The sequence below is a fragment of the Thamnophis elegans genome, chromosome 11 (assembly GCF_009769535.1).
Source record: "Thamnophis elegans isolate rThaEle1 chromosome 11, rThaEle1.pri, whole genome shotgun sequence".
NCBI classification, from domain to species: Eukaryota; Metazoa; Chordata; class Lepidosauria; order Squamata; family Colubridae; genus Thamnophis; species Thamnophis elegans.
Genome location: NC_045551.1, coordinates 58,295,806 through 58,439,984, shown reverse-complemented (window position 1 = coordinate 58,439,984; position 144,179 = coordinate 58,295,806). Strand labels below are relative to the sequence as shown.

Genomic DNA, 144,179 nt, shown 5'->3' with positions numbered 1-144,179 from the left:
CCTAAATCCTGGTTGTCTCTTACAAGCTGCAAGGCAGTAAACAAACCCTGAGACTGAACTTATATTTCCTTAGAAAACAACATTTTAAATCGCATGTAGAATAAAACTGCTCTGGAATGGCTGCAGAACAAAACACTTGATTAAACAGAAGATCAGAGCAACTGGTGAGAATAAACATATAGTCAAGAAGGAAAGTGTTAAGAACTATTTCGCTGTCACATACACACACCCAGTCCCACCCCTAGAGTTTTTCCGTGTGAATCTCCTTCTCCATCACCCATTTGTAATGGATTGGTAGCAAATTATGCTTGCAAATATGGAATGCCCATTGTTCTGTTCTGTTCTGTTCTGTTCTATTCTATTCCATTCCATTCCATTCCATTCCAGTCCAGTCCAGTCCAGTCCAGTCTAGTCTAGTCTAGTCTAGTCTAGTCTATTACTCTACTCTACTCTACTCTACCCTACCCTACCTTACCCTACATTTTATTGAATTGAATTGTACTGTATTGTATTATATTGTATCCTACCCTGCCCTACCTTACTGTACCCTACATTGTATTGCATTGCATTGCATTGTATTGCATTCTATGCTATGCTATGCTATGCCATGCTACACTACTCTACTCTACTCAATTCTTATGTTATGAAAAAAGTATACATCCTCTTTGAAAAGACATGAAGATTGACTTGTGTGTGACTTATCTGAGCCTATCATATTTTAACAGGGGAGCTGTGATTTAATAATCATAACTTACTTTTTAAATGTGCCTTAGAAGGACAATGCCAGAATTCTGGAAAAATGATTTTTGCAAACTGTGGGAATTCCCCAAGGTTCCTCATTTGGCATTTCTTCCAAAATCAGGGAGAAATAATGGTTGCAAATACATAATAGATGAAAATATCCAAGTGGAGATTTAACATACTAATCTGAGTTTATGAGTATATGAAAGCTGTTGAAAAGAAGCCATCCACATTGTATGCAAGCCTCTAAATTACAAAGACAATTACACAGTTTAAGATAAACACAATAAAAGTCTAATTTTTGCAACTTGAGAGGAATCTCCTTAATTGCTTCTAATCATCCCCAAAGGAAGAGGGGAAAAAAAAAACCAATAGAATTGCTAATGGCATACGAATATTTTACCATTCATCAAGAATAATATATGATTAGAGATTTTTGCACACACTGTACTAATTTTGATATAATTTTCTGCTTAAGTATAATAATACGCTCTGATGAAAGAATTAGAAAAATTAAGGATCTTGCATTTCAAGTAACTTAGTTCTGATGTGTGAATTTGGTGGTCTGTGTGTGTGTGTTTTCTATGCAGTCTGAAGCCCTGGAATTGAGTTTTCATTTACAGAACTGTATATACCCCAAATAATTGTAATTTTCTCCCAAGCCAAATAATTACCTGCAAAGGAGTGAAGCTGCCCTACATTTGCTGACTGTGATAATAGAATAGAGACCGGTTGAAGTAAACAGAAGAAACAGAGATAGGAGTAATTCTTCTGTCCTATCAAGGAGGAACAGGATGTCATTCAACCCTCCCCTCCTCATCCTTGACCATAGAAGGTGCATTTATGCAAGGGAGAAACACTTCCATTCATAGAGGTTTTCCACATGTATGGAAATTCAGGGAATGTAGGCATTTCCAAATGTGGGGAGTGTCTGCAGAGTCTCTCTGATGTAGATATTTCTCTTCTGCATATGAAAGAACAGAGACTGTTTGAACATTCTACCATTCTACCTTGTTAATCCCTCTTCGAGAAGGTCCAAATACTAGAATCAGTGTGTCTTTTTTAAAAATAGTTTTTATTAAACATTTTAACCTTTAAAAACAGAAAACAAACAACAACAAATACAGAAAAAAACAAGACACACATAACAATCTAAAATAGTTTTACAGCCTTCTGTATCAACTTAAATATTTAGCTTTTATAGTTCTCTATTCTACATTGCCTTCCTATCGGTTTTAACATCTGTAATAGTGTAATGACCGCTGTACTCACAGTTGTAACAATAATAATTTGTTCATATCCCCATTCTATTTCCATTATGGTCATTACTTTAAGTTTGATAGTACTTAGTAACTTTGCTTAATTGTTATACAATACTAGTTTAAAAAAAGCAAAAAAAAAAAGAAGAGAGACTTCTATTTCCTGTTTTGGTTTCTATTTTCTAGCCACTTATACATTCTGTTCCATATTTTATAATAATCCGATTGTTCTCTTTCTTTTAACTCCATGGTCATTTTGTCCATCTCTGCACATACGAGTACCTTTCTAATTATTGAGATTTTTTTGTCCATTTTTGGGTCTAATATTCCTAATAAGAACGATTCCAGTTTCAGTTCTACCTTTTGCTCCGTAATTTTTTCCAACCATTTCTGAATTTTCTGAACCAGTGTGTTCTTATTATTTAGGAAGCATCTCCCTTTTGCTGGTTTCTTCCCCCCAAAAGAGCAGATCTTGAAAAATTGGAAGCAGGAACAAAAAAAGGGAGGGAGGAAGGGAGGGAGGAGGAAGGGTGGAAAAGAAGAATGGAGGGAGGGAGGGAGGGAGGTGGGAGGGACGGAGGGAGGGAAGGAAGGAAGGAAGGAAGGAAGGAAGGAAATTTGACTCATCACTCTTATCTTGCTGACAGACTGATGGACAGAGTCACTAGTCTCTTTTTAGATATCTCTTTATACAATTTATTTCCAACTATGGGGGAAAAAAAGAAACTGAATGGAAATAGGATGACATTATCTTAAAATAAAAATAAAAATATATGGAACTGGATGAGGTTAAAAGTGACCAAATTGTCCTTGTTGAGTTCTGTTGTACACAATAGGACTTCACAGTGCAGGTGTGTGAGAGTGTTGTTATTACTTTCCAAAGTTCTTCTGTCCATGCAGTTAGATGAAAACAGTGGAGGGATAAAAGGAAAATAGAAAAAAAAATATTTCTCATGTCTTCAAGAATCCATCTCTGGGATTCTCAGATGCTCTCAGATTTTTTTTTTTTTACAAATCTGTTCATTTTCTTAAAATGTAACATTTCAAGTTAATTCAGTGTCCTTGTGGACATGAATAAAAAACCTGATTGTATGCAGGTGTTAAGTATGCTTCAGTTTTTGTATTCTTTGGAAAGAAGTGTTGCATCAGAAATATTGTCCTTCCTTCCTTCCTTCTTTTCTTCCTTCCTTCCTTCCTTCCTTCCTTCCCATTTTGAAGATTACATGCACACATTTCTTATAAATCCTTTAAGAACATCCTTAACATTTTATAATTCATAATAAGTGCTTTTCTTATAAAATTGCCATGCAATTAAAAACCCAGCTAAATCTGTTCAAAGGGTGGGTTTATCCACTGTGTAATTGGTTTATTTTTCTGCTATAAGCCCAAACAAAAGAAAATGGCAACATGAGAAAAACAAACAAATCAAAGAGGGAAAATCCACTTTCCCTCTGAAACTATTTCTGTGGCCTACCATACTTTAGGATAATGAAATACTTCTTCAGCAGTACAAATTCAAGCATACGATTGGGAAGACTGTGAATTCTTGGTGGGGTATCCCTGAAGAAGATCCATTTCAGTTCAAAGCAAACTTAGCAATGGAATGAAGTTATTTTTTTTTCAATTGCAAAGGGATTTGCTCCTTTTTCTTAATGTTTGAGCTATCTGTGGCATGATATGAACAGTAGCTCTGTAGTTTCTGTCCCCAGATGTAGCTGAAAAACTTATCCAGGGGAGGGGCAGGGGCAGGAGGATTGGAAGAGGGAGGGAAAGGAGGAGGAGGAGGAAGAGGAGGAGGAGGAAGAGGAGGAGGAGGAGGAGAAAAAGGAAGAGGAGAAGAAGAAAGTGAAGGAGGAAGAGGAGGAGGAGAAGAAGAAGAAGAAGAAGAAGAAGAAGAAGAAGAAGAAGAAGAAGAAGAAGAAGAAGAAGAAGAGGGGGAGGAGGAGCAGAAGGAGCAGGAGGAGGAGACAAAGAGGAGGAGATGGTATATGGAATGCTCAGCTAATTTAAAAGTGGTTGAGGGGAGGATTTCCAAAAATGACTGGTCTGCATTTTGAAGAAGAGAGTAATGATGATTTCCCACTTAAGCAGAGAAGGTTTTTGATCCTGGCAATCTGTATGGAACAGTGATAGCCAACTAGGAAGTTGAACGGTAGCAACTAAAACAAACTTTATGCAGGGTATAATTGACCCTTTTCTCAAGGTCTGATGTTCCTGCCATTAACTTGTAGTGAGGGAAATGAAATAAGCAGGCTTCCTCTCAAGGTTACATTTAGGTTGTGTGAATGAAGATAAAAACTTAATGCTTTATGTCACTAACATTCAGCAAAATACCACTCAGCCTTAGGTTATCAGCAAAATTGTTCTGGGAAATAAATTCTCCCATCACTTAGCAAACAGGCTGGTTCACTTCTCCTTGCTTCTTGATATGCAAAGTTGAAAAGCACCCATAGAAGATAGCTTTCTATGACTCCAGGCTTTGCAATAAAGTTCTTAATTAGCTGGAATTGATCACTTCCAGGGGGATAATAAGGATGTCTGGTCCTCAAGCGTCCTTTGGAATAGGTGAAAACAACAAGATAACGTTTGATTTGAGAAGCATCGGGGTGATTTCCATAAAACACTTTCCCCCTCTACGTGCAGGTGGACAATAAACTTCAACCCATAGGGACTCAACATGAGGGAATTGATCAACCAAGATGACAAGAAGTCTGAAGGAAAAGCCCTTTCTTGGCCAGTAAAGCTAATATTTGAGAATAGATTAATCCTTAAATCCTGAAGATGAAACTCAAATACGTTGGCCACTTAATGAGAGGGAAAGACTCACTGGAGAAGAGCCTAATGCTGGGAACGATTGAGGGCAAAAGAAGAATGGGACGTCAGAGAATAAGGTGGCTGGAGGGAGTCACTGAAGCAGGTGGCATGACCTTAAATGGACTCCAGAGGATGGTAGAAGACAGGAAGGCCTGGAGGAACGTTGTCCATGGTGTCGCGGTGGGTCAGAAATGACTTCGCAACTAACAACAGCAGTCCTGAGAAGAGTTAAGTCACCATGATATCAGTCTGTCCCCTACAAGAGGAAGAATTTCTGCACAACTACTCCTGCAGATCACCGACAAGAATCAGGTAGCCCAAACTCTAGTAGGGTCTTCCTTCTTCTAGTAAAATCCTCACCCTTTGGGTTCTGTAGTCTAAGGATATGGTGATTATTATTCCAGCAGCACCCCGCCCCCAAGTGTGCTTCAGGGTGTGAAGTGCTGACACAGAAAGAACTCTCTCAATGCAAAACGGCGTGCATGGACCTGTTCGGTATGAGAAGACATCCTCCTGGCCAACTGTAAAATATGAATATTTAAAGCCATTGTGCGCCTTTATCTCCTGCTGATAATGGTATTCTTTAAAAGAGCTGTAAGAGACAGCATGAACAGATGGTAGCTGGTTTTGCGTTATCCTGCATCTCTTCAAATGTGCCACAGAAACTTACCATTCATTAATCTTCCATAGACTTCAGTAGCGCAGCAACTAAATTACGCACACTCACATGCGGAGGCCAACGCTGCTGTCAGGCTTAAAATTAAACCACGGTGCACCATGCCAAGTCTTTTCACCAAACTCCACTATAAAACAGTTAGAAAAATAAACATTTAGCTTGGCGCCTGACCCAGGAGTCCTTGCCATGAAAAGAAGAAACAGCCACAGCATTTCAGGCTATTGCACAGCAAGGGTAGCGGAAGAAGAAGAAATGGAAATTAGAGAAAGCTGGGGAGTGTGGTGGGGGGGGGAGTGTCTTTGTGTGAACCCGTCTTTGTGCGATTCCAGGTGGTTTTAATAGGCCATAATGCAAGGGAGGTTTTGTTTTACAAAGCGTTTTTGTGAATCTTTTGCCCCTTGAAACAATAGCAGCGAAACATTCTGTGCCAATTCAGGAAGCTCAAACTGCCCAAAGAAGCTGCTGATTCTGTTCTACGGAGGAATTATTGAGTCTGTCATCTGCACCTCCATAACTGTCTGGTTTGGCTCTGCAACCCAACAAGACAGACACAGGCTTCAGAGGATAATCAGAACTGCAGAAAAAACAATGACAGCCAACCTGCCTTCCATTGAGGACCTGTATACTGCACAAGTCAAAAAGTGGGCTCTGAAAATATCTACAGACACCTCACATCCTGGACATAAATGGTTTCAACTCCTACCCTCAAAATGATGCTATAGAGCACTGCACACCAAGATAACTAAACACAAGAACAGTTTATTTCCGAATGCCAACACTCTACTAAACAACTAATTCCCACAACACCGTCAAGCCATTCACTAAGGCTGCATTACTATTACTATTAGTCTTCTCATCGTTCCTATCACCCATCTCCTCCCACTTATAGCTGCAGGACTGTAATTTTGTTGCTTGTATCCTTACGATTTATATTGATATTGATTTTGTCCTGATTGCTTATTTGTACCTTATGACTATCACTAAGTGTTGTACCTTATGATTCTTGATGAATGTATCTTGTCTTTTTATGTACACCGAGAGAGCATCTACACCAACGACAAATTCCTTGTGTGTCCAATCACACTTGGCCAATAAAGAATTCTATTCTATTGTCAGCTAAGTCAGATCCAACTGCACGAATGCTTCATGAATGGTTCCTACTCCATATGGAAGCTTACTGTAAACATTCAGTTTTGGTCCATTCCACCCCATAGCAACCACTCTTTTTTTAAAAAAAAAATAGAAGAATAAGGTTACCACATTCAACAGAGCACAAACTTTCTGTGTGTAAGTCAATCCTTGATTTGAGAGAGAGAGAGAGAGAGAGAGAGAGAGAGAGAGAGAGAGAGAGGGAGAGAGAGAGAGAGAGAGATTTGGATTAGAGAAAGCCACTTTTGAGCATCCCAATGCTCCTCTGAGCCACCTCTGGGAACCTCTCTCAGCACCACTGAACATTATAGCAATAGCAGTTAGACTTATATACCGCTTCATAGGGCTTTCAGCCCTCTCTAAGTGGTTTACAGAGTCAGCATATTGCCCCCAACAACAATCTGGGTCCTTCAGTCAGCTGAAGTAGCCTGCAGTACTGCACTCTAATCACTGCGCCACCTTGGCTCTTCCAATATCTAAGGTGCTGCCCCAAAGAATAGGAGGCCAACCTATTTTCCAAAGCACCAGAAGGTAGACTGAGAAGCAATGGATGGAAACGAATCAAGGAGAGAAGCAATCTAAAACTAAGGAGAAGATTCCTGACAGTGAGAACAATTAACCAGTGGAGTGGCTCGCCTTCAGAAGTTGAGGATGCACCATTAAAAGTTAAGGTAAAGATTCCACCGTGCATGCGTGCTAGTCCTTTCTGGCTCTCCCAATTCTAAGCTGAAGAGCCAGTGCTGTCCTAAGATGTCTCCGTGGTCAGGTGGCCGGCATGACTAAACGCCAAAGGTGCACAGAGCGCTGTTACCTTCCCACCAAAGTGGTCCTTATTTTTCTACTTGCATTTTCATGTGCTTTCAAACTGCTAGATTGGCAGAAACTGGGGCAAGTAACAGGAGCTCACGCCGTTATGCAGCACTAGGGATTCGAACTGGAGGCTCTCAAGAAGAGAATGGACAGCCATTTGTCCAGAATGGTATAGAGTCTCCTACTTTTGTAGGGGTTTGGACTAGAAGACTTCCAAGGTCCATTTGAATTCTGCTGTTCTGTTCTGAGGCCAGGATAGGCCTTGGAATTAATGATAGTCCATGAGAACAAAATTGATAGAGTGACTGCTCCCTCTTTTTCACCTTGAGGTCACCAGATAGGCTTTGGATGTTGACCTTGCAGAAGTTAGCTCATCCATCTAAGTTTAGGTTTGGAAGAAGGAACCCAGATGTCTTCTTAAAAAGAATTATTTCTGTTCCCCAATATCACACCTGCATGTCACAGATTCTAGAGAATTGTGACGGGAAAGCTATGCTTGTTCCATAGCTTCCCTTGCAAACATTCAGTGAATGTCAATAGGAATAACTGATGCAGCAAACTGATGCCCTATAGATATTACATGCATGCATTGCATGTAGTTTGTGAGGAAGGATGTTAAAAACTTTATCATCTGAATTTTACAGCAGATATAAAAGAGTTTTCTCATTTGGATTCTGCTGCCTTTAAACCTTCCTTCCTTCCTTCCTTCCTTCCTTCCTTCCTTCCTTCCTCAAAATGCCACATTTTCAGTTCACAAAGTTCTATTGATTTATCTTATCATTATCTTTCAAATGCAAATTTGAAGTTTTAATTTAGAAGCGCCACTATCTTTTAATTGCATCAGTTTTAGTAGAGAATTAGTATGACTATGCAATCTCTATAATCTGTATAATTATGGAGATTTCTGCAACGGGGATCATGAAACTTGTATCTGGATTTCTCCCAGTAAGTATCAGTGAAAAGTAAGCATCAGCCCAAGAAATCAAGTAAGAAGAAGAAATATTTAGAACCAACTTTCTAAGAAATGCATTTAGTTACTTCCATGATTATCCATTAAATATTGTTTATAGGGTCTTTTCAACTTAATAAAAATGGAAGTGATTTGATTCACAGAAGCTTAGCTCACATCTCCACATCTCTCCTGTTAGAAATTTTATAATTATAGAAAACACCACATAGAGCAAATGAAGAGTACAGTCACCATGTGCTTTACTGCTCAAAATATTTTCCTGTACTTCTATGGATGAAGTTACTGAAGTGCTTTGCAAGCTGCTTTAAATTATTGCCATTTGATAATAACTCATCTACTCATAGAGATTGTTAGAGAATGATCCAACACATCTAAATGATGTAGAAAAGATGTGGAGACTCTAGAAAGAGTGCAGAGAAAAGCAACAAAAATGGTTAGGGGACTGGAGGTTAAAACATATGAAGAGCAGTTGCAGGAACTGGGTATGTCTAGTTTAATGAAAAGAAGGACTAGGAGAGACATGATAGCAGTGTTCCAATATCTCAGGTGTTGCCACAAAGAAGAGGGAGTCAAACTATTCTCCAAAGCACCTGAGGGCAGGATAAAAAGCAATGGGTAGAAATTAATCAAGGAGCAAAGCAACTTAGAACTGAGGAGAAATTTCCTGAGAGTTAGAACAATTAATCAGTGGAACAACTTGCCTCCAATACTGGAAGTTTTTAAGAAGATGTTGGATAACCATTTGTCTGAAGTGGTGTAGTGTTTCCTGCCTAAGCAGGAGGTAAGACTAGAAGACCTCCAAGGTTCCTTCCAATTCTGTTATTCTATTATATTTTGTCTTTAAGCATATTGAATGAGTGGGTGTTATCTTGATTATGTATTAAGATAAGGAGAAAAATAAAGGCAAATATTAAACAAACAAACAAGTACTGAATAAAGTTGTTCCATAGCCAATCGTTTACCCATTAGACTGATGCTAGTGTTACAGGCTTCAAGTTAATTTATCAGCAACCTATCCTTCTAAAAATGAGAACTATGGTATATAGCTGAATTATTCTCATATGGTATGATATGGAGATGTTAGCCACAGGATTAGTTTCAGTTGTACAAGACTTCATCAGTTTATTTATGAAACGATAGAGAACGTAGTAACATATCATCCAGAAGATGACATTTTTAGAAAGCCAATAAATATTGTACCCATTAGAATTCAAAGATTGTTGTTAATCTTGTACAAATACCAGCTGCAAGTTATACAGAGACTATTAGTAATGGCATATTCTCCAGCCAAATCATTTTTAATACATGGTTTTGTGTATGTATATGTATGTGTGTGTGTGTGTGTATGTGTGTGTGTGTATATGTGTGTGTATATATATGTGTATATATGTGTATATATGTGTGTATATGTGTATATGTGTATATGTGTATATGTGTATATGTGTATGTGTATGTGTATGTGTATGTGTATGTGTATGTGTATGTGTATATATATATATGTGTGTGTGTGTATATATATATATATGTGTGTGTGTGTGTGTGTGTGTGTGTGTGTGTGTATATATGTCTGTATGTGTGTATGTGTATATATGTGTATGTATGTATATGTTTATGTATATGTTTGTGTGTATGTATATGTATGTGTGTATATATGTATGTATGTGTGTATACACACACACACACACACACACACACACACACACACACACACACACACACACATATATATATATATATATATATATATATATATATATATATATATATATATATATATGTCTGTCACTGATAAAAAATGGAGACACTTTGAGTATTAGGAATATATCACTGTACCTCTTTTGAAAGCAAGGAAAAGATACTCTGCCAGATGATATAAGACTTTACTGGAATCTAATTATATTTTTTATAAGGACTTCATTTTAAAGGGAGATCATATAGTCATGCTATAGAAATTAAGAACTGAAATATTAAACAAGTTCATTACAGTGGCTTAGAAATTAAACTGGGCAAAAGAAGGACTTTTTATGCTCAAATAGCTGCATAGTTCAAACAGGTGCTGTGTGTTGCACACAGATGCAAAATACAATGGATGTAAAAATCAATTCTTATTAAAAAATAATAAATGACGCAACAACTGTAACAGAAATAAAGAGTCTGCTAATAATCTAACCGCTCTTTCATAGTCTGCAATTGACTTCCTGAATCATAAATTGGAAAAGCTTATCTTACACTCTTTAGTGCAATGGCTCCTTATGGAGTTTCAAATGTTTCTTGAAATTTAAACAATTAAAGTTAATCGAAGACACTCTGGAAAAAAAGAGAGAGATCCTGGCCCGATAGTACAATTATCTACTATTGTCTAAGACTGCACTTGGAGGGAATTGGTGTTTTCTTGGCTTCTGTTCTCTAACCGGAGGCAATGCATTTGTTTGTCCAAGTAGTAATCAGTTGATTCCTGGGGTTGTTTAAAGATTAGCATTACTGGGAATGTTTGATAAACATGGATGATAGCAATAAAGCAAGATTCCCCCTCTATTCTACTATATGTGTCCAGCAAGGGTAGTTGTATGTATTTGCTTATTGTACTGAGAGAGTTCAACCATATTTATAGTGTTTCTTGACAAAACATCCTCTGTGTGGGGGAGAGAGGGAGGGAGGGGAGGGAGGAACAGAGGGATGGAGGAAACTAGGAAGGAAAGAAGAGAGGGAGGGAAGAAAGAAGGGAGGAACAGAGGGATGGAGGAAAGAAGGAAGGAAAGAAGGAAGGGAGGGAGGGAAGAGATTTGAAAGTTTTCAGGGATTCTCTAGATATGATCTTTGGGGAAGCCCATTATTTATTTCCACTCAACCTCTTCTAATGAATACAAAAAGAAGCCTACAAACCAACATCTGCATTTCTTGCATTGGATGAGGAGAGCACATCTTTCTCCTTCTGTCCTGGCCATTTTTACAGAGGCACAATTACAGGTGTTTTAACAAACTGCATCACTGTTTGGTTTGGTGGCTGCAGTGCAGGGGTGAAATCCAGCAGCTTCTGACAGGTTCTGGAGAACCGGTAGCGGGAATTTTGAGTCATTTGGGAACTGGCAAATACCACCTCCACCTGGCCCCAGAGTGGGGTGGGTATGGAGATTTCACAGTATCCTTCCCCTGCCACACCCACCAAGCTATGCCATGCTCACCAAGCCATGCCCACAGAACCAGTAGTAAAAAGAAAAATTGAATTTCACCATTGCTGCAGCCCCTCAGATAGAAAGTCCATACAGAGAGTGGCAAGGGCAGCTGAGAAGATCATAGGAAGCTCACTTCCTGGTATTCAGGATGCTACTTGTAAGTGCTATGTGCTCAGAGCTCAAAGCATTGTTAGAGACCCCACATATCCACTTTACGGTCTGTTTCTGTTGCTCCCCTCTGGGAGGAGGTTTCGAAGTGTTTCTAGCAGGACTACCAGATTCTGTAATGGCTTTGTTCCTTACACCATCTATCTGGTAAAGTCAAAAGATTCTCTCACAATGTACAGGTATAGATCCAAACTACACTGAGCTATTTCTCTGTGACATATATGTGGGTATATGCCTAATTCTGTATTTATCTGTATTTACTTTTTTCTGTTTTTATTGTGTAGTGTATATTGGAGGTTGTGACCGTTTGAGAGCTGTATGCAAAGAAATTTCACTTTAATGTATGCTGATTAATGTACAATCAACATGACAATAAAGTTATTCCATTCTATAATGGCCCTTCAAATGGAGATAAAGACTGCCCCCTATGGTCAGCAATGACTAGCAGAGGAAAATCCATAGGGATTCCTTTATCTTTACCTGCAAGGCATAATATGGTACAAACCCATTGTGGTTTGGACCGGTTCAGCCAAACTGGTAATGGTTTGGTGGCCTGAACTGGCAGTGACCCAGGCCTGCCATGACCCCTGAACTGGTTCTCCAGGTGGCACCATAGGCTCTGCCATCTTGGTTTTCAGTTCTGCGCATATGCAGAACAATTTTAATTGTACTGCGCATATGCACGCATGAAGCACCCCCAAGCGAGCTGGCAGTCATCCCTGCCGGAACCCACCCCTGATACAAACCCAGCCAATTGTGATTAAGCCAACAAGCCACAGTTAACATGGCCATAGTGCAATGTGTGGAGCCAGGAACTATGTTACCCCCAAATTACTAGGGGGAAAAAACTGTTACAGAGCTAAGCTTCATTTTAATTGGAGTGAGGGCCAAAGGGGTCAGTCAAAGGTGCCATAGGAAGAGAAGAATGTACAGCAAGAAAAAAAGAGACAATCAGCCTACTCCCACTGGATTTGCAATTATGTTGATCACTTGCCTGACTGCACCAAAAATGCCTTTTATCCCCGCATCCCACCCAAAGATAGTGTAGACTGTAAGCATAACACTTAAAATATAAAAAGCTTTCTATAATATATGCATAGAAAGCCCATACAAGTAAGGAAGATTTCGAAGATGATTGGACTAGGTAGTACTCTCTAAGCCATGAGTTAATAATGCAGCTAATGAGGAGCTGGATATGCAGGGCACAGGAGGGCAAAGGGCAGTAGGTATAACTCTATATGTCACTTAGATGGTCTGACATTTTTTTTTAATAGATGCACAGCTTTTATAAATGGCTATTATCTACCAGAACACATTTAATGCCACGTTGGCATAAAAACATGGTCTATAATGTGCTTGACAGGCAGCTGGTAAGAATCTGGTCAGTGAAAGCAGAAAGTTTCAAGCTGCAATGATTCAGATGACCACTAGATGGCAGCAAAGAATTGGAACACTCACTGCATTTCTTGGCTGCCCTCTGGCCTTCATATGGAGAATTGGTTGGATTTGGACTTGGGTCATCCAGATCCAAGTCCATCCCTCAAAGTTGTTGGGCTAGTAATTCTTTATCAACCTGCTCTGTCTTAGAAAATAATTGTTGAAGGGAAGATTGAAAAGCAAGGTACCATATTTTTGGAGTATAAGACGCACCAGAGTGTAAGACGCACCAAGGTTTTGAAGAGGCAATTTTTTTAAAAAAAGTTTTTGCACTCTGCAAACCTCCCAAAGCAGCCCATTTTTCACAAAAACGGGCCCATTTTTTTCCAAAAAAGGCATGAATAGCCTTTAGGGGGCTTGCAGAGTGCTCCTAGGGGGTGGAGGGATCCAAAATGAACAAAAACCAGCCTTTAGGGGGCTTGCAGAGTGCTCCTAGGGGGTGGAGGGATCCAAAATGAACAAAAACCAGCCCATTTTTTGTGAAAATGGGCTAATTTTTTGTCAAAATGGCCATGCATTGCCTTTAGGAGGCTTATAGAGTACTCCTGGGGGCTGGGTGGGGGGGAAATTGAGGAAAAAATGGGCTGTTTTTCACTCATTTCTGCCCTCCCCAGCCCCCAAGAGTTCTCTGAAAGCCTTATACAGGCTCTGCAGGAGCATTTTGCGGAAGGAGCGAGGATTTGGGAGGCAAAACATGCTGTATTCAGTGTATACGACGCACCCAGATTTTCAGCCTCTTTTTTGAGGGAAAAGGGTGCCTCTTATACTCCAAAAAATATGGTAAATAGTCCCTATGACCCTCTATTCAGCAGTGATTTTCACACCTTGTTACCACCAGTTCACTCTGCACTCGTGCCTGCTTGCTTTGCACGCCCCTCCCGTGCCTGTGCACTCTCAAAAACGTGCCTAAATAGGATGGCATTGAGCCAGGGTGGATGGGCAGGCCCACCTACGATTTCCACTACCAGTTCATGCAAACTGATCCTCGGTTGAGCCGAGGTGGTGCAGTGGTTAGAGTGCAGCACTGCAGGCTACTTCAGCTGACTGCAGTTCGGCTGTTCAAATCTCACCGGCTCAGGGTTGACTCAGCCTTCCATCCTTCTGAGGTGGGTAAAATGAGGACCCGGATTGTTGTTGGGGGCAATATGCTGACTCTGTAAACTGCTTAGAGAGGGCTGAAAGCCCTATGAAGCGGTATATAAGTCTTATTGCTATTGCTATTGCTAATCCCACATTTGCCTCTACTGCGTGGATGGGACTTTTTCCTGATTTGCTGATTCATACGCGCGAATAAAGAAATCTCTTCCAGTCCAGAAGCCACTTTCTTGCCAGGGAAAAAAAAAAGAACTGTTATTGAAAGCAATCCATTAATATTGGAATAGAAGCCAAAGATGCTAATATGGCATGATTCCATGCTAATATTTGTGCTGCACGGAGCTGCTGAGTGTAAATCTGTTTTCTACCAGCTGAGCAACATCTGTAAAATAAGCTGTCATTGATGTGAGGCATCTTTGTTCACTCCCAGTCCAGCCAATTTATATTATCACACATTTTATTGGTTTTCCCGCTGCCTGGGAAACTTCAGCTAATATGAGACACTGCTGAGGAGATTCCGTCAGTGCACCTGACAGAACTAACAAAGTCCTCGCTCTCTGTTTCAGTTGCTTGGGAACTGGATTCCCTGCCTATGGGCCATTATCAGTCTCCCAACAAATTTAATGGAGGTTAACAGGGGTAGACTGCTATGGGTTTGCCCGGGTTCAGGAGAACCCTTAGCTAAGGGTATGGTTGGTTCAAAGAACCTCCACATCCTGTCCCTCATTGGCCCCGTCCTCCCCAGGAGTCTTCACGCCAGAGGTGGGTTCCTACCAGTTCGCACCTATTCGGTAGAACCGGTTCATCAAATCTACCGAACCGGTTAGAAGAGGGGAGGACGGGTGGACACCAGTGGACCCGGAAAGCAGGCCACACCTACAGAAGAGGTTCCAAACTTTTTTGAAACCCACCACTGGTCCTTGAATATGATTATTCTACACTATCATGCTCATATTCATAACACTCAGTGCCTCTGTGAAAGGTAAGGATGACTACTGTGTTTGTGGTGCAATCAGAACATTCCGTGTGTTGAAATTGTTTTAATGCCAACCAAAGATGCCGTTTAAAAAACAAGTTTACATCATATTCTTATGCATGCCAGTGCTGTGTGTGAGGTAATTTAAGGTGGTTCTGACAAGTGTCGTCGGCATCTTCATATCCGGTCACATGGGTGGCAAGCCACTCCCATCCAGTCACATGGGCGGCAAGCCACTCCCACAAAGGAGACCACACCCACAGAGTAGATTCGAACAATTTTTGAAACCCACCACTGCTTCACGCGGTCTGTTTTCGATGTGAGTTAAGTGCAGGGCCTGGGCAGAGGCTCTGGGAGGGGGAAAAACAGGCCTCCCAGAAGTTCTGGAAGGCCAGAAGCGGCCCATTTCCAGTCTCCAGAGGGCCTCCGGAGCCTGGGGGAGGAAGTTTTTGCCCTCCTAGAGGCTTGAGAAAAGTTTCCAGAGCCTAGGGAGGTGAAAAGTCCCCACCCAAACATAGTGCAGGTGTCAACTTGTAAAGCATTTCCATGCCTATTATCAAATTGACATTGAAGGGAGGGAGAATTCCATGCATACCTTCGACCAGGATCGGATCTCAGATTTCTGCAGCAGGCGTGCGAGGTGTGAAAGTACAGCCTGCTGCAGCACCTCATTGGTAGATGTGATTTATGACACAAACTGAGGGGAGGGGAGACACAGGGGTAAAGTTCAGGCACCATTAAACAGAATCAGATTAGGCTCTGCAGCAGAAAATGCCAAAATGTTGCTCCTAATAAATTGCTGGATTTCTTCTGAACTTTGTCTCGAGGCTCGTAATTTAATTAGGGCATCTTTTGGAAATTTCACAGCAGGAGGCCAACTAGGCCACACCCACCATGGCCACACCCACCCAGCAACCAAGCAGAGAACCTATTGCTGCATTTTTGAAGCCCACCTCTGGGTGTTAATGCAGACACCGTGAGCAATTGAACATGGTGATACCTTTTAACAGATGAATCCTTTTCTCCTACCTAAGCCTCATGTTGTAGCATTTGGGTATGTGGCAGCAATGAAGAAAAAGATTTTGCTGATTGGAAAAATGATGTTTCCAGAACCACGAGAACCACTCGACAGAAAGTCAACCCACTTCAGAGAGGCACAGCTTCCATGTACAATCGTAAACAATGTGTAGCTTGTTCTTTAAATAACAAGCTTCCAGAAGAAGCTTCTCTGGAATGCTTTCATTATAAGAATCCATCTAACATTTCAGTACGGAATTACTATCGGAATATTTGCTCACCCCTTAGCTCCCCCCTGCTTCAATTTGGAACAATGCGCAAACAATTAGCAACAAGCAACCGGCATTGTTTGAAATGTATGCAGAACAAAACAAAAACAAAACTGCGTGCAGCATACCAAAACATGCATAAACAATATGCAAAGCTCCAGCAGGTCACCAAAAGCTTCAAGGAAGAAACAAACTGTGTAGCACAGCGGTTAGAATGCAGGCTGGCAGGCTGGCTCTGCCCACTGCCAGCAGTTCGATTCTGACCAGCTTAAGGTTGACTCAGCCTTCTATCTTTCCAAGATTGGTAAAATGAGAATTCAGATTGTTGGAGGCAAGATGCTGACTCTGTAACCTGCTTAGTGAGTGCTGTAAAGCACTATGAAGTGGTGTATTAGTCAAAGTGCTATTGCTATACGCAAAACTAATATGAAACATTTTATATGCTGGGGGGGGAAAAATCCAAACGTTAGGCTGGTGAATCACTGTTTGGAAGAGATTTTCAGTGAACATGAAGCTATTAATTGGGCTAATTACTAGTAAACCTAGTAATTAGTAAACCAGCCTACCACTGGCGTTTCATGAACTCCTAGATGGTCTTTTAGTGCTGATATCAGAGTTCTAACACTGATGTATTGAGTAGGATGGGGAGATGAGTGCCAAACCTCTGTGGTTAGGAGTTGTCAGTGTATGAGAGCTCATGAATTGGAATAGACATGGTAACAGGTCAGCCAATGGGGACTGTTTGGTGACTCAAATGGCTTGGAGCCTGGGTGTGGCTTAGCTTGACTGATTTGTATATGAGAGTTGCTTTTCCTTGCAATATTCCCTCTGTATTGTATTACTTCTATGAATATTGATTTTGTACTTCTGCATTCTGAGTTCTGGCTTTGTGGTATTGTATATAAAGAAGTTTATTGTATAAATGTATCCTATTGAACTATTTACTTGTATGCTAGTTGGATTGCTGCAAATTCTAACAAGAGTGACCTCTCCCAAGTAATTTTGATTCCAACACGTATGAGCAGGTATGTTATAGATCTTGTCTGTACTCCATAGCAAATGAGACTCGGTCTAGAAAGGAAAGATATTGACATTTGTCCTTTGGCACAGTCAGATTACTTTGTGATCTAAGTGTGTAGTCATCTTGGACCTGTCTGAATGAGCAATTAGTCCTTTCAATGGTTCTTTCCCATTGCGCCAAAGAGCAGAGAGCAAGTAAGGAAGGAATAACACTCCATCCTGGTTTAAATTGGGTTCATTTGTTTGTTTGTTTATTGGATTTATATGCCGCCCTTCTCCCAAAGGACTCAGGGCGGCATACAACATTAAAAAAAAAAACATATTACAAAAGTTAAAAAAAATTAGATAGAGTATCCAAAAAACAAACCCAATTAAGATTAACAATAACATTTAAAAATTTGATTAAAATTAACAACAATCAATCATTTATATTTATTTTGTTCCGGCCAGGCCGGCTTGCTGGAAAAGCCAAGTTTTTAGGGCACGTCGGAAGGACCGGAAGTCAGGGATTATACAAAGCTCCGGGGGCAGCTCATTCCAGAGGGAAGGCGCTCCCACAGAGAAGGCTCTCCCCCTGGGGGTCGCTAGCCGACACTGTCTGGAATCTATTTATTTCAAGCAAGACAGGAAGAAACACTGCATTTAAACTGTGGTGCTGGAGAAGTCTCCTGCATATTTCTTGGAAAACAAAGATGATCAACAAGCAAGTATTGGAGTGCATAACACCAGCAGAGGTTGTATTCAGTCAGTTTGGACCGGTTCGCCCAAATCAGTAGCAGAAATCACTGGTGGGCTCTTCCTCCCACTGCAGCTCTATGCCATTCTATTTAGGCATGTTTTTGAGGTCGGGCACATGCACAGAAGGTGCACCCGTGAGCAAAGTACATACAAAGTTGGGCACATGCATAGAAGGGGGCAGGCACACATGGGACAAACCAGTGGTAACCAGTGGTTAGAGTTACGGTTAGGGTTAAGGTTAGGGTTAGGGTTAAGGTTAGGGTTAGGGTTATTATGTTGTTTTCACGTTGTTTGTTGCTGGCGCGCTTTTGTCGGCGCCCTTCTGTGGGCACAATTTCGACCTCGTGGTTTTCTCGCCGCGGTTTTGTCAGTGCGCTTTTGTCGAGCGCGCATTTGTCAGTGAACCAATACCAGGCTTGTAACAGAAGGCAAAATCAGAAAACAGGATCTCACTTAGTTTGGCCATGTCATGTGGGGAAAAGCAGTTGTGTTTGGAAGAGTTAGCAGTAAACAGGAACCAGACCACCAAGGACATGGTGGCTGGACACCATGAAAGCTGACACCAACCAGAGGGGAGAAAAACTCAAGGAAGCAATGCAAGATTGAAGATGTGGAGAGACCTTGGCCCATAGAATCATCAAGAGCCAGACACAACACAAAGGATAACATCATTATCATCATTCACTCAGCGCACTTATACATTTCTGTTCAACCACAACCAGTCATTAAAGTTCCTAATAAGTTCTTGGTTCCTTCCTTCTATTCTTTGAGCAGCACTGCAACCCACTTCCTTTTCTCTCCTGAGTTTGCATCCCGTTTACTTCTTGTCCTTTCTGACCTACATGTACAGCTGAACTAGCAATGTTTTTATTCCATTATCTTTGATGATTCTTCTTTTTTGAACTCTGTCAAAATATTCATGAATTGGAATAGCAACAGGTCAGCCATTGGGGACTGGCTGGAATTGGACATGGTAATAAGGTCAGCCAATATATAGGCATGGCAACTGGGTCAGCCAATGGGAACTATTTGGTGACTGAGAGCCATACCAGACGGCTCGGAGCCCGGGCGTGGCTTACCTATGTAGCTCTGAGTCTGTGCAAGAGAACTAAGCTAGTCTGCTCTCTGAATTGAAACTGGAAATCAATCTCTCCTCTCTACCACATTGGAAGAATCTGCTGTTGGTATTATACATTTATTCCTGTGTTATCATGTATATAAAGAATCCTGCTGAATCAGTTATCTGTGTGTGCTTTCTGGATTTGATTTCTGCAACAAACTCTGACAAACTCGAGCAGAACTTTTGTGGCCGCTTCTCCTCCCAGGGCTGAACTTCTCCTTTCAAGCTGGTTCCACTATTGTTGTTCCAGATATTTTGAATAAGATATAGATGTTGTTGTTTTTTTGCCTGAATTTTTGGACCCCACTTCCCTATTTTATTGATGTTCTTGGTGGGAATTATTGAGGATGTGTTCCCTTGAAAGCTTTTAATTTTTTTCACCTTGTTAGCCCCATGGGTTCCAGAGAAAGAAAAATGTATCATTTTGCACCAAGTCTCTGGTGAATTTATCATCACCCACCCAAAATGATAGGATCCTTTTTCAGAACCTCCCTGTAATCTGATACCTTTCAGCTTGAGGCCATCCTTCATCAGCTCCAGTTTCTACTTGAGTTTATTCATTACAGGATTAAGAACCAGCTTCCTTCTGAAGAATCTCTCTCTACCAGACCAAAGGGCTTTCTGTGGAGCTGCAGCCTCCAAACAAACCTTGCATTTCTCTTATTTATTTCTCCAGTCTGAATTTTTCCACCTGACAATATATCATCTGAAAATACAGTATTGATCTTAAGAGAGCCGTCTGCTGAATGTAACATTGCAGGCTCACCGGCCTGTGTTTTCCCTTTTTCCATACTTGACTTCATTGACAGGTGAAAGATTTACAGCCCAAGGTGAGTAAAGTCAGAAATGGCAAGCCACCAGTCTTATCATGCCATCTTCCACCTAATTTTTCAAAGCACTTGGTTTAGCTTCTCTGAAAAGGGCTGGGAGATTTGGTAGGAGCCACTCGGTTTCTTTTGTCTGCTTTCAACATTTTGGCAAAGACTTGGTAGTGTCTCTCCCTGCATCACCTGTCAACACAATAGCTAATGGAGTCAGAGGTAAATATAATAACGTTAATTTGCAAATCATCCATCTCTTGATAAAAATGAAAATGCACCTTTAATATTTTGCAAGGAAGAAAGGAAGAAGGAGGGAAGGAGGTAGGGAAGGAAGGAAGGAAGGAAGAGAAAGGGAGAGAGAGAGGAAGGAAGGAAGGAAGGAAGGAAGGAAGGAAGGAAGGAAGGAAGGAAGGAAGGAAGGAAGGAATCTGTGATTTCACCTATGGCTTTAACTGATGGCATGGTTATTCTGTGGGGCTGCCCAGTAATTTGTAGATGTAAGATAGTCACTGAAGATCAAACTCTACTCGTGAAGCTGTGGTGCCATAAGAGGTTATACTGACATTGGAAACCCTTTCTTAAATTAAGAGAAGACTTGATTCTGGACAGAAAACCATCACCCCTATTTTCTCTTCCCTTGTTGTAGAGTCCTTGGTGCTCTCTGTGCTTGGTAGATTTTATGCAGATGTTTCATTACCTGGCTAGGTAACATCCTCAGGGCTAGGAGGGAGAGGGGTTTGTTCATTATTTATATACAGTCGCTTGTCCTGCAGAGATGGCATTCTGCCAGACTGGACCAATTCGCCCGAACCTGTATTGGAAATCACAGGTGGGCCACGCTGGTTCTATTTCATCCTATTTAGGGACGTTTTTTTTTTTAGCAAAGTGCATGCGCAGAAGACTAGGTGCATGTGTGGATGGGGCAAGTGAAGCAAGCCTGCACAAGCACGCACACATATTTGCGAACCAGTAAGAAAGGTAAGTGAAAACAACCCCTGTGGTGTCAGGGTTGGTGGAAGTGATGTTTCTCTTTGTTCTTTCCTTGTTCTTATCTTTAAAGATGACCAGACTGTCATATATAGGGAAGGGCCAGAATAGCAAGGCCGATGTGAATAAGGGCACTCAGATTTATTCTGAACTGGACACTAGTATGTAAACCCTATGAAATTGACTCAGTGGGGTTTGTTATCTAGGATATGTGAAACCCACCATCCTGGGCCCAACGTTTGGGAAGTCAGGCTCTGCCTGTCACAAGCCAGGACAAAGGGTGAGTGATGGAGGAGTAACACCTCCTTAAAATACCGGCTGGCAGCACCTCGTAAGGGCCCCTTTCCAGGGTTACAGGAGAAGACGGTCAACGGTTTTGAAGGCGGAAGAGGGCTCTATGCCCCAATGGCAGATAAAGCAGCAGAACCATCTTCTAGGAGAAGGGATACTCTGATTACAAACCTCCACTGCCTTGTGGCTATATCCACTGTGGGAAGTTATCATCCAGCCCTCTCCCAGAAAAATGAAATATCCTAGGAAATATTGAAAAGGCAGAATATTTCTCTGGATGTGAAAAGAAAGAAACATGTTTTAAAAGACAGAATAGTTGCCTGTAGCTTTCTGCCCATCCCCAGTTAATGGGCCATTGAGATGGCCAGGCTAGCCCACTTTACATAACGAAGACTTATCCTCACTGCAGCTGTAGGGGGAAGGGATATTACTCAACTCTCCACATGGCATCTGAGAACTCATCTATACCTGGACTCATCACAGCCTAGAGAGTAGCCCCCTGCATGGCACCATGGGAGTCTGACAACCAATCAGAATACATTTCTTACACAGGAACAGGAAACACAGAGGTGGGACTAAACAGGGTGTAAAAAGCCTAGCAAGCCCCTTCCTCAGTCCTTCTCTCTTCTTCTCCACCTACATTGAAACATGTGATCACCTTTTCTGTTCAGGGCTCAAGCCATGTGGCCCTGTCCAACAATAAACCATCTTTCCAAGCAGCCTCCATGTCTCCAGTGTCTTCTTCCCCACTTGAAGCTGAACCCAAAAGGACATTTCTTTCAACACCACTATTGGAAAATGCTTCAGGAGTCAACCTTGAGGCAAATCCAGTGCCAGAGTCCCTGGAGCAGTTTGTGCTTTCTGGTAACTTCTGTGATGCAGCTGGAACCAATCGTATCGGTTCACAGTTCACCGTTCCATTGGATTATTTCAGCGATGTGGAGATGGGGGAATCTGCTGCTTGGGTCCTCCCTATTAATCTACCCAGGTCTCCAGCTTTACCTCTTCCCAGAGCATGATACATGGTCTTTAGAGACTGAAGGATGCCAATAAGCATATGTTTCAGTCTGTTAGTCCTTAGAAAGTGGACAGGCTCCTTGGAGCTAAAAACATGGTTTCCTGAATTTTAGATCAATGTCACATCTGGTGGGTCTGCAGGATGACATATGTTGGATCCATGTAATGTTCAATGCTTCTTTGAGAAAGGGGGTAGCTGACTTTGAAAGAGGAAGTGATCTGACTCTTCTTCAAGGGGTCAATCCTAGTTCTGACTGAATTGAACAATATTGATCCAGTCTCCAAACGTTTGATTAGAATCCCCTTTCAACAGCTCAGTGGAGGCCCAAGTCAACAGCTGACATGGACATCATCTTTTTTTGAGAACAGGATATAGGATGGATTAGGTGCAAGGAAATCATAAAGCTATTGACTATTTCTAACCAAACATTTGCCTTCTGGGCAAACAGGGTGAGTTCCCATTCCCCAGCTCCTGCCCATCTAGTAGTTCAAAAGCATGCAAATGCAAGTAGTTAAATAGGTACCACTTTAGTGGGAAGCTAACAACATTCTGTGTGTCTTTGGCACATAGCCATGCTGCCCACATGACCATAAAAAGTGTCTTTGGACAACAATGGCTCCCTTAGCTAAGAAAAGGATATTAACACCATCTCTTAAATTGGACAAGACTGACAGGGAAATTTTACCTTAAAAAAAAAATGTCTTCCTGGGTTGGAATTTCAAGGAATAGGGTCAAGTCTCAAAGCACTTTAAAAAAAATTCATTCAAACCCTATGGAGTTATTGATTTCACCTCCAAAATATTCCTGTTTGATGTACTCAGGAGGCGAAATCAATGGGTATAGAACAGGGGTTAAATCAACTTACCTTTGCTACTGGTTCACAAATGTGAGCACATGTACCACCACATGCATACACAGGACCTGCCGTGCATGCGCAGAGCATCAAAAACGACGTGATGACGTCTGGATGGGTGGGCAGAGCCTGCTACCAAGTGGACCTGCAAAGGTAAGTAGAACAGCACGGGAGGGAGGGGAATCTGCAGTATTTCCAACGATCAGCTGTGCCACATGATTTAGATTAGCTAGAAAGCAGGAAATTTGATGATTCGAGCTAATATAAATTGCACATCACAGCTGATCGTCGGAAATACCGACTGAGCATTTTTTACTACCGGTTTGGGGAAACTGGTCCAAACTGGTAGCATTTCACCCCTGGCATAGAAGGAAACCACTGGCAAGAAGAGATTGTCGGGAATCCATCTCACATACAAAGACTATTAGATGTTCTGAATGGGCCAGTGACATTTTTTTTATTGTATCAGGAAGCTCTGGATCACAGGGCAGTAATAATTTGGATTTGGATTTGAAAATCAGCACGGTATGAAAAGGTTGCCTTGCATTGTTCCTCTGCAGCTCATAAGAGCCAGCTTGATTGAAGCTTTAATAAAACTAACACTACTTTCTTGACTTATTCTCCTCTTTTCTTCTTAATCTTCTCTTCAAGATTAAACTCATCAGCACTTGACAAAAACTGCAAATAACAGCCAGATGCAGGAGCCGGCTTTATCTTTTTATGCAAGTATGTGGTGCTAATTAGTGCAAATTGATTAAACTTTAATTGCCTGATCCATGGCTAATTAATATTTATAAGATGAATGAGTAAGAAAACCAGACATTTATTAAAACACTTTAATGATTTTTCATATGTTTTGACAAAGCAAAGCAAATAGATGTTAAGAGTCAAAGGGAGCCAGACTCAATGATTTCACTGAATTTCTGCTCTGGATTTATCTTTGAAATTCACTTTGGGGTATATATATATTTCCTCCTACCATAATGCGGACCAGTCTTCATCACTCTTTAAACAAAGCAAAATTCAGGTTAGCCACCATAATGGAGTGATATCTCTGAGACACAAACCCAACCTAAACAAGGGTTCATCTTGTTTATCTTGAAATATATGCAATCTCTCTCTCTCTCTCTCTCTCTCTCTCTCTCTCTCTCTCTCTCTCTCTCTCTCTCTCTCTCTCCCTCCCTCCCTCCCTCCCTCTCCCTCCCTCCCTCCCTCCCTCCCTCCCTCTCTTAAATTGTGGTAACACTAATTTAATTTTATGCTGTTGAGATTTGCTTTTTCTGTCAACCTTAGTCTAGAAGCTAGTAGAATCTGCTGTGGTGAGCAGCAGTTCAGCCACTTCCGACAGGTTCTGGAGAACTGGTAGCGGAAAATTTTGAGAGTGGGGAGGGAATGGGGATTTTGCACAAAGCCATGCCCACAGAACCGTTAGTAAAAAAAAAATTGAATCCCACTACTGGTGAGTAGCTATAATAAATGCTGTTAAATAAATAAATACACTGTGTTAGTTGAACTGGATTCCTCCTGGCTATTTAAAATTTAAAAAATGTGCCATCTGGAATTAAAGGAACTACAACAAAATACTCCCTTTCGGTCAGCTGAACAAGGCCAGACTAAGAAACCAATGTTATATAGGTCAGGACTTCTGTACTGTTATTGTTGTAATTATGGATATAGTCAGTGCAGAGGTGGGTTCCTACCAGTTCGCACCTATTCGGTAGAACCGGTTTGTCAAATCTACCGAACCGGTTAGAAGAGGTTCCACCAGTGGACCCGGAAAGTAGGCCACACCTACAGAAGAGGTTCCAACATTTTTTGAAACCCACCACTGGTTCTTGGATATGATTATTCTACACTATCATGCTCCTATTTATAAAACTCAGTGCCTCTGAGGAAGGTAAGGATGACTACTGCGTTTGTGGTGCAATCAGAACATTGCGTGTGTTGAAGTTGTTTTAACGCAAACCAAAGATGCCTTTTTAAAAACAAGTTTACATCCTATTCTTATGCATGCCAGTGCTGTGTGTGAGGTAATTTAAGGTGGTTCTGACAAGTGTCGTCGGCATCTTCAGACCAATAAGATCTATTGTCAAGGTGGTCGTGGATGAGAGAAGAGGGGAAGAAACTGGTGAAGGAGCTGTTCCCCCCAAAAAAGGCATCATGACATAGAAGTCATGCTAACAGGTTCCATCAAATGACATAACTTAATAGAAGGGCCTGAAGCAGGTTAGAGCTGATCACAAGTAACAGAAGACAGGTGCTCCAGCCAAGAACTGAGCTATAACTGAAGCAATAATTGATCTATGTGCCATGAAATCTTTCAGTGATATACTTTCATTGTATCCTGACATTTTAGATTATCTAAAAGGCATGATAGCAGCATTCCAGTATTTAGCAATAGCAATAGCAATAGCAGTTAAACTTATATACCGCTTCATAGGGCTTTCAGCCGTAAGCGGTTTACAGTCAGCATATTGCCCCCAACAACAATCCGGGTCCTCATTTTACCCACCTCAGAAGGATGGAAGGCTGAGTCAACCCTGAGCTGGTGAGATTTGAACAGCCGAACTGCAGAACTGCAGTCAACTGAAGTAGCCTGCAGTGCTGCATTTAACCACTGTGCCACCTCGGCTCTCGAGGGGCTGCCACAAAGGAGAGGAGGTCAAATTATTTTCCAAAGCACCAGAGGGCAGGATAAGAAACAATGGTGAATGTTTAAAAATATTTCCACTCTGTGGATATAAGCTGTGCAAACTTACTCAGTCCTTTGAAAATAAGTAAGTCAGGAATCTACTTTTGTCTCTTGAGAATTTATCTCTTGAGAAACCTATATGTGGGTCAAAAAGCAACAGTGAGAACTGGACATGGAACCACTGATTGGTTCAAAACGGGAAAAGGAGTCGGGCAAGGGAGTATACTGTCACCCTGCCCATTTAACTTATATGCAGAGCATATATATTGATGCAAGTGAAGAAGGAGAGTGCAAAAGTATGGATGTGAAAGTTGGACCATAAGAAAGGCTGAGCACCAAAGAATTGAGTCCTTTGAACTAGGGTTCTGGAGAAGACTCCTGTGAGTCCCTTGGACTGCAAGGCGATCAAACCAGTCAATCCTAGAGGAGATCAACCCTGACTGCTCTTTAGAAGGCCAGATCCTGAAGATGAAACTCAAATTCTTTGGCCACCTAATGAGAAGGAAGGACTCAATGAAGAAGAGCCTCATGCTGGGAATGATTGAGGGCAAAAGAAGAAGGGGACGACAGAGAATGAGGTGGCTGGATGGAGTCACTGAAGCAGTAGGCATTAGCTTAAATGGACTCTAGGGGATGGTGGAGGAACATTGCCCATGGAGTCGTGATGTGTCCGACATGACTTTGTAACTAACAACAGGCAGGAACCCATGAAACTCTGATTCCATCTCTCTTTCTATTTTAAAATGTTTTCCTTTATCTTAACTGAAAAGGGTAAATTATTTCCCTCCCCCCCTAAAGAATTACCTGCAGAATTGTTTGGACAATTTTTTTTTCCTCCAGCAAAACAATATTTTTCACACAGAGAAAGACATGAAAGCACCACCTGTTATTATTTTTTTTCCAGTTGATACGTTTCAGCAAATTACATTTCTTGTAATCTAGTCAACAGGCCACTGCAAATCCTCCCTGATTTGATTTGAATTGGAAATTTGAGATGCCAAGAGGACAGAAATTTATTTGAGTTTATAATTTGAGAATTTAGGGCAAACCAATTTGATCTGACACACTTTGAATTTTGATTCAGAACAAGGATCTGTCTGTAGTGATAACGGTAAAGCATCAAAATGCCTACAGCTGCCTTTTAATTTTTGTCCCTTTATTGGCAGAATGTATGAAAATTGCAGATTCTCCAGAGAACGCAAAACTACCAAATGACAGCTTCAGTGCTTTTAACACAATTTGTTGGGGGTGGGAGGACAAAATAGTCACCCTTGATTTCTTTGCAATCGTGGGCTGCAGGAAGAAGAAAAGACAGAATTAAGAGTCTTCAAATTGTTCAACAAGAAGAAATATTGTGTTAAACGAGTACAGCAATGAAGTCTTTAACTTCCACTGCCTTTCATGAGTATTGATTTCTCCTTGTAGGGTTGGAGGTTTGCTATTTCCTGGGCACCTTGACATAGCTTATTAGCAATTTTAGGCCTTCCTGGGTCTAAACTTTAGGTTTAGACCTAAACTTCTTGGTTCAGTGAAGTTTCTAGGTAGAACCTCTTTCTGGATGGGATTCAGAAGAATGTCCATTAATAATGCAGCTTTATCTAAACACTTAGATAAAATTCAACACTGGCCTGTTGGCAATTAGACAATGCCAATGGGAGGGATAAAGTGGTTCAGTGGCTAAGATGCTGAGCTTGTCGATCAGAAAGGTCAGCAGTTCAGCGGTTTGAATCCCCAGCAGCGTGTAACGGAGTGAGCTCCCATTACTTGTGCCGGCTTCTGCCAACCTAGCAGTTCGAAAGCATGTAATAATGCAAGTAGAAAAAAATAGGAACCACCTTTGATGGGAAGGTAACAGCATTTCGTGTGCCTTCGGCGTTTAGTCATGCCGGCCACATGACCATGGAGATGTCTTTGGACAGTGCTGGCTTTTTGGCTTTGAAATAGAGATGAGCACTGCCCCCTAGAGTCAGGAACAACTAGCACATATGTGTAAGGGGAATCTTTACCTAATTGTACCATTCTGACTCCTTCCAACCTTTTGCAAATAAATTACAACATGTGAGAAAGAAAGGAAGCAATTGTAAAGGATTATTTCAGGCATTTGCATATCCCAGTTGTCATAGAATACAATTTGGGACACATTTCCCTACTGCCCAACTTTTTAAAAAAAATCTGATTATATCAGCCAGAGATGCTAAAAAGTAAGAGATGCCACACATGTCTCATTTCCAAAGCTTAAGATTTGGATTTAATTTTTTTCAAACCTATTCTCAAAGGGTGAATAGAATCATTCATCAAAAATATTAGAAAATATTTTCTAGAGGGACTAGACTAGAAATATGTATATTAAAAGTTGTCGAAGGAGAAAGTTTTCTGCCTGTTCATTTCATTGTTTATGAAAATCTTTGTTGTGTGCTTTTATATATTATTTACAGTGAAAACTAAACAAGCATACCTCAATGGGAATACTGTAGATTGAAATTTACTGCAGAAAATTTCAGTATAACCCTTTCTATCCTATTTTTCTATTCATTTTTTCTTAAAGTTCTGTTGTAGTATCCTCTTAATAGCTTGAGCATCTGTTCACCCTTGAGATTCCAAACTTGGAGCCAAACTCAGAAGTATTACAGACAAAAGGATTTTGGGGAGAAATGGTGTTTGTCTTTTTTAAGATCTTGGGCAATTACAAATTAATCAAGGGTATTTTTTGTACCAAATGAGTATTACGTTTACCATGATACCAACCGAAATCTCAGAAGTTCACCAGGGTAAACTTAAAAATAGGAAGGAGGTTTTTTTGTAAAACTTGGAGCATTTAGCATAAAGATTATTCAATAGTGCAGTAAAATATTTGCAATGTTGAAACAAGCCTCCTGCTGCTAAAGGAAAAAAATAATGTGTGGTGGACAGATGCAATGCCTTCTTTCTCCTTCTCCTTCTCCTTCTCCTTCTTCTTCCTCTACTTCTTTTTCTTTCCTTCCTTCCTTCCTCCTCCTCCTCTTTTTCTTCTTCTTCTTCTTCTTCTTCTTCTTCTTCTTCTTCTTCTTCTTCTTCTTCTTCTTCTTTTTCCTTCCTTCCTTCCTTCCTCTCCTCCTCCTCCTCCTCCTCCTCCTCCTCCTCCTCCTCCTCCTCCTCCTCCTCCTTCCTCTCCCTCTTCCTCTCCCCCACCTCACCATATAATAAAGAAATAAAATAATAAATTATAGGTGTTTTCAGCATCCCAAAAGGAGCTCTTTCACTTGAGGTCTTCTGAATCCATTCCCTTCATTTTCTTTTGATGTCACAATTAACTGGATCTATGGAGAATGGAGTGCAGGATCAGGGTAGATGTGGCTCTTCAGTTTTGCCCTGCTGGGCTAAAATGCTGTTTCTGAAGCCAGCAGGGCAGCAGGAAGAAAATGCATTAAAGGGGGGGGGAGGGTGTTAGGAGAGCAAACGCCTGCAAAGCCTGTGAATTTATGAGAAGTGCGTCACAAAGACAAATATTTCAGCTCCGCAGTTCCATTCAGCCTTTTCAGCTGTGTGTCCATAGCAAGTCAACGGCTAAATTGAAAAATCAATTCCAATTTAAATTATTGGAATAAAGAACACCAGGAGTCAGAGATAAAATGGCTTTGTTCTCTGAGATCCTTTTTAATTGGAAAGTTATTTCTTCAGGGTATTCTAATGGTTCAGAGGGAAGGCTGCAGAATAAAGTTGATCAGCTGGGGAAGGTTAATAGCTAATGTACATTTCTAGCTACTCAGTGGGCTCCAATCTTTATGACAGCCACATCATGACATGCAAAGTTGCACAATCCTAAATCATCTTGATCTATGCAACCTACGGTACATTTTCTTCTCTCTTCCAAGAAATCATGGAAAGACACAAACTTGGAACATTCCAAGTACCTTGGCAGGGACTACAAAGAAATAGCTCTGTGGAGCCTTTGCTTCGGCTGAGGTCAGCTGCTTAAAATCCTGAAGGCTCGGAGTTAATAAGAATGCTTTTTGAATCAATCTGGACCTTTTGATTGGGTAATTTGTAAAAAGGGACAGGGCAGCCACCTGTGGTGTATTAGTCCACAGAATGGTTCCTTCAGCTTGCAAATGAAAATGGTATAAAGAAGGAAGGGTCGCATGGATGTAATCTGAAGTTCTAAAGAAGTTCTGAAGAGCTAAAGAAGTGCTAAAGGTTCTGAAGTTCTAAAGAAGTCTTAAGGAGGACACAAAATCTATCTTCTCCTCCTCCTCCTTTTCTTCCTCCTCCACTACTACTACTACTACTACTACTACTACTACTACTACTACTATTGTGGTGGGTTCCAGATTCTCTTGCATCCCAGTGTCTACCACATGCATGAGCACAGCAACGCCTCCACGAGCCTCCGCGCATTCCAGCCCCTTGGTGGAGCATCACGCAGGTGCTGTGCATTCTGTGTTCATGCGTGGAAGCACTGAAGACCTCAAATCCAGCTAAGGCGCTCGGGCGGGCAGGTGGGCCCTCCAGAGCACCATACTGGAACGGTACCCAGTGCTCCAGGCAGGCACCAGTACACCCATACCGGGGTGTACCACCTGCAACCCACCACTGTACTACTACTACTACTAATCTTCTATTCTTCCTCTTCTATCTTCTTCTTTGTTTCTTTATCTCTCTCTCTCTCTCTCTCTCTCTCTCTCTCTCCCTCCCTCCCTCCCTCCCTCCCTCCCTCTGTGTTTGTGTGTGTGTGTGTGTTCCAGCATAACTCTGGAGTGCCTAATGCAATTTCAACCAAACTTGGTAAACAGATGACTAACCCTCTGGAAACAAATACTGTAAGGTAAGACACACTTAACACCACTCGGGGTGTGAGTTCTGTTAAGATGGAACTTGTGCCTTTCGATTGCTTCTACAGTACTGCTGTAACTCTGGAGCGACTCAAGCAATTTCAACCAAACTTGATACACAGATGACTTACCCTCTGGAAACAAATACTGGGTGGAGGAAGACATCCCTAGGGGTTGTCTGCATCTGTGTGTTTCAGCATAACTCTGGAATGCCTGGCCCAGAAATGAGTTATATATGACTTGGTGACACATTATGTTCACTTCACATAAGTTACTTCCTTTCTCAGTAACTATTGCACAAAATAACCATGTGATTTAGATTCATATATGAGGCTAGGGTTAGGGCCAGCCTAGCAGTTCGAAAGCATGTAAAAATGCAAGTAGAAAAATAGGAACCATCTTTGGTGGGAAGGTAACACTGTTCCGTGCACCTTCAGCATTTAGTCATGCCGGCCACATGACCACGGAGATGTCTTCAGACAGCACTGGCTCTTCAGCTTTGAAATGGAGATGAGCACTGCCCCCTAGAGTCAGGAATGACTAGCACATATGTACGAGGGGAACCTTTACTTTTACCTTAATACATCTATCACTAAGGCCAATGCTGGAGGCTGCTCAGTAACAAGAAATAGCCAATAATCTAAGCAAGCTTTAGATTATTGCAAGGCTTAAAGAATCTTTTAATAGATTCTTTTTCTTGCCTTAATATAGCCTCCAAGTGGGGTTATGATAAAAAAAAGTTAAGTAAATAATGTGGTGAACAGAAAAAACAATTATAACTATTCTTCCTGCCTCCTATGAAAGGGGATGATCTTTTATGAAACTGCAGAGAAAGGGTCAGAATCATATTATGACACCTTTCTGATGAAACTACCCAAGGGGACTTTTAACGCAAACTTTTAATGAGAGTCATTATATGAACAATGGGGGCATGATGGTTCAGTGGTTAAAGACATTGAGCTTGTCAGCCTGAAGGCTGACAGTCTAGGTTCAAGACCCAAGCACTGCACAACAGGGCGAGCTCCCATTCTTGTCTCAGCTCCTGCCTATCTAGCAGTTTGAAAACGTTGCAAATGCAAGTAGACAAATGGGTACCACTTTGGCGGGATGATAGGTGCGCATTCCATGCACTTTGGCATATAGTCATGCTGACCACATGACCGCGGAAGTGTCTTGGTACAACGCTGGCTCCCTTGGCTTAAAAGCAGAGATGAACACTGCCCCCTGGAGTTGGACACAACTGGATAGGAGAAATCTTTACCTTTATATGAACAGTATTGATTTTAGCAATAGCAATAGCAGTTAAACTTATATACCGCTTCATAGGACTTTCAGCCCTCTCTAAGCGGTTTACAGAGTCAGCATATCGCCCCCACAGTCTGGGTCCTCACTTCACCCATCTCGGAAGGATGGAAGGCTGAGTCAACCTTGAGCCGGTGAGATTTGAACTGCCGAACTGCAGATAGCAGTCAGCTGAAGTGGCCTGCAGTACTGCACTCTAACCACTGCACCACCTCGGCTTTAAATATAGTAAAACAAATGAAATGTAATTTCTGTCCTGGTCCCACCATCTTACTTTTATAAGGATGGGGCCGACAGTTCTTGCTGTGTTTATGGAATATGCTCCTGAGATTTAAAAACAAGGGGAGGAAATGGAGAAAAGGATAGAGAATATATGGTATCTTGGGTGTAGGATGTTTCTAGTCACCTTTGTTCTAGTGAAGGACAGGAATCCCTTAGAAATCTATCTAGGGCACCAATAGATTAGCAGATTTAAATAGGCATTTAATTTGAAATTAATAAAACAGTTATGGTATGTGTTGAGAAAAGTTACTGAGGTTGCTTAGTATATTAATTAGAGGTAAAAGAGATAAATCTTGTTGCCTCGTAATGAACTGAGACATGCAGATATAGTTCGTGTGTACTTAGGTTCCTATTATTAATGCATTAAACTTGTAAGAATGTTTAGGAATTTAATTAGCATTTAATAAGCTAGCTATAGCAAATGACTGTACTTAGATGTTAAATGTAAATTAATATTTTTAGTATTTAATTGATATTAACTAATTAATTGCTGTTTATTACAGGGGAAAGTGGATTTATTTTATAGATGTATTTTAATACATAAGAGTTACTAAAATTAATTTTAAAAGTGCTGTTTTATAAAGAGCTCCACCCAATGAAAATAAATGTATTCTAAGTTTTGAATAGACATCAGTTTTCTCCACGCAAGATCTAGGGATCATTTGATGTGCTGGAATGTAATAAGGAGATGAAATGTAATAAGTGTGGGAAGGGGTTCATTGTAGAGAAGGACTCTGTGCATGGGGTGGTTTCAACCGGTTCGCGGCGGTCCCCGCGAACCGGTTGGTCGGCGAACCCGGAAGTAAGTAACTTCCGGGAATGGTGAAGGGCTCACTCATCCGCCCGTGCTCCTTGCCGGTCTTTGAAGGCTTCTGCGCTTCCACGCAGGCGCATGGAACATACAGCGCCTGCGCGATTCGCCACGAGCAGCTGGATGGCACATACAGCGCCTGCGTGAGTCTCTGCGAGCAGCTGGAGCATCGCACAGGCGCTAAGACGCATGCGTGAACTGCGCACGTGCACGAGGACGCCGCTGGCCCCGTTCCAACCGAACCGGTTGGAACGGGATTAGCAACCCACCCCTGACTCTGTCTGGATATTTTGTGTGGGAGAAAGAGGATGAAGACAGCTCCTCCAGCATAATTCATGGAATAGATGGCAATGCAGATAGTAGAGTGCTCAGTTGGACCAGATTTTGTCTTTAGTTGCGAAACAATGAAATAACTCAACTTGGAAGAATTGCTAAGGATTGGTTTTGGTTTGGGGGCCTCAAGTTTGAGCAAAGTTCACTTTACATCTTTAGGAAGTTAGTCATCACACATAAAAAGCACCCAAGCATTGTTTTTTTAAATTTAGTCGATTTCTTCCATGTGTTGTTTTCTTGTGATCCACATGGAGTGGGGAGGGAAGGGAAGGGAATAATTATGTGTCAGAAGGGTATACAATATAGAAGGAATGAATGCTGTGGAAGGCTGAATAAGATAGAGCTGGTTTCAAGGAAAATTTCTGTTAGCCCCTGAGAGAGAAAATGAGAGGACAGAATAGAGAGTTGTTGTTGTTGTTGTTAATTGCAAAGTCATGTCTAAACCATTGTGACCCTTTGGACAATGTTCCTCCAGGCCTTCCTGTCATCTCCCATCCTCTGGAGTCCAGTTATGCCTGCTGCTTCAGTGACTCCATCCAGCACCTCATTCTCTGTCGTCCCCTCTTCTTTTGCCCTCAATCTTTCCCAACATGAGGCTCTTCTCCAGGGAGTCCTTCCTTCTCATTAGGTGGTCAAAGTATTTGAGTTCCATCTTCAGGATCTGGCCTTCTAAAGAGCAGTCAGGGTTGATCTCCTATAGGACTGACCGGTTTGATCACCTTGCAGTCCAAGAGACTCACAGGAGTCTTCTCCAGCACCCTAGTTCAAAGGCCTCAGTTCATTGGTGCTCAGCCTTTCTTATGGTCCAACCTTCACAGCCATCCATTGCAACTGGGAAACCATAGCCTTGACTGTATGCACATTTGTTGGCAGGGTGAATGTCTCTGCTTTTTAGTATGCTGTCTATATTTGTCATAGGTTCCTCCTCAGGAGCAAGTATCTTTTAATTTCCTGTTGCAGTCCCCATTCAGTGATCTTGGGGGCCCAGAAAAATAAAAACTGACACTACTTCCATTTCTTCCCAGCTATTTGCCAGGAAATTAGGGTAGAGGTGGGTTTCACATAATTTTACCACCAGTTCACCGCACACCGAAACTGTGAGGTCGTACACGTGCACACTTGCTTTGCTCATGTGCATGCCTTCTGCACATGTGTGCGACTTTCCATGCAGGCACTTTGTTTTGGTGCATGGCTTGCATGCATGCACATGGCTTAGAAAACGTGGCTAAATAGGACAGCATAGAGCCCGGGACAGCTGGAACTGCCACTACCAGTTCGCCTGAACCAGTCCAAACCGCTGAGTAACCACCACTGGTCATGACATTGGGGGATCACATTCAAGGAGTTCAGGAGTCTGATCCAAGAAAGGTAAGATGGGCGGTCCTCTCCAATCTATCTATCGGACCTGACTGTAACTTCTTACAAGATTGATGCATTGCCGTCCCTCAGGGCCGGATTTAGATGAAAAGAGGCCCTAGGCTATTCCACTTATGAGGCCCTTCACCTCCCCATTTTTAAGTTTGTAAATTACATGAGAGACAATAAATACATCATTACTGTGATATATATCAATATATCAATATATATATATAGCTGGCCTCCCGATGGAGGGCGGCTCTGCTCTGTTGCAAAGGCAGCGAGGCCAGCTGCCTCCCCTGCTGCGCTCAGCTGCCTGGCTTGGCCCCCTCGCCCTCACCTGCCTGGCCGCTGGTGGGCTCCGCGTCAACAGGGCGGCTACTGGGAGCGGCCGCGCCTCTCGCCCGACCGCCAGTGCCGGGAACGTGGGCGGCTCCCCAACTGCCGCGGCGCTGGAACGATCTTAACCAATACATTTTTATGTTTGTTTATTAGTCATATGCATAGAATTTCTCCTTATTTTCGGTTCAGTGTTTAGTGTTCACTGTTTTTAGAATAGTGTATTTAATTTTGCTAACAATTTGAATGTAGGCCCCTCTTGATCGTGAGGCCCTAGTTAGCCTATAGGAAAATCCGGCCCCTGCGTGCCCTACAACTCTGGCCCTTGCTGCAATCTCCATGGGAAAAGATGAGTTGGAAGTGTGAGGCAGCCATCTTGTGCACTAATCTATAGATCTGTCTTAGTGATACAATTGATTCCATGGTCCAATGGGAGAATCCTTAAGATGTTCCTTAGGTAGATCTGCCACTCTATGACAAAAAGGCGTATCTGAAACGAACAGTATATCTCAGCAATTCTGTGAAGACTAAATTCCACATTTAGCTCACATCACCTCTAATAGGACATTGTCCTATAAAGCTGTCTTGGCAGATCCATCTTTCTCTTTGTCTTGAATGCCTCTTTAGGTATGAGCCACGGTGGCACAGTGGTTAGAGTGAAGAACTGCAGGCTATTTCTGCTGCCTGCTGGCTGCCTGCAATTTAGCAATTCAAATCTCACCAGGCTCAAGGTTGACTCAGTCTTCCATCCTTCTGAGGTGGGTTAAAATGAGGACCCAGATTGTTGGGGGCAATTTGCTGATTCTGTAAACTGCTTAGAGAGGGCTGTAAAGCACTGTAAAGTGGTATATAAGTCTAAGTGCTATTGCTATTGCTTTATATATCCACTGCAATCAAAGATGGCTGTCAGCGGATTTAAGATAGAGGCCAAAGACACAAATATTGCTGTTCCTTCTGCCTCAAATTTCACTGTCATCCTAATGCTTTCAATCCTTTCAGTATAATACTAGTTGTTTTTTTCTTTCTTCCTGGATCGATCCCCTGCTGAAGATTGAAACCTGGCTGCTGGCTTTGGAGCTAAATACCCCCTCCCATAAAAGAGAGAAATATCAGGAGAGAAACAACACACGATTAACATCCCATGTACTTTTGAGCCTTACAACACTTACAGAAAAAAATGAGATGAAAAGGCTAGTGGTGCTGATCAAATTGAACATACCACAGGCAAGCCTTGTAATTAACGTGTTTCCAGAACATGACATGTTCGGCGTGTCATTCCTGGTTATACAAATGGAATTAGAGTGTCCTTTCGCTGTCAAGCTGATATAAACTGCTAGAGCTGTCATCAAGTAAAAGTACAGTTCTCCATGGTCTTTAGAGGATTTAAAACATTTGAGCCCCATGTATTTCTCTCCCTTGGCACCTGGAGATAGAAATGCATTCCAAAAGGGTTGGATTTGAAGTAAACTCCTCCTTTTTACAGGAGAATAATCTTGGTTATGTTAACGTTCGAGTAAATGGAAATAAATAACAAATATTCACTCATGTTCAGTGAAATTCTTTAGGACCGGGCAGATATCCGTAGGTTTTTAAAATCACTTTTTGCACTTCTTGGCTACCTCAGAGGTAAAGGTAAAGGTTCCTCTTGCACATATGTGTTAGTCATTCCTAACTCTAGGGGGCGGTGCTCATCTCCATTTCAAAGCTGAAGAGCCAGCGCTGTCTGAAGACGTCTCCGTGGTCATGTGGCAGGCATGACTAAATGCCGAAGGCACAGTAACACTGTTAACTTCCCGCAAAGGTGGCTCCTATTTTTCTATTTGCATTTTTACATGCTTTCGAACCTAACCTCATATATGAATCTAAATCACATGATTATTTATGCAATAGTTGCTGATAAAGGAAGCAACTTGTGAAGTGAACATAATGTGTCACCAAGTCCTATATAACTCATTTCTGTGATATTCTATAGCCACCTTGCCTGCAAGTGATGAATTGGTATGTTAGTCTAGATCTTCTATAAAACTGCTCTCATCTTCCAAGTCAATTCTGATGGCTCCTCCCCTCTTCCTCCTCCCTCTCTTCCTCTCTTTCTCAAAACGTTGTTTTCTTTTGATTCTTCTCCTCTGGGTGCTCTTCACTTCCTTGTCCCACAAATCTCCTTTTCTTTTTAATGTCCATTCTGGGTTTTAATCCCAACTAATTGACAGCTTTCTCTTCCCTTACGAAATCGATGCATTTTGCCAATTGTCTTTCCTGAACAGCTGGAATATTTATGAATATTCTGTGTTGATGATTAGTGACATATGCTTGTCTAGAAATGTGCCAGACATTCCCATTTCCATCCAGAATTTTCCAGTAAATTATGCAGCTATTAGAAAGATTGCGATGCATGTTATGGTTTTATTTAATAAGTAGCTTTTGTTCCATTTCTTTTTTTTTCCTGATAGGTCACTGTTTCTCAGCCCAGCAACTTTAAGACTGTGGATTTCAACTCCTTTCAATTCTGGGAGTTAAGGTCCACATATCCAGGAGTGGGCTTCAAAATTTTTAGCAAGGAGTTCTCTGCAGAGTTGCTGGGTGGGTATGGCCATGGTGGCTGTGGCCTAGGGGGCCTCCTGCCCCATGGCAGTGGGGGGCATTTTGCCTCCCCGGCAGTGGTGGGATTCATATAATTTAACAACTGGTTCTCTGCTCCAATGACCAGCTGGGTAGGCAGTGGTCATGTGACCGTGTAGGCATAACCAACCAACTCAACGTCACTCAGGTCGATGGGCACTTCGCCTTAGTTGTTACAGTGTAATAAGGGTTAACTGAAGAGGTAGTTTCTGTAAGCAGGGCAATAAAGATTAGGCTAGAAACAACACCAGAATGTTTCCTTCCTTCCTTCCTTACAGGATTGTCTCTCTTTAGTGAAAAAAACAAAAACAAAATAAGATGTCTTCTAACAACCGATTCTTCGAACTGCTTAGAAAGTTAACAACCGGTGCTGCCGAATAGGTGCGAACTGGCTGAATCCCACTACTGGTCCCCCGGGCTCCAAAGGCTTTTCCTCAAGCCTCTTGGAGGGCAAAAATGCCCTCCCCACTTCCAGTAGGCCCATTTTTCACCATCCCAGAACCTCTACTCCATACTGCCCTTACCTGCATCCAAAATGGGCCTCGTGGGAGCTCCTAAGAAGTGGGTGAGCAGGACCAGCCAGGAGTGGGATTGAAGCGTTCTCCAAGCTGCACAGAATCTTACCTAGAGGTTCTCCTGAACCCCTACAAACACCAGCAGCCCCCCCGCCCATATCTCAAAGTTGCCCAGGCTGAAAGACACTGTTGTAGCTATGTAAATATTAAAATATCATATCCCAAAGGTTTTTGACAGCCATGGACATCAATAAGAGATGCAGTACCTTTGTCATAAAGGATGGGATGAGGACATCAATTTGTAGAGGTAACTGTCACACAATCGATTGATAATCCTATCCCTACCTTCAGCCCTAACCAGAGGTGGGTTCCTACCAGTTCGCACCAGTTTGGTAGAACCAGTTCGTCAAATCTAGTGAACCGATTAGAAGAGGTTCCACCAGAAAACAGGCCACACCTACAGAAGAGGTTCCAAAAATTTTGAAACCCACCACTGACACACACACACCACACACACACACACACACACAGACTCACACACAGAGAGAAAGAGAAATAAAGGAAGAAAGGAAGGAAGGAAGAAAGAAAGAAAGGAAGAGTGAGAGAGAGATGAAAGAAAAAAGGAAAAAGGGACAGAGAGACAAAAGGAAGGAAAGAGAGACAGAGAGAGACAGAGAGAGAGACAGAGAGAGAAAACACATGGCCAGCAAGCCAACTCCCACCAGGTCACATGGCCGGCAAGCCACTCCCACAAAGGAGGCCACACCCACAGAGTAGGTTCGAAAATTTTTTGAAACCCACCACTGGCCCTAACTCACTTGGCTGGAGAGAAAAAAGTACAGTTGTCATCAATTAATGAATGAGAAGAAGATAAAAACAAAGATGGAGGGGAGGAGGAAGACAGGGAGGGAGGATGGAGGAGGAGGGAGAGGAGGAGGAGGAGGAGGACTGGCCCTTCCCAGAGAAGTGAAATAAAAGAGGAGTGAAAGGGGAGTAGAGTTGCAGGAAGACAATTAGTTAATTGTTTTTTTGTGACTTCCTTGCCAAGTTTTGCAGATATCGGCCTGGCAGCTCTCCAAGCCAGATAAGGTCTGTGACTATAAATCCTCCCTTGAAAGACTTGCTGGATGGGAATGAGCAGAATTCACAGTAAATTAATAAATAGTTTTTTGTCGGGGAAAAAGAGTTTTTCTTCATGCTCTTGGGAAGCCGCGGCCAGAGCATTTAAATCTTTAAAACTTCCTCTATTTTTCTTGAGATTCAGTTGAAGAGGAAAGGGAATGTTTGTGGCAACCTATCAAGGCCAGAATCCACATGCATCCTTTTTTCTCTCCCCGTGAGGTGAAGAAGACACACGGAAGCCTGGAGGAGACAATTGTAAACAGCTGCTTGATAGCCTGCAATATAAAAACAAGAGGAACGATATTGCATACAGTTAGGAGAATCCTTGTCAGCAATGAGAAAACCACTGCACATCAAGAATAACACATTTTTAAATGGACAAGGAAAGGAGGAGGAGGAGGAGGAGTGAGGAGGAGGAGAGGAGGAGGAGGAGGAGGAGGAGGAGGAGGAGGAGAGGAGGAGGAGGAGGAGAGCATTGTGTGAAGAAAGAAGAGCAGGACAGCAGCAGCAAACTTGTTGATAGCCCAAAAAGCAACAAGAACCAAATGGCCAATTTTGCTTAGCTACACCATGACAATAGTGTTGTAGTAGAAATTAAAAGTTGTGTGCCTTCTGATAAGACTTCCAAAACCAAGCTAAACAAGACAAGGTCAAGCTGGTGAGAGCAAACCAAAAGGCCAGCATGGAGTGAAGTATGTGGGGCAAGTTTCCTCATGTTGTTTAATGCAATTTGCTTAATGCATGGCATTCTAGCTATTGATTGAATGCATTTCCTGCTTTTGGAAAATTATTAAGGTAATGGAGATAGGCAACCACGTGATGTTAGTCAAAGAGGCAGGTGCTTTATTGGAAACCTTATTAATACATTTATCTCCGAATTTTCAAAATTCTGGTACTGTTTTCTTTTAAAAACTCCAATCAGATTAAAATCCCAAAGAAGCATATAGAGGACAATAAGAGCGTAATTTATGACTGTAACAACCAAATTCAATTTTGATAGAGAGCCTCATTTAAGTCCAGAATTTAGGTACATAGTAATGGCTAAAAATTAAACTCAAATAGAGCATGGGAAATAGAAAACCCTGATCAAGGATTAAAGGAATCTTATTTTTTAATTTGGAGCACTAAATGAATCTGTGACTTTGACACATGGCCAAACACATTCTTCCTAAACAGGTTTCAAAAGAAATTGTCCATTTAATGTCTGTAGTTCTTGTCATTCATAAGAATACATCTAGAATGAGAGAATATTAACTATCATCTGTATATCTATCTCTATTTCTATCTCTGTCTCCACCAAAAAAGATGTTGAGACTCTAGAAAAAGTGCAGAGAAGAGCAACAAAGATGATTAGGGGACTGGAGGCTAAAACATAGGAAGAACGGTTGCAGGAATGGGGTATGTCTAGTTTAATGAAAAGAAGGACTAGGGAGACATGACAACAGTGTTCCAATATCTCATGGGTTGCCACAAAGAAGGGAGTGAAACTATTCTCCAAAGCACCTGAAGGTAGAACAAGAAGAAATGGGTGGAAATTAATCAAGGAGAAGCAACGTATAACTGAGGAGAAGTTTCCTGACAGTTAGAACAATTAATCAATGGAACAATTTGCCTCCGAGGTTGTGAATGCTCCAACACTGGAAGTTTTAAAGGTGTTGGATAACCATTTGAGATTGAGAGATTGAGATTGAGATGCTTTATTTGTATGCCGCCCTTTTCCCTGGGGGGACTCAGGGCGGCTCACAACTCAAGGGGAGGGGGACAAAAGTCACAAACATGAAAAACAATACATCATTAAAATCACAACAGTCATACAATTTGAGTGGGGTTAAAATCTTTAGCCCCAGGCCTGTCGGGACAGCCAGGACTTAAGGGCTACGCGGATGTCTGATGTAGACTATAGGGTTTCCTGCCTAAGCAGGGGGTTGGACTAGAAGACCTCCTCCAAGGTCCCTTCCAACTCTGTTATTCTCTTTTCCTTTCCCCTCCTCCTCTTTTCTCTCCTCTTTTCTCCCCTCTCTTTTCTCCTCTTTTCCTCCTCTTTTCTTTCCCTCCCTCTTTTTCCCCCCCTTTTCCCCTCCTCTCCCTCCCCGCTCTTTCCTCCCTCGTTTCCCTCCTTTCTCCCGCCTCCTCCCTTCCTCTTTTCTCTCTCTTCTCTTCTCCTCCCTCCCTCCCTCTCTCCCTCCCTCCTCCCTCCCTCTCTCTCTCTCCATCTATCTATCCTGCTTATAATATTTCTGTAAAGGATAGTATTGTAGCTGAGCCTAAGATATCCATGGTGAGACATTTTGCTTCTGGGGAGAATAATCTTTAAACATAATGCAGAGAACTCCTCCAAGTATTGACTGCCCGGAATAAAAGATCACACTAAGATTGATAAGTCCCTTAAGGCACAGTCCTGATTCAAACTGCAGTTGTTATTGGCCCCAGCTAAGAGAATATTGCCTGGGGTTTAACTGAATAAATGCATAGGGCTCAGTCCAAGGGGAAAGGGTAATAGAGTAATATTTAAGCCCAATTGAAATCAAATAGGAAATTAATGATGGATATTATATGTGGATGATAGATGATGGATGGATGGACGGACGGACAGACAGACAGACGGACAGGGTTGGGGAGAAAGAAAGAAGGAGGTCTTACAACCACATCAAAACATTAAACCAAAGGTTTTAATTCCAGGGTTAAAGAGTTTGACGAAATTACAGTAGTAAATAAATACAAAGAATTAACATTCAGATCAATGCAACACCTTTACAGGAAATAGGACACTCTGTCATTCAGGTCCCAGAGGTTTGTTCTTTCAGGTAATGATGTTTATTTCTGCTTAAGAAGGGCATGGAGTTCACAGACAAACAAACATGAATAATAACGTGGGTGGCTGGGCTTACATAGGGCAGGTGGTGGAAGCACCCCCATTCAGCCATGGGATGCAACAACTCAAATCAAACATGGACCATAAATATCTGAGCAGCCACAAGATGGCAACAAAGAGCCAGCCTTTTCTGTACTTTGCTGCCATCTTCTGTTTACCTGGAATTTTACAGCCCATATTATATAGCCATATTCTGCGAGATGCTAGGGGCAATTTGCTTTTTACAGGAGCTGATTATATTGTGTTTAATGCGGTTGATGGTAGACCCCCAAAATGAAATAAATTACAAAGCAGTAAACCACAAATATTTAGAGACTTTTCCCTAATTTCAATTTCTTGGCTAAACATGATGGTGCTAGACTTGGATTGTTATTGTGGGCAAAAGTGCCATCCCTAACAGAGTGGTTGACTGCACACCCTTGTGTAAAAATGCCAGGGACGTTTACATTTTCTCAAAACTCAAAACTTTCTTATTTTCCCTTAAAGGGAAAGGTTCCCCTCACATGTAAGTGCTAGTCATTCTTGACTCTAGGGGGTGGTGCTCATCACCGTTTCAAAGCCGAAGAGCCAGCACTGTCCAAAGACATCTTTGTGGTCATGTGGCTGGCATGACTAAATGCTGAAGGTGCACGGAATGCTGTTACCTTCCCACCAAAGGTGGTCCCCATTTTTCTACTTATACTTTTATAGGCTTTCTAACTGCTAGGTTGGCAGAAGCTGGGACAAGTAACGGGAGCTCACTCCATTACTCTACACTAGAGATTTGAACCACTGAACTGCCGACCTTTCTGATCGACAAGCTCAGCATCTTAGCCACTGAGCTCCCTTACCCCTTCCAAATTAGCAGATGTTTTAAATTAAGGGTGTTGAACAGTTGTGATAGGTTTGCATAAGGTCATCTCTGTCTTGAGAAGTGCTGGGTCCCAACCTCAACTGTTCTAGTTCCATCAACCCCAACTGTTGTAGTTTCTCCACAAATAAAGCATACAGTAAGTCCCCTTCCCCATTTTAAAACTTCTTCTCCCTGCAAACATTCTTTGAATTGTATGCAGTCTGATCAAAGGATCTGCTCCCACCCATATTTATTCATAGACGGCCATATCACGATTGCCTTAGTCACTAAAACTGGAGTTTGTTAGTATTATTAATCATTTTCATTTTTTTTAAAAAAAATTCTCTGAGCACAAATAGTTCTTTCCTGAACGAGGATAAATGGTGAGAAGCTGTTAATTTGACAGGTTCTGACTTTGTTCTCTTCATATACTTGAAGAGGAGAGATATTTTTAACTCCAACCCCTCCCCCCACAAAAAACTAAGGCCTGTGACAACTTAATGATATCCCGAAATGAATCAGTCATTTTCAATTAATGCACTGAATTGCAATTATATATAAAAAAAATGTCTTCCATAATCTTTGGGAAGTCACTGGTTCCATGACCATTAGTACACTCAAGTGTGTGCTAATAACACTTCATAGAATCCCAGAGATAAAGGTTACTCTTAATTAGGCAACTTAAAGACCTACTGGTCCCATTCACACAATCCATTCAGCTTAACTGGTGTTAATAGTTTAGCTGTTTGTGGGAATCCAGATTGGTTGTAGGATCCACAAGATAATTCAGTAGACAGTTTATGAGAAAAAGCCATTGAGGAACTACAGTCTAACATCTTGCTTAGTACAAGAATCTTAGTTAAAGCATCCCAGAGACATGGCTATCGACCACTGCTTCAAATCATTCAAGGAAAGGAACCCACCAGTTCTCTACGTGATTAATTCCTTGGTCAAAATTTCCTACCACTCAACTGGATTCTGTCTTCCAGTACTGTAATAATATTATTCCATCTTTTAGACAAGAGAGTAGAGGACAGGACCTTTCTTTAGGTGCTCTAGTATTACCTTCTTTTAATGAAGAACTGTGGTGGTACAGTGGTTAGAATGCAGTATTGCAAGCTAACTCTGCCAACTGCCAGAGGTTCGATCCTGACTGACTCAAGGTTGATTCTGCCAACCTGCCAACCTTGTAGTTTGAAAGCATGCAAATGCAAGTAGATAAATAGGTACCACTTTGGTGAGAAGGTAACAGTACTCTGTAACATCATGCTGGCTACATGACTGAGGAAATGTCTTCAGAGAATGCTGGCTCAATGGCGTTGAAACAGAGATGATCCAACAATTAGCTGAATAAAAACTGCAGGGACTCCTATAAACACTGAAAGGTCTTCTTCTTATAATACTTTTTAAATAAATAAATAAAATAACTGACAGAGATGCTATTGTTATCAAGGAGATGTAATTAAAGGAAGATAAATACAGAAGGCCTATGGAGATTCTCAGTCATCCAGATCATGGACGTCCAAAAGATACTTTTTTCAAGAGGCAACTGGACTTTGTTGGTTTCCTTTGAAGATGTTTTGCTTCTCATCCAAGAAGTTTCTTTAACTCTGACTGGATGGTGGGGAATGGAAGGATTCATACTTCTTGCAGACAGCTGGTCATTAGCCCTCATTCCCAGAGTCATTGAGGCCACTTGCAGGCTTCTTTGTGGAGAAGGTTTCTCTGCAAGGAATGCAAATCCTTCCATTCCCCATCATCCAGTCAGAACTGAAGAAGCTTCTTGGATGAGAAGTGAGATGTCTTCAGAAGAAAAACAAGAAAGTCCAGTTACCTCTTGAAAAAAAGCATCTTTGGGATAAATGCAGAAGCATACAAAAAAAACAGCCTGCGGGTGTCTACCCAGGTGACACAGAATTTAAGTCTCTGTAATGTCTACACGTCCAGTGGTGGGATTCAGCCAGTTTGCACCTATTTGGGAGAACCGGTTGTTAACTTTCTAAGCAGTTCGGAGAATCGGTTGTTGGAAGAAATCTCCTTTTGTTTTTTCCCCACTTTACAGGGCTAATCCTGTAAGGAAGGCAGGAAGGAAACATTCTGGTGTTGTTTCTAACCTCATCTTTATTGCCCTGCTTATAGAAACTGCCTCTCCGGTTAGCCCTTATTACATTGTAACAGCCCATCGACCTGAGTGACATTGGATTGGCCATGCCCACATGGTCACATGACCAGTGAGCCACACCTACCCAGCTGGTCATCAGGGCAGAGAACCAGTTGTTAAATTATTTGAATCCCACCACTGTGCAAGTCCTTATGTAGGGTATTAAATGAAAAACTAAGCATTGCATCCGATGAAAAAGTAATCAGGCACATCATGGTTATGGTGGAGATTAGATTGTTACATTGCAAGAGACAAAAATGTCACACAGCTCTCCCCATCATTTGTTACGGGCCTCCCCAAGGAAACGTGGCCTTCCCTATCGCGTCCTACATCTTGCAAATTTGGAAGGAAGAAAGTCGTGCCCATCAAAGGTCCATAAAAACCTGACCTTCACGCTGATAGATTTGGAGCAATAAATGGCTTTCTGAGCAGCTGATGTATAAACATAAAGCAAAGTTATAAGGCCAAACCTCTTTAGTTTACAGCGTGCAATCAGAAAAGATTAAGTTTCAGAAGAGGCTGGGGAACTCGCCACTCTTCCAAAGTGAGAGTTCAAATTATGTTAGGAAATCTAAACGGGAGGAGTGATGGTCCTTGGAAGAGGCAGCTGTTAAAAGACAGAAGTTGCAAAGGGAGAAGATGAATATGCCCCCCCCATCATGAATGATGATAGCTACGTCCAGGTTTTCATCTCAGGCAGTAAAATATACAACGATCAACTTTTCTCCCCCTAGGCCCTGATATAACTCTTTTAGAAAAACAGGCTAGGTTTTCATCAGAACTCAGTCCAGTGGCTGAAATTCTCACAATTGAAATTCTTCAATGAAGCAATAACCCTTGGCTAGTTAAATATAATCTGGTACTTAGAGCCCAAAAGGACGTGGTGGCTCAGAGGCTAAGATGCTGAGCTTGTCAATTAGAAAGGTCGGCAGTTCAGCAGTTCGAATCCCTAGCGCCGTGTCCCAGCTTCTGCCAACCTAGCAGTTGGAAAGTCTGTAAAAATACAAGTAGAAAAATAGGGACCACATTTGGTGGGAAGATAATAGCAATTTCGTGTGCCTTTGGTATTTAGTCATAGCAATAGCAATAGCAGTTAGACTTATATACCGCTTCATAGGGCTTTCAGCCCTCTCTAAGTGGTTTACAGAGTCAGCATATTGCCCCTACAGTCTGGGTCCTCATTTCACCCACCTCGGAAGGATGGAAGGCTGAGTCAACCTTGAGCCGGTGAGTTTTGAACCGCCGAACTGCAGCTAGCAGTCAGCTGAAGTGGCCTGCAGTACTGCACTCTAACCACTGCCAGCCACATGACCACAGAGACGTCTTCAGATAGCACTGGCTCTTTGGCTTTGAAACAGAGAGGAGCACCGCCCGCTAGAGTTGGGAACAACTAACATATATGTGTGAGGGGAACCTTTACTTTTACCTAGAGCCCGTAATGTGACAATGCACATGGCATTTATGCCAGCAGAAAAGGTATTTAGCTTCCTACTTAACCTTGAACATGTTAAGTTTAACCTATTATATCCTCTGTTTGCCTTGAAGAGGCAATGAATAATTCCTTATTTATGTTCCGGACTTTCTTGAAGCATCTAAATACAGCCGATGAATTGCAATTATTTTTCCAAGGAATTTGAAGAGAGTTTCAGAATTCAAGAATCTGTCTCTTTTAAGACCTTTGAGATATTAATGTGTACTTCCTCCCACCCTTGGACGGCTAATTTTTATTTCTCTCCTTTTGTTCCTTAATATATCTTTCTCAGTTAATGTGTAAGCATTCAGTCATTGGATCTTTTTACCAGATTTGGCAAAGTTATCTTAGAAGGCTTTATGAAGAAATACATTAGACGTTTATCAGGAATTAAGTTTTGGGCATTTGACATTATCCTTTTCATATTTTTCAACCAAGTGAACTATTGGAAAGGAATAGTATAAAGGGACTCATTTCCATATTTGGTACTGTAGAAGAGATTGGCCAATGAACAATTGAGCTAAAAGTAAAGTGGACGCCCCTAAGGCCATGATGGCAAACCTATGGCACACAAGACAGAGGTGGCATGCAGAGCCCTGTCTGTGGGCACATGCATGGTCACCCCAGCTCAGCCAGCTGGTCATCAGGTTTCCGAGGTGCATATGCATGCTAGCCAGCTGGTTGTCAGGTTTCCGAGGCATGAATGCACACCGGCCAGCTGGTCTTTGATTTTACAAGGCGTGCCAGCTAGCTGGCCGTCAGATTTCCAAGGCATGCATCGCAGCTGGCAGCAGATTTGGACAGTGAGGAGGTTGGGGAGGAACATGGGCCAGTCCTGGAGTCTGGGAAAGGGTCTCATGAGGGCTCTGTGTTGGAGGCAGAGATGGGGCCAGGGCCGTCTGACAGTTATCAGCTGCCTTCAGACTCAGACATCAGTGAGGAAGACGAACAGCTGGAGCCTGTTCCCAGTGTCTGCATGCACAGAGTTGCCAGACGAAGGGAACAGCCAAAGAACAGGGGGTGACTTGGGACTAAGGCCACAGGTGGATGATGAATGGCCGCTCCCAGAGGAGTGAAATAAAGAGGAGTGAAAGGGTTGCAGGAGACAATTAGTTAATTGGTTTGTGACTCCTTGCCAAGTTATTCAGATATCAGCCTGTCAGTTCTCTAAGCCAGATAAGGTCTGTGACCGTAAATCCTCCCTTGAAAGACTTTGCTGGATGGGATGAGCAGAATTCACAGTAAATTAATAAAATGGGTTTTTGTCGGGACAAGGAGTTTGCTTCGTGCTCTTGGAAAGCCTCGGCCAGAACATTAATATCTTTAAATTTCCTCTATTTTTTCTTGAGATACAATTGAAGAGGAAAGGGAATGTTTGCGGCAACCTATCAAGGCCAGAATCCACATGCATTCCTTTTTTCTCTCCCCGTGAAATGATGTAAGGTGAAGAAGACACACGGAAACCCGGAGACAATTGTAAACAGCTGCTTGATAGCCTGCAATATAAAACAAGAGGAACGATATTGCATACAGTTAGAGAATCTTGTTCAGCAATGAGAAAACACCGCACATCAAGAATAACACATTTTAAATGGATATTTTAGCAGAGTTATCGTCCGTCTGGGGAAACGGTGAAGCTCGATTGAACAAAAGATAAAGTTAATACTAGCTAATAAGAACAGACCATTATAGATCAGTGAAACTGCGCGCCGGAATTATATGACAAGGACCAAACCCCATTACGTGGATTAACATTTTTTTTTTCCAGCGTGAACAAGAAGGGGCAGCTGAGGAAACAGAGAGCTAAGCTGTGGCCTGCATTTAGTCAACCCGAAGTAATTATTAATTTATGGTTGCCTGTGATTTTAATGAAAATGAAAACTGAGAGGAAAAGAATTGAGAGAGATAATGTTCCGTGAAATTGAGTTTCCATTTGTTTGGGGGGCCACTTTCTCTGGTCTTCTTTTTTTCTTTATTCTAGTGTCTTTCCCTATTCTGAACGGGTTTCATGTTTTGTTTTTATACTTTGGGGGGTACCTGGGCATGGGAGAAAGGGATGGAGTTTTCCAAGTATTTAAGTATTTAATAAGTATTTAATAAATTTATAGGCCGCCCAATCCCGAAGGACTCCGGACGGCTTACAGAAATACATTTCTAAAAAATAAAGAATTAACAATAGAGAGAAAAAAAACAGATTAAAAGATCACTTCATATACTCAATCTAGGCGGGGCTGGACCTCATTCATGAGGTCAACAGCCCCAGGCCTGCTGGAATAGCCAGGTTTTGGTAGCCTTTCGGAAGGCTGTGAGAATGGGAATGATCCGGATCTCTGGGGGTAGATCGTTCCATAGGGTCAGAGCGGCTACAGAGAAGGCCATTGTCTGGTCGAGGGCACCTGGAGAAGGCCCACCCTGTGTGATCTTATCGGCCATTGGGAGGTATGCGGCAGAAGACGGTCTCGCAGATATCCGGGTCCTAGGCCCTGTAGGGCTTTAAAGGTAATAACCAGCACCTTGAAATGCATTCAGAGACCGATAGGAAGCCAGTGCAGCTCGCGGAGGATAGGTGTAACATGGGTGTATCTTGGTACACCCAATATCGCTCGCGCGGCTGCATTCCGGACCAATTGTAGTCTCCGAACACTTTTCAGGGGCAGCCCCATGTAGATTCCAAGACCAAGGAATCAAAAGAATAAGTATAATGGTTATCAGCAAAAACTAAATTTCTATACCATGGAGTTGAAATATCAGCAAGGACTTGGTCACAAATGAATGCTTAGTTTTTTTTTTCTCTTGTAGCATGTTTGTTTGTTTATTGGCTGCCCATCTTACCATGAGGCAGGGCCGTCTTAACAGCATTATGTACCCTGGGCAAAGTACTGAGACCCCTACGTCAACTACTCACAGGAATAAAAATGTAAATGGTCGATAAAATTAAACATAGATTTATTTTATTGGCACTTCCAACAAAATTGGTGTTGGTATGGGGCCCCTATGCTTGTGGGGTCCATGGGTAAATGCCCATCAGGCCCATGCATTAAGACAGCCCTGCCATAAGGTAACTCTGGGAAGCTTAGAGGCATTTAAAAAAAATACATGGACAATGCAGCTCACCAAGCCATCTTGATTGAATTTATCACAGAACAGCATCAACCACAAACACCCCCAGACTCCCAACACCCCCTCACACCCCCACACATAAGTAATTTAGGACTTACTTTCTGAGTAGGTCGTATTTTCTGGGAAACATGGTGTCAGCATTCCAAATATCATCCAAAATTAAATCAGAGTCCAAGGCAGAACTTTCCCCAAACTTTCAATTTATTAAGAGAAGCCTACAAGAAGCAAGCTGATAAAAACCGCTCGCTCCAACCCCCCTTTCATGTGGGGGACAAAGTTTTTGTATCTATCAAATACATAAGATTAAGAATGCCAAGCAAGAATTTGGGACCAAAATTTCTAGGTCCATTCCTAAAAGTGAAGATAATTAACTCAGTTACAGTTCAACTCAGTCTACCCAGAATTCTAGGGAAAATCAACCCAGCCAGCAGAAAGGGGCTTGGGTCACATCTTCCACCTCTACACTCGATACTTAATCAGCATGTCGATTGTAAAGCAACTAGGCATACACACAAGACTTTTAGCCTGTCCCATTCTGGTTGAGCAGGTTGATGGAATGCTGACACATAGTGTGTAGATACACACACACACACACACACACACACAGACACAGACACAGACACACACATATGTTCCCAGAAAATATGACCTATTCATATTAAGTCCTAGCTTAATTTTTACATTTGTGCCGAATATAAGCCTACTCCCAAAATAAGCCCTAATCAAGACCCCACCCACTCGGGGATGCATAGGTAAAAATTAAGCTAGAAGGAGGATGGGAGTGCAGCTGCCCTACTGCTTACCTTCAGACAGTTGCAGCCAGGCCTCGCACATCTTGGCCCAGTTCTTCTGCACCTGACAACGCTTTCCTGGAGGCCTTTGTAGCAGAGGTGACTTCCTACTGGTTCGGGCAAACCGGTAGTGGTTTGGTGGCCTGGATCCCTGGAACCGGCAGTGATCCAGGCCTGCCACGCACCCAAACCGTTCTCCTAAGTGGCCGCCATCTTGATTTTCAGTTCTGTGCATGCGCAGAACAATTGCAATTGCATACATGTAATTTTCTTTCTTTTCTTGATGTTTTGCACATGCACAGACCTATTTTTGTGCCAATGCACACCTCCATGGAGCAAAAAAATTTGCGTGCACCGAACTGGCAGTAATGCTGGGAGAGGTTCACTGACAAATATGCGCTCGACAAAAGCGCGCTGATGAAACTGCGGTGAGAAAACCGCAAGTTCTAAATCACACTGACGAATGAGCGCAGAAGCGCGCTGACAACAGTGTGCCAACAAAAGCGCACCCTAAACAAACAAGTAATGACCACAAGTTCTAAAACCTAACCCTAACCCTAACCCTAACCCTAAACCTAACACTAAACCTAACCCTTACCTTAACTGAAATTGCACTTTTGTGGCACGATTTTGTCAGCGTGTTGTTGTGGGTGTTGTTTATGACATTGCGGTTTTCTCAGCCATGGTTCATTGGCACGCATTTGTCGTGTGCGCATTTGTCGGGTCATGGCTGGGAGCAACACCCCCCCCCCCCCCGCCTCTGTAGCTGAGACGAGTTCTGGATTGAAGACAAAGAAGTTTCTGAAGGTTGCTGACAGCAAAAACGGGACTGCGGGTGATGCATGCAGGTATGATGAGTTCAGTGGACGACATCCCCTCCTGAAAATAAACCTGGTGCCTTTTTTAGGGGGCGGGAATAAAACAGGATCTTATTTTCAGGGAAACACCTGAAACTAATATACAGGTTCCATGCTTTATAGTTCATACTGGTGTATCTTTTTACTTCTCTCTCCTGCCTCCCGATCCCATTGATCTTAGAGGAGAATGGTTTGCAAGATGTAGATCTCTGCCTGGAATATCCATAGTTTCTCTGGCTTTCTCTCTCTCCTGTTTCCCATTCTACTAGGGTCATCTAATTTCATCCTTCCATTTTCCTGTGTTTCCAGAGGAGTCCAAGTGAAATAATTATTTCATCTGGTCCTTGCATGGTTTGTAGGCTGTTTCCATAACAGAATCAATTTATGAAATCTGCTTCCCTGCTAAAGATCAGTTAACCATGGCCGTGTCTATAAACTATGCTGTTTTCTTATTAGTTGCTGACTTAATTAATGTCATTGAAGAGCCCTATCATTCAACCTCTCCCCCTGAGCCGTGGGTCTCTCTAGGTTTGGTCCCTTCTGTGATTGTTTGAACACATAATAGAGGAGGAGGAGGAGGAGGAGGAGGAGGAGGAGGAGGAGGAGGAGAGGAGGAGGATAGCTAATGCAGTGTCTAATTTTTTCACCTTGAAATAATAATATTTTGTCTTATTTGTGTGACTTGTTTGATCTGCCAATGGAAAGAATCCTAAACTTATTTGAGAATATAATCAGCAGCATTTAGAAGATAGCTCCTATCCTCTTCATTTTTCTTTCTTTCTAGCATTGTGTACGATTCGCCATCTCTCCTATACTCGCACCACACTTCTAATGCCCTTTAACTCAGGAACTGGTTACGCAAACTTTGAGGAGATAATACCAACTTCTATTTACCAACTGCAGAATGGGGTCATTGTGTAGGTGAGGGTGTCAATTTAATTTCACTGAGGGCCAGATCAGGGTTATGTTGACCTGGAGGGCTGGGGGCATAGCCATGATGGCTGTGACACGGGACTTGAGTCAGGGGCACCTGTGGTGGCCAAGTCTAAGGCAGGCCCCCTGAGACCATCCCTCACTCTCATTATAATCTCCTTCCTTCTTCCTTCTTCCTTCCTTCTTTCCTTCCTCCCTCCCTTCGCTCTTAATTCCTTCTTCTTCCTTCCCCTCTTTCCTTATTTTCTCTTTCTTCTTCCTTCCCCTATTCCTTATTTTTCCTCCTTACTCTCTTCCCATCTCCCTTCTTTTTCTTTGTCTTTCTATCTTTTCCCTTTCTCCTTACCTGTCCCTTCTTGCATGCTCAAATGCAAAAGGAAAAACATTTCTCCTTTTTCTTTCATTTTTAGTTTGTTTTGATAGCCTCTGCCAGCAAAAATGGAGACCAGGTGGCTACATGCAGCCCGCCATGCCCTCTTTTTCAGCCACATGGTTCATACAGTCCTCTGCTTCATTTTTGCTGGTAGAGGCACCATGGGCTGGTTCTTTGTTGTTCCAGGCTGGCCCTGTGGGGTGGATCTAAGCACCCCACAGGCTGGATCCGGCCCGTAGATGTAGAGACTGGAGACAGACATCACTTCTTTGGGGGAAAAAAAAAAGTTTGCAACTCTTCCTAACCAATCAACTCTGTCCAGCTTCACAAGCCTGATCTCAGAAAGCTTACGTTTCTCACAGCCATTGGCTTGAAGATGTAGACCTTCATCTTATCTTTATACTCCTAATTGCATAGTTCTCCTCCATTTTCTCTCATGGGCCATGAAATGTCAGCCCATCAACATTATCCTCCATCATTCCTTGTTAGCTGCAACGTTTACTAAAAATAGAAGGTTGACCTGTATTCCTTTCCATCTGTTGACAGAATTAAGTAAGATTGAACCATGCAGAGTTCACAGCCCAGAGTTCCCCAACTTTCCAAAGATGCTTAAGTACTGCAGAATTCAGTTTTGATGCAGCCATTTCAAGAAATGAGACATCAAGTGCTCTTGACACTGTTTGGTGTTCTTATTGTTTCCACTTCTGCTCACAGCTAACTCAATGGCTTCCTTAACAGCTTTGGCTTTATTTAAATGTTCTGCAAATTATGTTCTATAATTACTTTGCATGTCCATATAGCTCTAATTTGTTGCGCTATTCTCGGTCCGTTTCTTCGACCTTCTCCATTTCACTAGTAGAAATTTCAGAACCAGCCTCCCCTCCCCACCCCCTTTTGTTAAAAAGACCATTGGCTTCAATATGAGAGGAGACTTGGAAACATATAGCCATTTTTATAACGTCGGTTTAATTATGTACAAATTAGCAAACAGAAAATGTCAACAAACACTGGGAGAGGCAATGCTGTGGAAACAGCAAATGGTATAAAGAGAAGATGGAAGGCTTTTTCTGAATTGGAAAGGGGGGGACAGACACTGCTTATGGAAAATGTGTCGTGGAATGATGGCTAATTCAAACAAGATCTGAAGATTTGGAGTTCATCCATTCTTAATAAGATAATTTTTAAAGGTAGACCAGAAAAGAAGGTAAAAGACAAACTCAAAAAGGGAGGAGACATAATTCCTTTTTATAGTTATAGCAATTATATATACAGATATACATACATACTACATACATACATACATACATACATACATACATACACGTATGTACGTATGTACGTATGTACGTATGTACGTATGTACGTATGTACGTATGTACGTATGTACGTATGTACGTATGTATATCTCTCTGTGTGTGTATGTATGTATGTATGTATCAGAGGTGGGTTCCTACCAGTTCGCACTTATTTGGTAGAACTGGTTCGTCAAATCTACAGAACCGGTTAGAAGAGGTTCCACCAGTGGACCCGGAAAGCAGGCTACACCTACAGAAGAGGTTCCAAAAAATTTTAAACCCACCACTGGTCCTTGGATATGATTATTCTACACTATCAGGCTCATATTTATAAATCTCAGTGCCTCTGTGAAAGGTAAGAATGACTACTGCGTTGTGGTGCAATCAGAACATTGTGTGTATTGAAGTTGTTTTAAACGCAAACCAAAGATGCCTTTTAAAAAACAAGTTTACATCATATTCTTATGCATGCCAGTGCTTCTGTGTGAGGTAATTTAAGGTGGTTGTGACAAGTGTCGTCGGCATCTTCATATTTGGTCACATGGGTGGCAAGCCACTTCCATCTGGTCACATGGGTGGCAAGCCACTCCCACAAAGGAGGTCACATCCACAGAGTAGGTTCGAACAATTTTTGAAACCCACCACTGGTATATATATACCAGTACACATACACACATAAGCCTACAAACTTGAATTTAATATGTAATTTTTTTAAAAGAAAACTACAACATTAAAAAACAAAGATAAATCAATAGCACTCCATAATTCTATAATGTAACCACTTGCTTTTAGATACACAATCAGCAGCATCTCCAGAATAAAAAACTAATCTCCATAGATTAGCCTGAGAAAATCACAGAGTCCTTAAGGTCTGGGTAAACTACAACAGGTGCTCATAGCAGTGTGGAGCGATTTGCTGCCTGAGGTCAGACACATGTTGCTGTCTGCTTGAGATACATTCTACTTGAATACTCCTGAACACTGTTTGAGACTCATCCTGCTTGAACAAAAGGGTAGGGTCAACCATTGTCTTTGAGGTAACCCGTTAATTTTGCCTCCTTCCAGAGTGTCTTCAAAAAGGTTGCAGATAGCCTTAATGGTGGAGAAATGGGACCTTCCAGATCTCCATCAGTGATGGAGGGATTCCAATTTTTTACTACCTGTGCTGTGGGCGTAGCTTGGGTGGGCGTGGCTCGGTGGGTGTGGCGGGGGAAGGATACCGTAAAATCTCCATTCCCTCCTTCAGTATTTAGTCATGCTGGCCACATGACCACGCAGACGTCTTCGGACAGCAGTGGCTCTTCGGCTTTGAAATGAGATGAACACCACCCCCTAGAGTCAGGAATGACTAGCACATATGTGTGAGGGGAATCTTTACCTTTACCTATCCCATCCCATCCTTTTATTCTGTTCTGTTCTGTAGTTCTGTTCTGTTCCACCAAATTCATAGAACATAAAGGACCCCACAATTCAACTTTGAGCTGCAAATATTCTCTTTTATCAGTATTATGAATTGTCAAGCCAGCAAAGATTACTCAGGAGAAATCTTGGCTGAAATAATAAAATATAGTTCTGAGGACCCAGGATCATATTTTTGTTGTTAGTTGCGAAGTCGTGTCCAACCCATTGTGACCCCCTGGACAACATTCCTCCAGGCCTTCCTGTCCTCTGCCCTCCTCTGAAGTGCATTTAAGCTCACACCTGCTGCTTCGGTGACTCCATCCAGCCACCTCATTCTCTGTCATCCCATTCTTCTTTTGCCCTCAGTCTTTCCCATGATTAGGCTCTTCTCCAGGGAGTCCTTCCTTCTCATTTGGTGGTCAAAGTATTTGAGTTTTATCTTCAGGACCTGGCCTTCTAAAGAGCAGTCAGGGTTGATCTTCTCTAGGACTGACCGGCTTGATCTAGAAGAGTAGAGGCTAAGCAATTCAACCTTTACGTTTCAAAGAAACTTCCTGCGTTCTCTGTTTTCAAACATACTACTCAGAGCTCAGAGCTGGGACCAGAAAGCAATGAAATGAGAACCGAGTGGTTCTTAAGTCTGAACAGTATCCTTGAAAGCGAAAGCAAAGGAGAAGAGGAGAATTGAAAGTGTTTACAATCCAACTCGAAATTGATTTGTACACACAACGGCACCCTCTTTTCTGAACTAAAAGATGGAACTGGAAATAAAAGGCAACAGCACTTTGAAGTGGAAGAATAGCAGCAGATGTCCTTTCCTTGTGTGTTTATTGATTGATAAACACTCGGGCTACCTCATCTCTGCAGAGTAATTTAGATATGGGAAATATCTGTGAAATATATTGATTGCTTTATTGATTGAAAAGCCAATTGCTGTCCCGCTTCTGTTCTACCATTTAAATCCTGACACATTTTGACGTATGAGCCAGCTGTGACCACCGCCTCAATTCTGCCTCGAGATAATGTGAGGCCTGCCAAGCCAACGTTCACCCCACCCCATTTTTTTTTACAGGGTAGGGTTTTTTGTTTGTTTCTTAGCCGATGAAATAATTAAGCTTCATTAAAACCTGGATCTGCCATCACCTCTGTCCTGTATCTCTCTGTATAGGGGGTGATGTGATAGCAGTGTTCCAATAGTTAAGGGCTTGCCACAAAGAAGAGTGGGGTCAACCTATTCTCCAAAGCACCTGAGGCAGTGGTGGGTTTCAAAAATTGTTCGAACCTACTCTGTGGGCGTGGCCTCCTTTGTGGGAGTGGCTTGCCACCCACGTGACCGGATGGGAGTGGCTTGCCGCCCATGTGACCAGATATGAAGATGCCGACGACACTTGTCACAACCACCTTAAATTACCTCAGACACAGCACTGGCATGCATAAGAATATGATGTAAGCTTGTTTTTTAAAAGGCATCTTTGGTTTGCATTAAAACAACTTCAACACACGGAATGTTCTGATTGCACCACAAACGCAGTAGTATCCTTACCTTTCACAGAGGCACTGAGTTTTATAAATATGAGCATGATAGTGTAGAATAATCATATCCAAGAACCAGTGGTGGGTTTCAAAAAATTTTGGAACCTCTTCTGTAGGTGTGGCCTACTTTCCGGGTCCACGGGTGGAACCTCTTATAACCGGTTCAGTAGATTTGACGAACCGGTTCTACCGAATAGGTGCGAACTGGTAGGAACCCACCTCTGACCTGAGGGTAGGACAAGAAGCAATGGATAGAAACTAATCAAGGAGAGTAGCAACCTAGAACTAAGGAGAAATTCCTGACAGTGAGAAGAATAAACCAGTGACACAACTTGCCTCCAGAAGTTGTGAGTGCTCCAACACTTGAATTTTTTAAAGAAGAGATCGGACAATCATTTGTCTGAAATGGTACAGGACTAGAAGGTTGGATTAGAAGACCTCCAAGGTGCCTTCCAAATCTGTTTTTCTGTTACAGGTGCTCTTTTTGATATATTCCTCCACGTTCACCAGATTGATATGTCATGAACAAAAGAAATGTAGAAACAAGGCAGTGATTATTCGAAACCTAACCAAGCTAAGAATGATTGTTCTGCTCCGCTATTCCCTCCTTTCTCTATTTTCCAGGAGGGATTCCGCTTTTTTCAAACATCCCCCCTGGGGATTTCTCACTTGTTACTAGATCAGTTTGTTCCCAGGCAGCTATATAAATCAAGGAAGGAGACGCAGGGTGGAAAGAGGAGATCCACTATTCCTTTACAGCTGTATGCTATTTATTTTGCAAATACAAGCGGAGGGTAAATTTATTGATTTTGTTTTATAGAAAGAGCATGCAAAAGCAATTACAAACTATTCTTGATTTGGAAGAGAAAACCTCCTAAATTAACATAATAAAGAAGGTTTTGTCTGAAAGGTTGTAAACAGTCATAAATTAAAGGTGCTTAGGAAATCGGGTGGGTGAGCTGAAGGGAGGTGGGGGAGAGGGAAGAATCCAATTTTTTTTAAAAAAAACTTTTTAACACTGCGCTGCTGAAACGCATCGATTTTTGCCTGCTGGTGCTCATAAAATAATGAGATATTCAGATAGTTAACATATATTACGCCATTGATTCAAAATCGTGGGGTTGCTTAGTCGAAGCACGCACTCCATGCAGTGCAGACATCTAATCTCTTATTTTTGTTTCCTATAAAAGGAAATTTCTTTATTTATAGATTTGGGAAGACTGGAGATCATTGGCTAGTTTGCACTGAAGATATCCAAAGAAAGTTAGTTTTGAATTTATGCTGGATGGGTTTCAAGCAGGATCTCTCCCCCACCCTCCCTGCCCCAGCAGTGTTAGAGACACCTCCTTCATAGTGGCTCCTCTGTGTGTTTGTATGTGTGTAAGAGCCAACACAAATTTGCAGAAACTGCAGATAACATGTTTTCCTGAGTGGTGACACTTCTGTTTGCAAGCTGTTTCGTATGAACTCAAGAAGCATTTGATGTTGGCATGCTATTCAGAAGATACTGAACTAGTTTTTCTCCCTCCAATACTGTGAATTCTTTTTAAAACAAAACTAGAAAAAAAGAAGTTGGAACTTTGAAATGCAACCTGTTTGCAGTTGGAAGTGCTACGAACCACAAAGTCAAACTGAGGAAAATGGAAAGAGCCAACACAATGGGTTGTAACACATGATGGTAACAGCTTCACCCACTGCCATTTATTTAAAAACAGAAACCAATACATTTTGGTATGATCTTCTTCCCCTTGGTCTTTTTCACTCCAAGCTTAACATATATTTTTTTTCAATATTTTCTTAGGAAAAAGAATGGATTATTCTCATCATTATTGAAAATAGGGAACTTGATTTCTACATTTCTAGAATTCTTGCACAGAATCAACTAGTAATATATTTGGAAGAGTTGATTTAGATGGGTTAAATCAAATATTTTTATATGTATGTATATATGCATGCATGCATGCATGTATGCATGTTTGAATATATGTACCGTATGTATACGTATGTCTTTTTTTATTTTAATCCAAACATCATTTTTCATTAAACAGTGTGTCATCTGGGCACATATATTTTGTGGAAATACTTTATACAATAACAATTACAATTTACAGCCATATTAATTATTTAATCTATTATTAACAACACTAATATTAATATATACCATACCTAATACAATAACAATCCACTTCTTAACTTATTTAACTTTGTTAAAACATTGCCTCTGTTTCACTCTTCTGCTTTTTTCTTATTGATTCTCCAACCATTGATAAAATAATTCCCATATATTATAATAACCTGATTGCTCCTTCTCTTAATTTCAAGTGTTAACCTATTCATTTCTGCATGTTCTAATATTTTCCTAATCACGTTCTCATCCATAGGGATGTCTTCATTTTTCCAATTTTGTGCAAATACAATCCTAGTTGCAGTTATTACACGAATTATCACATTTTCTTTACTATAAGTTTCTGGTAAGATCCCCAACAAAATAATTCAGGTTTCAGATCAATATGCTGTGGTGTCATCTCCTCCATCCATGTACATATTTTCATCTAATATTTTTTTGGCTTTTACGCATGTCCACCACATATGATAAAATGATAATACAAACCTTTCTGTCAGAGACACAATACCTTGAATTCTGTCTATTTAACATGGAACAAACTTGGCTATATTTTCACAAACATTTTATGGAATATCATCATGAGAGGAATCAAGATATTTTAACTACAGGTAGTCCTTGATTTACAACAGTTCATTGGCTGAATGTTTGAAGTTACAATGACACTGAAAAAAGTGAGATGGCTGTTTGTCACACTTACAATCATTAGGGCTTTCTCAAAATTCAGACGCCTGGCAATTGACTCCAATTTATGCCGGTTGCAGTGTCCTGGGGTCATGTGATCCCTTTTTGTAACCTTCCGACAATCAAAGTCAATGGGGAAGCCAATTAACTTCACCACCATGTGGCTAACATAACAACAGTAGTGATTCACTTAACAACTGTGGCAAGAAAGGTCATCAAATGGGGCAAAACTCACTGAACCAAACTCACTTAAGAATGATCCCACTTAGAAACAGAAACTTTGGGCTCAACGGTGGTGGTCAGCTGAGGTCTACCTGTACTGTAAATGTATAGGAGCTACCTTGTGTTGTGGCCCGCCAGTGGCCAGCAGAGCTGGTGGCAGACTCAGACAGTGAGAAGGTTGGGGAGAAACATGGGCCAGTCCTGGAGTCTGGGGAAGGCTCTGATGCGGGCTCTGCGTTGGAGGCAGAGATAGGGCCTGGGCCGTCCAACAGTTATCAGCTGCCTTTGGAGTTGGATATCCATGGGGATAGAAGAATAGTTGGAGCACATGCACAGAGTTGCCAGGAGAAGGGAATAGCTAAGGAACAAGAACTGACCCAAGAGTAAAAGCACAGGTGGACAGTGAATGGCCCCTCACATAGAGAATAAAGAGGAGCAAAGCGGGGAGTGGAGTTTGCAGGAGACAATTAGTTCAATTCATTAGGGTGAAGATCTATTCCTGACATCTTGCCAAGTAATTGCTGCTACAGCGTGGCGTTTGGACGATATCATCCTGGCAATTCTCCAAGCCTAATAAAGTTCTGTAGTTGTGAAATCTCATGAAAGACGGTTTGCCGGGACTTTGCTGGAGAGGAAATCCCTTTAACCTAAATAAAAGAGGTTTTATCAGGACAAGGAGTCTGCTTCATGATCTTGGGAAGCCTGGGTCAGAACAACTTGCACCACTCAGAAATAAATCGTAATAGTCTTTAAGAGATAATCATTTTTTAAGCAAACCCAAAGAATGTGACTTCACCAGAATGAATAGGAAGTGTCTGCTTTGCATAGCTTACATTCATATCAATGGGGTACATGCTGGGTGATTTCTAGGCAGATGGTGCCTCTGATGAAATTATGGTGATGAATTCTGCCATGCCGCTGACTTGGAATTCTTTTTGTTTCCAATGCAATGTCCATTCAGTGAATCTTTCTTGTTGTTGACTGTTGAATAGCTACATTTTTTTTTAAGATGGGTTTTACAGAAATCTCGGAAAACACGATAAAAGGTAGCTTAATGAAGAAGGAGGGAAGATGAGGGGGCATAATATGTACTTTAATAAATCATGCATCCTTGTGCTATTTAAATGTTTCTTCAAGGTTGATTGAAACTTTAACCTCACTCTCAATAAAGAAGGAAAGCTTCAAATTTGCCAGACCTTGAATTTTTACAACAGTATGTTGAATTATGCAGTGATCAGTCAATTATTCATCTCTCCCAGATCGAGAAGGCTGCGCTTTGAAAAGCATGCAAAAACAGGGCAACCAAACGTGATGCTGTGTCAACACATTTCAGTCAGGATTGCTTACAAGACAAATTTTGTTTCAACATTGATTCCGACTTTTTTGATGTTTGCTTCTAATAAGGTACGTGCTACAAATCAATTTGGGTTGGCGTGCTTCCGTTCCTGATGGGAAGACACTAGCTGTTGGCAAAAGTGCCCCCCCCCCCGGCTTGCTCCATGGGTTTCTAAAAGGAATTCTCCACATTCCAAGGATGGTTATTTTGATGGAAATGGCAAAAGAGTCATGAATGGTGGCTGCATGGAAGCCCTGCTGAAGAAGAAGTCACATGTCGTCATGAGTGCTCAGGCCCAAAGTAATAAGAGATAAAGGCTTCCAGATATGGAAATCTGTCTCTCTATCATCTCTTTCTTGATCATCTCTATCTATCTCTATCTCTGTTTACCTCTACCACTATCTCTATATCATCTATATCATCTATATCATTTATATCCTATCTATCTATCTATCTATCTATCTATCTATCTATCTATCTATCTATCTATCATCTATCTATCTATCATATAAATTAACATTTATCATCTATCATCTACCTATATGTATAATCTATCATCTATCATCTATCATCTATCATCTATCTATTATCTATCTATCTATCTATCTATCTATCTATCTATCTATCTATCTATCTATCTATCTATCATATAATTTATCATCTATTATCTATGTATGTCTATCATCTATCATCTAGCTATCATCAAGCTATCATTTATCAATCAATCATATAATTTATCATATAATTTATCATCTATCATCAATCAATCATTTATCATCTATCTATCTATCATCTATCAATCTATCAATCATATAATTTATCATCTATCATCTATGTATGTCTATCATCTATCATCTAGCTATCATCAAGCTACATTCTATCAATCAATCATATAATTTATCATATAATTTATCATCTATCATCTATCTATCATCTATCTATCATATAATTTATCATATAATTTATCATCTATCTATCTATCTATCTATCTATCTATCTATCTATCTATCTATCATCTATCTATCTATTATCTATCTATCATCTATCTATCTATCTATCTATCTATCTATCTATCTATCTATCTATCTATCTATCTATCTATTATCTATTATCTATTATCTATTATCTATTATCTATTATCTATTATCTATTATCTATTATCTATTATCTATTATCTATTATCTATTATCTATTATCTATTATCTATTATCTATTATCTATTATCTATTATCTATTATCTATTATCTATTATCTATTATCTATTATCTATTATCTATCTATCATATAATCTATAATCTATAATCTATCATCTTTCTTCCTATCTATCTATATCTATCCATCCATCCATCTATCCATCATCTATTGAAACCCCCTTCGTTTATCTTAAAAAAATGGAGGGGTCTCATAGCAGCTTGCACCTGCTGTACTAAGGAACACTTATGCTTTTAATGTAGCATAACATTTGAACTCAAACTTTAAGGTTCATAAAATAGTTTAGGGCAGGGGTCAGCAAACCTAAACACTCGAAGAGCCATTTGGACCCGTTTTTCACAAAAAAGAAAACACCGGGAGCCACAAAAGTCCTAACCAGAAGCCACCTGTTCAATTGACCGGAAGTTCAGTTCTCCCACCATAGAGTCTCCTCCTAGTGCTTTTTCCCTTACCTGTCATAACCGAAAGCCCTATCAATTGTGGAGACAACTGGAAAACCCTTCCCTTGCCTTAGAGTCTTCTGGCACACTGTGCATCTCTTCTCCCCCCCCCCACCGGAAGCTCCTCTCAAAATTCTATCCGTAGAGATCCGGACCCTTACCACTCTCCCGGCCTTCTGTAAAGCGACCAAGACCTGGCTGTTCTGGCAAGCCTGGGGCTGTTGATTATATCCAGCCCCACTTAGACTGAATGGATGGTATATTATTTTAATAATTGTATCTTTTCTTAATTTTTTAAAATGCTTTTATCTTGCTTGTCAACCCCCCAGAGTCCCAACGGGAGTGGGCGGCATACAAATTTTATTAAACTGAAACTGAAACTGAAATTCTGGCACTGACCGGTGAAGGAGCCGCAGCAGAAGAAGGAAAGAGCCACATACAGCTCCAGAGCTGTAGTTTGCTGACCCCTGGTTTAGGGCAATTCATGAACCCAGTGAATTTTAACTTACTGAACAGGTCACATTTAAGTTCATGTGAGGATACTCTATAAATTATGTGTCAAAAATTTTACATGTGAATAATTTGTCTGAAGGAGTAGGTGTTTGGTGCCCAAAAATGTGCCCATATGAGGATACAAGCTCCTTGAAGTCACCAAAAAGGCAGATCCTCTAAGGCAGTTTGGACAAGACAAGAAGAGTAGCCGAAAGAAAAAAAAAAAGAGAAGGAATAAGAATTAAAGGAAGATTAATGTGCTGGCCAATGAAGAAAAAAGAATGAGTTAATTAGAAATCTTTTTCTTCTCACTTGACATCTAGAATTTGCTTGCTATAAAAGCACTCAAGCCAATCTCAACTTCAACAAAATATAGTAAGACAATCTTGCTTAGTGGAACTTATATGTGGATCAAAACAAAAAGAACTTTAGTCTTCATTGCAAATGTACTTTGACAACATTTTAAATGATCTTTTTATATACCAAGTTAATAAACCCCAATTCAGTAGTATGATAGAATTTTGCAAAAGGAACATGTCAAAATTATGTATTCATGTGAAAAGAAAATCTAAAATCATTATAACATAATCAAAGCAACAAAAACAAAAATGAACTTAGGTCCAAAAAATATAAAATGGCAATAACGGGTACTTCACCAAGGTGGGAGGAAAAAGAAGAATTGTTTTGCTGACCCCCACTCCCCCCCCACAGGATTGGGGCTTAAGTTATCAACTAAAATTTGTTCTTTACTTTATTGGGCATTGGGCATTTTTAAGTATCAAGGATACTTAAAAACTTAAAAGTGACATGGCAAACCTTCAAAAACTATCTATGACAATTTTCCTAAAGTCAGCCAACTTCTACACCCAGAGATTAGATTGGAATACTAATGTGTAAAAAGAGAATGCATGTTGAAGCTTGGTGAAGATCCAGAAATTTCACTCCAGATTGTCTAAATGCTGTTGTTTCCATCTCTGAATGTGCATTTTCAGTCCATAAAATATATTTTTTTCAGTAATGCAGAGAAAAAATATGCTAGATTACAAGTCTTGATCTACCCATGGAATTTCCTAATAAAAAGGAGTCTCGGTTAATCTGGGCAGTTTTGTGTCAACTGACAATATAGAATAGAATAAAAAAGAATAGAGTAGAGTAGAACAGAATGGAAAAGAAAAGAACAACAGAACAGAACAGAAAAGAATAGAATAGAATTGCACGATCACTATCAGTAGCCTGGGCTAGTCCCTACAATTTTCTTGGAAATATTTCAGAACTGGCTTTGCCATTATCTCCTTCCTAGGACTAAGAGAGAGGGACTGGCTCAAGGTCACCCAGTTGGCTTTGTGGTAGAGATAGCAATAGCCATAGCACTTAGACTTATATACCACTTCACAGTGCTTTTACAGCCTTCTCTAAGTAGTTTACAGAGTCAGCATATTGCCCTAACAATCTGGGTCCTCATTTACCGACCTTGGAAGTATGGAAGGCTGAGTAGATCTTGAGCCTGGTGAGACCCCGAACTTCCAAACTGCTGGCAGCCAGTGATCAGCAGAAGTAGCCTGCAGTACTGCACTCTAACCACCGCACCACCTTGTCCTGCCTTCAGGAATTTTGGAGAATAGCTTGACTCCCTCTTCTTTGTGCCAGAAGATTACATTTAGAACACCTATTGAAAACTGTGAATGAAAGTTGAATGAACTCATATGAGCTCATATCTTACATAGACCTAAAGACAGTCATCTAAAAAGTGCCCTATGTTGGATACCTCTTGGAGGAAAGAGAAAACAGATCTGGCAATACCTGGGGTCAAACACTTCAGGAAGATCTTAAGATTATTAATGTCCCTTGGGACGATGCCGAAAATGCTGCAAATGATGGAAACTGCTGGAAAACATTGCTGACCAATGTGCTTTGCACAGGACCTGATGATGAAGAAGATGAAAATGATGATGATGATGACGACGACGACAATGACGACAACCTAGAAGGGATGTGTGCTATTTTGATACAGACTCAGGAAATGTATGAATACAAAAAAAAAGTGCACTTATTGATTTGGAAGAAAACGCGTGACATGATAGCAGTGTTCTATATCTCAGGTGCTGCCACAAAGAAGAGGGGTTCACCTTATTCTCCAAATCACCTGAGGGTAGGACAAGAAGCAATGGATGGAGACTAATCAAGGAGAGAAGTTGGCAGAAGTTGTGAATGCTCCAATGGTGGAGGTTTTTAAGAAGATGTTGGATAACCATTTGTCTGAAATGGTGTAAGGTTTCCTCCCTAAGCAAGGGATTAGATTAGAAGACCTCCAAGGTCTTTTCCAACTTTGTTATTCTATTCTATTCTATTCTATTCCAGTCCATTCCATTATATTCTTCTGCATTCCATTATATTCTTCTGCATTCCAATAATTCTATTCTATTCTATTCTATTCTATTCTATTCTATTCTATTCCATTCCATTCCATTATATTCTTCTGCATTCCAATAATTCTATTCTATTCTATTTTATTCTGTTCTGTTCTGTTCCATTCCATTCCATTCCATTATATTCTTCTGCATTCCAATAATTCTATTCTATTCTATTTTATTCTGTTCTGTTCTGTTCCATTCCATTCCATTATATTCTTCTGCATTCCAATAATTCTATTCTATTTTATTCTGTTCTGTTCTGTTCTATTCCATTCCATTCCATTATATTCTTCTGCATTCCAATACATTCTATTTTATCAAAAAATAAATAAACAACCAACAGTTTAGCCAAACATTACATTCATCTTCAAATCCCTGAATTAAGTCTCTTGGTGATGAGATTTGCGCCCTACTTTCTAAAGAAGGAGATTTCCGACAAGCATCCTGTGCTATTTGTGAAACAGGTTTCAACTCCCGCTATGTGTTCTTGGACAATGGTTCATTTCTGTTAATGCACTTGAGAAAGATAAATATATCAGGCTCTGGTGACTGAATGTATTATTCATAGTGCCATACTTAGTCATAAAATTCACAGGCTGATGATTATGTGTAAAGTGAATGAATCATACAGTTAAATATTTTCAAGTGACTTTATGAACATTAGATGTAATCAATAATACACTGAAGAAGGGGGTGCTATTACCATGCTATTCATCAGGCTTGTAGCAGGTTGGCTAGCCCATGGAGGGCACATTGGTGACCCCAAGAAGCTCTGGGATTCTTTTCATGAGTAAATCCCAAAGGTCCTTTTTCAATTGTTCTAAATTTCTGCTTAGTTCTACGTTGCTTCTCTCCTTCTATCCATTGCTTCTTGTCCTGCCCTGAAGTGCTTTGGAGAATAGCTTGACTCCCTCTTCTTTGTGGCAACCCCTGAGACATTGGAACTCTGCTATCATGTCAGAGGTGTATCCAATCATATTATTCTACTTATAAGTGCAATTCCACCGGTAAATCGATATGATGGTGAACATTTTCCACCTCCCCTTTCTTCTGCAGTTATTCTGAGCATGTTACTCATCTAACAACTGCATTCACTCACTTAGCAACTGTGGCAAGAGAAGTTGTAAAAAGTGACAAAGCTCATTAAACAAATGTTTCCATTAGCAACAGAAAATCTTGGGCTCAGTTGCAGTTGTAAATCGAGGACTACGTACACAGGAGAAAAATTAGATGATATTCATCCCTTTCTTTTTCCTCCCAAGAATTCTCTTAAGGAGGAAAGGGGAAACATATCTCCCTTACTCATTTATATTTGAGATTTAAGCATGTGGGAGACAGGTGTATTAACCAGGTTCTGACCAGTTCTGGAGAACTGGTAGTGGAAACTTTGAGTAGTTCGTAAATACCACCTCTGACTGGTCCCGCCCCCATCTAGTCTCTGCCTCCTGAGTCCCAGATGATCGGGAGGAAATAGGGATTTTGCAGTATCCTTCCTCTCAGTGGTGGGTTTCAAAAATTTTTCGAACCTACTCTGTGGGTGTGGCCTCCTTTGTGGGAGTGGCTTGCCGGCCATGTGACCTGGTGGGAGTGGCTTGCTGGCCATGTGTTCTCTCTCTCTCTCTCTCTCTCTCTCTCTCTCTCTCCTTCCTTTTGTCTCTCTGTCCCTTTTTCCTTTTTTATTTCATCTCTCTCTCACTTTTTCTTTCTTCTTTCTTTCTTTCTTTCTCTCTCTTTCTCTCTGTGTGTGGGTCTGTGTGTGTCTGTGTGTGTGTCAGTGGTGGGTTTCAAAAAAATTTTGAACCTACTCTGTGGGTGTGGCCTCCTTTGCGGGAGTGGCTTGCCGGCCATGTGACCTGGTGGGAGTGGCTTGCTGGCTATGTGTTCTCTCTCTCTCTCTCTCTCTCTCTCTCTCTCTCTCTCTTTCTCTCTCTCTCTCCTTCCTTTTGTCTCTCTGTCCCTTTTTCCTTTTTTATTTCATCTCTCTCTCACTTTTTCTTCTTTCTTTCTTTCTTTCATTCTTTCATTCTTTCTTTCTTTCTTTCTTTCTTTCTCTTTCTCTCTGTGTGTGAGTCTGTGTGTGTCTGTGTCTGTGTCAGTGGTGGGTTTCAAAAAATTTTGGAACCTCTTCTGTAGGTGTGGCCTGCTTTCCGGGTCCACTGGTGGAACCTCTTCTAACCGGTTCGGTAGATTTGACGAACCGGTTCTACCGAACTGGTACGAACTGGCAGGAACCCACCTCTGCTTCCCCTGCTACGATCACCAAGCCACACCCACCAAGCCACACCCACAGAACTGGTAGTAAATATTTTGAATCCCACCACTGATGGGAGATGTAGCCACAGAAAACTGGTTGGGGAAGAGAAGGCTGAATCTGTATTTCAGCTTTGTTTGCCTAGGATTGGGACCTAAGAGTTCGCACCAAAGGAGATTTGCAGCCATGTAAATAAAAGTTATGGCTAAGCCCTTGGTTTCCACTGAAAGTCGCATCCAGCCAATTTCTCTCCCCCGACCCCCCGAAAGGAACATAAAACCTACGCGTGAATTCAGGAAAGCAGAAGAACCTACATTGTTGGATTCCACAGTGAATGCAGGCCCTGGCATTGCTCCAAAGCCCGGAAAATATTTATTATTTAGCTTCTCTCTTTTAAAAATAATTAATCTACAGTTACATCTGCTGTAATTATAACAGAGATCCTGGCAGAATACATTCGGTGGTGTTAACCATTGATAGAGTTGTAAACAGAAGCAGCTGGACTGGAATTTCTTCAAGGAAATATTTACATGCCAACAGTTTATCAAACTGAAAGTCTGCCGATAAATCCACACATGGGTATTCTGTTAAGGAGAGGACTAGCAATGTTTCAGAGGCTGTTTTTTTTTCCTGAACAGCCTTGGGCTCCTCCAGCTGTAAAAAGGGGGAAAACACAAGGAAAAAAGCTCCAGGTCTCCTCTTGTTTCTTTGTCCAAAAGGAGGATTAGCAATGGTTAATTACCTGATGGTTTAAGTCAGGGGGTCCTCAAACTTTTGAAACAGGGGGCCAATTCATGATCCCTCAGACCAGAGGTGGGTTCCTACCAGTTCGCACCTATTCGGTAGAACCGGTTCGTCAAATCTACCGAACCGGTTAGAAGAGGTTCCACCAGTGGACCCGGAAAGCAGGCCACACCTACAGAAGAGGTTCCAAAATTTTTTGAAACCCACCACTGGTCCTTTGATATGATTATTCTACACTATCATGCTCATATCTATAAAACTCAGTGCCTCTGTGAAAGGTAAGGATGACTGCTGTGTTTGTGGTGCAATCAGAACATTGTGTGTGTTGAAGTTGTTTTAATGCAAACCAAAGATGCCTTTTAAAAAACAAGTTTACATCCTATTCTTATGCATGCCAGTGCTAAGTGTGAGGTAATTTAAGTTGGTTCTGACAAGTGTCGTCGGCATCTTCATATCCAGTCACATGGGCAGCAAGCCACTCCCATCCAGTCACATGGGCAGCAAGCCACTCCCACAAAGGAGGTCACACCCACAGAGTAGGTTCGAACAATTTTTGAAACCCACCACTGCCTCAGACTGTTGGGGGGATGGACTGGCTGGGTGAGTGTGGCTAGGTGGTCATGTGACCGGGTAGGCCTGGCCAATTTAGCAGTCCATTTTGCCTTGCTGCATGTGACCCTGCCCTACTCACCCAATGGCCCTGAATCATATGGCTGCAAAAAACATCCTGAAAGGCTGTTTTTAAAGCATTTTTAAAGACTTTTAAAGGACTCCTTTACAAAGGTGGCAGCAGAACTCTTTTTCAAGCCAACAGCAGCCCCTTCCCTACTCACCCACCGGCCCTGGATCACGTGGCTACACTGGCGAGATCACCCCTCAATCAGCTGGTCCTCCCCAGCACCCTTTGGCTTTACCTTCAGCAGCAGTGGTGTGATCAGAAGTGCAGCTCAACCGGTTAAAAAATTAATCAGCTGGAGTAGATACTCGCTCGAAGATAACACCGACAGTGAGGGGCAAGGCGAGAGGCAGGGCTGAATCCCATGGGCCAGATATTTTGCATTGGTGGGCTATATGTGGCCCGTAGGCTGTAGTTTGAGGATCGATGGTTTAAGTAGTGTCCTGAATGTGATGCAAGACTATAGGCAGATTGGAGAGGTGGAAAAATGTCAGTGCATCCAACTATAATGGTTTGGAAATGGACAAACTGTGATTTCTTCAATAACCTACAATCTAACACTGGCCCATGCAGGTAATCCTCAATAACTGAGACCAGTATTAGAGTCATGTGATTGTAATCAAATTAAACTTATGACTGTTTCATGATTCTGTGATTGTGGGGTGTCTGTACCCAGTGTAACTATGAAAATGTGCCATTAAATAACTCTGAGGAGGTCTGTCTTCACTTTGAATGGTCATTGAGCAACCAGTCATAAGCTGAGGGATACCTTTATTCACCTCGGAACTAGAATTGTATTGCTCAAGGGTCAACATATTTCTTACAGTATAGATTATCTCTGTCTTTCTATCCCTCCCTCTCTCTCATTGTCTCTCCCTCCTCCCCTCTCTCTGTCTCTCTCCATATCTGTGTGATATCTGCATGTTATGAACTATTGAAAGGTGATAATGGAAGAACCAGAGATGAGTTTTGGGAGAAAAACCTTGCAATATTTTTAATGAATGCAATCCAGAAATAATATTTTGATGGATGGCATACTTGAATGAATAGTAGAAGCAAGACAAAAGTACAGAAAATGATTGAGACATTTGAAGGCCTAAGAATGAATGTAAATAGATTACCTACTTAGAAACATTTATTAGATATGTGTCTGACTGATCATAGACCTTGAGGTACAGAATAACCTCCATTACCAACAATATGTTTGTTTCTCTCTCTCAGTGTGTTTGTGTGTATCACTCCAGCAATGAATGAGTTTTTCAATAGTCTATTGAATTTTCAATAGAATTGAATTTTCACACAAATAGTTGTCACACTGTCACACACAATGTCACACACATTGTCCACTGGATTCCATAAATTGAAGTTCTGCCTCCTGCCATTGGTTCTAAGACAGACAAATTGTGTATCGGGCAAATGTGAGATAAGCTTATGGGCTTCAGAGAGAGGCTTCATGGGCCCAAGATGATCTCTTATTTTCAGGGAAATAGGGTACTTCGTATTGCAGAAACATCTTTCAAGGTCTTGTCCAGAAAAAACAGTCTATTGCCATGGTGAGAATGAGAAGCAGCGCAAAACAAAAAGACTGTTTCCCTCTTACACCGGAAACCACATTGCTTTGGTAAGCAGCATTAAGTGAGATCTCTGCCTGTATCTTTGTTAAAGAAAGACACAGCCTTAATGGAGAATGTATACTCTTTCCTCTTTGTGTGATGTATCACCATAGCAGCAATTCATTGTAAGATAAAATAAGGTTAGTTTATAGGATAACTTAGCTTGTCTTACCTCCAGACCTTCAGGGTGAAGGTCATCTCAGGATCTTCTTGATGGCCAGAGGTTTAAACTTAGAGAGCCCAACATACAATTCCAGTCTTAGAAGCAAGCCAACTCTCCAATAAATGTTTTCTACCATGTTTTCCTGAAAATAAGACAGGGTCTTATTTTCTTTTGACCCCCGAAATAAGCACTTGGCCTTATTTTTGGGGAGGTCTTATAATTTTTAAGGTCCAGGAGGCAGCAAGCGTGCTCACCTCATGGCTGCTGTTGTGTTGCAGTATTTTCAGGGAGGGCTTATTTTCAGGGGAGGGTTTCTTTTAGCACATGCGCTCAAAAGCAGGATTGGGTTTATTATCCAGACAGGTCTTATTTTCAGGGAAACAGGGTACTTATGAAGAGAGATAAGCAACACTTAAAGCTATTTTAAATTCAATATGGGCTGTACAGAAGAAGGCATTAAAATAATATTTGCCAAAGCTGGCCTGAGGAAAAAAAAATGGGAGGAAATTACATGCAGTGAGAGGCAGTAGTTCTATGTGGAATTTTCTTCAGGCCTAGAATGCAGAGTTGACAGCATAAATTAATACCTAAGAACAATCTGATTAATTCAGTAATCAGTTGGATGGGCCAAATGTTTGTTGATACTAATAAAGCAAGCTCACCAATGATTTACACAATTAATTTCCAATGAAAGTTTAAATGAAGTTCTGTCACTTTGGATTAGAGAAGAAAGCTCTTTATGCATCATATGTTTACAGGAACAAATCACACAAATGTGAATTCTAACCTTAGCCCACTTTCCTATCCAAAAGATAACCTATTAGAATTATTTGCACATTCTGAAAATGTTCCTTTCCACCCTCAGAATCTTAACTATACATATACATACATACATACATACATACATACATACATACATACATACATACATACACATCATATACATATACATATATTTGTGTGTTACTATATATACATATACATATACATATACATATACATATACATATACATATACATATACATATACATATACATATACATATACATATACATATACATATACATATACATATACATATACATATACATATACATATACATATATATATATATATATATATATATATATATATATATATATATACATATATACATACACACACACACACACACACACACACACACACACACACATATATGCTGGTCTTGTTGTATTCGAGTCTTTTTCCATGTAAGACCAGCATACCTATATATACCTATATATACACATTATATGAAAACAGGTGTGTCTATGCCTTGAGCAATTTCAACCAAACTTGGTACACAGATGACTTACTCTCTGGAAACAAATACTGTGGGGGTAAGACAACCCTAAAACTCCTCAAGGTTTGTGTCCTGTTATGATACAGCCTGTTGTGCCTTAAAAAAAGCTTCTATTGTCTGCCGTAAAATGGCTTCTACTGTGCAGCACATAGAGTTGCTTGGTAACGGCTTCACAGTACTCCACAAGGGGGCTCCCTCTGGTAAGGGAAAATCTAACATAAGAAATTATGTTTGGTCTCGACATTTTTCCCCTTTAAATGAATACCCGCGCAATGCCAGATTATTGGCTAGTTGACTATAAATTAAGCAGAAGCTGGTAATTTATCTACAGGAATGTTTGACAGCATCAACAAAGGCAGATTTCAATACTAGCCTACATGCAACATCTTTGCTCTGAAAACAGCTTGGTCCTTCTCTGCAGTTCAGGTAAATTGTTATATTTCAGATGTTTTTATTTAAAGGTACAAGTGGCCAACTTGATTCTAAAGTGGCAAGATTTGGCCTACTCTCTTTCTGTTGCAGTCCAGGCCAAACAAAATGGCTCACATTTGATATTTCAAACTATTGAATCTTCCAGGTTGTAAGATCAATGGAACTGGGATCTCCATCACTCCAGAGTAAGAAGGTAGTTTTGTGTCTGGAGAATAGAATATGTTCCAGAGAGCACATTGTACTCCAAGGTAGGGTGGTTGGAAAACTCAGGAAGGATGGCTTGGGAACAGGAAATGGCTTAGTATTGTTCCCACTGCTCCCAGAAATTTCTTAGTTCCAATATAGTCACAAAAACTTAACATAATTACATCTCTATATATCTGTCCTTAGCTTCTTGGCTAAGATTCATTCTCTCTCTCTCTCTCTCTCTCTCTCTCTCTCTCTCTCTCTCTCTCTCTCTCTCTCTCTCTCTCTCTCTCCCTCCCTCCCTCCCTCCCTCCCTCCCTCCCTCCCTCTCTCCCCCCCTCTCTCTCCCTCCCTCCCTCCCTCTCTCCCTCCCTCTCTCATATCACTGCCTAGACTCCCATTGGATGTCCCTTGTAGTTTAATAATGAGGCAAGATTGGGACAAAGACGAATCTATCAGTGGTACATGGAATCACAGAAACTCTTTCAGTAGAACAAGTCTCATTTTATTCTATTTCTACACCGGTATTACTGAGCCAATTCTGTTGTGATTTATTGGCTGCATCATACAATTTGGCCATTTCCCCACCAGTGACCTAGTGCCTTGCAGACACATTCAACTGACCAATAATGTACCAAAATAAAAGAATAAGGACAGGTTTTACATCCTTGCAATTCCAGCAGGTCAATACCTCAAGTCACTATTGGAAAAAAAATAGCTCTTGACTTTCAGTCAAGCCTCATAGTAACCTTTGATTTGGTTTTAGAAGTTGATAGTTGTTTATAAATCTGGGTTTTTACTTATTAGCCCGAAGAAATTTTTGTGTGTAATAGGATTGTGCTTTCCTTAAGTATGGCTTTGTTAGTTTATCTCTTCAGTAGCATCAAATACATAGTAGTAATTTAGCTTTAGTTACTGAAGTCAACAGTAGTCTTTAACATAACTAAAAACAGATACAATAATACCATATGGCTAGGATTATGGTTGGAAATGAATTCTTTGATTTCTGAGCATAGAAATAAGTCTGATATGAAAATAAGAATGGTTACAATTTCTATACAATGCATAATAGGGAATAAATAAGTAAAACAGGGCAAAATTGGGTCTTTGTATGCACAACCTGTAGTTATCTGTGAGTTGTTGATGAACATAAAGGAAAATTGGAAATATATGGCATGGTGCCATGGATTTATCTCCATGGTAAATTTTGCTAGCAGAACACTGCAGCATGGTGACTAATGAAAGAAATTCATTTAATCTGGTTTGTTGTTACACAAAAGATTAGAGAGCAAGTATGTTAACTGTACAATCTACCATCTTCCCCCATTTCCAAAAATAGAGGATAAAATATTTGTGATAGACATGGTAACAATGTATTTTCCTACCCGGGTAAAATATCCAACCGAGCACATGCAGAATCAGTTTGACAAAATAAATGAGTACTGTATTACTTTATTGTCATCAATTGTCTCTCTTATGGTACTAGAATATTCACATATGTTCACAAGAGCTGCTGTGGTGCAGTCGTTAGAATGCAGTAATTCAGGCTACTTCTGCTGCCTGCAATTTGGCAATTTGAATCTCACCAGGCTCAAGGTTGACTCAGCCTTCCATCTTTCCGAGGTGGGTAAAATGAGGACCCAGATTGTTGGGGGCTTTAAACTGCTTAGAGGGGGCTGTAAAAGCATTGTGAAGCAGTATATAAGTGCTATTGCTATACAGTGGTACCTTGGTACTCAACTGGTTTGAACTCATCAAATTTGGTACCCAATGCATTTTGATGTGAAAAGTTTGTCTCGGTACTCATTGTTTGTTTAGTACTCAAAGCACAATCTAGAACCTGTCAGTGTCGGCTACCTTGTGACTCCCTCACATTATTCCTTATGGGGGGAAATTGTTTGGTACTTATCATTTTTGGGTATTCATGGTGCCTCCTGGAACCAATTAATAATTAGCACCAGGGTACTGTTTTAGTTATTTGTTTATATGCAATGCTATCAGCAGATAAGCCATCAGTTATAGGGGCGAAAGTGAACACTGTCATAAAAGTGTTTGTCATATAATTGAGGCAACCACGTTTAATTTTATGTATTTTCTTTATAAAAAAGACCCCTATTCTTTGAAAGCGAAACAAAAAAAAAAATCTTCTGAGCAAGATTTATCTAATTCGCTGAGCCCGTATTTTGATCCTGCAGTTAAAATTCTTTCTTTTTTTAATGTTTAAGCAGTGAAGCTATGCAACAAGATGTTAAAAGTTTCTAAGCATCTTGCTGGAAGTGAGAAGGAAGCCTGCAAACCTCAGGAAGTGACTTTGCAGCAAGAAATCTCCAAACTGTTGTAGTTTATGGAAATAACGTGTTTTCTTCCATCAGTGTGTTCACTTTACATTATTCAGCACAAAGCTTTGTAAAATAAGAATCCTGGGAATATCACAATATAAAGGGGGAAAAAGGTACAAATAACAGCTTCATAAACCAAGAAATGAACATAAATAAATCATGCAGATGGGCCAGTTTGCTTAGCTGGCAAGAAACAAAATACAGAAAATCTGCTTGTTAAACAATAACCACAGAATGTGCTTTTATGATGTTTTTTTTTCCCCTTCTTCCTTTCTTCACCACGGTAATTCATATTAGAGAGCTTGAAGCGGTTGCATGTTAAATGAAATCATTCAGCTTTGTTCTGCTTGTACTGCAAACAGCTGACTTGTGTTGTTTTAAGATGCCTCCCATTAGAAACCAAATATCCCTCCAATGCTACACATCTCACCAAATTTAATAAATATGAACTGTAAATAAAGTCGCAGGCAAATTTCAGACAGTTTTATTAGCAGATTGTTGAAAAGGAGGAGGAGGAGGAGGAGGAGAAAAAAAAGAGAGGAAAATTAAATACAATAGCAGGAAACGTGGTTCTGAACATGAATCCAAGCTCAGATTAACTAGACTACGATAGAAAAATTATCCAATTCTTGCAATATGATGTAAAAACAGATTTTTTTTTGTACAGATTTTGTACAACAAAATTCATAATAACTTTTTTTCTCATTTTTAGAAAACTTTAAATATATAGATAAAAATAGACAATTTTCATAGGTCCTACATGAAGATGAGAATGTTCTGTTCCAAAGGGTTGCATAGAACGCAGAAAAGGTGATTATAATATAGAACAACTAGAACATTTAATATCTTTAAAGAGTACAAAAAGCATTTAAACAATAACATGAACACAACAATTCTTCATATTCTAGGCAAAAGGGGAAAAAAAAGAAAAAAAAAGAGAAAGGCCTTGGGTAACTAAAGGCAGAAGAAACCCAAATTCATCTTACGGTAGCATTTCATGAACTGTAATATTTACACGTGGTTTAACAAGATATACGTCTTCTCTTCATTTAGCATTTCCATTGACTTATGTACCAAAACAAACAATGATTAATACCCATGGTATCTCTAAAGAATACACTGTAAAAATGATCATACCGACTTATGGGTGGTTTTTATTTTATTTTTTGCCAAGACCAGAGGAATGGTTGATACTGGAACCACTGTTTTGCCAGTGATGTGAATAACCAAACCCCCCTCATATAGAACTAGCCATTTGCCACAAAAGTTCATCAAATGATAACTGTTAACCCTTTAAAGACTGCACAACTTTCTTTCAAAAGAAAAGAAATATTTAAGATTTTCTTAACTGTTTATGATTCTTAAAAAAAACATAAAAGCCCCGTAACAAAGGCTTTCTTTTGTTTTTTCAACAATCCTTTTTTTAGGATGTAAAATGAAGGTGTGGTCTCGATGCACGCCAAAAGGAACAAAAATCCAGATTGAGAAAGCCTCTTAAAAATTTGTCTTACCTGACAGGTTTTTAAATTTGGACACACTACACGTCATCCAGATGAGTAAGCACTGAACGTTCCCAATTATGAATTCGTAGAAAATACGTTTTCTGCGTAAAATATTAGAGAGCCAGAAAGCCTGGAACATCCTTCCAAGTGGTCTTTAAAGGGGTAACTTGGAGACGTTGGACGAGCCAAGAAGAAAATTTCAGATGTACAAAACACTCAAGTTTCAACTCGCTTCCAGTTATGAGCACAAAGGTGAAAAACAGGAGACCATTTTTTTTTATAAAGACAATAAAAATAACACAGAACCGCCTACAATGGTGGGTCGAAAGGACAAAAGACTGAAGTTCATCACTTAGTTCTACGTGGGATTGGACTGATACATCAAATGTCTTTACAGCCTTGGCGACAATTTTTTTTCCTCCCCCGGCAAGGTTGAAGTAATATGACATTAATATAGAAAAATATTTCTGGGGAGTTGACTTGATTTGGGGCCACAATCCACTCCGAAAAGTGCCCCCTTTTTTTTCAGCATATACATATAAAGTTGGTCACCCCTCCCAGACGGTTAAGATTCCTTTCATTAACACTGTGACTTCAAGACAAATATTTACATGCCTGCATGCGTTAAAATTAGAAAGATGGTGTTTGGACCAACAGGGTGACAAAACATATTCTCTAAAATTGTTGTTTTCCTAAAATCTAGTATACTACTGCATACATAATATTTTCTGTGAGTGGTTTTTGTGGTTATATACTGTACACCTGAACAGTTTCAGAAATGAGGAACAACTTGTCATCCCTCTGATACTGACAGTTTGACATGAGGAATTATAAGCAGTCGTCTTTTTCTTCTTCTTCTTCTTCTTCTTCTTCTTCTTCTTCTTCTTCTTCTTCTTCTTCTTCTTCTTCTTCTTCTTCTTCTTCTTCTTCTTCTCCTCCTCCTCCTCCTCCTCCTTCTTCTTGCGATCACCGCAAATGCTGTTCAAACTACTTCTTTTGCTGAGATAAAACTGATTTAAATTCTGTAAGGTACACCTTGGTCTCTTGCAAAGGCCGTGTGAAAAAAAAAATCCAATTCTCAGAATTTGAAGAAAAAAAAGAAGAAAGCGATATATAACATTTTGTTTTGTGTACTCCTAACGTCAGTTTTTTTGTTTTAGGAATCTTCTGATGCCCATTTGAGAAATAATCATTCTTTTTCTACCATCTTGCTGGTTTGGCATAAGAGTGCTTAAGATGAGAAGTGGAAGATTTCCTTGATGTGCCTAAAAGATTCAGAAGAGAATAATAGTTCTTATTCCATTGAAATGGGAGTACATAGATTTGCTCTGGAGTCTCAGTACAGATTTCCTGGTAGCTACTAGAAAGCTACACCAGTTTGTAGAAATGTCTTCTGTAACACAGGATGGAGCTTGGACAATGCAATGGGGATGCTCCCATCAAACGCTTAAGATCTCCACCCATGGCTACGTGAAGTGATAAAAGTTTTCTGCAAAGCACCTTCCTCACTTTTTTATTTTTATTTTTTGCAGAACTTCTGAAAACACTGGATGTTTTACTGCAGAGTCCTCTGGATTGGTAATACACATTGTTCCGACTGGACGAACTCAGTACATAACAGTAGTTTTCAGATAAAGTCTTCCATCTGAAATAGGCACAAGAAAGACATTAGCAAACTCTGTCCCACAATAAACATTCCCATAGTGTATTTCATCTTATAGAAAAAAATTGCATTTCTTCTCTGTTAAGAATGTTCACGTGCAATTCAATATGGCATTTGAGCCTACATATAATTGTGGCCGCAAGAATAACTTATGCACAATTTTGGAAATCCACTACCATACCGTCGGAAGATGCTATAATTAAAAAGATCTATGAATGTGCAGAAATGGACAGAATGACGGGTTGGCTGAGGGACAAAGGAGAAACGGAACATTACCTTAGCTGGAACTTATGGTATATGTGGGCGACAAGGAGAACAGCAGGGACTTAAAACGGGGAAAGTTAAAAGTGAACACGGATATTGTAATAGATCCCTGAGTTTTGTAATGTGAAGATGTGGCTTAGAGACCTAACAATGAGGAAGGGAAAAAAAAGTTGGGCTGTGAATGACTGTCACCGCGGGGGGGAGGGGGGGTTGTATGTTTAAAATTGTATTTGTATTTGTATGTTTTACTCTTTAAAAAATGTATAACTATTAAATATTACTTTAAAAAAAAGAATGTTCACGTGTCATTCATTATGTAAACTTTAACTTCTATGGGTGGAAGGCTACTCCATACAAGAAGTCCTCATTTAATGGCCCGTCGCTTAGGGACTATTAGATCAGGGGGGTCAAACTGGATTTCTTTGAGGGTCAGATGAGCATTGCAGTTCTTTTCTGTGGGCCAGCCAGTAGGTAGGTGGAGACAGGAAGGATGCCAGTACTTTGCCAGCCAAAATGCGCCATGCGGGAGCTGTACATGCCACACTCTGTGCCTCGTTTTGTCTGGCAAAGTGCTGGAGGAGGCCATCCAGGCTGAAAGCGGGCCACACAGGGGCCACATTTGCCCCTTGTGCCCCATTTTGGCTGCCAGAGGCACCACGGGGCGGTCCTTTGCTATTTCCAGGTCGGCCCCATGGGCCAGATTTAAGCACCCCATCGGCTGGATCCGGCTCGCAGGCTGGATTGGAAAAAAATCTTCAGGATGTGGAGACTGATAGGTACCCACAAAAATGATGCTCATTTAAGAAATATTTCATAGTTCTCTAAATTAGTAGTTCGAAAGAATTTCTCCTGATTGTGATGCTTTTATAATGAGGAAAAACATGAAATCGGTTCACCCAACCTATTGTCAAACCTACGTGGAAACCCATGTATAAATCACATAAAAGAGTCAAAAGGAGATCTGTGAAAATAACTACAGTGCCCCTCACATCCTGGACATAAATTGTTTTAACTTCTACCCTCAAAATGACGCTATAGGGCACTGCACACCAGAACAATGAGACACAAGGACAGTTTTTCCCCCGAATGCCATCACTCTGCTAAACAACTAATTCCCACAACACTGTCAAACTATTTACTAAGACTGTATTACTATTATTCTCTTCCTTCCTAGTACCTATCTCTTCCCACTTATGACTATAACCATGTTGCTTGTATCTTTAAAATTTATATTGTTTTATTTTTTTCCTAGTATAATTTGATTGCTTATTAGTAACCTATGACTATCACTAAGTGTTGTATCTTATGATTCTTGATGGATGTATTCTATTTTATTTTTCTTTGCATATACTGAGAGCATATGCACCAAAGACAAATTCCTTGGCCAATAAAGAATTCTATTCTATTCTATTCTATTCTATTCTATTCTATTCTATTCTATTCTATTCTATTCTATAAAACCATGTCAGTCAGAGGCTTCAAATTCTATCCGGTTTCTTTTAGCAGTCAAAAGAGTTGGTTGGCGTCAGCAGGCATTTAAATAAAATGAGTTCAACAAAGAAAAGCCACTACACATTCACAATGTGGACTCAAATATAAATATTTTGGGAGACTTGAAGAGAAGGGCACCTGATGTGCTCCTGGAAAGAGAAATGCTAAATATACCGAAATAACTTTCTGATTGCAAATCACATCTGGCCTACCACACCGGAGTGAGTAAAAAAAGCTTGTGGGGAAGCAGGTGTTTCCCACCCCAAAAATAGCTCTTTGCCTCAAACACTTGGGGGAAAGGATAGAATTCTTTCCTCTGACAGTCTAATTTCACAAAATCACCAGCTCTGATGGCTTTGGGTTAATGGAATAATACAGTCATGTGATGACGCCATCTACTCCAGAATCTACCGTATTTTTCGGAGTATAAGACACTGCTTAGTTTTTGGGGAGGAAAATAGGAAAACATTTTTGCCTGCTTGGTATTCATCTGGCTTGTGTCCTTCAGCACAGCTTCAGCACATTAGCTTGCTAGTTGTGAGCGTGCATGCATGCCCAGCTGTTCTGGGTTGCCATTTTGGGCTCAGTGCCTTACGTTTTCAGTCTCCAAAAGCTCTGATCCCTGCCCGGATATGCAGCCCATAGAGGTGGTGATTGGCGGTGATGTGCTCTGGCGATCCCAGCAGCCTTGAACAGGTCTCAAATGGAGGATTTGAAGGTTGAAATGCAAGGCATGGAACCCAAAAACGCAAGCCATTGTCTGTGGCAATCTCTGCAGTCAGGAAGAGGATGCACAGAGACCGAAGGGTGGGAGCAGGGCTACGTTTGGAATATAAGACACACCCAAATTTTCAGCTTCCTTTTTTTGGGGGGGAGTGCATTTTACGGTATGAAAAATACGGTACTTCCAGAACACCAGAGAGGATTTTTCCTCACAAAAAGCAGCAAAGTTCTTTGTGAGCCGGAGTCATCCCTGCTTCTTCAGCCAGCAAAGTTGGGAGGATGCCTACAGGTTTCCTTCTGATGAGAAAGGAAAGCTGTATTACACTTGCCCTTATTTCTGAATATACTTTTTCCATCTTCTTGATTCTTGAAGCAGGCCCTCAAACTGAAAGGTATAAAAACGGACCTGGGTATTTTACAGCCCCTGGACCACATCTGGCTGTCTGGATTTCAAGTTTTGGATCAAGGCTAAGACCAGAAATGGGAGGACCAGTTATTCCAGAAACAGGATTCCATATTAAGCTGAACAACCATGAAGGGAAGTTTGGTTCCATCAATTTATGGATGGTTATTATAGTCTTCCATCACTCAGAACAGACATCTTGATTTGTTGCAGAACAGCCTTCTCTCTCTACTCGAGGATGAATGGATTTTTGGATTCAAGGGTCCCATTGGACTTTGTATGATATCATGGGACACCGTCTGCCAATGAGTAGAGCCAAGTCTCATTTCAGGAGGTGGACTTAGGGGTCTTAAGGAAGAATTAAAAATGCTAAAGAAGCCAAGAGCCTTGAGGCCACCTTTCTCCATTTATAATCTCCACCAAAGGAACAAATAAAGGGTTCAACGTTGGGCATCTGCCCATTTGCATCCCAACCCTTCTAGAAGCCATGAGAGTAGGCATCATGGAACATTTGGATGACACTCTTTCATTTTTAATGAGGACTCCAATTGTTGGGGGCAATATGCTGACTCTGTAAACTGCTCAGAGATGGCCAGGGATGGATTCTGGCAGGCATTACTGCTGGTTCACTTGTGTGCATGCCATGCACACCCTTGATGTGTGCTGCATGTGCATGCACAGTGCCTTTATAATTGTTCTACTCATGCACAGAACTGAAAAACATGATGGTAGCGCCTATGGCGCACCCGGGGAACCAGTTCGGGGGCATGCCAGTTCCAGCGAAATAGGCCACCAAACCACTACCAGTTTGTCAGAACCGGTTCAAACTGATAGGAACCCACAATTGGAGAGGGCTGTAAAGCACTGTGAAGCGGTATATAAGTCTAAGGGCTATTGCTACTGCTAATCAATTTTAAAGTTAAAGAAAGGCATTTCCTCTCAGTAGGGAAGACTATTGAAAATAGCAGATATTTTGTTTCCTATGATTTTTTTTTTGCAGGCATCTAATGCTATTTGCCATCTTTCATTTAACAGCTGTACGAGGAAGCTCCTAAGCACACAACCCCTTCATCCCGATGTTGATAAAAGCATCTGTGATCCAGAGCTCAAGAGTGTTTAGCTTATAGAACTGCTGGGTTTATTTGTTTTAATAAGGCAGGGTGAATGTGAATCGCCATGTAATCCTAACCTCCCATTCAATGCATCACTTTAATAATTGAAGGAAAAGGAACCAGAACAATGAAAGGAGACAAAGGCAAACAAATGGAAAATGATTCATGCATTTTTTTTCCGGACAAAACTGCATCAGGAAATCCAAATAAGAGGAACATCTTGCAACAGATGGGATACAAACGCTAGCCCTTACAAAAAAATACTACAATGGGGGTAACTAATTAAGGTTAGAGTCAATTTCTGCCTCCCCTCCATAGATCTCATTAATGATGCAAATAAAGGAGTACTGGTTTACCACAGAGCCAAAATAATATGGATGTACTGAAAAAAAAAGTAATTATAGACAGGAGAGAGTTTAAGATAAAGCTGAAGCATATTTAGAATTATTAAAATGGAAGAGATCATAACAGGAAAGTAACTTCTAAATGAAAGTTGTCTTATCAGCTGCCAAGTCTTTTCTCCAGCATTTTAACTCTAGAAGTATACATATCCAAGCCCTACATGAAATCTATGTATTCATTCCATCTCATGGACATCTGTTCTGTTCTGTTCTGTTCTGTTCTGTTCTGTTCTGTTCTGTTCTGTTCTGCTCTGCTCTGCTCTGCTCTATTCTAAAACCTTGTAAATATTTCAGTAAAGAATGGTATGATGGGTGTAAGGAATTCACAGTGAGACATTTTGCTTCTGGAGAGAACTTAATGCAGAGAACTCCTCCAAGTATTGACTGGCTGAGAATAAAATATCACACTAAGATTATAAGTCAATTGAGATACAGTCCTGATTCCAGCTAAGAGAATATTTGTCTTGGGTAATTGCATAGGGCTCAGTCTGTTTGGGGGGGGGGGGAGTAATGTTTAAGCCCAATTGAAATGATGGATACCATATGTGATAGTTAGAAAGAAAGAAAGAAAGAAAGAAAGAAAGAAAGAAAGAAAGAAAGAAAGATAGATAGATAGATAGATAGATAGATAGATGATAGGTAGATAAGAGAGGGAGGGAGTGTGTCTTTCTTTTGAGATCATTGTATAACCTAATACCTCATTGTGTCACCTAACACCAGTTTTTCCAAGGGATAATTATTTAGGGACTCAGGATTACTCTCCCCCCATTCGTTCAGCCCAAGAATCTCCAATCACCCCAAGTGATTGTGCATTACAAAAGAATATTAATCAACGTGAGCAACAATGCTTTAAGATGCCTCTTGCAGCTTCAAAAACAACAGCTATAAACATGTATATAGAACAGAGCATCATACATAAATATCACCCAATTAAGATCAAGTGTATCTCTGCCCATTACTTTGGTACAATGGAACACATCAAACGAAGGCTGTGACTATGGTTACTATCTGAAGGGCTTTCCATGTCCATCATCAGAATTTATAACACGACTGGAATTAACTTATGTCATTACACAGCTTGCCATTTATTTATTACATTTGCAAGTCTAGAAAAAAATATGTCTGCTCTGTAATAAGGGGAGGCCGACAAAGAATTCAGCTGCAAGCAAAGAAATGGGTTAGGGTTAGGGTTATTGCATTTAATTTGAGACACACCAAGGTCTCCTAATAAACAGGACAAGTTTATTGTTTCTTAAGACTCAAGGAAGCCTATGATGAAAGGGAGAAAGCCCTCATTCTCCCTCCTTTGAATTGAAGAGAGAGCTTTCCAAAACACCCTCTTTTAAAACCATTTTGCATTCATGCACTTGTGGGTGTTTGTACGTAAGCAAACTCTCTGATGATGAGGATGATGGATGATAATAATAATAATAATTATGCCAGCAAAATACTCTCTGGAAGAAAGAGGCCAGAGCTCACTGTAAGCAGGGGGTTGGACTAGAAGACCTTCAAGGACCCTTCCATCTCTGTTATTCTAAATTCTAAAAATCCTAAATAAAGTACCATTCTTGCAGCGTTTCCTGAAAAAGTTTAGCAAACTCATTTTATCTTCAATCAGCATCTTTATTTTACCACTTGTAGCCTAACATCTGTAATGAAGGCACTGCCTGATCTACAGATGAAAGGGATACATCAGAAAAGGGGAAAGAATAAATTACTGGTAATCTATGTTTTGTGCTATTCAAACTAAGCCTGAATATCTCAAAGCCTTTTTTTTTTTTTACATATTGCAAAGCGATATAGCGACAAATACATTTCTCTTAAGTCAAATTCTTCCCTGTGGTTTTGTTAACTTGTTTTGTTTGCTGTTCGTCATAAAGGAAATCTGTCAAAACAGCAAACAGAAAAGTAAAATAACTGTCTTAATTTTAAGTATATAATTATATACATTTTCAGTATTCGGGCATATTTTGTTTTGAAGGCGAGTTTCTACTGGAACATATGCTGGCAATTACTCCAGACTGTTTTTCAAAGCTTTTCAAAAGTAAGAACATAATAGGAAAAATGTCTCTTTTTATAAATATTAGCTGAAACATTATGTTATTCTTTTTTTCAGTAAGCGAAAAGATTTCATTGCTACACTGCCATTCTATCAGCGTTTTTTCTCTCTGCAAACACCACAGGCAAAGTTGGCAAGATGGAAGATTTGGGCTAGCAATTGAAGCTCATTGTGGCCAGGGTGACACAGTGGTTATAATGCAGGCTACTTCTGCCGACTGCCTACAATGTGGCAGTTCGAATCTCACCAGGCTCAAGGTTGACTCAGCCTCCCATCCTTCCGAGGTCGGTAAAATGAGGACCAGAGGTGGGTTCCTACCAGTTCGCACCTATTCGGTAGAACCGGTTCATCAAATCTACCGAACCGGTTAGAAGAGGTTCCACCAGTGGACCCGGAAAGCAGGCCACACCTACAGAAGAGGTTCCAAACATTTTTTGAAAGCCACCACTGGTCCTTGGATATGATTATTCTACACTATCATGCTCATATTTATAAAACTCAGTGCCTCTGTGAAAGGTAAGGATGACTACTGCGTTTGTGGTGCAATCAGAACATTGCGTGTGCTGAAGTTGTTTTAACGCAAACCAAAGATGCCTTTTAAAAAACAAGTTTACATCATATTCTTATGCATGCCAGTGCTGAGTGTGAGGTAATTTAAGGTGGTTCTGACAAGTGTCGTCGGCATCTTCATATCCGGTCACATGGGCAGCAAACCACTCCCACAAAGGAGACCACACCCACAGAGTAGGTTCAAACAATTGATGAGGACCCAGATTGTTGGGGAAAATACACTGGCTCCATAAACTGCTTAGAGAGGGCTGTAAAGAACTGTGAAGCGGAATATAAGTCTAAGTGTTGTTGCTATGGTGAAGGAATGACTGTAAGAGAGTGGAAGCATTAAATAGGAGAAAACACTGAGAAATGAAAGGAATACAAAAATGGTTCAAAAGGTTCAGCAATAAATGTTTTTGAGTTGGCCAACATTGTGATGTAATTTTATACCTACTCAAAAGTAAATTCCATTGAGTTTGGTTTCCTTCTCTTCCACCTAAGAATCAGTTAAAGTTACAACTTAGCTTTTAATTCCAGTCGGAGGCATGAAAACTGCTGGGGAAAATGATGTTTTGCTAGTCATGCTCTATAAAATTAATTGGTAGCCTTGGGACCAATTTTAATAATTTGTAATACTCTTTTCCACATCATCTGTTCACATAGAATTTGTATCTCTGTTAGAGGATGTTTTGACACAGGCCAAGATTCATTGGTGGGATCTAATGCCTGGAATTTCACTCATTCTACCTAAGTCATTCTTATTTCAACTACGTGCAAGAGAGATGCAACAGTGTTATACTTCTTAATAACTACAGGTAAGTCCTTGACTAATCAGCACAATTGAGCCCAAAATTTCAGTTGGTGAGCGAGACATTTGTTATGTGAGCTTTGCCCCATTTTGTGACCTTTCCTGTCACAGTTGTTAAGGGAACCACTGCAGTTGTTGAGTTAGAAACATGGTTGTTAAGTAAATCTCGCTTCTCCTTGACTTTGCTTGTTGGAAGGTAACAAAATGCGATCATGTGATTCCAGGACATTGCAAATGTCATAAATTTGTGTCAGTTGCCAAGCATCCAAATGTTGATCATATGACCATGAGGATGCTGCAATGGTCATAAGTGTAAAACATGGTCATAAGTCATTTTTGTCAGTGCCGTTGTAACTTCTGATGGTTACTAAATGAACTGTTGTAACTTGAGAACTACTAGTGTACTTTAAAGGTAAAGGTTCCCCTCACACATATGTGCTAGTCGTTCCCGACTCTAAGGGGCAGTGCTCATCTCCATTTCAAAACCGAAGAGCCAGCGCTGTCTGAAGGTGTCTCTGTGGTCATGTGGCTGGCATGACTAAACGCTGAAGGCGCATGGAACGCTGTTACCTTCCCACCAAAGGTGGTTCCTATTTTTCTACTTGCATTTTTACATGCTTTTGAACTGCTGGGACGGCAGAAACTGGGACAAGTAATGGGAGCTCACTCCATTATACAACACTTGGGATTTGAACCACCAAACTGCTGACCTTACTGATCGACAAGCTCAGCGTCTTAGCCACTGAGCCACTGCATCCCTTAGTATACTTTAGGATACATATTTATTATGTTCTTACTTTCCATATTTACAAGCAGACCTAACCTTCTTTTGCATCGATGGCCCCTGAAAATGATTAAATGCGAAACATCAGAACCGATAAATTAGGCAAATTAGCATAATCCGCTTCTGAAATTATACTGATTTTTTTTTTCAAAGGAACTGGTAATTGTGTGAGGTATGTGCAGAATAGCTGCAATATGACAAAAATATATCCTTGTAAAGATAATTCCATGGGCCAATTTCAAATTACTTTCTAAGTGGCACTTTTCCAAAGTGTTTTCACTCAGCTCCTATTTCTAAGCTACACACCAGAGGGGTATTCTCTTCTAAAACACATTCTCCAGTGCCCTTCTCCTCATTAGGGAGTTTTCAAATTTTCAAAGGATTTACACCAATAACAGAAAGAGTGCATTTGCATTGTGTCCCTCAACTGAATAAATTTGTCTTCATTGTCCTATCAAACCAGAACCGCGTGCAGAGTTCAAGTACGGCGTTTTATTGTTCTAACAGTGTCATACTTATCCTTGAAAAACGAATCTCTCATTCATAAATCTTATTATGTACCATGTTAAATTTTGTAAAGCGGCAATCTTGTATTGTAGCCATCTCTTTGCCTGCCTTCATTACAATCTGCTCCAATATTAACTACTTGATGCATTTCCTTGGGATGGAGGTAGTCTCCTTCTTAAGTAATAGCCTTAACCTTTGCTTCCGAAGGACTAATCACTGTCCTTTTAGATCCATAACTTCCATAGAAATTGCTTTCTGCAAAGCACTTTATCACATTTCATCTCCTAATGCTTGCCTATTCTGATTTTAACCTGACAGTTTCAATATTAATTTTCTATTTCCAGGACAGTTTCTCCTTTTGAATTCCCTTCTGTTGCAGATCTTGTTCTTATTATTGTTATTATCTAAAATGAAGGCTTTTACTTCATTTGATTATGACCTATCCTTGCAGTGATGAAGTTTAATCTTGTTTATTCAATTTTACTCTAATAATATGCCTTCAGCAGGTTTTGCATCGCGGTTCATAATTCATTCCTCCCCCCCCCCCCCCCCCCGGTCTCCTGCACCTCTTTTGCAAATCAGGCAAGCTAGGTTTTTTGTAAGCTATGTCACGACATTCACCACAATAATTGGATTTATTTTAAAGAGGTTAAATGAAAACATGGGGACTTAGGAAAATTAACCTGTAGTTTTTGACAGAGCTGAAAAACCCTGGATGAGAAAATTTGTAAACTGCAAGATTGTCACCAAAGCATGATAATACTTCATTGTTTTAGATGCAGCTGTCAACTCAAAATATATAAAAAAATATATTTCTGCCTTCTAAGGTTGTGAGGCAAGAGGTATTTATTTTTCCCCTTAAAAATTAAAACCAAACACCCTTTGGATGATAAACACATCTAAAACCTACCAACTTGTGCAACTTTTATTTTAATGAAAATGAGAAGTTCATTACAGAAGATAAATATTTCATTAGATGTTAAATAAAACAAAGAGATATTTTTGGCTTCTCTCAGCACAAAATTCCTTTGAAAGATTAATTAATACATGCAAATTATGCAAATTAGACCCATGCAAATATTTTATGAAGACAATTAAGGGAACCATTAATTACAGCTTTTTTTTGCTTCAGTGAGATTCATTCATTTAATTTTAATTTCACTTTAACTGTTCTGATGTATAATCTTGCGGCTCAGAACTTTTATCTTCCCTGGGAGTTTAGTTTAACTTGTATATTTCATCAAGTGAGCTACATCTATGGTCTGAAAAGAGAGTCTCAATCGCGATCAAGGGAGAAAAAATGTGGTCACCCTCTACTTTGAGAAAATGGGAAACAGAAAAAGAAAATCATCCCAGCTCCTGCTTGGACAAGGTTCAGTTGCTGAAAAAGCAATTAATTTGCTTTGGCTGTGCTAATATAGGGGAATTAGAAAGTGTGACACAAGACAAATAGAAATAATTACTTCTCCAAAATGATGTTCTCATTAATATGGTTTGAACAGTAGGAAAACACACACATACAGGATTCTGGCAGGACTGTACGCTGTCCCCAGCTACAGGAATCGGGATAATGCAAAGCAGCTTTTTTTGAACTTTGAAAAAAAAAAAACAACCAAGGGGATTTAAAACAACGACAACAACAACAACCTTCTGTGGCTACTTTGTTTTGCTTTTTAATTTGGGAAATTTAATTTGGGACGTCCACAACTGGTCCGACCTTCCGTTTGAATTTCTACTAAATTACTTTACCACTCGAAAGACATAATATGTAAATAATTCCATGGCAATTAGAAACCAGTTGTGCTGATCTTAGTGGCATATCTGTTAAATAAGTGTGCACAGGATTGAGTCCTTTGGCTTTAGAACACAGTGTCCTCTGTCCCATGCATCACACCTACACAGGTGTGCGCCAGGTATATTTACATTCCAGCTTCGTTTATTGAAATCAGATTTTATGGCGTGCAGAAGGGCGTAATATGTTAGGTGCTTATATGCGGTTGTTTAAGCTGCAGTAGAAACAGCATTATCTTATCAAAGGTTTCCTTAATGTTCCCTTTTCTACTTGAGAACATCAAAGTTTTCTACTTACTGAAACTTGAAACAAACAGATGGATACTCCAGGAAGTAAATTTTCAGCTGCCTTATATATTAAAAGATGTAGCCAATCATACCAGGCAAGTATGAAGTTCATTTAGTAGAACTGTGGAGTGGGGGAGCTTGCACACATCCGAAGAAGAAACCACCAATGCTAAATTCTGGTTGTTGTTGTCTTCTACACTGGAGGAGAAGAGGGGCATCCAGAACATCCTCAAGGGACTGTTTTTAACAGCCCTTGTAAGCAGGGGAGGGTTCTGGTAGGTACTACTGCTGGTTCATTCACATGCGTGCCGCATGCTTCACACTCTTGATGCATGATGTGTGTGCATGTGCAGTGCAAGTAAAATTGTTCTGCGCATGCACAGAACTGAAAAACAAGATGGTGGTACCTATGGCACAGCCCAGAGAACCGGTTTGGGGGCATGGCAGGCTTGCCGATTCCAGCGACCCAGGCCGCCAAACCACTACCGGTTCGGCCGAACCAGGCCAAACTGGTAGGAACTCATTCCTGCTTGTAAGCCTCATGAAAGGTGAAGAAAAATCCTCTTTCCTGCTTTACAAGCTGACATGCACAACTATGAGCTGACAGACATTCCTCTCAACAAACCATGAAAAGAAGCTGTTAAGAGAAACACCTCCAATCACATTCTTCCTGCAAATGAACCTTATGTCTGATTTTGGTTTTATTTGCATAGGTTTTCATGCATATGTTCACATGTGCATATGTTCCTTTTGTATTTTTTCCCCCCAAGCAGGCACATTTTTTCGCATAGATTATCATCTCCCTATCTTCATTTTAGTATATAATTGGCCCTTGTTGATTAAAGACCTACATCACAATTTAATGGGGAAAGGAAGGGATAATTTGTGTATCGATTTCAATTCGACATGAATTCAGAGAGTTTAGGTTACTGTTATGAGAGAGCTGCGGTGGCGCAGTGGTTAAATGCAGCACTGCAGGCTACTTCAGCTGACTACAGTTCTGCAGTTCGGCTGTTCAAATCTCACCGGCTCAGAGTTGACTCAGCCTTCCATCCTTCCGAGGTGGGTAAAATGAGGACCCGGATTGTTGTTGGGGGCAATATGCTGACTCTGTAAACCGCTTAGAGAGGGCTGAAAGCCCTATGAAGCAGTATATAAGTCTAACTGCTATTGCTATTGCTATTGCTATTGCTATGATGAGCTTCAGATACAATATCCATCCAGTGGCAGACATAGTTTTAATGACACATATGCAAAACAGACAAAGCCCAGATCACACTCTTGTGGTTGCCATCCTTACATTTTTGGCCATATTCTGTAGACACCTCTGTTGGCCATAAAACTGAAGGAGGTGGACTACAATGTTAACGGGGTTGTTTAAATAGAAAGGTTTATGTTCTTAATATCAGAACAAGGAGTGATAAGACAATGGCAGGATGTTGCTACGGAATTACACAAGTCCAGAAATACTCATGGTTCCTTTGCGTATTATATTTGGGAAGGCACACACTTTGCATAAACAGAATGCATGGTTTTTGCCTGAAAATAGGAGCCTGGGTGGTGCAGTGGTTAGAATGCAATATTGCCAGCTATCTCTGCCCATAGTCTGCAGTTCGATCCTGACTGGCTCAAGGTTGAGTCAGCCTTTTATCCTTCTGAGGGCGGTAAAATTGTTGGGGACAATATACAGTAAATTGTCCAGAGTGTGCTATAAAAGCACTCTGGAATGGGATATAATTCTAAGTGCTTTTGCTAAAATAATAATAAAACCACCAGATTACAGTTCTCTTTTGTTTTCCCTTTTGAAATGCCTGACCAAGTCAACATTTTCACTGCCCCTCAATACCGATTCTTGACTTTTACTCCAGCCTTATTAATCTCTTGGGAAATGAGTTGTCTTAATACAGTCATAGAACACTTTAATCAAGAAGATTATTTTTTTTTCGGAGAGCTCTAAGAGAGACTCCTTTTCTTTAAAAGAAGAAAAGTCACCCCAAAATGACTAAGTGAATTTGCTTTAACTGTGCTACAAGCTTTGCTTTCTGAGATGATAAATAGAATAATGTCTAGTTTAAAGGTGTAGCTAATAGTGACCCATGAAACAATAGCCTATTTATAGGTTACTGTCAGCAATCAATACCACCTTTTGTTTAACTTAATCAAAAGTTGCCTTTAATTGATTAGCTAGAGCTGAAAAACTGCCAAAAATACCAGAATTGCTGTGCCAGAAGACAGGAAATAAACTTATCATTGTTTCATTTCTGTGCACACTGCACTATAATTCCACCGCTTATCCTTAGTTAAGGGAGGGGAAAGTGAAGTAGGAGAGAAGTACATAATGAATGTTTTCATACAAATTTTTTTTTGCGAATCCATTATGAAAAAAAAAAAAACACGTACAAACACCCATCACCCCACGGGGGAGTGAGAGGTGTTTCAAGGCCACAAAATAGAATTTGAGAATTGCTCTCCTTTTCTAAAGCTGTTTAAAGAGCAAACAAAACAGGAGGATTTTATCAGAGCCAAATAAAGCAATTGGCTGGAGGAAGAAGAACAAAAACGGTAGGAAACATACAACATGTCCGCCTGGCTCTAAGACAGGGATGTCAAAGTCGCGGCCCAGAGGCCGGATGCATCACGCGCTGACCACGCCCAGACCCAGCTTAGCAAAGGGGGAAAAGTTGTGATACGCCACGGGGCACTGCCGTGATGAGACGAGTTTGACACCCCTGCTCTATGGGGGTTCCACCACAAAACCGCAAAGCCCTTATCCGCGCCGACATAAGTGCGGAGGGCAAATCCGCGCCGTCCGAAGCACTAAGGAAAAACGCGACCCTACCGTGATGACATAACCGCGGAAGCACTCAGCACCCTAAACCTAACCCTAAACCTAACCCTAAACCTAACCCTAAACCTAACCCTAAACCTAAACCTAACCCTAACCCTAACCCTAACCCTAACCCTAAACCTAACCCTAAACCTAACCCTAAAAAGCTTCTCATGGCTGCTCTCAAAATTTATTCTGATGCAAAGACGCAATAAGAAATTCAATGGCTAATGATGATGAAAAATCCTTCACAACTAATAGAAGTAAGGACAAAAGCAAAGATTTTCCCTGTCCAGCCATGTCCAACTCTAGGGGGCAGTACTCTGTTTCTTTGCCAAAGGAGCCAGCGTTGACCAAAGATATTTTCTGCGGTCATGTGGCCAGCATAGCTACATGCCAAAGGCACACGGAACACTAATACCTTCCCACTGAAGTGGTACCTATTTATCTACTTGCATTTGCATGCTTTCAAATTGCTAGGTGGGCAGGAGGTGAGGCAAGGAATGGAGCTCACCCCATTGCTCAGCCTTGAAACCAGGCTGACAGCTTTTCAGCTGACAAGCTCAGCATCTTTAACCTCTGAGCCATTGTGCCCCTTGTAATATGATAAAATTGCAATGAAAGTAATTGTAACAAAGCATAACAAAAGTAGCCGATAGCAAAGGACCAAACCTCAATGTTAGTAAAATATTCAATGCAGGAAGTGCTCCAGAATATATGCAGGACTGTTTCTTCTCCTATGAAACTTCCCCGTTCTACTCATGAAATGCTCTTCCTTCACTTTGATAAGCTTTCCTAACTCACTCAGTTTTTCAGAATCAAAAGATTAATGACTCTTTGTAAATAGACAGCTGTCCTATCACCTTCTGATTTATATACAGCCAAGAGGAATAACATTTATGTTTCATTACCTCCATGGTGAATATATTTATGACAAACAGTACATGTAAGCTGTTTAACCTCCTAGATGATCATCATATTGCTAATGTCAAAAGAGAAGGATGGATACATTTGATGGTCTCGTAATACAACCGGCAAACTCTCCGGACACTGCAAATTTCTCTGATGCACGTTAAGTTGCTTATTTCTTACTTTTATATCTCCTTTGCCTCTAAGCAGTTCACTGTTCACTCTTGTCACAACTAGAAGGTCTTGGATATCAGGTTTTGTCTTGATAAGTATTGGCAGATTAAAAACATCTTCATCATACATCATTTAAGTAATGGACTAGTGTAGTGATGCCTAACCTTTTTCTCCTTGCGTGCCAAAATTGCATGTGTGCGCACCCACACCCATAATGCAATGTGCCCAGCCCCCTTGTGCATGCACGGATGACACCCCCCACACGCTCCCCATGCCACTGTGCATGTCCGCGACCCCTGCGTCCTGTTTTGGGCCTAGAAAGCTTCCCTGAAACCTCCCGAGACCAAAAATGGGGTATGTGGGGACCGTACCCCTACGTTCCCCCCACCCCCATGCATGCTCACGTGATCTTTGACCCCCGCGCATGTGCACGTCCTCTGCATGGGTGGCAGAGACCCAAAAATAAGCTGGCTGGCGAGAGGCATGCACAGAAGCGCGGTGGAGCTGAGCTGGGTGACAGCTCACGTGCCCACAGAGAGGGCTCCACGTGCCACCTGTGGCAGGCATGCCATAGACTCGCCATCATGGAACTAGAGTGACTGACTCAAAGTTCCAGAGGGCCAGAAGATGACATGAACCTGGTCTGTGGAGCATCTAGGTAGCTCTGGGCTGTACGAATTCTCTGAGCTTTTTTTTTTTTTTTCATTTGCAGTAGTTATCAGTTCAGATCAGTGGTGGGATTCAGCCAGTTCGCACCTATTCGGGAGAACCGGTTGGTAACTTTCTAATGAGTTCAGAGAATCGGTTGTTGGAAGAAATATCCTTTTGTTTTTTTCTACTTTACAGGGCTAATCCTGTAAGGAAGGCAGGAAGGAAACATTCTAGTGTTGTTTCTAGCCTAATCTTTATTGACCTGCTTACAGAAACTGCCTCTCTGGTTAATCCTTATTACATTGTAACAGCTATGGCTGAGCGCCCATCGACCTGAGTGACCTTGAGTTGCCCATGCCCACCCAGTCACATGACCACCGAGCCCCACCTACTCAGATGGTCATTAGGGCAGAGAACCAGTTGTTAAATTATTTGAATCCCACCATTGATTCAGATGTTACCTAAATGGGCAATAAAAAACCAAGCTCAGAGAAGTTTTACAACTCATTGAATCTGCCTATCCTGCTCTAGATCAAACCTCTTTCCATCCCGCCTCACATATTTTGTTTGCGACAGGACTGCATAACTAGTCTTAAAAGAGAATTCACATTGTTTGAATGTTCCTATTTTCCTCTAGAAAATGTCAGGGCAGGCAAAAACCTTTGCATATGTCTTCCAGAAATATATGCCTGACGGGTTTTTGGTTAACAACAACAACGACGTTAAAAAAAAGACAAATTGGACAATCTGGCGGGCAAATTCAATGAAACTGAGATGCTGATAGGCAGAACGTTAAATTAAGTTAATCTCACTCACTCAGAGGAAGGTGGTTTGTACAGAGCTAATCTATTTGAAACAATGATGAGTCATCAAACCATCTACCGCCTTTCTGGCTGCTGTCATTGAGATCACACCTGGAGAAATAATTCTCCGGTGTGTTTCCTGATGTGTGAAGAAGAGACAAACTATCTATTCCTTTTTATTAGTATTATTATTGATGCATGTTTAATCATTGTGTTGCTTCTTATCTTCCTGGATATTTTCCTGTGCTATCACAGCAACCACAATCCCTCACAAGAATTGCAAACTATGGTTTAGGACAAAAAATGCAGTGAATGGTAGATTTACAGGGATTGATTTTAAAAAGCAAACGGCAACTCTAGTTAATCATTATAGATTGTCTTTGAAGAATTTACCTTCCTTTAAAATTGAAAATAAATGCTTTATGTGTTTTTGTCTCCATGTTATTTATTATTCATATTAACATCCTTGGCCCAGGGCTAAACAGGGCCGGCATAAATAGAATTTTTAGAATATATGAGCTACTTGTCAAATTTTTGCTTTCTCTATACTTATACATTAAAATATGAATAACTGTAATGATGGTGAAATCTACTCAGGATAACAGTTAAGGAGTTAAAATCTGAGCGTTCTAGTTTCTTTTGCATCTTTCAAAAAGTGGGAAATTATGAAGCGTTTCAGTCTTGAAAATTGTCTAGTTAAGCCAGGTTTCAAGCTGAAAAACATGTGGCTGGGAGAACCTAAAAATTGTCCATTTGTGTTTACCGTGCCAAATGAACTTCTTCATCGTCCCAGATTAATTGTTCTTCTAATTGCATTAAATTAACCGGCCTGCTAATTTAAAGGAAATCTATCACATGAAATGAATTTTCTCTTCTGGAAAAAAAAAAAAATAAGGGCAGTCCGTCCAGATGAAGCTGACCTTGAATGAACTTGTTTTGATGGGGCCCAGATGGCAGGTTGCATGCTTGAATAGCAGGCTAAAGTAGAGGAAAAACTAATACACTGAGATCTAGATTTATGGCCTTTTGAAAATTCCTACCTTGTATTGTCCTCTCAGCATCTGTTCGGCCTCCGCTGCGGTCAGCTTCTATCTCTGGGGTCAGAGAATCTAAAAAAACACAGAAAGGTAGAGCTGACACATATTTCACTCGGATCTTAGAGGGCTCTTTTTACAACCTGTTACCACTTCTGAATCACCGTACAATCAACCTTTGCCACCTTGTTGAATGTTGAACGGAAACGGGGGCCAGCACCGTAATTTTCTGATGAGCAGGATTGATGGGAAGGAATCATGAGAGCAGGGAGAGAGGCCTGGCATGGCCAAGCTGATAATTTAATAAAATTCTAATTTTTTTTAGACTCCTTCCTTTTAACAGAATAACAGAGTTAGAAGGGACCTTGGAGATCTTCTAGTCCAACCCCCTACTCAAGAATGAAACCCCTATACCAGGGGTGTCAAACTCAAGGCCCATGGGCAGGGGTGAAATCCAGCAGGTTTTGACAGGTTCTGGAGAACCGGTAGAGGAAATTTTGAGTACTTCGGAGAACCAGTAGTGGAAATTTTGAGTAATTCGGAGAACCAGTAGAGGAAATTTTGAGTAATTTGGAGAACTGGCAAATGTCACCTCTGGTTGGCCCCAGAGTGGGGTGGGAATGGAAATTTTGTAGTATCCTTTCCCTGCCATGCCCACCAAGTCAGGCTCACCAAGCCATACCATGCCCACCAAGCCACGCCCAAAGAACCGGTAGTAGAAAATTTGAATTTCACCACTGCCCGTAGTTCTGGCCCACGAGAGGCTTAGATCTGGCCCACAGGCCCAGCCTGGAAACAATGAAGAATTGGCCCGCAGTTCCTCTGCCAGAGAAAAGGGAGCTCGGGAGGGAGCATGGCATCCCCAGATTCCATTATCACTGGCAGGGGACTGCAGGAGACTGTTGTGGCAGAAAATGGAGCTCAGGTGTACTGCCCACAGCCTCCCCAAGCTCTGTTTTTGTGGGCAGGGGGCTGCAAGAGACCGTTGTGGCTGAAAATGGAGCTTCGATGAGTGATGTTGAGCTGCCCCCCCCATCATGCCACCCTGCCCCACAAAGGTTGAACACCATGCTGATACAGCCCTCAGTGACATCGAGCTTGACACCTCTGCCCTCAGAGGTGGGTTCCTACCAGTTTGCACCTATTCGGTAGAACCAGTTTATCAAATCTACCAAACCGGTTAGAAGAGGTTCCACCAGTGGACCCGGAAAGCAGGCCACACCTACAGAAGAGGTTCCAACATTTTTTGAAACCCACCACTGATCCTTGGATATGATTATTCTACACTATCATGCTCATATTTATAAAACTCAGTGCCTCTGTGAAAGGTAAGGATGACTACTGCGTTTGTGGTGCAATCAGAACATTGCGTGTGTTGAAGTTATTTTAACGCAAACCAAAGATGCCTTTTAAAAAAACAAGTTTACATCATATTCTTATGCATGCCAGCGCTGTGTGTGAGGTAATTTAAGGTGGTTCTGACAAGTGTCGTCGGCATCTTCATATCCGGTCACATGGGCGGCAAGCCACTCCCATCCGGTCACATGGGCGGCAAGCCACTCCCACAAAGGAGGCCACACCCACAGAGTAGGTTCGAACAATTTTTGAAACCCACCACTGTCTACCCTATACCATTCAGAAAAATGACCATCCGAGCTCTTCTTAAAAACTTCCAGTTTTACATATAGACATTCAGTCAGTCAGCCAGAGATAGGAAGTGTCATTTCTCCAAAGAGGCCCGTGGTTTGTTTGCCTTCCCTTGCACTTAAAGAGGTGGTGATGCTTTCAATAAAACCACTTGAACCCAACATCAACCAGAGAGGGAAGAAGTTTGCCACCTTACCATTTAGGACCCTGAGGTTATCGGTGGAAGCTGCTTGCTTTAGCGCCTGCTCAGCTTGTTCTCGCCGCTTTGTTTCGAATTCAAGCGCCTCCTGCAATTTCCTCTTCGCCTTCTTTTCCTTCTTTAACCTTTTCTGAATTATTGCTGTTGCGGTGGTGGGGAAACAAACAAAAACAAAATCCATTCAAGTTCAACTACAAGGCCTTGGCTCGAACATTTCATTTATTTTAGGCCTCGTGAGCATCACTATGGCAACATTTAGCATGCCGTTTTCCCATTCATGCATCTGTGGTTTAGGCAGCGAGTAGAGATGCATTCCAGGGGCAGGTTTTGCAAAAAGGAAGTGCCACCAGGTTCATCTCTGTCACTTCCTAGCGGGTTAACCTAACATCCGATCAAAGTTGGGATTGTGGAACTCAACAACTACACCCAGATATCACAATCTCCCTCCCAAACTTAAAAGCACTTTAGAAAAGCAGAAATGAAGGTTTGGGGAAAAAAGAGAAAGAAATAAACAGCTTCAAGAACATTATGCATGAATAAACTTCAAAACTCTGCATATTGCTAGAACAAACTACCCACTCCTGGCAGTTTGTTCTCCAGATATCTCACAGCCTGTTTTCAGTCAGAACCGAAGAAGCTTCTTGGATGAGAAGCGAAATGTCTTCAAGGAAAATACAAAAAGTCTAGTTGCCTTTTGAAAAAATACTTTTGAGACAGCCTGTTCTTTGCTACTTTCAGCCTCTTCCACTCCTCCCATAAAGTAGAGGTTGTGGTTGTCCATGGAGGTTCTCACTTATCCAGATCCTGCTTGTCCCAAAGCTGCTTTTTCAAAAGGTAACTGGAGCTTGTTTATCCTTAAAGATGTTTCACTTCTTATCCAAGGAGTGTGTTCAGTTCTGACGGAAGGGAATTTTGGGTGTAGCTTCATTTCACTAACTGTGGCATTCACAAATATTGCTCATTGATATACATTTCTTTTAGTTGTTCATATAATTGTGGTGGAAAAGAGACTATGAAAGGCCACACTTGGAATACTGCACTCAGTTTTCATTACTATGATGAAAAAAGATGTTGAGACTCTAGAAAAAGTGCAGAGAAGACCAACAAAGATGATAGCAGTTAGACTTATATACCGCTTCATAGGGCTTTCAGTCCTCTCTAAGCGGTTTACAGAGTCAGCATATCGCCCCCACAGTCTGGGTCCTCACTTCACCCACCTCGGAAGGATGGAAGGCTGAGTCAACCTTGAGCTGGTGAGATTAGAACCACTGAACTGCAGATAACAGTCAGCTGAAGTGGCCTGCAGTACTGCACCCTAACCACTGCACCACCTTGGCTCCTGATTAGGGAACTGGAGGCTAAAACATATGAAGAACGGTTGCAGGAACTGGGTATGCCTAGTTTAATGAAAAGAAGGACTAGGGGAGACATGATAGCAGAGTTCCTATATTTCAGGAGCTGCCACAAAGAAGAGGGAGTCAAACTATTCTCCAAAGCACCTGAGGGTAGAAAAAGAAGCAATGAGTGGAAACTAATCAAGGAGAGAAGCAACTTAGAACTAAAGAGAAATTTCCTGAGAGAACAATTAATGAGTGGAACAACTTGCCTCCAGAAGTTGTGAAAGCTCCAACATTGGAAGTTTTTAAGAAGATGTTGGATAACCATTTGTCTGAAGAGGTTTAGGTTTTCCTTACTAAGCAGGGGGTTGGACTAGAAGACCTCCAAGGTCCCTTCCAACTCTGTTATTCTATTCTGTTCTACAGTTATCCATAAATAGCTTCCAAGTTGAATTTAATTTTGAATCAGACTTGTTATTGAAAGATGAAATTATTTTTTTGACATTGATGTATAGCCCCACAGTTTAATTTGCCAAACAGAGAATAATGGTGGTACACTAAGGAGTAAGGAAACTCTTTGGTGTTGAAACGCATAATTGTTGAGAAGTAGGGCCAAAGAGCTTCTTGGAACTTTGCTCTCCAGTTACAACAGATATCCACAGGGATATTATCTGTTGTTGCTGGTATTCTTTCAATCCAGATACGGAAAATAATCTGACACCCCATCTAGTATTATCATCAATGCTCTTGAGTATAGAAACTGTGCAAGATTATACCTCCACGCTTGGAGACAGCTTGGCAAAACTAGGGGAATAGACAAGGTCTTTATTTTCTTTTTCTTACCTCTGTTCTTCTGCTCCACCGCTAACTGTTTTTCAAGTGTTTCTCTCAGTTCTCGCTCCCTGAAGAGCTCCATTTTGAGTTCTGTCTTTTCAAGCTGCACCTGCTTCTCTTGAGCCCGGGCATTGTCGATGGCAACTTTTAAGAGCCCCTGATGGAAAGAGAATGGGGAACGCAATCAGCCTTTGAACTAGGAAACAATGGGATTGGATTTATATTATTTATGGACAAATTTTCGCAGTCACTTGTCACTCTGCCACACAGTCTTGAAGATGCGTAGACGTCCTTTGCTTTCGTCAACTATATCATAATCGAAAGATAGAGAGTTAGAGCCTTCCCAAAGTAACTCTCCTTGCTTAAATTAACTGCAGGGTTAATCATGACTTCTTGCGGGTTTCGGTGGGATTTCGGTTTGATGGAGTTGATCAAGTCTTGAAAGGAAAAGGATAAGTGACATTCTCGAAATCTTTATGTGCACTGGAATTCTCATGTGTAGATGAACCTGTTTGATTGAATTATGGATGAGTTCAGCTCAGGTTTACTGCCCCACGTCTATAAAATAAAGATTATTTGAAAGAGGAAGCAGGTGATGAATTATGCTCTACTTTAAAAAGGACACTTAATTATGTAGAAGTGTAGAAATTATGTAGACATCGGTGCAGGTCCAAATCAGGGAAAGAATCACATCTGTATACTATACCTAGAAGTTATAGCATTGGAAAGATCTAACAGCAAGCAAAAAAACACTCTCCATTTTGCAACTGGCCCAGGGGTGGGTTTCAACTGGTTCGCGGCGGTCCCTGTGAACCAGTTGGTTGGCGAACCCGGAAGTAAGTAACTTCCGGGAACGGCGAAGGGCCCACCCGCCCGCCCGCGCTCCTTACCCGGTTTTGACGAATTCTGCGCTTCCACGCATGCGCAGGATGCATACAGCGCCTGCGCGATCCTCCAGGAGCAGCTGGAGCATCGCACAGAGGCTAGTACGCATGCGTGCGCCACGCACGTGCACGAGGACGCTGCCGGCCCGGACGCTGCCGGTGGGCGAGAAACCCACCCCTGAACTGGCCATATCTTCTCCACAAAGTACAGTTTGGAGGCTTGCAAAGACTAAATCCCCACCAGAGGTGGTATTCAGACGGTTCAGACCAATTCGAACCGGTAGTGGTAACATGTGGATAAGTCAGCCCACCCACCCTGGCCCGGCTCCAAAATGTCCTATGTACCCTCCTTTTCTATGCTGCACACATGCTTGCATGCATATGCGTGAGCAAAGTGCATGCATGGAAGGCTGCACGCATCCGTGGAAGGCGCACTCACACTCACAGTCGTGAACCAGCAGTAAACCAAAGTGAATCCCGCCACTGACCTCCACACTTATGTTACTTAAATCTAAACTGGTTCCAGTATCGATTGCTTATTAAGGATTTGACTGCGGCTTCAGAAAGGGACTTTTTCAAAACATTTACAAAACTTGCAATGAGTTTTCTGAAAGTCTGAATTCAGAAATGAAGAGTGTGATCACAAAGCATGACAAAATACAGCTTTTGATTAAGCAACCTGGTGTGACCAAAAGGTGCCTTTTCAGGAGGCAACTGGACTTTCTTGTTTTTTTTTTCTTTTGAAGACATTTCGCTTCTTATCCAAGAAGCTTCTTCAGCTCTTGACAGGATAGTGGGGAAAGGAAGGATTTGTACTCCTTGAGGACAGCTGGCAATTTTCATTCTTTTAGAGAGTCGTTGAAGTCCTTGGAGGTTTATCTGTGTCCTCAGGGTCATCAGGAACCAGGACCATTACTCAGGTGACCCTGAAAACACATCCAAGTGCTTCAATGACCCTCTAAAAGAATGCAAGTGACTAGCTGTTCTGCAAGGAATATAAATCCTTCCATTCCCCACTATCCTGTCAGAACTGAAGAAGCTTCTTGGATGAGAAGCGAAATGTCTTCAAAAGAAAAAAAAAACAAGAAAGTCCAATTGCCTCCTGAAAAAGCACCCCAGGGACAACCCCTGAGAATCTCTACAGACTTTCAACCTGGTGTGAATTGTAAAAGCTTCCCTTTTGCTCTTATTAAACATAGAGAACATCAGGGGACAAAGTAACTCACCAAGCTATGTCACTTTCTGCAATCATGCAAGGAAAGTGTGTGAGACCCTCCTCCAGTTGTAGTCAAATTGAGGTCAATAGTGAAAAACGAAATTCAATTCTTTTACATGGGTGTAAGTGGCACCAATTGGGGTGATTTTGCCTTCTTTTGGCAAATGGTAGATGGGGGGGGGGATTCTGTTTCCAGCAGAAGGTAGAAATAGAAGGTAGAAATTGTTCTACCTCCAATGGAAGAGAATACTGAATGCAATAGAGCATCCGTATCCAGCCCATGGGGTACTTAGATCTGGCCTGCAGGGCCAGCCTGGGGACAGCAAAGGACGGGCCCATGGTGTCTTTGCCAGCGAAAATGGAGCTGGGGGAGGAAGGGTAGCGTGGAAGGAAAAATGGATGTGGAAAGAAAAATAAGGAAAGGGGAAGGAAGAAGAAAGGAGAATGTAGAGGGAAGGAAAAAGAAGAAAAAGAAAAGGCAGGCAGGCAGGCAGGCAGGCAAGCAGGAAGGAAGGAAGGAAGGAAGGAAGGAAGGAAGGAAGGAAGGAGGGAAGGAAGGAAGGAAGGAAGGAAGGAAAGAAGGCAGGCAGGCAAGCAAGCAGGCAGGCAGGCAGGAAGGAAGGAAGGAAGGAAGGAAGGAAGGAAGGAAGGAAGGAAAGAAGGCAGGCAGGCAGGCATGCAGGAAGGAAGGAAGGAAGGAAGGAAAGAAGGAAAGAAGGCAGGCAGGCAGGCAGGAAGGCAGGCAGGCAGGAAGGAAGGAAGGAAGGAAGGAAGGAAGGAAGGAAGGAAGGAAAGAAGGAAAGAAGGAAAGAAGGAAAGCAGGCAGGCATGCAGGCAGGCAGGCAGGAAGGAAGGAAGGAAGGAAGGAAGGAAGGAAGGAAGGAAAAAAGGCAGGCAGGCAGGCAGGCAGGCAGGAAGGAAGGAAGGAAGGAAGGAAGGAAGGAAGGAAGGAAGGAAGGAAGACAGACAGACAAAAAGGCAGGCAGGCAGGCAGGCAGGCAGGCAGGCAGGCAGGCAGGCAGGAAGGAAGGAAGGAAGGAAGGAAGGAAGGAAGGAAGGAAGGAAAAAAGGCAGGCAGGCAGGCAGGCAGGAGATTAGGTGAGAAGGCAGAGCGCCAAGGTGGCACAGTGGTTAGAGTGCAGTACTGCAGTACCGTGGCCCTCCAAGGTCAAACACAACCCTGATGCGTCCCTCAGTGAAATCAAGTTTGACATCCCTGCAATAGAGTATTCCTCTAGTTCTAATATAAGGTCAGATTTTTTTAAAAAAAAATATGGAGTATTGCAGCCCCAACAAAACCCATCTCTGGTGGTGAAGTGTCAGGAAAGAAGTTACAAATTCACAAGCAGACCTTCCTTTCGTTTGGGTGATCCCTCCTCTTTGAACCACAGAAATGGGCTGCTATGGCAACGGCCATCTCCCCCCCCCCCCCCCCGCTTCCAAATGGCACATTCATATACATGTTTCTTCTTCATCAGGAACAAACAATTAGTAACAAATGAAAGAGATCATTACATCAAGTGCCCTTTCAGATCACCCCAATTAAAACTTTAGTTTAGCTGTATTTTAATTCTAACATACCAAATTCTAATTTTCTGCTCTGATTGCTCTTGTTGACTTATCTTTGAAAGATGTATTCGCAGCGGCGAAGCCTAGAGATTTATTTAGCAACATGCCAATGTTGGCACCACTTAACGTGTTGATTGGTTGTATTATCAGTAGCAATGGAAAATAAATTACTATTAAACTATTATTGTCCTTGGCTGACAAAACACAATATTTTGTTGTTCTTTAAATATGAAACAATCATGGATAAACATGGAGAATAATGCTAAGCGGAAAGCATGATGGGGTAATTTTTATCTTAAGCACCTTCACAAAAGCGTGAAGCTCTAAAGGACGTTGAACATTGCGACTGGGCTGAGGACCATCTCCTCCTCCTCTCTCTCTCTCTCTCTCTCTCTCTCTCTCTCTCTGTTATTCCCTCAACATATTTCTGAAACAATTTGTCTAATGTGGTTTATGGAAACGCTGCTCATTATGGCTGGGAAAAGGATGGTTTTTTTGGCTCAGCAACACACCGGGGACCACTTAGAACCTACACAAAATGAACTTTCATATTTTGAAGTTGCATCCAGCACCTTCAGCAAGGCAGCCAAGAGAGACACCAGGGTGATGCCAACATGAAAGCATCTGGTCCTGCCAATGAAAATCTAATGTGATGTACTTGGAATAGAATGGGATTCTTTGACATTGTGTCTGGATGAGCAAATTCAGAACGGCGGCAACAAACATCCGAATTGGGGTTTTTTGCATGTCAGGCTGAACAACTTCACAGAGGGCCTAGGAAGCAAAAGATCTGGAACTCTTACGGTGTTTATTTAGCTGCCCTGCTGACTAAAGAATGCAGGTTCTTTGATGTATGTCAAAGAAAAACCAGGAGGATTCACTCAACACTTTTAAAATAAATTCTTACCTAAATGAAATTACACTGCTAATTAGTAGACATGAATGGTTTACTATCAAGAGATCTTAACGGCAAACTTATGCTGACTTCTTTCTTCTTGCCCCCCCCCCTTTCTAATATTTTCTGCTTCAACCTACAGAAAATGGGAGGCGTTTCTGATCTTCTATACTTCTATCTTCTATACTTCATCTCTAATCATCATTGGATACTGTGAATAGGAGTGGTGGCAATTGAAGTTCAACCATATCAGGAGGTCCACCAGGATACTAAATTTCTCCTCCTCTTTCTCCTCCTCCAGCCAATTTATGATGAAATTTTAATTTGGGGATTTTTTTATCCCATAGAGCAGAACTTTCCTCTTTTGGGGCTGCAACCTGGGACTTTGAAAAATATCAATTGAATGTTCTGTAAATTTAAATTATTTTTTTTTTAAAAAAATGAAATTTCTGTACATTTCCTAAAGTTTGTGTGGTTAAAAACCAGACATTTTTTTCTTCTTCTCTGCTGCTATTGCAGCAACAGTAATCATAAAAAATAACAAGTGATAAGAGAAGAAAGAAGGGGGGGAAAGGAACATTTACCTGGAAGGATAAAACTGGACTTTCAAACACATCAAGGATGACCTCAAGAAAAGGAAGAGAACCATCTGAGATGAGGGCTGTGCTACTCTTCTCTGTTTAGTGAAGTCCTCTCCGTATTTTTTATTGTTGTTTGATTTGGGTTGGAAAGTAGAAGCCTTCCTATCAGGGGTGAAATCAACTTACCTTTGCTACAGGTTCGCAAATCTGAGCGTGCACGCAAATGTGATCACCTCCGTGCATGCGCAGGATCCTCTGCGCATGCGCAGAGGGTCAAAAACAGGATGTGATGACATCCTGGAGGATGGGTGGAGCCTACTACCAAATGTGTCTGCAAAGATAAGTAAAACAGCAAGACCTCGCTGTGCCACTGATTTAGATTAGCTAAAAAGCAGGAAATCTGATGAAACTAGCTAATATAAATCATGTGTCACAGCTGATTGTCGGAAATACCGGTTCGCCCGAACTGGTAGCATATATTTTTTTACAACCAGTTTGGGTGAACCAGTCTGAACCGATAGCATTTCACCCTTGCTCCCTATCCCCTTAGTCACTTCTACTTTAGATGTCTCAAGGATCTGTTTTCCGCTAAAACAAGAACCAGAAATGCTTTTAATAAATGGCTTTCCCTGCACTGAATAACTGCATCTCTTATTCATCTCCTTTTCCAGTTAAGGAACTCTCTGAGCAAATCCTGAAGAAAAGCTTCATCTGTTTAGAAACCCAGGACGATTGACAGGTATCTTTGGACACCCTTGGATTGTCCTTCTGTTTCTGGCTATTTTTAGCCAGACATGCTGAGTTTGTGTGTGAGAAAGAAAATGAAGAAGAGACGGATTCCTCTTGAGTGGAGACTGTTAAATTTGCAGTAATCCTGGCTCTTTACATCCAATTACATTTTTTTTTATTTCACCTATCATAGATGGCTAAACGTGGACCAAGTTTAAATACATGCCTTGTTGACCACTAAACTCTCTGGAGCGATCACTTTTCCAGAGCCCAACCTATATGCACAGGTTACTTACTTGATGGATCAATACATAACAATGACAAATTGTAATTTATGCATAGAAGAGAATATTTGTCGCTCAGGGTTGACCTGTGGATTCTTTGGTACTCTCTGAGCTTGGTAGTTTTCTTGCAGAGGTTTCATTACCAAACTAGGTAACATCATCAGTGCAATATGCATTGAGCACTAATAATTTACCTAGTTGGTTATGAAACCTCAGCAAGAAAGCCACTGAGCTCAGAGAGCATCAAGGGCATAAATTGTTTCAACTCCTACCCTCAAAACGACACTATAGGACACTGCACACCAGAACAGCTAGACAAAAGGAGAGTTTTTTTTCCATAATGCCATTACTCTGCTAAACAACCAATCCACACAACACTGTCAAATTATTTACTAAGACTGTATTTCTATTATTCTTCTCATCCTTCCTAGTACCTATCTTTTCCCACTTTTATCATTGTTGCTTGTATCTTTATAATTTATATTGTTTTATTCGGTTTCCTAGTATGATTTGATTGCCTATTTAGTATCCTATGACTGTTACTAAGTGTTGTATCTTATGATTCTTGATGAATGTATTCTATTTTATTTTTCTTTATGTACACTGAGAGTATGTGCACCAAAGAAAGATTCTTGTGTGTCCTATCACACTTGGCCAATAAAGAATTCTATTCTGTTCTGTTCTGTTCTGTTCTGTTCTGTTCTGTTCTGTTCGATTCGATTCGATTCTACCCTACCCTATCCTACCCTATTCTATTCTAAACAGCTTCCTCTTCTGGAAAACAATTTACTATTCAGATGGTTGTTTGTTATATCTGAACTTTGCTTCTAGTAGACTCCTGTAAGTCTCACAAAATCTGGTGATCATAGTTTATTCAGACCTAGGCTGATTTGTTTATATTGGTTCTGTATTCTATAGGGATAGAGTCAAGATCATGTGAAGCATTAATATCCCTTTATAATGCCTTGGTTAGACCACACTTGGAATATTGCATCCAGTTTTGGTTACCATGATGTAAAAATATGTCGAGACTCTAGAAAGGGTACAGAGAAGAGCAACAAAGATGATTAGGGAATTGGAGGCTAAAACATTTGAAGAATGGTTGCAGGAATTGGGTGTGTCTAACAAAGGACCACAGGTGACATGATAGCAGTCTTCCAATATTTAAGAAGCTGCCACAAAAAAGAAAGGGTCAATTCATTCTTCAAAGCATCTGAAGGCAGAACAAGAAACAATGAATGGAAACTAATCAAGGAGAGAACCAACCTAGAACCTAGAATTTAAGCAAGAAAAATTAATCAGTGGAAAAAAATTCTCCAGTGCTACAACACTGGACATTTTTTTAAAAAAGAGATTGGACACCCATTTGAAAAGATATAAAGTTTCCTGCTTCAGTAGAGGGGTTGGTCTAGAAGACCTCCAAGGCCCCTTTTAATTCTGTTATTCTATTATTTTCCACTCTTTGCAGAAGGGCATAGGTTTGATATTGCGAGCTAACTTTTTAAAGAGAAAGATGGCACACAACTTGACAGAGGGAAAATACCTTCAGTGCAGCCTAAAATATCCCTCATATTACTCTTAACACCTGAAGCTTTTATGCCACATGGATTTCCAGGCTCAGATTGAAGTACAATTCACTTTTCTTGGTCTCTCCAATTACTTCCTTTTTTTTCCTTGAACAGCTTATGGAAGGAAAACATTCACATGCCTCCAAAGGGGCAAAATGCTTTCTCGGCTGATCTCAAACCAGAATGATTTCCCCCAAAAGTCCACATTTCAGCATTAAATAAGCAAAAATCAGTGACACATGGCAAAGGAATCAAAAAAGTCAAGACAACAGCTTGGATTGCACAGCTGTGGCCCCTGACACCAATGGAAAAAAAAGGATTTTAAAAAATCCAATATGATTTACCTGTGTTAAAGAATCTTACATGGGTTTTATCTTTTTTATGTTTAATTCTACTTACATTGGACTTTTTAAACTTTTAATGTGTTTTGATTGTACCTTTATATTTGTATTTTATTTTACTCCCCTTACAATCATATCTTCTTTCCTTGCATACATGGGAAAGTAGATGGCAATCCTAATAAGATTTAGGCACCTGTTTAAAGCATTACTACTACTACTACTACTACTACTACTACTACTACTACTACTACTAGCAATAAACAGTATTATCTCATTTTCTTGACTTTATATCTGTTTCTAATGCCCATACTTGTTTTTAAGTCTTCCATTTTTTTAGCGAATTTCTATGCATAAATTGTCCTACAAAATGTTCAACTATTTTATTTATTTATTTATTTATTCATTCATTCATTCATTCATTCATTCATTCATTCATTCATTCGCTTGCTTGCTTGCTTGCTTGCTTGCTTGCTTACTTACTTACTCACTTACTTACTTACTTACTTATTTATTTATTTATTTATTTATTTATTAATTAATTTATTTATTTATTAAATCGATTTATAGGCCACCCAATCCCGGAGGACTCCGGGCGGAGTCTGAAAGAAATCAATTGATTAATCAATATTACAGTTTGGATATTCTGTAGAATTCACCCAGTGAAAATATATCATATCATATCATATCATATCATATCATAACATAACATAACATAACATAACATAACATAACATAACATAACATAACATAACATAGTGTATGTTTGTGTTTGTGTTTGTGTGTCTGTGTGTTCAAAAAAAGATAAATGACTTCTTTGAAAATAGTTTTCTATTTTACTGTAAAGCATGGTATAGGTATTATAGAATAATTCCTTTGTATTTTGCTTTTTTTTAAATCAAACTTTAAAACAAAACAAGGTTAAAGTCATAAGTTGAACTGGCCTACCCCCTTTTTGTTTCTAACTACTATTTTTAAATTGCCAGTAAATCATTTAAACAAATCATTTGAAATCTCTCGATAACGCTATGTAACCAACCAATTCATTATTCTGTAAGTCATACCTACCCAAGTAAACAGCAGTAAAGAACCTGTTAGCTTTTCCCTTTTATTAACATCTCAAAAATACCAGATAAAAATTGTGGGAATAAAATTGCAGCTTTTGTTTGATTTAATGTTTGCAAATTATCGTGCAGAATAGAAACTTCCCACATACAAACACAATCATTCTTTTGTTTTATCTTCATGACTTCATCCTTCAGACTACATTTAAACTGTCACATCATTAGCACTTGTTTTGTTTATAAAACAAATATGCTTCTATTTTACAGCAGATCTTCAGATTATTAAGAAGTGAAATTTATTCGGCATTCCCAGCTCTGTATACATACATATCATTACGTATAAACCATGAATTAATAATAGGACGCTGAATTATTTTTAGTTGATCAATTATATTACTCTAAGAATGAATTGATGCATTTATTGATTACACTTAAATTCATTTGCAAATCATTAACAGAAGCTAAACGTAATTCCAATTTAAAGCCCACCAAAAGTATGAACACAAGACGGTTTAATAAAGTGTAGCTGCTCTTTATTGCTAAAGAACGTCCTATCTCCTCACTATCTTCTCTTTCATTTCCTGAAAAACAGAATTAAAGTTTATTTCTCACCCTAGTTGGTATATCTGTTGATGTCTTTATATCTAAAATTGGGAGTGGATCCCCCCCCCCTAGAATATCTTCATCATAAACTTTTGCTTTGGGGATTTCTGGGGACCACCAAGTCAGTGACACCTGCAATTCCTCCCTTAGCAAGTTTTATTTGCTTCCAAATCCTACCTGGAAAATATGCTCCCAATGTAAAATATCCATGTGGTAGAAGGCAGAATGCAAAGTCTTTCAGCTGTTTATAAGACACTAGTTGATAACTTGGCATTGCCCAGGTATTTATTTATAGGGGGGAAAATGTCCAGCCAAACGAAATTTCTAATGTTGGATTTTCCCCCTTACCAGAGGGAGCCCCCTTGTGGAGTACTGTGAATCCATTACCACGGCAATTCTACTGTGCTGCACAGTAGAAGTCATTTTAAGGCACAACAGGTTATATCTTAACAGAACACACACCCCAAGGGGTGTTAGGGGTGTCTTACTCCCCACAGTATTTGTTTCCAGAGGGTAAGTATCTGTGTACCAAGTTTGATTAAATTGCTTGAAGTATTCCAGAGTTATGTCTAAACACACACATGCGCGCGCGCACACACACACACACACATTTAGATAGATAGATAGATAGATAGAGATAGATAGATAGATAGATAGATAGATAGATGATAGATGATAGATAGATAGATAGACAGACAGACAGACAGACAGACAGACAGACAGACAGACAGACAGACAGACAGAAGATGTCTAATGTGTTTATCTCAGTCATCCAGATCATTGTTGTCCCAAAGGTGGCGAGGTGGCGCAGTGGTTAGGGTGCAGTACTGCAGGCCACTTCAGCTGACTGTTATCTGCAGTTCAGTGGTTCTAATCTCACCAGCTCAAGGTTGACTCAGCCTTCCATCCTTCCAAGGTGGGTGAAATGAGGACCCAGACTGTGGGGGCGATATGCTGACTCTGTAAACTGCTTAGAGAGGGCTGAAAGCCCTATGAAGCGGTATATAAGTCTAACTGCTATTGCTATTGCTAAAGGTGCTTTTTTCAAGAGGCAACTGGACTTCCTTGTTCTTTTTCTTTGAAGACGTTATCCTTCTCATCTAAGAGAAGCTTCTTCAGCTCTTATGAGAAGCGAAATATCTTCAAAGAAAAACAAGAAAGTCCAATTGCCTCTTGAAGAATAAAGCATTTTTAGGACAATGTGTGTAAAACTTCAGAAATAATTCCGGAGTGGTGGCTGTTAGAACTCTTACAACATTTTAAGGCAACTGGATCATGTCCCAGGCTCCCCTGAAAAGTGTCTTCATGAATTAATAAACAACTTGCCTCCAGAAGTTGTGAATGCTCCAACACTGGAAGTATTTAAGATGATGTTGGATAACCATTTGTCTGAAGTGGTGTAGGGTTTCCTAAACAAGGGGTTGGACTAAAAGACCTCCAAGGTCTCTTCCAACTCTGTTATTCTATTCTATTCTATTCTATTCTATTCTATTCTATCCTATTCTAATTGCAGATCAAAACTATATTTGCTATCTGAAGCATCTCTCTGGAAATGAATCTAAAGGCACCATTTATGCCATTTTACAGGGTGTTGGTTGGAAACCTTGTTCATAAGGAAACCAACATGGTCAAGCTAAGCTATTATGTATATCCTTGGTTCAGAACCAACAAACCATGATTTGGATCCTTCTCCAATCCAGACATAGGACATCCTATCTAGGTCTGCATACAAATACAGTGGGCTCTACTGAATTCAGTAAGGGCTATTTTAGCACCAATTTCAAGCTGGACTTAAATGTCTTTTAGAAGATCTTCACTCTTTGTTCGGGAGATCCTCTAGCGAAGATTCTGTGCGGTTTGGTGACCCCCCCAAATTCCACTCCTGGCTGGCCTCGCCCACCCCTCCCCTCCTCGGAGTCTCCACGCAGCCCATTCATCATGCCAAGTAAGTGCAGAGCCTGCACGGAGGCTTGGGGAGGTTAAAAACAGGCCTAATGGAAGTTCCAGAAGTCCAGAAATGGGACTGTTTCCGGCCTCTGGAGAGCCTCCAGAGCCTGGGGGAAGCAGTTTTCACCCTCCTGGAGGGTGAAAAATGACCCCCCTGCTGGGGTGCAGGAGGCCGACTAAACCACGCCCACCATGGCCACGCCCACATAGCAGCCGGGCATAGGACCCCTTGCTAACATTTTTGAAGCCCATCCCTGGATGTTTTTTACTGCATGGTAAACTGCTTAGAATTGAGGGCAGGATAGCAGAAGGAAGGAAGGAAAAAAGGAAGGAAGGAAGGAAGGAAGGAAGGAAGGAAGGAAGGAAGGAAGGAAGGAAGGAAGGAAGGAAGGATTTTTTTGCCTGCAAATCTGATTTTAATCTCAACTCTTGACTACAAGAGCAAAAAAAAGGACCCCCATGGTCATAGCAATAGCAATAGCAGTTCGATTTATATACCACTTCATAGGGCTTTAGGCCCTCGCTAAGCGGTTTACAGAGTCAGTATATTGCCCCCACAGTCTGGGTCCTCATTTCACCCATCTCGGAAAGATGGAAGGCTGAGTCAACCTTTGAGCCGGTGAGATTTGAACCGCCGAACTGCAGTTAGCAGTCAGCTGAAGTGGCCTGCAGTACTGCACTCTAACCACTGCGCCACCTCGGCTCCTGTTGCCCTACCCAGCAATGGGGTAGCGAATCCATTACTGCAATTTTGGAAGCCCACCCCTGGCTCTAAGTGAAATCATATTCAGATAGTCACAAGTTCTGAAAAGCTCTCAAAAGAACCACAAAATGTTACTTTGACTGGAAAATTTTAAATTTCCCAGGCCTGGAAGCATACCACAAGTAGAAGAATGGACCAACTGCCAGTGAATCAGAATGCCTCTGCCCTGCCTTGATATTCCCCATTAGAGACCCTAAGTTTGTTACTGCTGCCCTCAATGACATTTCTATCATCAGAATTCTCTTTTGTGTGTGTGTGGTGGTGGGGAATGGATGGCCAGGTGTCTCCCTTGGCTAACAAAAGTGTTCTCAGACAGGAAGCTGGAGAGAACTTTGCCAAGTTAGAGGAATTCTGGCTCGGCTATTGCTTTGCGGTTCAATTTTCAGCTTCATTTGGATAATAAGATTGAATTAGGTATCTCCCTGTGTAGGGCTAAATAATAACACAGAAACAATAAATATCTTTTATCCTTTCTCAAACCAGCTATTAATTTTGTACACCTCTCATGTCTGGAATCTTACAAATTTATGAACATAATTACGCTCCCGTTTTTCATAGAGAGACATAATGCTATTTTTTTATGGTTTATTATTATATTAATCTTTGATACCCCAATCTACCTGAATCTATTAAAGTCTTAATGTGGTGCTCCGTAGTCTTACAGGACTTTAACAGTATAAACTAAGCTTCCAAACTATTTTAAGTTCCCTACCTCTCTTCTCTCTCCATCCCTCCCTCCCTCCCTCCAGCGGTGGGATTCAGCCAGTTCGTACCAGTTCTGGAGAACCGGTTGTTAACTTTCTAAGCAGTTTGATGAACTGGTTCTTGGAAGAAATCATTAGGGAAGAGAACCGGTTGTTAAATTAATTGAATCTCACCACTGCCTCCGTCCCTCCCTCCCACTCTCTCATTTTGTCTCTTTTAATACAAAACCTTCCTTTTGACAGCCCTGTAATCCCTTAATTCAGGGTAGAATTGGAGCACCTGGCTGGAGCTGAGAGTTTATTGGCCGGATGCCCTTCCTGGCATCACACAAAGTTCACAACAGATTTTTTTTTCTTTGCACCAGAGGTGAGTTGCTACCGGTTCAGCTGAACTGGTAGTGGCATGCTGGCCTGGGTCGCAGAACCAGCAGCAATCCAGGCTAGAGACGCCTCTGAACTGGTTCCCCAGTTGCCGTCATCACTGCCGCCATCTGTTCTGCCACAGATTGTCCAATTGTTCTGCCGCAGAACAATTTCTATTGAACTGCGCATGCGTGCACAATGTACATTCAGCGCACACAAGCGAACCAGCAGTAACGCCGGCCAGAACTCAGCCCTGCTTTGCACCCTAGGAGAGAAACTTCTGCTGCTACCTAGGGTGGAACTCTCAAGACCGGTGTCTTCACCACTAGATCACCATGCCCCTCTCCTGTCGCTTCCAATACTAGCAACTTGAAATTATATTCATACTAGGAGGGAAGTTCCTAGTTTATACTTAGTTCTTCTTTTAAAACTAGGGAGGTATTGGAAAGTTTTATTTGGAGTGTTATGCTCAGCTATTTGCTTCATCCTGGAATCAGATGACTGTAAAAAAAAAAATCCACCTAAGATAGGCAAGATCCATAAATGTGCAGGTAACTTCCCTAGGGATTTTTCTGCCTAATATCCCCTGTGCTTGCTTAAAACTTCAAATCCTTCCTAGGAAATTTTGAGAAAACCTAGTAACTCCCTTATCTTTATCCTCAAACACATTTCTTTAAAACCCAAATTCTTAAAGCAGCTTTTTATTAAAGGCACATTTCTGCAGGTCAATCAATGCCATCTGAAACTTTTCATTCCAAAAGGCTCCGTCAGTTGAGTGCCCTCTGTGAAGTTTAGGATGATCCCTGGGAAACTTTATTGTTCAACAGAGAAGAATCCCCAAAGCCTCAGCAGCACATTTGCCCACGAAGCCTATTTTACAAGTGGCGTTTTTGTGGATTTTTAGACCGGTGAAGGTCTAGAGGTGAAGATGCTCACCTCTCGCTTGGAAGGTTCAGAAGTTCAATCCTAGGCAATGAAAGATGTTTCTTTATCAGGCCGCACAGAGGAAATATCTACTGTGAACTCCATGTAGGTGTCAAGAAGTGTGACGGCCAGTAAATGCTCATCAACATTCCGTCACCCCGACTCCACCCCGAATAATGGAATTAAAGAGTTGTAAAAAGAAAAAAAATAAGTGGATTTGAAAAACTCGTTTGATCACGTTGCTGCCTTTAAATAGTTCAAATGAAGGAAGTGTTAGTTGAAACGAAAGACATCTGTTCCCAGCACCTTTTTTTTTCTGCCTTGCTCTGTGGTGACCTACCTGGATATTTGTCAGGAGGGTTTCTATGGACGACAATCCATCAGGAAATAGAAAAGGAGATGGGAAGCCAGGAGGAAGAGGTTGACCGTGGCCAGTTAGCGAAAGTTTGTCAAGGCTGTCTCTTGTGGTTGGTGTGGAAAGCGGGGTCTCATCTGTATGTGATTGAAACAAAAATATAGAACAAGTTACGCTTGTCTGTTTTTATTAGACCTCAGTAATGGCTTCCCTAGTGATTTCCAGAACATTTATTGCAAATTGGTTCCTGCTATCGGGAGAAAGTGCTTTCTGCTGAATTTTCTTTAATGAAAAAGCGGTGGAGATACAACCAGATAGCATTAATGAGTAACTTTATAAGCCTTTTAAATGCAGCCTCTAATGAGACTGAGTTTACAGTGCCATAGAATCTTTTTAAAACTAATATTATCTCACACATACTTGTGATAATATATTTAGGCTGGCTTTATGAGTAAGTTCCCAATTATCTCATTTGAGCCTGCGCACTGTCTGTGTGGACAGTGGAATGTTTCTTGCTATGATACATATTTTACACGGACTACTTATGATTTATGTTCAAATTATTCTGTGCGTTGACCAGAGTCAACTATCTCCTTCATCAAGAACAACAAAGTGAATACTCTTCCTCAATTAAGTTTAGGTTTTATTTGACTTGTATGCCACTCTATTCCCGAGGGACTCATGGCGGCTAACAAAACCAAGGGGGGTGGAAGGACGATACAAAAAGGAAAACCACAATAAAAACAAAACAACAGTACAAAACAGTCTAAAAGGTCTCAACACGCATGCCCATTCGAGTAGGGGATGGGACTCAGCAGCCCCAGGCTGCTGCCCATTTCTGAAGAGATGATCTCCATTCCAACAGACATCTTAGAGATGTGAACATTTTGGTCTCTTTTTGCCCTACAACATATTCCAAAGTTGTGTTCAGAATCTGGAAATTAGGAAATCCACTTGGAATAGATACTACCAAGCTTTCGGTTTTTCTGAATACGGACTCTTGTTTTTCATCACCGCGTAAGAATTTCTACAATTAAATGATGTTTATACATAAAGAAAACTACAGCATAGTTCATCTAATGAACTAAGAACACCCTACATGGCAGTGGATCTGGATACTTGAGAGACCGCCTTCTGCCAATTACATCCCTGCGACTAATAAGATCACATAGATTAGGCCTCCTCCGCATTCCATCGGCCAGCCAATGTCGGCTGGCAACTACAAGGAGGAGGGCCTTCTCAGTAGTAGCCCCGACCCTTTGGAACGAGCTCCCCGTAGAGATTCGCACCCTCTCCACCGTCCAGGCCTTCCGCACAGCCCTTAAGAACTGGCTCGCCCGTCAGGCCTGGGGACAAGGATAGTTACCCCTCCCGAATGATGAATGTATGTTGTTTACCATTTTATTATATGTCTCTATCTTAACGTCTGTATTCCCCTTCCCCGATTTTATGTGAGCCGCCCTGAGTCCCCTCAGGGAAAAGGGCGGCCTACAAATACTAATAAAATCTATAAATCTATAAATCTATAAGAAAAAAAATGTCAGTAAAAAAAGCCATCTAAGAAAGCTCAGACTCCCCAAAGAGCTGCTGATTCAGTTCTACCGAGGAATTATTGAGTCTGTCATCTGCACCTCCATAACTGTCTGGTTTGGCTCTGTAACCAAACAAGACAGACATGGACTTCAATGGATAATTACAACTGCAGAAAAAACAATTGCTACCAATCTGCCTTCCACTGAGGACCTGTACACTGCATGAGTCAAAAAGAGGTCTGTGAAAATATCTACAGACCCTTCACATCCTGGACATAAATTGTTTCAACTCCTACCCCCAAAACAACGCTTTAGGGCACTGCACACCAGAACAACTAGACACAAGGACAGTTTTTCCCCAAATGCCATCACTCTGCTTAACAACTAATTCCCACAACACGCTCAAATAATTTACTAAGACTGTATTACTATTATTATTCCCTTCCTTCCTAGTATCTATCTCTTCCCACTTACGATTATAACCATGTTGTTTGTATCTTTCAATGTATATTGTTTTATTTGTTTATTAGTATGATTTGATAGCTTATTAGTAACCTTGATTATCAATAAGTATTGTATCTTTTTATTCTTGATGAATATGTTTAATTCTCCTTACGTACACTGAGAACATATGCACCAAAGACAAATTCCTTGTATGTCCAATCACACTTGGCCAATAAAGAATTCTATTCTATTCTATTCTATTCTATTCTATTCTATTCTATTCTATTCCATTCCATTCCATTCCATTCCATTCTGCATTCCAATGCATTCTATTCTATTCTATTCTATTCTATTCTATTCTATTCTATTCTGCATTCCAATGCATTCTATTCTATTCTATTCCATTCCATTCCATTCTATTCTGCATTCCAGTGCATTCTATTCTATTCTATTCTATTCTATTCTATTCTATTCTATTCTATTCTATTCCATTCCATTCCATTCCATTCTGCATTCCAATGCATTCTATTCTATTCTATTCTATTCTATTCTATTCCATTCTATTCTGCATTCCAATGCATTCTATTCTATTCTATTCCATTCCATTCCATTCTATTCTGCATTCCAGTGCATTCTATTCTATTCTATTCTATTCTATTCTATTCTATTCTATTCTATTCTATTCCATTCCATTCCATTCCATTCTGCATTCCAATGCATTCTATTCTATTCTATTCTATTCTATTCTATTCTATTCTATTCTATTCTATTCTATTCTATTCTATTCTATTCCATTCCATTCCATTCCACTCCATTCTATTCTGCATTCCAATGCATTTTATTCTATTCTATTCTATTCTATTCTATTCTATTCTAGTCTAGTCTAGTCTATTTTATCTGAAAAGAACTTCAAGGTTTCTTCCCTATTTTTCTTGGCAACAAGTTCAGATAGGAGGTTCTTGTTGTAGTTTAAAATAATCTTACTTAGAACATTCCAATACAAAGACAATAGCTAGTAATGGCAGTCTTGACAGCAGCAGTGATGGCAGTAATTTATTTTTTAAAAGAGTAATTTGGGGAACTGTCCTTCTGTTTTGTAATTTTTGGGGAAAATATTAAAGGTAGAGAACTGTGGGAAAACCTTTAAACAGGAAAAGGAATAATTAAGTTATAACTGCGGCTAGCCTAGAACGCCAGTTTTTCCAATATAATGCATTTTGATTGTTTTCTCTAAAGTAGCTGTACTTTTTCCCCTCAGTCTTCTGTACTTCACAGAAGACTGAGGGGAAAAAGATTAACATTTTTGTTTATACAGAAATAGAAGAAAGAAGAAAGAAACTCACGCAAGAAAGCAGTTCTTCTGAATTTTAATAAATATATAATCTATGCTGAGTTACTGCTAAACACCAATCCAGTGCAGCTGTTTAAAGTTTTGTCTCATTTTTGGCCTTCTGAGGAATGAGCAAGTGTTTTAATTTTGCAAATTAAAGTGTTGTTAAAAAGAAGACGTAGAGTTTTATGCAGGGGTGGGCGGCTGGGGCTTTGCAGAGGTTTGGGAGAACTTCTAGCTAAGATTCTATGCAGTTTGGAGAACCCCCAAATCCCATTCCTGGCTGGATCACCGCCCACCCAGCCCCTCCCAGGAGTCCCCATGTGGCCCATTTTTGATGCAGATAAAATCCAAGGCGTGCACGGAGGCTCAGAGAGGGCGAAAAATGGGCCTACTGGATGTTCGGGCCTATTTCCTGCTTCCAGAGGGCCTCCGGAGCCTGGGGAGGCCATTTTCATCCTCCAGGAGGCTCGAGAAAAGCCTCCTGAGCCCGGGAAGGGCACAAAAGCCCCCGCCCTGCTGTGGTGCAGGAGGCCAACTTGGCCACCACCCCCCCCCCATGGCCACATGCACACAGCAACCGGGCAGAGAACCCCTGCTAACATTTTTGAAGCCCATTCCTGAATGTTTTTTAGTGCATGGAAAGCTGCTTGGAATTGATGGCGGGAGGGCAGAAGGAAGGAAGGAAGGAAGGAAGGAAGGAAGGAAGGAAGGAAGGAAGGAAGGCAGGAAGGAAGGAAGGAAGGAAGGAAGCATTTTTTGTTTCTGCAAATCTGATTTTAATCTCAACTCTTGACCACAAGAACCAAAAATTAATAAAAAAAGATCCAAATAACATCAAGAGAAAGAGTGTTGGTTATAGAAGGAACTTCCCACTCTTATTTTGCTTAAGCAAAGTGAAAATGAGACCACAAAGTGGCCTCTATCACCAATCTCTATGATATTCTGTATTTTCTCACTACTTTGGGGGACACTTATTTAATATCTCGGGGTGCTTTTCAGTGCTTTTATATCAAAGCTGCCAACCTTGTTTTCGCTTGAGAGGTTTTTAACTGTTGGAACCATACCTACCATTAATAATGTGTCTGTATAATGGAGAGAGAGGGGGGGAGAGGGAGCGAGAGGGAAAGGGAGAGAGGGATGGAGGGAGGGAGAGAGAGAGAGAAAGGGAGAGATCCTTTGTTTTTCTCTTCACTCTCTTCTGAGTGCCGGAGAGAGGGGGGGAGAGGGAGGGAGAGTGAAAGGGGGAGAGGGAGAGAGAGAAAGAGAGAGAGAGAGAGATAGAGAGATCCTTTGTTTTTCTCTTTACTCTCTTCTGAGTGCCGGAGAGAGGGGGGGGAGAGGGAGGGAGAGGGAAAGGGAGAGAGGGAGAGAGAGAAAGAGAGAAAGAGAGGGAGGGATGGAGGGAGGGAGAGAGAGAAAGAGAGAAAGAGGGAGGGAGGGAGGGAGGGGGAGAGAGAGAGAGAGAGAGAGAGAGAGAGAGAGAGAGAGAGAGAGAGAGAGAGAGAGAGAGAGAGAGAGAGAGAGAGAGAGATCCTTTGTTTTTCTCTTCACTTTCTGAGTGCCCCCAAGTTTAAAACCAGGAAATACTTGTTCCTCGTACACATGTAATGAGTCCTGTCTGAATTCAACATTCTTTTCTATACAATCGCTAACCGAAACAACAGTAGCTATACTGACCTATAATGTCAGAAGAAGGGACTGAACTCAAGTTGAACTATTTTGATGAATGTTTAACTTAAAGACAAATAATCTTTCATAATGCGACTTTGTGTGTGTGTGTGTGTGTGTGTGTGTGTGTGTCTGTGTGTCTGTGTGTGTTTTATATCCTGCATGAAATAAACTCCGGGTGAACATATTTGAAAGAAAACAAATGCATATCTCATATACAGGAAGAGTGGCTATTTGTAGATGCGAGATAAGCAATGACTGAAAGAAACTTGGGAAAAAGTCCTGTTTTTTTTTTCCCCTAAAGGAAAAGACACCGTATTGTAAATATGAACTAATTAAAAATAGCACGACTGTCTTTAAACAGAGCAGTGCCATAACCTTGCTTCTAGCAAATCATTAACAGGGTGTGAGAGATGAAGATGCTTAATTCCTTTTGCATAAAAACAACCAAAGGATACCACATGTTCTCAAAACCTTTGTCTGTATCCCTAAGCAATGTTTGTTTATGACACCACATTTCTCACTGATCTTTCCCATCCAGACCATCCCCGATGCCCAGAAAGACTGCAGAAGGAGGAGGAGGTGGGAAATGTTCACCCTTTTACTGATGGAATTGCGCCTATAAGGGGAGTAACAAGACCAGATCCATCCCTTGAGGTAAATTATCTTGTAGTCCTCGGCAAAAGGCCCCAATTGAGCCCAATACTCCTGCTGTTAAGTGAGACATTTGTTAAGCAGGTTTTGTCCCATTTTACGATCTTTCTCAACACAGTTGTTAAGTGAAACATTGCCATTAGCAATGACATAGTTGTTAAATGAACCTGGCTTCCCCATTGACTTTGCTCATCAGAGGTTTACAAAAGTTGATGCCATGATCCCAGGGCACTGCAATTGTCATAAATACAATACAATACAATAGCAGAGTTGGAAGGGACCTTGGAGGTCTTCTAGTCCAACCCCCTGCCTAGGCAGGAAACCTTATACCGTTTCAGACAAATGGCTATCCAACATCTTCTTAAAGACTTCCAGTGTTGGCGCATTCACAACTTCTGGAGGCAAGCTGTTCCACTGATTCATTGTTCTAACTGTCAGGAAATTTCTCCTTCATTCTAAGTTGCTTCTCCCCTTGATTAGTTTCCACCCATTGCTTCTTGTCCTACCCTCAGGTGCTTTGGAGAATAGTTTGACTCCCTTTTCTTTGTGGCAACCCCTGAGATATTGGAACACTGCAATCATGTCTCCCCTAGTCCTTCTTTTCATCAGACTAGACATACCCAGTTCCTGCAACCGTTCCTCATATGTTTTAGCCTCCAGTCCCCTAATCCTCTTTGCTGCTCTTCTCTGCACTCTTTCTAGAGTCTCCACATCTTTTCTACATCGTGGCAACCAAAACTGAATGCAGTCTTACAAGTGTGGCCTTACCAAGGCATTATAAAGTGGTATTAACACTTCAGGTGATCTTGATTCTATCCCTCTGTTGATGCAGCCTAGAACTGTGTTGGGTTTTTTGGAAGCTGCTGCACATGGCTGGCTCATATTTAAATGGTTGTCCACTAGGATTCTAAGATCCCTCTATGAGTCAGTTGTCAAGTATCTGAGTTTTGATCATGTGACCTCAGGGATGCTGCAATGGTCATGCGAAAAATGGTCACAAGTTATTTTTTTCAATGCCTTTGTACCTTCAAACAGTCCCTAAATGAACTGTCGTAAGTCAAAGTTTATCTGTATTGTATTGCACGGCCCATATTCCTACAGAGGGTTTTGAACTGAGACAGCCATTCCAACTTTTCAAGCTCAAAACTACACTCTAACATGCAAGAAGCACATTTGCTGATTTTTGAAATGTAGCATGACTTTTATTTAATTAGATAATTTCAACATTTAGAAAAACTTGGGATGCCAAGTTACTCAACCCCGATAATCCAACCACCAACCTTTCAACCTACTAACTACCCTTTTTCTGTCTTTGAGCAACAGCGTGGTCTATCTCGATTAGCAATTGTAATGTTTCTTCACAGGTTGCTAAATTACAAATATATTTTTCAAGGGAAATAAAAGAACAGGACTTCTTTTCTTACTATCATCACTTCATTCCACAAATGACACTTTAGAAGTTGGTCTCTTCTAATCTTCTTTCCTCCTATAAAACTTCCTTCCTTCCTTCCTTCCTCCCTCCCTCCCTCCATCCATCCATCCATCCATCCTTTCCTTCCTTCCTCAACTCTAAGCAGTAAAACCATCTATTCCCTCCCTTCTGCCTTTCCTTAAGTATCTATCCTCTGCATGCTAAACTAAGCAACTTCTCCTCAGTCACTATATAAATCTTAACATTCCTCCCTTCATCGAAAAGATGTGTAAGAAGCAAGGAGAGAAAAAAAAGAAGCTTTCCTTTCATCGTAGAAGTTAAAATTTGATTATTTCCTAAGCTGTTGGAATACATTCCATAACACCAAGATTACAAAAGCTGTTTGCAGAGATATTCACTGATGCGGCTAAAAATCACAATTAAATTTGAGGCAAAGGTGGAGAGACATGGATATAGTCTTTCATGCAAAGAGTTCATTACCAGACCGAATCTAATAGTTGTGCAACAAAGTGTTTTTACTGTAGTTTCCATTTCACCACCCATCATTTACCATATCCTGTCGGTAGTTGGAATAAGCCCTTGGAGCAAGGCAATGACTTCTTATTCCATGGAAAGGTCAGGCATGTTCTCGGAAGTTCACACTTTTGTTTTGAAGTACATTATTAAAAACCATGAATCAGAAGAAGATGGAAAAGCTTTTCCAAGCTTTTAATATTTTCTTTGGAGAACTTCCAAAGCAGCAAAGGTTGGCCATTTCTAATCTCTAAAGTGTGATTAAGGTAAGACACACAAAAGCACAATTCTCACCAAGACAGTTGTGAAATTGGCACGTGGCTGAGCAGTTTTACCTTTCGTCCCCAGAGTTTGCAATTTTGCTAATAGCAGGTATATAGAGATACGTGTCTTTATATAGTCTTCAATCCGAATACAAAAACACGATAAAGTAAGATGTAAGGGCCTCGTGATTTCTGCTTAATTTTAATGATGCACCCACAATGTCAAATAAAGGGCAAGGAACACAGATTTTTGGTTCCGTCTTTGAACTGAGCTTTATGAATGTAATTTTTTTGACATATGCTGCGTTGTCAGTCTTAGCAAAGAATTATTCACTCCAAAACCAACCCTTGGGGAGAATAAAAAAATTGAGAAGAACAGCTGGTTTTTTCGTGAATCTCCCGTGATGAGGACGTATTACTAATTCGCGGAAAGTCCTACGGATGGTGGGTGCTGGTTTTTATTTCGCTAACCTCATTTCAAATGCCAGGGGAAAGGTTAAATAAACCTTTACATTATGAGATTCTACCTAGTATATATTTATTACTATTAATAAAGGTACTGTATCTTGATTAATGATATAAATGTCTATTCAGGTTGTTAGAGGTAACCTTACTAGCCGACATTCCAACAGGCCAAACAATAAGAAGAAACAAGTCCCCGCAGTACAGAATAATTCAAGTAATAAGATTTTGAGCTGTATGGGACTTCCTCCATTCAGGAATTTGGGACATCTGATTCCCGCAAATTATGATTTAACTCTATGTACTGCGCTCTACATGGGGCTGCCCTTGAAGAGTGTTCAAAGACTTCAGTTAGTCCAGAATGCAGCCGCGCGAGCGATTGTGGGTGTACCTAGGTACACCCACATCACACCTATCCTCCGCGAGCTGCACTGGCTACCCATTAGTCTCCGAATCCACTTCAAGGTGCTGGTCGCTACCTATAAAGCCCTACATGGCATCGGACCTGGGTACCTGAGAGACCGCCTCCTGCCGATTACCTCCCTCAGACCGATAAGATCTCACAGGTTAGGTCTCCTCCAGATTCCATCTGTCAGCCAATGTCGGCGGGCGACTCCCCAGGGGAGAGCCTTCTCTGTTGCAGCTCCAGCCCTCTGGAATGACCTCCCCGTGGAGATCTGGACCCTTACTACCCTCATGGCCTTCCGCAAAGCCACCAAGTCCTGGCTGCTCCAGCAAGCCAGGGGGCTTGTGAAACATCCAGCCCCACGGAAATTGTGAATGTTGCGCCTTTTTTAAAAAGTGTTGTCTTGTCTATTTATCCCCTTTCCCTTGTCTGTTGTGAGCCGCCTGGAGTCCTCCGAGAGTGGGCGGCATACAAGACAAATAAAATGAAATAAAATGAAATGAAATATTTAGGGATGTGGTGGCTCAATGGATAAGACGCTGAGCTTGTCGATTAGAAAGATAGGCAGCTCGGCGGTTCGAATCCCTAGCGCCGCATAACAGAGAGGTTCCCAGCTTCTGCCAATCTAGCAGTTTGAAAGCAAATAGAAAAAATAGGCACTAGGTACCTTTGGTGGGAAGGTAACAGCGTTCTGTGCACCTTCGGCATTTAGTCATGCCAGCCACATGACCATGGAGATGTCTTCGGACAGCCCTGGCTCTTCGGTTTTGAAATGGAGATGAGTACCGCCCTCTAAATTTGGGAACGACTAGTACATATGTACAAGGGGAACTTTTACCTTTACTGCCCTATTTGATGTCCCACTCACTCCCCACACACAAACATGGCAAGAGTTGTACAGGTGCTTATTCAACCACCATCCCCAATAGGTCCTCAGAAAACACTCCCACTGCACAAGTTCAGATTCTGAACTCAGCACAGCAAGAGTTGTTGAGAAACTGAATCCACAGGCACAAAAGCAATCCAGGATACAAGGCACAAACACACATGACACAGAACTGGGCATGTTGCTCCAGCAGCACTAGATTCCTCAGGCAATGCCAGTGAAACCCTTCATGAGAGGTGAGGTTGCCTCCTCATGAATAGCCTAGCCAATCAGCAAAGTGCCTGCCTCCTCTCTGTCTACTTGTCCTTGGATTCCGCCTCTTCCTCATTGCTATGGGGAGGCAGCTGCTCCTGGTCCTTGCCTGGTGCCTCCTGACCAACTTGCTGCAGCTGTAGTTCACCTGCTTCAGCCTGTCACTCATCTTATCAACCCAGCTGAGGCTGCTCCATCAGGCTAGTATTCCCTGAGCTCTCATCCTGGCCAATACTCGGCTCTAAGCTTTCCTCTGCAGAGTCAAACTTACGCTCCACTTCTGAACTCACATCTGGAGAGGGGTCTGAGGGTGGATCCATGCAGAGATTATATTCAGCCAGTTCGAACCAGTTCACCCAAACCAGTAGTGGAAATTGCAGCTGGGCCAACCCGCCCACCCACCTACCCCTGCTCTATGCCATCCCATTTAGGCATGTTTTCAAGCCAAAGCATGTGTGTGGAAGGCCGAATGCATGCATGGACATGTGTGTGCTGGTTCCACCACAAAACCGCTAAGCCCTTATCCGTGCCGACATAAGTGCGGAGGCAAATCCGTGCCATCTGAAGCACTAAGGAAAACGTGACCCTACCATGATGACATAACCGCGGAGGGCAAATCCGCGCCTCCCGAAGCACTAAACCTAACCCTAAACCTAGCCCTAAACCTAACCCTAACCCTAACCCTAAACCTAACCCTAAACCTAACCCTAAACCTAACCCTAAATCTAATCCTAACCCTTACCTTAATTTAAATCGGCTTTCTGCCGCCGCGCTGTTTTAAAGCGCCCTTCTGTCGCCGCGCTGTTTTCACAGCAGTGATGACGCGCGGTGATGACATCGCGGCTTTAGCGACGCGGTTTTATCACCACTATTTTGACGAGCGCAGTTTTGTCGTGCCACGGTGTGTGCTCACATTTGCAAACCGGTGGGGAAGGGAAGTGAATACCACCCTTGGATCCATGACACACACAAGTTCAAATCACTAAAAAAAGAAACACCAAAACCAGTGCATTCATTTCTATGAAACAAGCATTCCACACTCCCCATAAAGTGATGTTGGTAGATCACTTTTGCAAAGGGAACACAACCTCGGCATTCGTTGATGTTTATAATTCATATTTGTAGCTTCTGGAAAGATGGAACCTGTGTAAGCAGATTCCCTGAATCAAATCGGTGGAGTCTGTATAATACAAGGATCTTACTATTCACACTTCACTTAGAGGAACTTAGAGTTAGAGTTGGCCACTGGCCCCTCCAGCAGCTGAATCACATTAGGAGGAGGCGTGGGAGTCAGGGTCAGCTTCAAGGCAACCTGGGAGCTCTGAGGGGGAAGAGGGGATGGAGCTGTCATAGAGACAGACAGACAGACAGAGGCAGAGCCTGGGCTGTCCGTCAGCTCTCAGATGGAGAGTCAACAGCCCCCAGGTCTGGAAGTGGTTGGTGAAGAAGAAGAGAAACAGCTGGGTCCAGTGCCTAACACATGACTGTGCAGAAGGCAGAGGAGAGGAGAGCAGTGGAAATCCATGGGCTGATCCTGGGGAAGGAAGAGCCACCGCTGCTAACGAGGCCCCTAGCTTTGGAGATAAAAGGCAGGGGGCGGATATGAATAGGTGTGGCCGACAACTATTCATCTTCCGGATGGCCTCCCTTGCTAGCCTGTGAGAAAAATCTTTTTGTGGGGTTGCTGGCATTTCTAATAAAGGAATCTTTTGAGTTCACCTCACAGGTTTTGTCATGTTTGAGGAGCTGCGTCAGAACAATAGGGATGAAAAACAGAAATTTGGTAATATTTTGGACATGGACCATTAAAATATCATTTATTAGTTGAGTGATCAAAAAATGTTTCCATCACTTATAAGTTAAATGAATGTGGTCTGTAGTTCTATCAGTTCTTGGGATAGTTGAGTCTCAGTTGTATTTGATTGCATCGTATTGTATCACCATTATAAGTTATCTGGAGTCTGAAAACAACTAAACGAATGAATAAATAGAACTGCTTGTGTACATTGGCCACAATGATGTCATAGAATGAAATGCTAAAACATTTGAGATGCTTTATTTAACGATGACATGTTTACATTGTAAGTAAATAAATTGAGTTTCCCAAGCATCTCACTCTCTCCCCCCTTTCATTCATTTAAAAAGTTAGTGTTCCACTATTAGACTTTTGAAATTTATACTAGCAACATACATCCCTTATATAACTGTTTGACAATTCTGTATTTTAAATATTTTAACGTATCTGACATTATAATATACTGCTGCCAGCATTTAACACTATCCCTTAGAGATAATTTCATTGCAACAAAAAATTCCAGCTTTATAAGAAGTTACGTTTTGCATTTTAAGCAGAGCAGAAGTGTAGACATATCTTTATATTTTAGAGTCCCAATATTCATGACAGCCAAGGTTGTCTGAGCTGATTACCAATTTTCTTAAAATATGAAGTGCTTCTGTGTGTGAGAGGGAGAGAAGGAGAGGGAGAGAGATAGTGGGGGAAGGAGGGAGAGAGAGGAGGAAGCGGAGGAGGAAGGAAGAAGAGGAAGAAGAAGAGGAGCAAGGAAGAAGGAGGAGGAGCAAGAGGAGGAGCAAGAGGAGGAAGGAAGAAGAGGAGGAGGAGGGAAGAAGAGGAGGAAGAGGAGGAAGGAAGGAGAAAGGAGGAAGAAGAGAAGGAAGGGGAGGAAGAGGAGGAGGGAAGAAGAGGAGGAAGGAAGGAAGAAGAAGAAGAAGAGGAGGAGGAAGAGGAGGAAGGAAAAAGAAGAAGAGGAGGAGGGAAGAAGAAGAGGAGGAGGAGGGAAGAAAAAGAGTAGAAGGAGGAGGAAGAGGAGGAAGGAAGAAGAGGAGGAGGAAGGAGGAGGAGGATGAAAGAGGAGGAAGGAAGGAGGGAGGGAAGGAAGGAGAAGAAGAAGAAGAAAAGGAGGAGGAGGAGGGTAAAAATATATAATGCAATCAATGATTGTCAAGTATACATTATAAGATTGAAACAGAGTCTTACAAAACATGGTGTAGCTTGAGATTTGTCCATTATCACTAAATCCCACCTGCACCTCCCATCCTCCCAGGATCTTTCCAAAGGCTTCCCATATTTTAATATACTCCTTGACAGTTCATCATAAGTAGATGATGGATGTGAATATTTTTTTTCCAGTGTGTACTCCATTTTTTTTTTTTCATTCTGCGTGAAAAGTTTTATGTTGAGGCTATTTGTCCCAACGGGAGGACTAAAACAGTTATTAATATTGGCGAACCTTGCAAAACATGGAACTCTAGGACCTAAATTTCATCCACCAACTCTATTTGTGCAAATCTAAGATAACCACAGTCCAAAGGACTTTCTACACTGCATTAATATTTTTCACTTTAAGGCACCACCAATGGACAGTTATGCGTTTCTAGGGAAATAAATCCAACACTATAGTACTATTTTTTCTTCATTCTAAAAGGAACCATGGGTCTAGCTGTTGACTTCTTAGAAAAACTGAACTTTATAAAGAGTGAAGAACAATATCTGAAAATAATTGTGATGACATTGAGTATAAATACAAAGACTTGCACACAGAGGTAAATTCCATTACTACCTGTAACATAAGCAGAGCCCTGAAAATTAGAAAATAGAACATAGAATAACTGGAGTTGGAAGGGACCTTGGAGGTCCTCTAGTCCAACCCCCTGCTTGAGCAGGAGACTCTATATCAGGGATAGTTAACCTTTTTGTCCTCCTGTGCCGAAAGTACACACACAGATGTGACAGATGCAATCCACCGCAGCCCATTTTGGGCCTACCAGGCCTCCCTAAAGCCTCCTGGGACCAAAAACTGGGCGTGAAGGGGGCACCGCCCCCTGCACTCCCCATCCCCCCCGCGCATGCACGCGTGACCCCCCTACACCCCGATGCCCTGATCCACAACCTCTGAAGGCAAACCTTTCCACTGGTTGATTGTAGTCACTGTTTGGAAATTTCTCCTTAGTCCTAAGTTGTTTCTCCCTTTGATTAGTTTCCATCTAATCTTATTTTGCATTCAGGTGCTTTGGAAAATAGTTTGACCCCTTCATCTAAGTGGCAGCCCCTCAAATATTGGAACATTGCTACCGTAGCACACTCTGCCTCCTTCTCGCTAAACTAGACATATCCAATTCCTTGGGTTTAGGAACAAAATAATTTAGACTCAATCATACACTTGTTTCTCCGGAAATAATTCATTTTGAACTCAGTGAATTTACTCTTGGGAAGCTATGGCTAAAATAACTACTACTTAGTTTATTTTTTAAAAAATATGTACATTTCCTCATTTCACTAGGGTATTTGAGTGGTTTACAAGGATACAATGAAAGTATCCATATCAGAAACATAGAAAGCAAAATAAATAAAAGCATTTCAATATGAAACATAAACTTGTTTCTTATTCAGACTCAGAGGCAGAATCTGTCTTATTAAAATGCCCAATCAATACTTAATACTTCCTTTTTAAGTAGTAACATTATTACATTTTAAACATGAGAAATATAAAAAATAACAGAAACAAATAACTAAGCTTATAAGATTATTTAAAGAAAAATAAGTTAATACTTCTAATTGTTTATCAACTCTTAATTGTCATAATTAATTGAAAACTGCTCTTTATAAATCTCCAAGAAAGTAGAAACATTTTTATTAACAGCATGTTATTGATTACTATGGTTACAGGGTTTTCTTTCAATTTTTAAGATAATTTTATTTATATTCTTATATCCATATTGCTTATATTTTTCTGGTTTTTTTTTAAATGGATCATGTATAAAGATTTGATTTGGATACATTTATATTTTTAACATCTTTATTTATTTATACAATGTTTAAAATGCCGAAGTAACTTCCTGGAATGCATTTCCTATGTTTAACCACAATACATTTAGGAGAATTTGTCACTTGATATGTAAATCAGAATTTTTTCCCCCTGCCTGGCTAAAGTTTAGAAGCTTCTGTCTTCCAGAGATAATAAATCTTGAATGTCCATATCTTAATATAGTTCTTAAAATATCCACCAAACTTTTCAATGAAAACCCATCAGGAAGACCAATTTTACTAGATAGTTCTTAAGTCATTCAAGACCCAAATTGCTCCCCAGAGGAAATGCAGGCACCTCTTGATGAGTAGATGACATTCTTCTTAGCCCAACAAGGAAATCAACTTGTTCCCTAGAGAATTTTTTACAGATCTCACTCTTCTTCCCAACAAACTTTTCCAGACTAGGATCTCGGTGACATCTCCCACTGGCCTAAGGAAAAGATTCTCTAAAGAGAGCTGGTGTATACAATGCACCAATCAGAAGAGAAGGAAGACATCAGGATGGCTTGCTGCTGCAATGCACACCTTTGGGGTTGCAAAAGCATTTTGGATCGACCTGAATGAGTCCAGTTAATTGTTGCACAAGAAGAATTCCAAGAGAAGATGGGAATTTGGTTTTTTGAAGTCTGCTGATTCCATATCACTTGATTGTCACCTCCAAATGCTTTCTTATTTCTGAGGAAACCCCCACCACTACTTGTTAAAAAAATCTGTATTATTTATCTTTGAGGTTCCAAAAGAGAGAAGTTTGGAAAGTAAGAACATGGGAAGAGACTTGTTTTCCCCCTAGAAATTTTATATACAGTATATAAAAATGTCCGTGTGTGTGTTCCAGCATAACTCTGGAATGCCTTGAGCAATTTCAACAAAACTTGATACACAGATGACTTACTCTCTGGAAAAAAAATAATGTGGGAGTAAGACACCCCTAACACCCCTTGGGTTGTGGGTTCTGTTAAGAAACAGCCTGTTGTGCCTTTAAATGGCTTCTACTGTACTGCCATAAAATGGCTTCTACTGTGCAGCGCAGTGGAGTTATCATGGTAATGGCTTCATAGTATTCCACAAGGGGGCTCCCTCTGGTAAGGGTGAGAGTTCCAACACTAGAAATTAATTTTGGTCCCCAACATTTTCTTCCTATAAATAAATACCAGGGCAATACCGTGTTATCAGCTAGTATCTATAAGTCCTATCATGATACCTACAGATTTAAAAAGGTAAAGGTTCCCATCACACATATGTGCTAATTGTTCCCAACTCTAGAGGGCGGTGCTCATCTCTGTTTCAAAGCCGAAGAGCCAGCGCTATCTGAAGATTTCTCCATGGTGATGTAACTGGCATGGCTAAATGCTGAAGGTGCACGGAACACTGTTACCTTCCCACCAAAGGTGGTTCCTATTTTTCTACTTGCATTTTTACATGCTTTCGAACTGCTAGGTTGGCAGAAGCTGGGACAAGTAACGGGAGCTCACTCAGTTACGCGGTACTAGGGATAGAACCGCCGAACGGCCGACCTTTCTGATCGACAAGCTCAGTGTCTCAGCCACTAAGCCACCGCGCCCCTTTTACCTTATCTACTGATTACCTACTTATTAATTCCATCAAGGAGTTATTTGAAATGGAAACTCCAGTTCCCCACCTTGTATGAACTGTGAATTAACTTGCATCTTAAACTGTGAATAATCTTTTATTACATTGCCGGTACATAATGAACTTATTTTAAGAGCATGCTCTTTTAAAAGCACATCTGGTGTGCTTCAGGTACACATCTAAAACTGTGAATGAAACAAACAGAGGTAACCAACATGGCTTTGAAAAAGGGGCCCCATCAGGAGGTTGCAGCTACTACTGGTTCCTCTTACGTTGTACATTTGGATCTTTCCTTCTAGGGCTTGAACTGGCCCTTTTGATGTTTGATACAATTGAAAGGGAAATCCAGATGAAGAATGCCAGGGATTTATGACAATAAATATGAATATTTCTACATCAGGCTACACAGTCATCTAATTTTTATTTCAACAGAAGAGCTCTCACTCAAGACACGCAGTGAACAGGAATAATACACCCTTGAATAAAGCTTCATAATTCTTCTAACGTGGAGGAAAATGAAGCTATAAAATAATTTCTTATCAATGTAGAAATTACTTAACCAAAGACGATTTCTCTCACCAAAGTTTATGCTACAATAAAAATGATATTCTCCAAGCTGCATAAAAAAAACCCCTTCATACTTTGTTAATTGCTTTGAACTGATTGTACATCCCTATCTCAAGTCAATTAATTCTGATGAAGTTAAGCAAATTCTGCGGTGGGAATGCTGATCAGTAGGGATGGGGGAGAAATGTAATTTTAATCAAAACAACCAAACTTAGACTCAATCAATGCACAAGTTGGATCTGATTCATACATATCTATGTTTCCCAAGTTTGAAGTGCAATTTGTGAGTCATTAAATGCATAACAAAAAAGACATATGAAAGGCATTGGGTCTTGCTTTCTGCTACATAAAAGTACTTACCAAAATTAAGTAGATCTTAAAAAAACCCAGACAAAAATTATTTATAGTAAAAAAAAAATGTCTTTCCTTCCTTCCTTCCTTCCTTTTTCTTCCTTCCTTCTCACATATGTATTATTTTTGTTTTAATTGTAAGTTTCCAATAAGAGGAGGAAATGACAGCAAGGATTTGAAAACAATTTCTATATTTTTAAAAGTACACATATATTTATCTGTTCTGACTCCCTCCTCCATCCAGTAACGAATGCTGAGACAAGCTTAACTGGAATGTCACAGCACTTTATTAGCAAGAAACCAAAACCTTGGTGGCTGAAAGCCAAGCATAACAAACAGATAAGAACCTTGGCAGCAACTCAGACTTCGACAGATAACAGCTTCTCCAGCGTTAGGAATGACTTTGAATCCTGCAAAACCAGGCTCCTCCCAGTCTCTCTTTAAATACTATCTTGAGAGGAGCCTAATTACAATCACCTGGGTCCAATTATCTTCGGTAACTGCGTAGCTGCTCTGTACATTGATCTGCCCGGCGTTGCTGGGCACCCAGGAACAACTCCCTTGGCTCCTCCCCACTGCTCCAATGCATGACATCCGGATCACATTCCCTTGTCTCCTCCCCACTGGTCCAAGGCTCAGGCGCCTCCTGGTGGCCAACCAGCCTCTCTGCGCCCTGCTCGGAGTCGGAACCCTGTCCAGGGTCCTCCACATCCTCCAGAGCCGACTCATAGGGCCCCTCACTGTTGGAGTCTGGTGGCAGCTCCAACGGCTCCTGCTGGGCCACAACATTTATCTATCATATTGACTTTGAAAATAAAGGATAAAGAGGAATTGGTGTACTTCAAGACATGGGAAAGATTTTATGACTGGCTAGAGAAAGGAATTTAGAAAAGAAAATAAGGGGAAGATACAGAACCAGGGGTGGGTTTCAACCGGTTCGCGGCGGTCCCCACGAACCGGTTGGTTGGCAAACCCAGAAGTAAGTAACTTCCGGGAACGGCGAAGGGCCCACCCGCCCACCCGCGCTCCTTACCCGGTTTTGACAAGTTCTGCGCTTCCACGCATGCGCAGGACGCATACAGCGCCTGCGCGATCCTCCAGGAGCAGCTGGAGCATCGCACAGATGCTAGTACGCATGCGTGCACCACGCACATGCACGAGGATGCCGCCGGCCCCGTTCCAACCGAACCGGTTGGAACGGGGCGAGAAACCCACCCCTGTACAGAACCCAGACGATACACTATTAAATGGGAAACGGGGCAAAGAGGAGGGAAACAGAAAAGGAAGTACTAAATATACAAGTATATATTCAAGAGTGAGATATAAAGCCGGGGGGGGGGGGAAACATAGTTAGGATATATTAGTGAAGGGAAGGGAATAAGAAATGATACTAAACTATATTTGGGTTTGGGGAAATGCCATCCCAAGAAAACATAAATTGAGATTTGAAAGAGACACCTATAACAACAAAAGAAAGGAAGAGAGGATGAGAGGAAGAGGAGGGAAGGAAGAAAGAGGTAAGGAGATAAGGGTGGAAGGGAGAGAAAGAGAAGGAGAGAGGGTAGGAAGGGGAAGAGTAGGAGTAGGGGAGAGGTAAGGGAAGAAGGAAGAGGAAGGAGAGGAGGAAGGAAGGAAGGAAATAGAGAAGGGAGGGAGGGATAAAAGAAAGGGAAAATAAGGTGGTGTTAAAACAGGTGGGTGATATGATAAATAAAGCAAACCAAATTATATATTATAATTTTTTAAATGGAATGATAAATGTATAAGAATGGCAAATGTAAAGAAGAACTGTATGAATGTATACCTATAATTGTATGTAAGAGAATAAAAATTTTAAACAAACTTTTCAAGAATAATATTTATTTATCATCTATCTCACTTATCTATTTATGTGGGTGACATATGTACTATTTTTGTTTTCACTGCAAATTCCCAAGAAAGGAAGGAAAGAAAAGTAAGGATTTTAAAAACAAGAAACTCAGTAAAACGACATGATTTGTCATTTTAATAGAGGTAAACAGAACTAGCAGAGCAAAGGAAATAAACAAAAAAGATAACCGGACAATGAAGCTCTTTGCAGAATGAATGTCGGGTCAAAAATTGTCAAGCTAATATTCATCTCTAATTTCAAGGACCATTTTTTTTTTGCTTGAGCCTTGGCCCCTTTTCCTGTTTTACTTTATGATCTTAAGTTAAATAGTGTGTGGGAAATTAACCTCATTCCTCATAGCCATCCTTCTACTACTCTTATACTTTCTTAGCTATTTTAATAAACCCACAAAATGATTGCAACAGGAGCAGGAGTTGGGTTCTGTCCCTCTTAAAATTTAAGCATTGAGAACAGGGGTGGGTTGCTGCTGGTGTTACTGCCGGTTTGTTCCGTGCGCGCTTTGCGTTCCTGACTCTAGGGGCCAGTGCCCATATCCAATTCAAAGCTGAAGAGCTACAGCTGTCCGAAGACATCTCCATGATCATGTGGCCGGCAAGACTAAATGCTGAAAGCGCACGGAACACTGTTACCTTCCCACCAAAGGTGGTTCCTATTTTTCTACTTGCATTTTTTACATGCTTTCGAACTGCTAGGTTGACAGAAGCTGGGAAAAGTCACGGGAGCTCACTCTATTATGCGGCACTAGGGATTCGAACCACCAAACAGCCAACCTTTCTGATCAAGCTCAGCATCTTAGCCACTGAGCCACTGCATTCCATAGATAGATAGATAGATAGATAGATAGATAGATAGATAGATAGATAGATAGATAGATAGATAGATAGATAGATAGATAGATAGATAGAATTAAATATTTAGATATTTAGATATTTAGATATTTAGATATTTAGATATTTAGATATTTAGATATTTAGATATTTAGATAGATGATAGATAGATAGATAGATAGATAGATAGATAGATAGATAGATAGATGATAGATAGATAGATAGATAGATAGATAGATAGATAGATAGATAGATAGATAGATGCTAGATAGATAGATGGTAGTTAGGTAGATAGATAGATAGATAGATAGATAGAGATAGATAGATAGATAGATAGATAGATAGATAGATAGATAGATAGATAGATAGATAGATGATAGATAGATAGATAGATGGTAGTTAGGTAGATAGAGATAGATAGATAGATAGATAGATAGATAGATAGATAGATAGATAGATAGATAGATAGATAGATGGTAGTTAGGTAGATAGAGATAGATAGATAGATAGATAGATAGATAGATAGATAGATAGATAGATAGATAGATAGAATTAAATATTTAGATATTTAGATATTTAGATATTTAGATATTTAGATATTTAGATATTTAGATATTTAGATATTTAGATATTTAGATATTTAGATATTTAGATGATAGATAGATAGATAGATAGATAGATAGATGATAGATAGATAGATAGATAGATAGATAGATAGATAGATAGATAGATAGATAGATGCTAGATAGATAGATGGTAGTTAGGTAGATAGAGATAGATAGATAGATGATAGATAGATAGATAGATAGATAGATAGATAGATAGATAGATAGATGATAGATAGATAGATGGTAGTTAGGTAGATAGAGATAGATAGATAGATAGATAGATAGATAGATAGATAGATAGATAGAGAGTAGGTAGGTAGGTAGGTAGGTAGGTAGGTAGGTAGATAGGAAGGTAGGTAGGTATGGATGGAGAGAGAGAGAGAGAGAATTAGATAGATAGATAGATAGATAGATAGATAGATAGATAGATAGATAGATAGATAAATGGTAGGTGGTAGGTAGTAGGTAGGTACGTAGGTAGGTAGGTAGGTAGGTAGAGATAGATAGATAGATAGATAGATAGATAGATAGATAGATAGATAGATAGATAGACAGACAGACAGACAGACAGACAGACAGACAGACAGACAGACAGACAGACCGACCGACAGACAGACAGACAGACAGACAGACAGACAGATAGATAGATGGATGATGGTAGCCCTTTCTGCATGTATGCAACATTGCATAGGATAATCAAATATCGAACTGAAATTGCAGGATAACACAGCCAAACATGATTATGTCCCATAAGGTCCATATTGTAGACATCAATGAAATCGAGACCATATGGCACAGAGATCATTTGCGCTGAATGAACATTATTCATCCTATCATACCACGTGTCATTCTATCTGTCATCTGTCATCAGAATGAAAACAACATATAAAATTCATCTTCATCCCAAAAATAAAAAAAGACATAACATCAAACTGATGTCACAATAAAGAATCAGGTTTTTTTGTCAAGCTGATTTGGTACAATCTGATGAGCTAATTGCAGGAACAATTTAGAGAAGCAAAGTCTAATCAGAGAGTGGAACGGAGGTGATAAGAAATGTCAAAGGCTTTGACCCCACCCAAATGGTTTTGAAGAAAAATTCAGAATGATTTTAGCATGAAAAAGACTAAAATTCCTCTGACTTATCATCTTTTTGTCTGTGGCTCCTCTGGACATATCTGTCACATCTTAGCACCCTGAATTCTAGTTCAACCCATTGGTTCCAGCTGTTTGAAGCCCAATCCACCTGGAATGATGGTACTATTGGGGAGGAACAGCTGGAAACACAGAGCTGAAGAAACTTCTTGGATGAGAAGGAAAATGTCTTCAAAGAAAAGTCCAGTTTTCTCTTGAAGAAGCACCTTTGGGACAACCATGACTTGGATGACTGAGAATCTCCATAAACTGGCGACATTGAGACAATGTTCACCCAAGCATTAGAAAATGGGGCTGCCCTTGAAGAGTATTCGGTGACTTTAGCTAGTCCAGAATGCGGCCGCGCGAGCGATTGTGGGTGCACTTCGCTTCACCCACATAACACATATCCTCCGCGAGCTGCACTGGCTACCTGTCGATCTCCGGGTGCGCTTCAAGGTGCTACTTGTCACCCATAAAGCCCTACATGGTAGTGGATCTGGGTACTTGAGAGACCGCCTACTGCCAATTACCTCCACGCGACCTATTAGATCTCATCGATTAGGCCTCCTCCGAGTTCCATCTGCCGGTCAATGCCAACTGGCAACTATGCGGAGGAGAGCCTTCTCGGTGGTAGCTCCGACCCTATGGAACGATCTCCCCATGGAGATTTGTACCCTCACCACCCTCCAGACCTTCCACACAGCCCTCAGAATCTGGCTATCCCGTCAGGCCTGGGGCTAAGACTGTAACCCGCCCGAATGGTATGAATGTTGTGTTTTTTAATTATGTATTGTCTTATATGTTAAAAAGTTTGTCTCCCCCTCCCCCTTGGATTGTGAGCCGCCCTGAGTCCCCCCAGGGAAAAGGGCGGCATATAAATAAACTTCTATCTATCTAATAAAATCTTGGAAAACTATTGTCTTATCTGTCCATGATTTGCCTCTAGATATGTTCTGATGTCTGTTGGGGACCAAAGGCAATGATGGGTATTAATGAAAACTCTAGGTTGTGGTTCTGCTGAGTATTGTAAAGACTTTGACAGGTTTGAAAGATATCAGCTTAAGTTCTGTCTGTGGGAAAAGTATTTTTATTAATTTAATTTTTTATTTCTGAAAGCAAAATGGTCCCCTAAGGAATGCAATATGATGCATTTTGATGAGCCATGGTGGCACAGTGGTTAGAATCCAGTACTGCAGGCTACCTCTGTTGATTGCTGGCTGCCTGCAATTTGACAGTTCAAATCTCACCAGGCTCAAGTTTGACTCAGCCTTCCATCCTTCCGTGGTCCGTAAAATGAGGACCCCAGATTGTTGGGGGCAGTAGGCTAACTCTGTAAAGCACTTAGAGGGGACTGTAAAACACTGTAAAGCGGTATATAAGTCTAAGTGCTATTGCTATGTACATTTCAGCCATATCAATTTACATCAGGAAAGGTTTAGTGGACAACTTTACAAGAACAACTTGGGTTCAGTCCGTGGATTCAAGATCTCTTTTTTCAGTTGCAAAAACCCGGGTACAATGCAAGGAATAGGGATTGAGAATAACGTAGCATGCAGCTTTAGATGAACTGAAAACAAGCTTTCCCATCCTTACAAAAAAAATATGACTGTGAATTTAAATTACAATCATATTACCATAGTAATTGCTGTAAAATTAATTCATTGCTAAACTGTTTGAAACTCAACCTAAGCTTTGCTGTCATTTTAAAGTAATTTAGGATCTCTGGAACATTTTCCTTAGTAATAGTAGTTGCACTGTCGTAGCTGGCTGCAATTATGTTTATGGAAAAATCATTGGAAATGTAAAATCATTTACAAGGGGAACTAGGTTTTTAATTGAGGAAATATCTGTACCTAAAAAAAAGAGGCTAACACTTTAATTAAGCATTTTCAGTTCATCCAAAAACAATCAACCAAGCCCCAATCTTGGTGTTTCTTCCTTTCTTGATAATAGTTTTTTTCCCCATTAATGTTAGCTGCTTTACTCACATCTGATTAATCTTTTATTCTGAACTCGGACTACCAGGATGGAAGGGAAAAAAAGGATATTCACATATCTGAGAAAACAGTGGGTGCTACTGACAAATGACATAAATAGTTCAAAGTGAGCGCAAAACCAATGTGCTAATTATTTCTTTCCATAATTAGTTGAAATATCTGATCATATAAGCACGATCGCATCCTTCTCTGCCCTCCACTTTTCCCAAGGAATTCACAAGGTATGCAGTATTCTATCAAACAAACAATTTCCATCTGCAGAAACACATATTATAAAGGCAGCATTTTAGAAAGAGAGAGAAAAAAGGATATAAAAGTATTTGCTTCAACATGATCCCAAAATGCAAAATAAAAGTTCTATCAATGACAGTATGATTTCTACATTCCTTTACAGGGGTGGGATACTACAGGTTCACTGAGGTTCGGGAGAACCCATAGTTAACGTTAAGGCTAGTTCAGAGAACCTCCAAATCCCACCCCTGGCTGGCCATGCCCATGCTGCCTCTTCCCTCCCCCCCAACCCTCCCCGCCCAGGAGTATCCACACTGCCCATTTTGGATGCAAGGTAATTGCAGGGCCCACGCGAAGGCTTGGGAAGGGCGGGAAATGGGCCTCCCGGAAGTTCCAGAAGGCTGGAAACATGCCTATTTCCAGCCTCCGGAGCCTGAGGAAGGCTAAGACGTCATCCCCCGCCATGGTGCAGGAGGCTGACTAGGCCACGCCCACCATGATCACACCCATCCAGCAACTGGGCAGAGAACCCATTACTGAAACTTTTGAAGCCCACCCCCGGTTCCTTGCGTGTTTCACCCTAAATACGGTCAGTTAATGGTAACCTAAACACATCCAGATAAACAGTGTGAAAATGCTTAATACCATTGCAGTGTTTTATAAAACCAAGCATGCTCCTGGCTTTTGGATGGGAGAATAATAGAGTTTCATGGCAGAGGAGAGCAAAACATAAATGTTCCAAGTATTTTTTTTATAGAATTTCAACTTATTTAAAAGCTTCCTCGTGCAAGTATGAAAAAGGAGATGGGTTGACTTTAACAGCGGGAAGCAGAAAGGTCAAGCAATCGATGTTTATTTATGTCTATTCTCAGAAAAATAAAACAAATGAGTTTAAAGAATAATTTTAGTTGGAAGTAATCCATGTGAAACAGTGAGGCTTGGTGTAGGATTCCTCTGCCAATCTAAAATAAAAATAAAAATAAAAGAAAGGCTTGTGGGAGCATATCCACACAGTGGCTTATTTTAATTAAAGTATAGTTAAAAATATTAATGCTGACTCTGTTCATCTTTCTGCTCTTTAGGGCATTAAGCAACACAATCAATAAAACCACATAAGCTCATTTTTGAACACGTGTAATGAGAGCAAAATCCAAGTAGGAATCTGACTTGAAGCTACACCCTGGATCCTTCTGTTCAAATGTAGATTTGTATTTGAAATCCTTGGAAGTGTACAGGGTAAAAACCTTCCAACAATATCCTGAAACCTTCTGGGACCAAATCCCATTATGTGGCGTGCAGGGAAAGGGGTAAACACTACCAGAGAGAAATACAAATTGCACTTATTTTCCATTTAGCCAATGTCACAAAAGTTCACCCTTTAGAATTATAACCGGTTAGAACTTCTTCTTGGAGGTCAAGTACTGTGTGAACCATGTCAGCTCACTGATGACATCATATCACATCCATCAATTCCTCTAACAGAGCCATTGCCATCTGCTCGGCAAACTATAATGACTTATTAGATAGATTTGCAGGAAACAAGCTGTATCTGATACGGTTATCTCATTGCTAGAAAGCCTTCTGAGATAACAGTCCCTCTAACAGTCTGGTTCCCTAAAGATTCCCGATTTCTTATCTTCAAAAAAATATTATTCCTTTGTTGTTGAATTTCAATAGGTTGGACCGGGTAATGTTTAGGTTAGGGGGAATTAAGGAAGATTTCTTCATGCTATCCCCTTGCAATTTAATGAAGCACTGAGATATCCATGGTGGTTTATAAACCCCATAAATTGAAATGTCTTTCTTTGCTCTACAACAAAGGAGAGCAACCCTATTCTTAATATTAATGGAGAGGAAATTTGAAAACAGAAGCAACATGGAAATATACCCAGAGTTAGAGGACTTTAAAGATTTGAAGGCAATTTCCTAGTTCATAATATATGCCTCTACAGTGGCCATTAAATGATAAGTAACAGAAAAAAAGGGACACAGTGGCTCAGTGGCTAAGACACTGAGTTTGTCGATCAGAAAGGCCAGCAGTTCAGGCAGTTTGAATCCCTAGTGCTGTGTAACGGAGTGAGCTCCCGTTACTTGTCTCAGCTTCTGCCAACCGAGCAGTTCGAAAGCATGTAAAATGAAGTAGAAAAATAGGAACCACCTTTGGTGGGAAGGTAACTGTGTTCTGTGCACCTTTGGTGTTTAGACATGCTGGCCACATGACCACGGAGACATCTTCGGACAGCGCTGGCTCTTCGGCTTTGAAACAAAGATGAGCACCGCCTCTTAGAGTAGGGAACAACTAGCATATATGTGTGAGGGGAACCTTTACCTTTACCTTTTTAATACAAATAATCTTCAGTCTAATTTATTGTCTTGCATTTTAATGGAAGTAACGCAACACATAAACACTTCAATTCAAGCACGCATAGATATTAGTGAATGCCCACACACAGACACAGTGTGTGTGTGTTTCAGTGTTGGGTTCCTAACTGGTTTACTACTAGTTTGCTTAGAGAGAGCGTTTTGCATGTGTGTTGCTGCGCATGTGCAGTTTACTGAAAACTGTTCTGTACATGTGCAAAAACATGCCGGTGATGGGAGAAGAGACCGGGGAACTGGTGTGGGGCGTGGCAGGCCTGGGTCGCTGCCGGTTCCAGCAACCCAGGTGGGAAAACCACTACCGGTTTGTCCGAACCGATCCAAACCAGTAGGAACCCACTTCTGATGTGTTTCTCTTAAATGTTGCTCTCATTCAGTTAGATATAAACCCAACTAAAATGAATGGAGTTGAATACGACGATAGTTTGGTTTGATGGCCCCCTAAAAAGGAGAACATCAGCTGTCGAAGTGCGTATGACCTCATCAAAATCATTTTAATGTTCCTCCAACATGGTTTTCTGGGAAAGGGCAATATTTGTTTTGCGCGATAGAGAAATTTATCTTCTGCTTCTTGCTTTGCCGTTTATTCCAGCTTCTACTGTGATCAACATTGTACTAAAATAAAGTCAACCCGAACAGCCGCTCTCAACCCATCAAAACGCAGAGACGTCTGCCAAGCCCATGTAACAGCTGGTGTTACATTAATTAGTTTAAACTATTTATTTCATCCATCTCCAGAGCAGATTGAGCAAAAACATTGTAGATTATTCTAGCATCTGTAAGTGCCCTGCAAGCATTAACCAACCAAAGTTGGAATATTAGTAGTTTGTTTAAAATATGTGTGATTACAGGCTCTCTCTCTCTCTGGGGGAAATGGCATTAAATAAATGGCAAAGAAATAATAAAAAAAATAAGTTTTAAATAACTCAAAATCTCTCCCCCCCCCCCCCAAAAAAAAAAATCTCTGCATTTGCATTAGTCTTTCGTTCCTATATCATTATTTTGTTGTCAGGAATATTCTTTCATCAATTATTATAATAATTTCTGGCACCATAACCAATAGCTAAATGCTATTCTCTGTCCAGAAATCCCTACATTTATCATTTGCTTTATATCTCTTGGAATTCAACCCAACCGGTATCAATCAACTTTATTTTAGGAAACGGCTGTTGAAAACTCTCAGCTAAAATTACTTTTTACTGAATTACTTGGTTGTAGCTATTAGGATTTTTCTATGTAGAGGTATCATAAGCCATTGTACACATCTGCATTGTCCACAGCTGCACAAACGCACACAGAGACACCCCTCAAATACAGTTGTTTTTTTTAAAAAAAAATTCATATGGGCTGTAGAAAGTCAGCACATCTAAATAATTTATCTTGCTATCAGCTTTTACACCTATCTTTGACCTTATTTCCAACTGGAATATCTACAGGTTCAAAGCCAAGGTTAAAGCAAAACTTGGTTTTATGTAGAACAATAATACCAATATTTGAATTGCTGTAGCATCCAGATGCAGAAAAGATGTTATATTTGAAAGTACACACATTGTTATTTTGATTAGCAGCATCACTGCTACTGTGGAAATAAAATAATTGTTGCTATGTGACATCAAAAAGTCACTTATTAGTTTTAGCGGCAGCTCTAAATAAAACTGAATTGTCAATGCAATAAACCATGAATGTGTTGGGCCACATACACATTCTCAATCTCCACCTCTCCAAGACATAACTAGTGTTGTACAATCAGGGCAGTAGAAATACTTAAAGTAGCAGCATGACATCGTATCAATTATTTGGTGTCATCAGAAATGCATGATTTATTACCAAGATATTGGTAGCCGAGGTGGCGCAGTGGTTAGAGTGCAGTACTGCAGGCTACTTCAGCTGACTGCTCGTTCGGCTGTTCAAATCTCACCGGCTCAGGGTTGACTCAGCCTTCCATCTTTCCGAGGTGGGTAAAATGAGGACCCGGATTGTTGGGGGCAGTATGCTGACTCTGTAAACCGCTTAGAGAGGGATGAAAGCCCTATGAAGCGGTATATAAGTCTAACTGCTATTGCTATTGCTATTGCTATATTTAATGGATTTATTAGGAGGTAGTCATTCTCCGGTCCTAATACAGAAGTCATAAGTGAAATTCTTTAAACCTTGATGGACACCTATGCATTAAGAAGCATTAGAGAAAATAAAGGTAAGATCAAGCTTATGTAGTGAATTGATTAGATTTTGCACTACATCTTTGTACCACCAAGGACATGAGTGATGTGATGAAGATTCCTGTCTTTAAAGTGGATTGCAATATTTATTCAGCAATGGGTAAGCATTTTCACTTTTCAGTTCCCTTGCCTTCATGCCAAAATGTAGCACAATCTGTATTTTTTTTGTCCCTAATGCTGCTAAATAGCAGTTCTCAAGAGATCTGATCCAGTATCCAAAATATATTTGTGATAGCCAAAATGTGGGGGGAGGGGGACCTCTACAAGGTTTGACACAGAATTGAAATGTGAGA

General features: G+C 40.9%; 1 protein-coding gene across 1 annotated transcript; it reads right to left on the bottom strand.

Annotated features, from left to right (window-relative positions):
* Positions 1–78,325: 78,325 nt before the first annotated feature.
* LOC116514649 (dachshund homolog 1-like) lies at positions 78,326–125,584 on the bottom strand. The gene is made up of 6 exons (XM_032226264.1): positions 125,443–125,584; positions 115,405–115,556; positions 100,642–100,789; positions 98,459–98,602; positions 96,622–96,690; positions 78,326–79,016 (listed from the first exon to the last, which is right to left on the bottom strand). The coding sequence occupies exons 1-6, from the start codon at positions 125,582–125,584 to the stop codon at positions 78,979–78,981; spliced, it is 693 nt and encodes a 230-aa protein (XP_032082155.1). The 3' UTR covers positions 78,326–78,978.
* Between the last annotated feature and the right edge of the window lie 18,595 nt (positions 125,585–144,179).

Coding starts and splice junctions, on each gene's coding strand:
- LOC116514649 (XM_032226264.1), bottom strand. CDS start 125,584: ATGGATCCACCCTCAGACCCCTCTCCAGATGTGAGTTCAGAAGTGGAG. Junction 98,603..100,641: donor GGTGGAGCAGAAGAACAGAG/GTAAGAAAAAGA, acceptor CCACCGCAACAG/CAATAATTCAGAAAAGGTTA. Junction 96,691..98,458: donor TAACCTCAGGGTCCTAAATG/GTAAGGTGGCAA, acceptor GTGTTTTTTTAG/ATTCTCTGACCCCAGAGATA.